Source organism: Bos taurus, chromosome 26 (genome assembly GCF_002263795.3).
Source record: "Bos taurus isolate L1 Dominette 01449 registration number 42190680 breed Hereford chromosome 26, ARS-UCD2.0, whole genome shotgun sequence".
In the NCBI taxonomy this organism is placed as follows: Eukaryota; Metazoa; Chordata; class Mammalia; order Artiodactyla; family Bovidae; genus Bos; species Bos taurus.
Genome location: NC_037353.1, coordinates 37,966,513 through 38,110,691, shown reverse-complemented (window position 1 = coordinate 38,110,691; position 144,179 = coordinate 37,966,513). Strand labels below are relative to the sequence as shown.

Here is a 144,179-nt window from a genome sequence, read left to right as displayed (position 1 = left end):
CTTCTCCTCTAATCATTAATGCACAGGCACTGGGCTCGCAGAACTAGCTAAAGCAGCAGGTCATGGCCATGTCCATTGCCAGCAGCACCTGCCTCCTAGTTCTTATTATAGTTACTATTATTGTTCTGCCAGCTCTGTGACTCTAACACCTGGCTATTTATTTCCCTTTAAAGTGTTTTTCAAAGCCTGTTATCTCACTCTTTGTGAAAATCCAACCTAACTAGGTCTATTTGTACCCTATCATTTGCTAATGTATTTTTTTTCCTGTTACAGAATTTTTCTCCACTAACTCGGAGGAGAGGTAAGAAACCGTGCCTGACTTGACCCTATCAAGTTCGACTAATCCGCGTATCACGTTGTTCTCTTTTAATTAGACTTCCCAACAGTTTTCCCAGTTCCAAGCTGAGGCTCCTCAGGGATCCGTGAGATCTGAAAAAGATTTTCCGTAAAGTAATCTTCGAAGAGCAGAAATTCTGAAATACATCTGCTTTTGCCCTGTAACTGCGAAGTTTGCCCTAATGGGAGACCAGCTGTAGCCCTGCTACATCCCAGACTTCCCCAGGCCACATGGGAGTGGTCATTTCCAAGCCTGTTTGAGGTGGTGCCCAGGCTTATACTGAATTAGGAACTTGAGATGCTATCTCTTCATTTTTAAATGGATAATGGGCTTTCAGCAGAGGAAGCTAACATTTATTAAGCACCTACTGTGTGACTAGGCACTATGGTCCTCATATAAAGAACATTAGCTCAGTATTGGAACTGCCTCAATTTTTTTTAATTGTGCTTAGTTTAAGATTCACAAGAAGTTGCAAACTACAGTACAGAACGTTCCTGTGGACCTTTTGCCCAGCTTCCTCCAACCATCAAGCCTTCCATAACTATGACACATTGTCAAAACCAGGAAACTGACGTTGATATCATATATTAACCCAGATGCCGTCCTCGTCAAATTTCACCTGAACTGCCTTCATGCGAGTCTGGCTCCTCATCTGCAGTTTGCAACTTTGGAAAGAAAATGAACATCTCCCTGCTTCAGCTCACTTAGCTGTAAAATGGAGACACTAATCATACCTATATCACAGGATTATTATGAGAATTAAGTAAGATTAGCTATTATTATTTGCGAATCCTTACAACAACCCTATGAGGTAGAGACTTGGGAGACTGCAAAACTGTCTACCATTACCCTCCTTCCTTGGAAACTTTGTGTTTCTTTCCATCAAGAGATGGAGTCCATTCCCCACTCCTTGAATCTGGGTTTGGTGGAATGGGACTTGCTTTGGCCAGCGGAATGCAGCAAGGTGATAACGTGCTGGTTTTGAGGCTATGTCTCAACAGGGCTAATGTTCTGTCTCTTATTCTCTCTGAACTCTGGTTCCACCATATGAACAAGCCTAGGCTAGCTAACTTCAAGAGGAAAGACTTATGACCCAAATCACCCCTGTCACCCAGCAGCCGAATCCCTGAGGCAGAGCTGCCCTGCTGACCTGCAGCTGATTGTAGAGATTTGAGAGTCCATCGGAGACCAGAGTAACTCAACAGAGCCCAGCCTCAGTTTCCAGCTCAAAGTGAGCTAGAGGGAGGGTTACTGCTTACCACTGAAAGTCAGGGGTCGTCATGCGGCTATAGGTAACTGAAACAAATAGTATCGTGAAAATGTTAACAGTAACTACATTATTAGATCATGATGAGAATTAATAAAATAATGAACACAATACATTTAGTGTCCAACCCGTGAGACACCCTCAATAAATGTTCATTGCCGTAATTGTCATCATTCACAGCATCCCATTCTACAAATGAGAAAACCAACATTTAGAAAAGCTTAGGAAGTTTGCTAGTAAGCATCTGAGCCTGATTTCAAACGCTGGTCTCATTCCAAAGCTGTGTGCTTTTCCCTGTGGGAAAATCTCTCTGTCTGCTTCCTCTGTCCTCACCCCATTGGGACGATGCTAAACTAATCCACCATAATTCAAATAGTGATAGATTGTAATACAGTCCTGACTCTTGCTGCTTCTCTGTGAGTCTGTAACAAACTTTTAAAAGGTGATAGTATGATATTTAATATAGACACACAAAGAAAGATATTTGATATTTAAATTATTCATTTAAAAGGAAAACACTCAAATTAGGATTTTGAAGAACTGGTTCACATTTCAATGTAGGAACAAATGTCCCACAAAATCTCCACTACTGTTATCTTTAGGAGATTCTGGAATCCTGGGCAGAAGTCAATTGAATGTTGTTGAGAAAAAATTAGAGGAAATAGAATCTTAAAGTTCTCAGTCGTCGTTGGTCTTACAATGTTGTGATCCATTTTTGTTGTTCAGGTGAGGGTGGTGTGGTGAGCCTGTGGGCATGTGCTGACATCACGTTAATGTAGACAAGAGAACAGACTTGCAACAAAGGCTATGGGAGAGAAAAGATGTGAAGATGCTGCCCTGGAGTGTCCCTCTACCAAGAAGCCAGACACAGTATGAGTGAGATGTTTGGGGAAAGGACACGGATGACTTGAATGTGGTAAGCTTTCATTTTACATTTTGATGAAAAGTCGATGATTTTTAGACTGTCCTAGATCAAACCATAGCTAAATGTAAAATGCACAGAGTTGGGTTCATCTTGATTTTCCAATCACGTAGCCATATTTATGGCCACTCTATAATTATCATCCCCATTCCCAGAGGAGTGATAAGTGTCCCCCTTCATATACCACTCATTTGTGTCCCAGTGAAGCAACCAGAAGGCAAAAACCCACCTGATATACAAGTAGTCCTTCAGCCACATGAGAATTCGTGGAATTCTTCCCCATAGTGAATGAGAATGTCTTGTGTCAGGGAAGAAACTATTGGTAGTTCACTCAATGTTCATCTTTTCCCTTTCACACTAGCAAAACTAATTTTATTAGGGAGCAGTCATGTGTCAAGATGAAAAACAAATAATAAACCTATTATCCCATCCTCCCCTACAGCTGGAAGTGACCATGCAACTAAGTTTATGAGAGTGGTATGTAGGCTAAAGTTATTAGGTGAGGTTTTTGCTGCTTTTCTTCCTCCTTCTTCCTTCCTGGAATGTAGGTGTGATGGTTGGAGCTATAGCAGCCAGTTTGCAATTATTTAATAGCTGAGCCACTTGACTCTCAGCCCAAGTTTTCTCATTTAGTAATTGAGCAATCAGTCTAACTTTCCTGTGCCTCAATTTCTCAATTGTAAAAATCAAGGTAACAATAGTAACTGGTGGTTGACAAGGTTATCCACAAAACTGACCTTACGGGATGATTGGATATAGTGAGTTTTGTCTAATGTGCATTCTGTTGAAGTAGTAGGTGTAGATGTAATAATAGTGATAGGCACAATATTAGTAGTAGTAACAATTATGATAATAAAGTAAGCTGAGGGTCAAACTAGAAAGCACTTAAAATGATCTTATGAGAAATTTTTCATTCTATGAAACAGATAATAATCTTAAGCAGGAGAGCGACATGACTGCTTCCAAGTTATAAGAGTTACAAGCTTCCAAGTTAAAAAGTGTTACCTCCTCTGTAACCAAAACCTACACTAGCCATTTCTACATATCAGTTAACCAAGCCAATGCCACTCCATGGCAAAGAACTCCCAAATCCATAATTAAAAGAGAAAAATGAAGACAGTAGAATGAACTATTCATAAGCAAACCTCATTTCATTTAAAGGATTGACATTTATTCTGAAATTATGTCCTTATAATTCTTATAAGTTTTCTTTTTGTCATTTAAAAAACTGTCCTTTCTTTTATTAAATGTTAGAGGGGGGTAAATATTATTCATAACAGAATAAGCAACAAACCTTATTGGTACCTTGGTTTTGTTTTAATCTGCAAACCTAAGAATCACAAGTCTGGAAAATAGGTTTAAATATTTCAGTGGATATACTCCCCACCTCCCAAAGTCACCTCACTCAGTAAGGTACTACATCATGAGTCAGAACTCAGGAAATGATCCCAGGCTTGTATACATGCATTTTGATAAAATGTAGACAGACATCATATCAAGGTTAAATAACATGCGGTGTCTGTCCACTATGTAACTTGCTGGACTTTTTTTTAAACAAATGATGATATATATGATTAACAATCCAAACTGGCCATTTACAAGAGTTTCTAGTCCTGTACTAGACCAGTGCTCTCAGATTTAACATGCCTCAGAATCACCTGGATGGCTTGTTAAAACTGGGGTCATCAATCTCACCCTTCGAGTGTTTGATTCACAAGGTGTGGAGTGGGGTCTGAGAAATTTGAGTTGCTTGCAAGTTGACAGGTAAAGTTGCTTGCCCTGGGACCACACTTTGAGGATCACTGCTCGAGATAAAGAAAAATTGTGAGAGCAAATGTGAGTCACAAAAATATTTCTCACACAAAAAACATAAGAGAATAAAAAGCATAGTTTTTAGTTTCATTTGTCTATAGAATATGTGTACCTCAGGGAATAAGTCAACCTGAAAGGAATGACTGGCAGCAATCTTATCAAATGATTTTATTAAAGCACTATCGGTGACTCCCCTGGTGGTCCAGTGGTTAAGAATTTGCCCTGTAGTGCAGGGAACATGGGTTTGATCCTGGTCAGGGAACTAAGATTCAACATGATGCAACTAAGGCCTGATGCAGCTGAATAAATAAATAACTTTAAATAACAGAGAATTCCTTGGTTGGAGGAGGAATCTTCATGTTGGGGCCAGGTAAATCATTCCATAGACAGTGGTCTCCTTCCAGGTCTGAACATCACGTCATTCCGTATCTTCACGCACATCCCGCTCTTGCTTCATTTGGACTTCAGATGTGGAGAACAACTCTAAGAAGATGCAGTCTCCTGAAAGGTGGCTCTCTTCCGAGCCTGCTGTCCAATGCCAACAACAGGCCCACTACATTTAGCAGAAGTAGAAGAAAAGAAAATACACAGTCCCACTCCAGGACACACCTGCAACCCACCGGACAGCCCACCAGCTTCCAAACGGTTCTTAGAAAAATTAGGCTATCTTTCATTAGCTATCTATCATGTGGCCTCCACGGGCTGCAGGATATGAGGGCCATTTAATTAGGCCCTGCACCACTCTCTGGTGTGAAAAGGCTCTCAAACGCTTTGATTCCCCACTGCTTCGCAGCAGGAAGTTGTTGGCGATAATTGACATAGGATTTCCTTGTTAACCAGCAGCAGACATGCCGGATTAAAGCGACAGAGATCTCGAGAAGAAAGTGAAAGAGATAAGAAGCTCAGGAAGACTTCTGCTTATTTGGCACTTGAGGACGGGGAGGAAACAGCAATCACCCACTCAAGTGGCGACTCCCAGAGTGGAAGGGCGTCCCCTTATCAGACCCATTTCAGCTTGGCTGATCAAAGATTGACTCCCCGTAAAATCACATAGGCCTGGGGTTTGTTAGTTTATTAAGCGGCAGGTTTTCGGAATTATCACAGGTTTAAAGATGGATTGCAGTTTATGTGAAGGGGGAGAGGATTATCGGGTTTTCATCTTAACAATTATAAAATATCACAGCTGAAAGCTTGCTTGCAAATGACATAATTTTCCACCGCCAACTAAACAGGTCATTGTGAGGCTGCGTGTAAGCGTTCTCCACGAGGGAGGAAATGCAGACAAATTAACTCTGGGGAGGAATGAAGATGAGGGGCCTCCAAACGCCTTTTTCCATTTCGGAAGCTGGTGCGATCTCATTGTCCCCTGTGCGCTTCTATAGGTAATTATATTTAATTTCTTACTGGGGCCATTTAGGTCGGCTTGCATTCAAAGAGAAGGACAAGAGAAAGCAGCCGACTGAGATGTGTCTTTAAAAGCGGCTGTGATAAATGATACCGAAATAGATCCACATGAGGCAAGTGAAATGAAATGTCTGCTTTGGAGTAGAGACAATTATTGTATATCACTTAATAACTTAACCTTACAAGAGCACATGTGGCATTAATAAAGGGCTCGGAGCTGCAAAAGCATGTTATGGGACTTCCTTTTGACAACATATAGGTCCTGGAAGAGTGGGTCCGTGAGATGGTTTTGCATGCCTGCTCACCTGTGTACTTGACCACGGGTCCATACTTCAGATAAATACAAATGCTTGCATCCTTCTAGTTTTTAAAATTTGCATTTACTATTGTTCAAGTTATCAGAGAAATGTGTACTGGTTGTAGAAAATTGAGAAAAATATTAAGAATGAATAAAAATAATTCCCCCCATCCAGGGCTAAGAACCAGAAAAATCCTGCAGGTTTTGTTGTTACCTATACACAAGTATGTAACATCTTGGAACATCAGGCTTACTGCTTACAATTTTTTTTAAATCCATAGTTTATTTAACAAGAGACCATGAATTTTTCCTATGCTGTGCTGTTCTGTGCTTAGTCGCTCAGTCGGGTCCGACTCTGCGACCCCATGGACTGTAGCCCCCCAGGCTCCTCTGTCCATGGAATTCTCCAGGCAAGAATACTGGAGCTAGTTGCCATGCCCTCCTCGAATTTTCCCTATATTTAGTAACTATTATTTGAAGGTTTGATTTTGAATCATGGTGTTGTGCTTGATAACATAATTTACTTGGCTCAATAGTTAGACATTTGGATTGCCATCAATTTTTTGGTATTATAAACAAAACTGAAATGACTAGTTTTGAACATAAATCTTTTTATGTTTTACTGCTCCCTTGGTAGAATTAGAAATAGAATTTCTGGCTCAAAGGGCATGGTCACTTTTAAGGACACTGATACCTACTCAAATCTGCAGATTTTCAACAGAGCTTGAAAATAATTGTCCTGGTGTTGAAATCAGAAGCATTTTATGTCATTCACCCTGAAGCGAGAGCAAGTAACAGCAACTATTTCATCAAAAGAAGATCAGTCATTCTGTCCGCATCACTTGGGTCCTTTCGTGCTGACAACCTTTTGTTGTTAAGCTCTGTGACAGACTATGACAATAAACAGTGACTCAATAATCAAGTTAATGGGGCCAAACTCTGAAGATAATCATGTCAATGTTAACGACCTAAACATCGAACACATCTTTTATCCAAGAAGTTCAAGTTCCTCCAAGAGCACCAATTCATTATCATTCACAAGTGCAGATGGAATTGGTTAAGAAAACAACAAAAACAAAAGCCTTTAAAAACAAACTGAAAGGGGAGCAGTGGGAGGAAGGAGGAAAAACTGATTCTGGACCAAGTCTTTTTTTTTTTTTAACAAAATAACCCTCGGGGCTTGATCTACTATAGAAAAGAGGTGGGGGGTTTTGACTTTTTTTTTTCCATTGTAATTGTTCTATTTGCTGCTGAAGGACTGGAGCCAATCAGCCAACAACTCTTTGAGACTATCTTGAAAACGATAAAGCAAACATCATCTTTACTTTCTGCATCCTTGACAGCAGTCTTGTTTAAGTGGGGTTTCCAGTACAAAAGTCCAGTTATTCCTCATCTGAGGGATATTTAGTGTGCAGAAGATTGAGATGATCTGGGGTGTTTTGTTGTTCCTGAATTAAAGAAAATGATCTGCCTGGGCAGAAGCTTATGTTATGTGACTGTAGGATTTTCTGTGTAATTTACTCATGAAGAAGATGCACAAAAAGATGCTCTTGGTTGACTTTAAGTTCTTTGGAAAATACACACATCTATGAAAAAAAGATAATTTTACCTATTTGTCTATGAAGCCCTGAAAGATAATATTTTTATGTATTATCTATAGAAAAGATACTTTTAATTTACCTCTACTTCTTCTTAAGGTGTACATTTATCTGTGAAATTATTTTTACAAAACTCAATTCAGACGTTGTCTGTCTGGTAAGAATAATGTATTACAAGCAACATCTAACTGTTGAGTATTTTGAAGCCGCTTATATTTCTCCATCTATGAACAAAGATGGAAAATGGTCATTCACCTCTCAGCACCAGAGACTAAACCTCACGATATTGAAATCACGTTGAGCCCAAACACAGGGTACCACATTGTCAGAAATTAGCCTGTTTCTGCCTGGGGTAAAATAAACAAGCATGAATCTACTTTATCCCAAATTTTCTTTTCCTGTCCTTTTTATCTTGGGTAATGTCTATTTTATATGGCAAAATGCAATGAAGTTGCTTTCCACAATGTAATCTAGGGAACTGAGACATTTATAAATCCTGCTGCTATAGTGGTAACTCCGACTTTCAACACTTTAACCCATTTGAAGGGCTGAAGAGTAACCAGCCTCCTTGTCCCCCAGTCCTGCTGATGGGAGAGACTTAGAAATCATTTCAGCAGCCAGGGCTGCTTTGCTCAGAGAAACATCTGTCCAGGGGAGGAAGCAGGGAGTATCACTGACTGAAATAAAAATCAGCAGGAACATCACCTTCTCGATCTGGTCCCCAAGATTGCCTTGGGGAGGATGGTCCCTGGGACCCCTGGTAATTTAGGGTGCAGAAATCAGAGACAAATGGAGCTTGCTGTAATCGTTTTCTCATTACCATCTTGGGAAATTTCCAGCAAAGGTCTGGGAGAATAATACAATGCCCCTGATACTAGTAATACAGTCTGACTCGCAATGCAGCTTTCACAGTGCCGTAGAGGAGAATGAAAAATCTAAGCTTGAGCCTAAGACTGTATCTGTAAAGGACACGCACAGAGAATGTCAGGGAGCTCTTTCTAAATAGCACCGGTCAATTCTGCTTTTCAAATTAGGAAAAGTTTGTATTTCTAAGTTATACACAGGGGAACCCCAATTTTCAACCACTTATAACTTTGGGGCCCAACAAAGCAAGATTTGCTTTAAAAATTCTTTCATCGGGGAGGACCTAAAGATTGATTTTATTTTATTATTAAATTGCACATCCTTCATTCATGAGATCAGGGACATTAATTTACATATGATATATATCGTATGGCATATATAATAGAATGACATGTTGTAATGATAATATATACAGCAAAAGAAGAAGAAAATGTGGGCATTTTAGAAATTGTCATTTCTGAATTTTTTGAGTCCTTCTGTAGAAGATATTCTGTATGAAGATTCTTCTGCAAGTTTGCCAGAATTTCTCCAGCAGACCAAGCCAAGACAGCTTTCTCAAAGGGGAGCTGATTTCTTAACACCGGTAATGAAAGTCACTCACATATATCAATGGCTTCCTGTGTTATGCCAGACGCAGTTTTAAGTGTTTTGCGTCTATGATCTCATTTAATTATCATACCACCCTATGTTTGAAAACAAATTTCTCTAACTGAAAGTCTTCATTTATCCATTTGTTTAGAAATCGGGAGTAGGTGTCTACCATTTGTCAGGCACTGCGCCTGAGTGTTGAGGATTTGAAGATTGAAAAAAAAACAAAAACAAAACCCTGAGCACATGTGTGAAAAACAGAGCCTGAGACATGGAAGCACAGCAGAGCGTAATCTGAAGGAGGCAGGACCCTGAGTGTAAGCACTAGCTTCTGACTCCCGGGGACTTGGACGGGAATCCCAGTTTTGTCACTGAGTGCTGGGTGCCTCGGGCAAGCTCTGTAACTTCTCTGAGCCGCGGTTACCTAGTCCTTCAGGTGACAGAAATGCTGCCAGTGTTATGGGTTGTTGCAAGAATGAAGAGAAGCCGACACGCCAAGCAATTAGTAACCAGCTGACATCTAATCTGTACTTTAATAAATAGTATTACCTACTCATCATTATTATTTTATTTGTAATAAAATAGAAATAAAAAGTTTATTTTTAATAAAAATAAGAGTATTATTTTTCATTGTTGTTTATTTTTATTATCATTATTTTTTTCATTATTTATATTACTTAGTGCCGTAACAATTTAGTAAAGTATGATGAAATTACCAAAAAATTTTCCAGAACCAGAAGCTTCCACCTCTAACATCAATACTTTGTCACTGATCTTATCAGATTTTCTGGAGGTTCCCAGGGATGCAGGCCACCTCTGATATGCAATCACAGCTTCTTCAGTCTGTAGAGAGAGGAACCTCCAGCTGTCTCACCCAGGAAGGAACACTTTCTTTCTGAGATAGTGGTTTTTTTAAACGTGTGTGTTATTTTAAAATCTGACCTGTCTTAAAATGTCCTTTCCTTATAGAGTGATGGAGACACTAGGAAACACTTGTGAATGAGTTTATTTAGCAAAATTAAAAGTTGACAATCCTATGTGGAGGGACCTTCACCCAAACTTTTAAAAATAATTTTGTTGCTGTTTTTGGTGTTAAAAATAAGTAAAAATTAAAAAAAAAAAATTGTCTTGCTTCACAAAGTCTGGGAACCCCTGGTTCCTACAAAGTATTCTTTCCAGCAAAGCCTAAACTCAACTCTCTTCCCAGAAAAAAAAAGTGGTTGTTTTGGTCTGTTTTTATTTTTTCAGTGGCAAATGAGACTTTTGTAATGTCTTTTTCTGCGGCAATGTGGCTTTGAATTGAGGATTCATTTTTCTAAGGGATGCATCTGCTTTTAATGACTTAAATGCTGGGATGGAACAGATATATCTTTCTGGTCTGGCTTTTCTTAAATAACCAAAAGTCTTCATGATAAAGACAGCAACCATCTAATAGAGAAATAAGTCTAAGACAAAGTGCTGTGGCTGCATGGTGTCGCCTCCCTGACAACCTATAAATGGACCATATTGATGAAGTGAATGGGATTCTCTCTGGTCATTTTCATCTAGAAACTAATAACCCCCGTCATGATATCAGGCATGCAATAACCTCGGTTAAAACTAGGTTCATCAAATAAATCACTCAGGAATTTTTCTATTTCTTTCTCTGGACACATTGCACATCTGTTCAATGAAAGGAGAAAAGAAGCAATATTTCTTTGATCAGGCTTTTTTTTTTTTTTTAATATTCTTGTATCTGTCCCCAGGGATGCTATCTTTTCAAGTGGGTGCAGATAGTACATCACTTTCTAATGAATGTAGAGAATTTATGAATTTAAGCTATAAAACTAAATATGAAGGATTTGAGTTCATCTCAATCTATATTTTACATTGTCATGAGAAAATAAACCGGACCACAAAGCTGTATTGTGCCCTGTTCACTAAATCTCCTGATCTCTCATAACCTTTCCAATGTGTTCCATTTGTGGCCACATGTGCAAGGGGATACAAACAGATGATCGCTTTGTGCTATTTTGCCCAATATGTTTAAATACATGTAACGCTTTTCAGACCCTCTGAGCCGCGGACAGTGAGTGCTTGGCCAAAGCATCAGACATCAGCCTCAGCTAATATTGTCATATGTTAACATCTTACTGACTCTGTTAATATTTTCTAGGTATTGGATGAACTTTGAATTTTTTGAATGGACATGGTTGTTATCCTGTGTCTTGAGGATCTTAAGAGCCCTAGGTCAGCTCCTTGAGTCTTAAGGAATTATGGAGAGAAGATGATATCTTTTCTGCTTGTAAAACAGGAAACAGCAGAAGCTGGACAACTAGGAAAGCTAAGATTTCCTGAATGTGGAATAAACAGTGACTGAAAAGGCAGAGCCTCTGGTTCCTTGGACCTGTATCGAGAGGAGACCAGTATGGGAAAGAGGGAGCAGGAATAGGAGCAGGTGGATCTAAGTTCAAATCCCAGCTCTGCCACCTGCCAGCTGTGTGGCAGGACAATTATGTAAACCTTGAGTTCCTCATTAGTGAATCTGGGATAATGGGGATCTCACAGAATTTTGTAAGGAATTAAATGAGTTAAGGTTTAGGAGACATTGGGCATCTTGCCCGCTCTGTGGTAAGTTCTCAGTGAATCTAAGTTCCCTTTCTTTTCTTGTGTTTGAAGCTCAGCCTGCAAGCTATGTGACCCTGAGCAAGATATTTAACCTTGCTTCCTCCTCTACAAAAATAGAGATTATTATAAAATATATCTTGTAATGTTGTTATGAATGGGATCTCAGGTATAAACACCTAGAACAGTGCCTGAGTTACCGTATTATTTACTGTTATTTATTTATTTACTGTTATTTGTGACTGTTACTTTAAAAAAAATTCTTACCATTATTTCTATTATTTCAATCACTGTTATTTTTCCTCTTCTTGCTTTTTATTGGGCATCTGGTTCTTCATCTGGAAAATGAGGGGGTTGGACGTGGTAATGTATCTATCTCTTCTAGATCTGAGCTGTTATGACCTAATATGTGAAATAACATTTGTAAGAGCCAACTTACCATCTATGAATTGTCATGCAATGGAAGTTCAAAGTTTTGTAATCTTCATTTTCTGCCAGGGCTTTCTCCTCAAATGAGTAGCAATAGTCATCATTTATTGAGTGCTCACTACATGCTTATTTTTCTAATAATTTCTTTCAGTTTGGAATAATTATAGATGTACAGAAAGGTTGAAAAGAGAGGACAAAGTTCCTATTTGCCCTTCACCATGTTTTATTTCTGCAAAGGTTAACATCTTACGTCACCATGACATATTTGTCTAAACAAAGAGACCAACGTTGATATATTACTATTAACTAAGCTCCAGACACTATTTGAATTCTGCCATTTTCTCATAAATGTCCTTTTTCCTGTTCCAGAAAAACGGTGATTATTTCTCAATCTTTTCTTGTTTTTTATAACCTCGACAGTTTGGAGAAGTACTGATCAGGTGTTTTTTCAATTAATAACGAATTGATTAATTTTGGCTGTGCACGCAGGCTTTCTCTAGTTGTGGTGAATGGGGGCCACTCTAGTTGCAGCGGGTGGGCTTCTCTTGTTGCAGAGCATGAGCTCCAGAGTATACAGGCTTCAGTAGCTGCAGCTCTAGGGCTCGAGAGCACGCAAGCTTCAGTAGTTATGGTTTGTGGTCTTAGTTGCTCCAGCATATGGGATCTTCCCTGACCAGGGATTGAACCTGTGTTTCCTGCATTGGCAGGAGGATTCTTAACCACTGGACCACCAAGGAAGTCTTGGTTAGGTGTTTTGTAAAATGTCTCTCAATTTGGGTTTGTCTGATATTCTTCTCATGATTAGTCGATGATTTGGGGGGAACATCCTACAAAGGTGAAATGCCCCTCTTATGACAACACACGATATCCATGTGACATCCTGAGTGATGTTACTTGGCATACTTTTAATGGAGTAGCCACTGTACACATCTGTCACAAGTTTGTCCTGTCCATAGCTGAGGCATGCTGCTACTGCTGCTAAGTCACTTCAATCGTGTCCGACTCTGCGACCCCATAGACGGCAGCCCACTAGGCTCCCCTGTCCCTGGGATTCTCCAGGCAAGAACACTGGAGTGGGTTGCCATTTCCTTCTCCAATGCATGAAAGTGAAAAGTGAAAGTAAAGTTGCTCAGTCGTGCCCTACTCTTAGCGACCCCATGGACTGCAGCCTACCAGGCTCCTCAATCCATGGGATTTTCCAGGCAAGAGTACTGGAGTGGGGTGCCATTGCCTTCTCCAGCTGAGGCATAGTCGAATGGTTTTCAGCTTCGATGATTATTATGAAAAAAGCTTCTAGAAACATTCTCACACAGGTTTTTGTGTGAACATAAGTTTTTCTTTCACTTGAGTAAATACCTAAGAATAGGATTGTTGAGTCATATGTCTAGTGTACATTTAATAAGAAACTGCCAGCCTGTTTGCCAAAGTGATTGTATTGTTTTGGCTTTCACCAGCAGTGTATGAGAGTTCTAATTCTGCACATTCTCTGCCAGCATTTTGCATTTTCAGATTTAAAAAAATAGCCATTCTAATTAATATGTTGTGGTTTCTAAATTATAGTTTTAATTTGCATTTCCCTAGTGGCTAATGATTCTGAGCATTTTTCACAAGCTTATTTGCACTGTATATCTTCTTTGGTGAAGACTTTTATTCAAATACTTTGCCTATTTCCTAAGAAATATTTTTTATTTTCTCATTATTGAGGTTTGAGAGTTCTTTATAAGAATTATTGATATTAATACAAGTCCTTTATTAGATGTGGGCTTTGCAAACATTTTTTCCTAATTTGTGGTGGGTTTTGTCTTTGTTTTTTAACTCTCTTCACTGTCTTTTGAAGAGTAGGTCTTAAGTTTGATAAGGCCAAGTTTATCATATTGTTTTCTTTTATGGATCAAGATTTTGGTTTTGAAATATCCGCTACCCAATGTCACAAAGATAAGCTTGTTGTATCTTCTAAAAGTCTTTGCATTTTATATTTAGATCAGTGGTTCATTTTGAGTCAGTTTTTGTAGAAAGTGGGAGGCATGGATTGTGGTTGACTTTCCCTGTATACAGGCACTGTTCCCTGAAGAGACCATCCTCTTCCCATCAAATTGCCTTTGCACCTTTGTCAAAAATCAATTAATCGTATGTGTGTGGATCTGTTCCTGCACTCTGTGTCTTGTTCTATTGATCAATGTCTCTGTCATTTGTCTGTCATCATTTTTATTTTATTTTGCTCTGTTTTGTTTGCATCTGGAACTGCCTCACTGGTCTATTTGTGTAAAAACAAACATTTCTGTAAACAAGAGGGTTTCCATTCATAAACCAGAAGCTACACATGAATCTCCCTTCTGTCACTCTTGACCAGGAAGAAAATTAGTCTAAGATTCAGTTGAACTAAACAATCTCATCACTGAAGTTCCAAAAGGATAGTAATTAAAAACAAATAACAGTATAGTTGATAAAATAATCACATGATGGAAAAAGTTAGAAAGTGGGTAGAGCCACAGGGTCGGATCCAGAAAGACCATTCTGTCTGGCCTGCCTCCCCTGGCCCCTAAACACCTGAAAAGTAGTGGATACAAGTTCTCCCTCCAATATCACAGGACTGTTAGGACACTGATCCTGAGAATTAATGGTGATTCCATGTCATTCCTTTTATAACCATCAAGAAAAAGCCTTGATCAGGGCTTTGCAAAGATCAAGTGTTGGAAAAAATACCCTCCAGGAACCTCAAATCTTTTTGAATCATTATTGTATTCAGATAAGTGTGCCCTAAATTTAAAAATTGTGACCAATCAATGTAAATTATTTTTGATTGACCTGGTTAGACTATATAGAATCGTTCAAGTTCATTATATATTTATGTTTTTAAAATAATATTTGTGTGTAATTTTTTTCGACCACAAAGGTTCTGTTTATGACTGAACAAAAACACTGCACACATTTTTTTTTAATGCAAGGAACTTGCTTGGGATAACTTCAAGCAAGCAATTTGGAATATAATATCAGACTGCAAATCCAGTCTGTGGCAGAGTTTTCACCCATCCGGCCCAGGATAAGGGGGAAACTTATCAAAAGAAATAATACTTTCCAATAATCATTAACTATTCAAACCTCTCCAGTTTGGACTGATACAAAAGAAAGGGACATTTTATCCTTCCATTCACATTTAGAGGAGCCCCATTACAACATCCCTTCGCCTCATATGGACTTGGTTGTAGTGTGAGGCCAAGCGTGTTTTCTGAAATTTAAGCATTTTCAGTAAGAACCTGATATGACCCTGCTGAGCTGTTAGACACCTGTTCAGCCTGTCCCCCAACCCCAGAATGACAAAGGAGGGCTGTCAAACCAGAAGGCCTTGAATTAGTCCAACAGAACACACCTTTGTGGGGGCCCTTGGGGACTCTGGCTTAATGAATAAAAAAGAGTGATTTATAATTAGCCCAGCAATTGTGCCTGAATGGGTGTTTCCAAAGTGATTGAAATGTGTGCCTTAACCAAATTGCAAAGTGCCTATCATTCTAATTATACGTGGGGTTTTTTCCCCCAGCTTGGAAAACCTATTTTCTACAGACAAAAGGCAAAGGGGTGAGAAACAGCTATTTCTTAAGAACCTACTATGTGGTCATCATGTTGCACTTGTGACCTCATCTTAGCTTTGCAGAACTGCCCAGAAATAGGTAGCAAATTCCAAATGGGTGGGGTTCAAAAATGAGGTTTGCTGTATTTTTGTTTATCGCAAAGAAATGATGACATTCCCTAAAAATTGTACTGCCTCTTAGGGTCACTATAGCCCATAGTAAGTACTGTACTGTGCTTAGTAGCTCAGTTGTGTCCGACTCTTTGTGACCCATGGACTGTAGCCCACCAGCCTCCTCTGTTCATGGGGATTCCCTAGGCAAGAATACTGGAGTGGGTTGCCATGCCCTCCTCCAGGGGATCTTTCCAATTCAGGGGTCAAACCCAGGTCTCCCTCCAGCATTGCAGGCAGAGTCTTTACCATCTGAGTCACCAGGGAAATCCAAGAATACTGGAATGGGTAGCCTATCCCTTCTCCAGGGGATCTTCCCAACCCAGGAATTGAACCAGGGTCTCCCGCATTGCAGACCGATTCTTCACCAGCTGAGCTACCAGGAAAACCCAGTAAATACTATTAAGTATTTAATGAACACACTCTGGAATTTCAGGATTGTAAGTCTCTATCAAAGTTAGGTAACCCAGTTACCCGCCTCATCCAGGGTGCTTTGTCCTCTGATGGGTGAAATCAGATATTTTTATGATATTCCTACCAAGATCTGGTCCAATGGACTTAATAGCCCACAAATTTACCAAGTCAGTTCTGAAAAGCCAGAGAGAAGCAGAGGTGGAGACTGGTGAAGTTTGGTTCTTATTGCCTATGAATGTGGTCCCTGTTCATAAATACTCATGTCCCCTCCCTATAAAATCCTGCCAGGACTGCCTCTTGCCCCAGCTTGGATGAAATGCAGACCCTTGACCATGGCATCCAAGGCCTGGCATGGTCTCACCTCTTCCTGCCTCTGCCTGGGTTCTCCTGTCCCGTGGTCCCCCTGCCACTCAGACCCCTCCCTGACCCCATGCTCTTGCTGCAGCTCTTTCGTCCCACTTTTGGTCCTTTTCATCCCTTAACTTTTGGCTTAAATTTCCAACAGTCCTTCCTTGATCGTTTCCAGGAGATTCCAGAATCTCATTAGGTTCTGTTTTGCAACTACCTGTTTCTCTTATCGCGTTTACTACTATTTGTAATTATATAGTTATACATGTATACAGGCTTCCCAGGCGGTGCCTGCCAGTGCAGGTTAGATGAAAGATACACAGGTTCGATCCCTGGGTTGGGAAGATCCCCTGCAGGAGGGCACGGCAACCCATTCCAGTATTCTGGCCTGGAGAATCCCATGGACAGAGGAGCCTGGCAGGGGATCCTGTCCATGGGATCGCAAAGAGTCAGACATGACTGAGTAACTAACATACACACGCCTTGCACCACTGCAGGCTCTGGCCACGAGACATTCTTTGCTATGAAAGGAGTCCAGCACCTGGGACAGCTTATAGTTTCTGTCCAGTGGGATTGGAGAGTCTGGCCACCCAGATGCAGCCCTGTGGACACTTGATGTCCTGCTTTCAGATCTGAGGAGCTCTGGGCCCAGCCACAGGCCCACAGGCCTTTTGTCCTCTTGCCGTAATCAGATGTAGCCAGGGAGCTAGCCATGCAGGCTGAAACTCATGCTTGCTGCTGGCACCATAACCAGAATTCCTAAGGGAGGATGCCGCAGAAGCTGACTGGAAGTCTGAGCCAGTCTAGGCAAAAAGGGGAAGGGAGTAGGTTTCAGGAAAAAGAGGATGGAGGAAGAAGGAGAGAAGGGCAGGAAAGAGAAGGAGGAAGACCACAGCTCCTACATGAGTGCTTTCTGGGTGCAATGCTCCATGCCAGGAGCAGGCATCTCTAACTCCTTTACACTCCTCAATCCCCTCTGAGATAAGAGGACACTGAGGCTGATGGAAATGAGGTAGATGCCTGAAGTCACCCAGTTTCTCAGTATCAGAGCTGAGATCAGATTTATTTAAGATAAGAGAATCATTTTAAAACAAATCCATCTTGGCTGACAAGCTGGCATCTTCTGCATACAGAGGTCCATTCCTCTTTGGTGGGTCTCTTACACACAGCCTTTTACAGAGCACAGAACCCACCCTACAGATCTAGAAGGTAGCTAAAGGGAAGACATGGGCAAAAATGTGCTGTAGCATTAAAGAGGCCCATGGGGGAAACCAAGGTTGGGGTTCTTGCTACAGCACCCTCGCCTCCCTACTTCTGCCCAAGTGCTGACTACAGAAATGATAATGATGAGTGATGCTGATCATGATGATAAGACTTTGATTTAATGAGTGTTCACTGTGTGCCAAGCCCTAGAACTGAGAGCTACTAGAATTGGCCTCCCTGGTGGCTCAGACGGTATATAATCTGCCTGCCACGTTGAAGACCCGTGTATGATCCCCAAGTTGGGAAGATACCCTGGAGAAGGGAATGGCAATCCACTCCAATATTCTTGCCTGGAGAATGCTATGGACAGAGGATACTGGTGGGCTACAGTCCCTGGTGTCGCAAAGAGACAGGCACAACTCAGCGCAAACATACTTTACAGATACAGAGACTGAGGCACAGTGAATCACACAGATAGGAAGCTAGGAAGACTTAGGACCAGGGCCATCTGCCCCTAGTAAGAGCCCATAATCACTAATCTCACTCCTCCACTTTAAGGAAGAGTTGTTGAAAGGAAGACCCATGATATTTAAAACTGCTGGTTGTTGCCCAAATGTCACCTCTCTCCTGATTGGGAGGCTCCAAGTTTTGTATCCAGGAGCTGATGGTCCCAGGCCACATGCAAGCCCTGAAACAAGCTGTTCCAAGTCTGTTATGCTTTAGGACCCAACTCAACTGCCGCCGGACCCTAGAAGCTTTCCCAGAGCCGCCCTGCCCCCTCAGAATGAGCTCCTCTGTCCCCTGGGCCCAGAGCCAAGGGTAATGTGCTACGTTCTACTCATGCTTTTCTGTCCCTCCCTACTCCAGCCCAACATGTCACTGAGAGCAGAGACCATGTTGCTTCTACTTAGCTATGCCCCATCCCTTCTTGGCTCATAGCAAGTGCAAAGAAAATCACTTCTGTCTGGGTTAAGGAAGGGGTTTGACATGGAACCCATTCCAAAGAGGGTGGCTGCCATTTTGCTGCCCAGCCACAGAAAGTTGTTTCTTTCTAACAGTGATGGGATCTGAGCACCCATGGATGCCCAGGTGTCTCCTTCAGTCTCAGGCTATTTGTTTCTTCCTTGGGACCACGTGGCATCAGCTGTTGTTGTCATCATTGTTCGGTCACTCAGTCATGTCTGACTCCCTGTGACCTCATGGATTGCAGCATGTCAGGCTTCCCTGTCCTTCACCATCTTGTGGAGTTTGCTCAAACTCATGTCCGTTGAGTCCACCCAACCATCTTGTCCTCTGCCACCCCCTTCTCCTCCTGCCCTCAATCTTTCCCAGCATCAGGGTCTTTTCTAATGATATCAAAGTATTGGAGCTTTGGCTTCAGTATCAGTCCTTCCAGTGAGTATTCAGGGTTGATTTCCTTTAGGATTGACTGGTTGGATTTTCTTCCTGTCCAGGGGACTCTTGTACTAGACTTGACTTTCACTCTTCCCCTGCTTGGCTAATTGACTTTGAATAGATCATTTGATTTCTGCTTCTCAGTTTTCTCATCTGCTAAGTAAGCATAGTGATGTGGCGAGGACTGAGCCAGAAATAATGCTCAGGCATTTTGGATTTGCATATGGACCCACACCCACTACTTCCCCACCCCGGGAAAACCCAGTGGACTGGGTGGTGGCCACCCCCACTCAGGAAACTTGTCACAGTACACAATTTCCTCTGTGCCCTGTGGTCCACGGCGATGGCTGTCCCCCGCGTCACCCACTCACACAGCCTGTACTGTTCAGGCTTGGACTCCCAGACCAGGAGTGTGAGCTGCCCACCCATTCAACAGCCACCCTGCCTGGCAGAGATGCTGATGTCAGCTCCAGGCTGCATGACTTGGATGAAGAAGGCAGCCATTGAGTGTAACACACCTATGGGACCTCCCCCAGGGAATTCCCAAGAGCGAATCCCTAGATGATGCTTTTTGTAGTGGGGAGTTAGAAAAGGGAGCTAAATGGCCAACCTACAAGACTAGGGAGTTTGGGGGGCAGAACTTTGTTCCTGGGTTACCTCTGACACCATCTCCTGTAGATCATTCTTGTCCTGAGCCTTTAGCAAGCTCCTCCTAAATGCCGTGTACCAAGTAACACCCAGGAAATGGAGGGTAGGGGGGAAGAAACAGCTAAACAAATGAATCAGGTCAACAGGTATGGGTGACTTCACTAAGAGGATGGGGAAGAGGTGAGATGTCAGGATGGCTTTGGGAGGAGGGTGCCTCAGAGATTCCTCCGGATCCTTTCTTGCCCTCACATCAGTGAATGACTAATTAAAGTACGTGTGTGTGTGTGTGTATGTGCTCAGTCATGTCTGAATCTTTACAGGCCCCATGGACTGTAGCCTACCATGCTCTTCTGTCCACAGAATTTTCCAGGCAAGAATACTAGAGCTGTTTGTCATTTCCTTCTCCAGGGGATTTTCCCAACCCAGGGATCTCTTGCATCTCTTGCATTGTCAGGCAGATTCTTTACCAGCTGAGCCACTGGGGAATTCAGGTACAGGTAACAACAGTAAAAGCCAGGCCCTTGATTGTTCCAATATCCTGACCACGGGGTTTTGCCTCCGGTTAAGAGCAAGGTACCTGGAGTCAGATTCACCCAGGCTGAAACCCCTGCTCCACTGCTTAGTAATTCTGCAGCCTGGACCAAGCACCTTAACTTCTCTGAGCCTCTGTGCTGTGACTTATAAAATGAGGACAGCAAGTGCCTACTACAGCACGTGAGATCACGCAGGCAGCATGCCAACACAAATGCTCAGTAAAGGTGAGCTGTTCCGACGAGGAGGAGCCCACCAGCCCTTGAATGTTCCAAGCAAACCAGGTGGGACGCATGTGGGAGACTCCGCCAGCAAAGCTGGGTGACCCATCGCAGCCCAGGGTGGGGGAATAGCAGAAGAGCTGGAAGGAAGACTCCTGTACCTGCCAGGGGTCTGGAAGAGAAAGGCTTCCGGAGGTCAGATTTAAAATGATGAAGTGAGTGAGAAGACAAGCAGGGAGAAAATGGGGAGCTTCAGAAAGAAAATTGGGTTGGGTTGGGGGAAAGCGCAATGCGTGGAGACAGGAGTGGACAGATGATGTGTGATAAGAAGATTATGAGCTGCTGATCGCTGGAGTGGGCAGTGAGGAGGGAGCCTGAGTTGAAGAAGAGAAGAGAACTTGGATGCGATAACCAGATGGATCAAAGGTAATGACGTGCAAAGGGGACAGCGGATGTGTGGGAGCAAGACAGAGAAACTCAAACCATGCCAGCCAGTGTGGCCCAGCCCAGGGGCCCAAGAACCAGGATAAGATGTCCTGCAAAGACCCTCTGTCTGCATGTGTGTGTATGTGTGTGCATGTGTGCATGAACGCACACGTACAGATTAACAAGACCACGGGCACATATTGTGTACATCTGAGCAGTTCTATTCACCTAAAGGACCAAATCGAGTATAATCTCAAGTGTACAAGAGTAACATGTGCTATTGCACACAACTAATTTCAGTGCTGATAACATCAGTAACAACAATAAAAACTGCCATTACTCACCACTCATTATGTGCTAGCCACTCTTATAAACCTTGATGATCCCAGTCTGAACAATAATCTGGCAGAGTTGGCGCTATCATTCTCCGCATTTCAGAAGTAGGAATTGAGGCTCAGAGAGGTTAAGTTACTTGCTGAAGGTCACACAGCGGTAAGAGGCAATGCCAGAATTCAACACTGTATCTGTCCGGCTAGATAGCTGCTACCATTGTTTAAAAAAATCCCTGGCTATAAGTATGCAAATTCTTTCCAGGCGATACTCCCTCAAAATAATTTCTTAGTTGGAAAGCAAGTAGAACTGGTAGAACACAAGAGACCTCCTGACTGCTCAGGGTTTGTAATTTAGGACCATGTTCAGCACATTCCAAAGGAGTCCCAAGGCCTGAAAGGGAATCAGGTCCATGTTTCATGCTAACATCCACAGACCCTTCAACGGCCAAGGGCAGCAGTCACCACACCCAAGGCTGCTTTTCACCATTAAAGAGTCCAGGACCACCGGCCTTGGAGCTACTGGCAGTGTGCATTCTAATGCAAGTGTGGTTCTCTGTGGGGGTGGCCTGCTTGTGAGCTCAGCTGTGTCTGACCCTACGACCCCATGAACTGTAGCCCACCAGACTCCTGTCCACGGGATTTTTCAGGCAAGGATACTGGAGTGGGTTGCCATTTCCTTGGTGATCTTCCCAACGCAGGATCAAACCCTTATCTCTTGTGTCTCCTTCATTGGCAGGCAGATTCTTTATCGCCTGTGCCACCTGGGAATCCCAAATGGTCAGTATTTAAAAAGCATAACAAACAAACAAAAAAAACATTGCATTTTTTCATGATGCAATGCTGCTGTTTCTGAAAGGGTATCAAAGAAGGATTTATTTTATGCCAGTGACTGTATGAAGAGCTATTCCAAGCCCAGTGTTACACAGCAGGAAATTGTGTGAAGCAACCTGGGAAAAATCAACTTTTCTAACCTGAATCAAATTCTGATTGTACCCGCTGATGGTAGATCTTTCTTTCACAAACTACCTCTATCAGTGTCTGGTTTTTGTTGTTGTTGTTGTTTTTGATAAGTGACAGAGAAGCTTGGCCATGTCCATAGCTGTTTTTCTCAGTTAAAGGTGAGGCGTGGTTGGGTTTTATTCCCAAACCATAATAATCGCATCAGTAGTGTTTGTCTGGTTACAGTCAGCTGGTTATCCCATTCTGCCCTCCTTACTGTTTACAGATGAGGCACTATGTCTCACTTCTCACCTTCTCCTCTAGCCGATGACAAATTCTTAAAGATGCTAAGGGAGCAATTGGCATTTGGCAGTTTTGGGGGCAGAGCATCTGTGGTGCATTGGGCATGGGTTCTGGGGTGTGGCTTTGGGAAAACTGCCAACCAGGGATAATAAAGATTCCAAGTTATCAGGATCCTTAGCAGGGGCTGTATGAGACATTTTTGGTTACATCTGGGGTGGGGGTGCTACTGCCATCAGCTTGGGGGAGACCAGGGATGCTGCAAAGCCTTCTGCAAAGCGCAGGACAGCCCCCATGACAAAGTATGATCTGGTTCAAAAGGTCAGTAGCGCCAAATTGAGAAACCCTGCTTTAAAAACCAAAAGAAGACCAGTGGCTGGAGGGCAGCCGGAGGATAATGGGAAACCACATCCAGGGCTGGTGACTGACAAGGATGCGGGCAGTGCCCACCTGTTATGGCAAAGCAGTCAGCAGTTGCTGCCAAACCACTTTGTCAAACGCCCACATATCAGGATTACAACTCCTATTGCCAAACCAAACAAGTTAGTAAGCAAGGCGGACCTCTTTGACGACGTGTGTCCGTAACCACAAGAAGCGCTCAAGAGACGTCATGCAAAGCACAGTTAAAAGGTCTTCCAGCACATTCTAGACACTGTACAAAGGCACAGAGGAAAGACTGGGAAGGAATGACAGCTTGCTGAGCACAGTGATGTCAGAAGGAGGAGACTGAGTTTTATTCTCTGGGCTGCTATGAGCTTTCCGACCTTACAAAATCTCTAAAATTAGTTTGTATTACCTAACTTTATATTTTTAGATCCTTTTATATATTTTTAAGTTTTCATGTGAAGCATTTTTGATAATTTTGTTTATTTATTGACTTAATTTTGGGCTGTGCTGGGTCTTCGTTGCTTCCCGGTGGCGGAGAGCGGGGGCTGCTCTCTAGTTGCAGTGCTAGAAAAACCGCAGCTTTTCACTGCTGTGGTTTCTCTTGTTATGAAGCATAGGCTCTAGGTGTGTGGGCTTCAGTAGTCGCGTCTCCCGGGCCCTGGAGCACAGGCTCACTAATTAGGGCTCACAGGCTTAGTTGCTCCGGGGCACATGGGATCTTCCCAGATCTGGGATCGAACCTGCGTCTCCTGCATTGGCAAGCAGATTCTTTGCCACTGAGCTTCCAGAGAAGCCCTACGTGGACCATTTTAAAAGTCTTTATTGAATGTGTTACAATATTGCTTCTGCTGTTTATGTTTTTGGCCATGAGGCAGGTGGGGATCTTAGCTCCTCTACCAGGAATTGAATCTGCACCTCCTGCATTGGAAAGCAAAACTCTCAACCACTGGACCACCAGGGAAGTCCCTTATATTATTTTAAAGTTCCTGATACTGTTTTACAGAAAAGTTGCAAGAAAGTCCTAGAAACTTCCAGAAACCCTGGACACAGGTTCACCAAACAATTACATCTGACTCTGTTTGTCCTCTCATTCCTTCTGTCCCTCCTCTCTCTCCCTCAGCTGTTGTGTCTCCTGACCCCTAAATACATGAATGATACATTAATCAAAATCAGGAAATTCATTTCTTCTTACCTTTAACCTGGAATGGTTCCTTATCCTTTTTTGTGTTTCTTGACCTTGATAATTTTGAAGTTTATATGCTTGTTATTTTGTGTATTTATTTATTTGTTTTTGCAGAATATCCCTCACTTGGAGCTTGCCTGATGTTTCCTCATGATTAGGTTCAGGTTATACATTTTTGGCAGGAGTATCATGTAAGTGATATTACGTCCTTCTAAGCATGCATGCATTGAGTTTTGGTTTTTTAATGTTTATTTAAATATATACTTGCATCTTCTGCGCACCCCCCCCCCACCTTTAAGGCATTTTTTATGTTGTTTTTGTTATTATCTATTTATTTTTAGGCCGCATGCAGGATTTTAATTCCCCAACCAGGGGTGGAAACTGTGGCCCCTTTGTTGGGAGTGTGGAGTCTTAACCACTGGACCGCCAGGGAAGTCCCAATTAGATTTTAAATAAAAGGGAAAATGCTATGAAAAAGAAATGGCTTGATAAGTGAATATAGTCTTACTCCTCACCAGTTCCCACTCCCTGTCTCCTCCATGGCAGGAACTATGGCCTTGTCTCATTCATCTGGGTATTCTTTGCAGTGTTTAGTACTCACCTCTGTTACAGTTCATCTCACTCACTTGTCAAATGTTTCTGGAACACCTATGACTCTGCTCACTTTTCTTTCTTTCATTTCACCTCATTCATGGGCCACACCTTTCTAGAGCACGAGCTCTGGACTGAGCTAATGCCTGATTTGGATTATGCCCCCAGTACAGCAAGCAACTGAGTATTTCTGAATTGAATTACATATGCTTTTTGCTGCATCTGAGCAGATGTGTGTGGCCATCCAGGGTGGTTTTCCCTCTTTCGTGGTTTCCCAACTGTTCTTTCCTACCTGTATCTCGGTGTTTATGACATTCAATCAAAATTCTATGTCTCCCCAACTTGTCTCTTAGCAGCTTGAGGAGTGAAATCAAGTCTGGTCCATCTCCAGCTCCCAGGAGCCTAGCCTAAAACATCACATCAATGTTTCATAAGCATTTCCAGAATAAACAACGTTTACATGACCAGCTGGGGCTTCCCAGGTGACGCTAGTGGTAAATAACCTGCCTGCCACTGCCGGAGACTTAAGAGATGCAGGTGGATTCCAGGGTCAAGAAGATCCCCAGCAGAAAGAAATAGCAATCCACTCCAGTATTCCTGCCCGGAGAATCCCATGGACAGAGGAGCCTGGTGGGTTACAGTCCATGGGGTCGCAGAGTCAGACATGAATGAAATGATTTAGCACGTATGCATGCACACACACATGTAACCAGCCAGTGTGACTTTTTCCTTTGAGAAAATTGACTAAGAATGCCCATTCTGTTTAACTAATGATCCTTCATTTATATTTATAAAGAAATCAAGAGCGACCTAAACAAAGCAGTAACCCATGGTAGCTACACACACACACACACACACACACCCCTGCTCTTTTGGTGGGTTTTGGAATTACTATCAGTACAGTGTATTTCTAGTAGCTTATGGTTAATGATGTTGGATTCATATCTCTGAAGAAGATTTAGCTTCAGGACCAGGGACCAGGCTTGATCATTCAAGAACTTTTGTGTAGCAGAGTTTTATTAAAGTGAAAAGGGACAGATTCTGACATAGATATCAGAAGGGGAACAGAGAGTGCCCCCACTCACTAGTCTTATCAGGGCCTTATATATTTTGGGGGCTTCCATGGTGGTTCAGACGGTAAAGCATCTGCCTGCAATGCAGGAGACCTGGGTTCAATCGCTGGGTCAGGAAGATCCCCTGGAGAAGGAAATGGCAACCCACTCCAGTACTCTAGCCTGGAAAATCCCATGGATGGAGGAGCCTGGTGGTCTACAGTCCATGGGGTCGCAAAGAGTTGGACACAACTGAGCGACTTCATTTTTCATTACATACTTTTACCAGACCCACTCCCACAACATACATCTTAAATTAACAAGATTATAACTAACAATAGAAAGGTCTTAGCAGGCCCACTCCCACAACATATGTCTTAAGATAACAAGATTAGTCAGGAAACTTTCTTGTTAAGGAGAAACATATCCTCAAGGGAGATACATTTTATATTGACTAAAATACAGCAATGTAGAAAAAAAGAGTTTGTCTTTTTCTTCTTGAAAGCTCCAGACTCCTTTCTCCTCAGTGGGGATCCTGGACTTCTTATCAACCTACCTAGGAATTGACTCTCTCGTTTCTTCCATCAAAATGGTTCATTGTGCCCCAAACCAGCTAATGCTGTGCTTCCAGTATCTCAGAAGTTGAGCATCAGATTGTGTTATTAACCCAAATTCATTTGAGAGCAGCAGCTAAGCTGCCACCCATACTCAGAGTCCCACCATCTTCACCAGTTGCCCTGGTAACTTTCTTTGCTTTTAACTCCAACACCATGAAAACTAAATGAAAATGAGCCACTTTAAATTAAATATGAGAAACAATTACGTTTTGACAGTTTAATTGCTTTCTCTCTCCTAGCCTAACTTTCTAAACAAGATACTGCACACATCAAGTATGCCAATTGTATTTTTAGATTCTTTTGCAATTAAGAAAGTATAAAGGAGATAAAATAATTGGTGGGCTAAATGCTTCTTTCTTGAGGGAACTATATTAAGGAATGAATGCTGAGCCATCACATCATAGCAATTAGCTTTGAAACCATTGTGGACAGATGGAGACTTCTCCATGAAACCACAATGCTATCCTTCACACTCTCTCTTCTGTTCCATGTTGCCCAGCCAATCGAGGATCAACAAATGCATTACCCCACAAGGATTGGGTGGGTTCATTGCCCTGTGGTCTGAGTGCCCCAAGGTGGCTCCAGGGATGGTATCACCTGTGCCCACCCAGGCAGAATTGCTACTGACTTATCCTGGGAGGTGACTTCAGCATCTGAGAACTGTGGATGAGTCTGGAATATGATATATTGCTGTAAAATTTCCCAAAACCAATTCAAACTATTCAATGGGGTGGGCTAGGTAAGATCCTAAATGGTAAAATCTCAGTCAGTACCATCAAGATGGTATTGAAAAAATCTACAAACAATGCTGGAGAGGGTGCAGAGAAAAGGGAACCCTCTTACACTGTTGGTGGGAACGCAAACAGCCACTATGGATAACGGTGTGGAGATTCCTTAAAAAACTGGAAATAGAACTGCCATACCACCCAGCAATCCCACTGCTGGGCGTACACACCATGGAAAACAGAATTGAAAGAGACCCGTGTACCCCAGTGTTCATCGCAGCACTGTTTACAATAGCTAGGACATGGAAGCAATCTAGATGGCCAGTGGTAGACAAATGGATAAGAAAGCTGTGGTATATATACACAATGGAATATTACTCAGCTATTAAAAAATGCATTTGAATCAGTTCTAATGAGGTGGATGAAACTGGAGCCTTTTATACAGAGTGAAGTAAGTCAGAACGAAAAACACCAATATAGTATATTAATGCATAAATAAGAACTTTAGAAAGATGGTAACAATGACCATATATGTGAGACAGTAGAAGAGACACAGATGTAAAGAACAGACTTCTGGACTCTGTGGGAGAAGGCGAGGGTGGGATGATTTGAGAGAATAGCATTGAAACACGTATATTACGATATGTGAAATAGATCACCAATCCAGGTTCAATGCATGAAACAGGGTGCTCAGGGCTGGTGCACTGGGATGACCCTGAGGGATGGGATGGGGAGGGATGTGGGAGGGGGTTCAGGATGGGGAACACATGTACACCCATGGTTGATTCATGTCAATGTATGGCAAAAACCACTACAATATTGTAAAGTAATTAGCCTCCAATTAAAATAAATAATTTTTTTAAGATGGTGTTGAAAAAAGACAAAAAGGATGTACATCAAAGCATTAACCCCTGGATAGTGAGATGAATGGTGAGCTTTAATTCTTCACCTTTTTCTCTTATAACCAATAAAATGTAAAAGTTACACGAATCTCTACAGGGTAGGGTTGAAATAACCTGTCAGTTCAGTTCAGTCACTCAGTTGTGTCTGACTCTTTTCGACTCCATGGACTGCAGCACGCCAGGCTTCCCTATCCATCACCAACTCCTGGAACTTGCTCAAACTCATGTCCATCAAGTCAGTGATGCCATCCAACCACCTCATCCTCTGTTGTCCCCTTCTCCTCCTGCCTTCAATCTTTCCCAGCATCAGGGTCTTTTCTAATGAGTCAGTTCTTCTCAATAGCCTGTGATTGAAACCAAATTCAGAATGATGACCACAGAGCATCTATACGTGATGGTAATGTAACGGGCTGAATTGCATCTTGAGAGTCCCTTGGAGTGCAAGAAAATCAGACCAGTCAATCCTAAAGGAAATCAACCATGAATATTCACTGGAAGGACTGATGCTGAAGTTGAAGCTCCAATACTTTGGCCACCTAATGTGAAGAGTTGACTCACTGGAAAAGACCTGATGTTGGGAAAGGTTGAGGGCAAGAGTAGAAGTGGGCAGCAGAGGATGAGATGGTTGGATGGCACCACGGATTCAATGGACATGAATTTGAGCAAACTCAGAGAGACAGTGGCGGACAGAGGAGCCTGGCATGCTGCAGTCCATGGAGTTGCAAAGACTCAGACACAACTTAGTGACTGAACAACAACCTCCATATCCTATGCTGAGGTCCTAACCCCTCAGTTCAGTTCTGTCACTTGATCGTGCCCGACTCTTTGTGACCCCAGGGACTGCAGCACGCCAGACCTCCCTGTCCATCCTGTCCTCCCTGTCCTAACCCCCAGTACCTCAGAATATGACCCTATTTGGAGATAGGGTCCTTAAAGAGGTCATGGAGTTAAAAATGCAGTCATTGGGGTGGGTTGTTATCTATTATGACTGGAGTCCTTGTAAGGAGATCAGGACACAGATGCACACAGAGGGAAGTGGACATGAAGACACAAGGAGATGATGGCCATCTATGAGCAAAGGAAAGAGACTTCAGAAGAAGCCAGCCTTGCTGACACCTTGATCTTGGACATCCAGCCTCCAGAACCGTGGGAAAATTAATTTCTGTTGTTTAAGATGTCCACTGGGATCTTCGCTGTTGGCAGCCCAGGCAGACGGATACAGCACCATTAAGTTACAGTAATGATGATATGACCCAAGCAATTGCTCAGAGCCCAGCATGCAGAAGGGCCCTGCACTTGTCTCAGGGCTCTGCTGTCAACATCTTAAAACTCTTAATAATTTCTGAATGAGCAACCCCGTGTTTTCTTTCGCACTGGACCATAAAGTATTAAGTCAGCCCAGACTGTACCCATTATTCTATGTATATCTCCAATCTTCAAGTTAGACCAAGTAGGTGCTGTCTTATTCACTAAGCATTTATTGAGCACAGGCTGTGTACCAGGCACTTTGCTCCTAAACACAGAGAAAAGTTAAACTCACATTGTATCCTCTAGGAAGCTTAACTGAAGAGAGGGAAAGGCTTGAAGACAAAAAGCTCAATGTCCATATATGGAGGAGGGGAAGGGAGCACCACAGAAGACATGTCCCCAATCCAGATGGCTTCACACCCCCCAAAGCCCGTCCTAGAGACGATGAAATGGAGGCTGACCTGCCCATTTCGGCCAGCTGGTGAATGACAGACTCAAACCCTGGTCTTAAGGTCTTCTTATGGCCTCACCACTCCCCAGAGTGCCCTAAGCGACTTCCCATGTACTCAACATACAGACCAAGGGGCATGGAGCAGATGTGTGGTATATTCTCACCTGATGATTAGCCAGGCAACAGGTATTTTGTGAAGTTATTTTAAAGGCTCGTGTTTGCAGCATGGGGCTCATGAATCACATGAGGCCTCATGCCAGGCCTGTTGCCCCCAGGACAGGAACTGGCTGTAGGGTAGAGGGCCTGAGACTAGGAGTCAGAGAGATCTAAAGGGGAATGGCCCTGGATTAAATCATTTTAGATACAATAGTGTCCGAATCTGTTCCTGGGGCCACAAGGGCTTCCTTTATGGGGTAATGTCCACTCTCAACTGACTCTCGAAGTGTCTGCTCAATCATTTCTTTCCCACTCTAGGCAGAATAACTGATACAAGAAATCTTCATGCTCAGAAATTATAGATGAAGACACTGTTGGGCTACAGTCTGCATTATCGGGAAATACAAAGTCGATGGCTTTATTTCTATTAAATATAACATCCCTGTGTACTGTGATTCACCGCCACCCCCAGTTCTGATGGATTTTGTTCAGTGTTTAAGAATGCTTTCCTCACGTGGCTCAGAGAAGTTCTGCCACGTTAATAATCACATTATTATGGTTATGATTCAAATATGGTTAAGAGATGGGTGGGCTTCCCCAATGGCTCAGCAGTAAAGAATCCACCTGCGATGCAGGAGACGCAGGTTCGATCTCTGGGTCAGGAAGATCCCTTGGAGAAGGGAATGGCAACCCGCTCCAGTATTCTTGCCTGGGAAATCCCATGGACCGTGGAGCCCGGTGGGCCACAATCTGTGGGGTCACAAAGAGTCAGACAGGACTGAGCATGAGCATGAGCAAGAGAAAGGTAAGATGAATTATTTTCCCAACTTTCAAGAAAGTGAAGCGTTGTCATTTATTAAAGCGGGGATTAAAAAAAAAAATACCCCATTCTTTTCTCTTGCACCAACCAGTCCTGGAATCAGCACTTGCCCTGCCAGACATGCAAAGGGTCTCAGGTCCCCTGCCGGCCAGCTCAGCACCATTGTTTCCCAGCTAGCAGACGCACTCAGGCCTGTTAGCCTGCGTGCCCCACAGGCCATCAAGAAGAGGCACCAGACTCCATTATAACGTCTCTTAGCACTTTGCGCACCTCCACGGCGTGCTGGCGCGGTACCTGGCTGTGCAAGAGGGGCCTGCAAATGGGATTAGAGACAGAACATCACCTTGCTTGTCTCCTCCAGCCGAGCAAGGGACGAGGCGGGTCGTGCTCAGCAACCAGCTGCATCTTTTGATTTTCTCAGGGGCCACGTGCCAGGCCTGTTGCCCCCTGACCGAATTCCACTTTGATGGATGAACCAACACCCTGCCAGTCGGGGCTGCCGCCTGGGGCCCCTCCATGCAGACGGCGGGGGAGACGGAGCCACAGTGATGCGGTTTCGAACTCTGCACAAGCCAGGTGGTGTCACCGTCTTTCAGCTTTTATTTTGGGGTCGTGGTGGTGATGAGTGTATGTGCGTGTGAATGTGTGTGCTTTCTTCAACTCTTCTAGAATGTAGCAGTCTAGAGAAAGGGTCCACAGGGTTCTAGAAAAGCAGAGGGCAATTCAGTTGATCAGGGCATCTGGGCCAGGCAGGCAGAAAACTGTCTTACCAGCTTATGAAAGAAACACACACACACACACACACACACACACACACACACACACCGAATAATTTGAGGCATCGCCTTGCCTGTCCAAGTTCAGCAGAGTTGACGATTCTGAGCTCTGCTTCGTGCCGTTTGGACCCTGCCCGAAACCCCCCAACTGTCCTAAGCAGAAGAGAATAGGCCCTCTGCTAATTACCCCAGGGGCCAGCTTTCTGCTCCTTTGAAGAGCTCGCTTTGATGTGATGCAATTCTGCTGCCAGGCCCGGCTGTGCCCAGATTAAGCACATAATGAGCAATTATCAGCCGGGCCCTAGGAGTGTGGCTCAGGCAGCTGAGTGGAAACCGGCCTGCGCCCGCCTCGGACTATCCCGGCCGCCGCTAATTCCCTCTGGGACTGGAGTAATTCACTTGCCCACTTTCCTCCACATCCCTGCCCTTGGCCACATCCTTCCCATCTGTAAAATGGGGCCAAGAAGCCTCCTCAGGGAACCTGCTCAGAGGGCATCAGTCAACCGACCACACCATGCTAGAGAAAATATTGGGAAAGATAACAAAGGGTAGCACAGAGCCTCAGGAGGTCAGGTAACACAGTCTCAAAGTCACGTGGGTGACTGTGACCTTGACCAAGCAATGAACCTTCTCAGGTCAGCACGCCTTCCTGGAAAGGCAGGACACTTAGCGAGTCTGCCAGCAGGATAGTGGGGTGGGGAGTTGGGGAAGATCTGAAGCCCAGTGCCTGCAGCCTGGGACTCACTACATCCTGGGGGCCCTATAACCATCGTGCTCACAAATTCAGCCCCAGGCCCTGAGGTGGGAATTGGCAGGCTCGTAATAAGTGAGGCACAGGCTGACAGAGTGACCAGCGTGTTGTCTGCCTTAAAGACCAGGAAAGAATGTTCGAGCTGAGTTCTGAACAAATGATAAGGAAGCAGCTTGGTGGGATCTGAGTCCCACCCTCCTCCAGAAGGTCTCTAAGAGCAAGACCTGGGGATCTTTCCTGATTTTGTCCACCATGATGCTGGGTCTTGTCCTGACAACTTTCCTCAAAGCACAGGACACGTCTCCTGTCCAGGACGAACAATCTACCAGAGCAAAGAGCCTTCTTCTGCATTAAGGGGCTCCAGTCCTTCCAAGGGTCTCCTCCCCGCTCCGGAAATTCCATTTGTTTCCCATCAGACATCAGGCTTGAAAGACAGAGCTCCCTGGAGAGGGGACACGGGACTTCCCTTCTGGGTGGTCCCCTTAACCTGTCATCAGGTAAATCTGAAGAAATTCACCTCCAATAAGAAGCCCCCCATCCATCTGCTCTGGTGCCCATGTGATCGTCTCTGAACTCCCATAATTTCCTCTATTGGGTCCTTACCTCTGGGGTCTTGCAGATGTTTCCATGGGGACAGATTAAGGAGGCTGTGAGCATCCTGGGGCAGAGATCATATCCTGCCTATCTGTCCCTCACAGGTTCGCCATCTAAGAAACTTCGCTTCTTTTCCTTCCTTCCTTTCTTTTAATTTGAGCCACTGGCCTGAGATTATTTCTGAAGAGCAGGCTCTGTGGAGGGGCATGGGGGGAACACAGGCATACACGGTGCAGGCACTGCCACAGAAGGAAGCACCCAGGAGAGGCCACCTCAGTTTCGTGTAAAGCCAGCCTTTGTCATCTTTACAAGTTCTGGAAAGCTCTGTCTGCTTCACCCTTGGGAGCCCTGCCCTCATTTCCGTCCACCTTTCAGACCCTCAAATGAAGCAGACGCTCTTCTGTCCCTCCACACGTGATCCTCTTTCTTCCCTTTAACGACTTTAACGACTTCCTCCCAGCTCAAGTCCTTCAGAACCTGGCCCCCTCCTCTGAGAAACCACCTGTGGTGCCCAATCCAAACAGGACCCCCTCCTCAGCTCTATCCCTTCATGGTTCCTAGCCCCGTTTTTCTTCAAATACTGGTTTGTGGGAATATCTGATGAGGACTCACTTGTGACACCCACTCATCTGTACAACCCACGAAGGCAGCGCCTGGCCATTTGAGCCTTACCGTCCTCCTGGGGCTCGGGACACAGTAGGTGCTCAATAAAGATTTGATGTACAAGTGAATAAGCTTGATTACCAACTGTAGTTTGGGGTCAAGTTATCAATTCTACCCTGAAGCCTAGGTTACGTGACCTACAAACATCCAGAAAGAAATGGGTCTGCTTTTTGTCTGCTCCAATGAGAGCCCCACCCCTGTCCTCTGCCCCCAATTACAGGAGCCTCAGCTTCCACCACCCCTTTTAAGCTCCGGGATCTAATCAAATGGGGTTTTAACAATAGCCAAGACCAGCAAACGTTCGTTAAAATAAAATTCCCCCCCTTTCCCAAGAGGGAGCGTGATAGGCGTTCACCTCCTTTGGGAACCTCCTTCCGCCCAGCCCCCAGGTACAGGAGTCACCAGAGCAGCCTGCCCATGAGCTAAAAGCCTGCTGTCCCCTCAGGGGAGGCTGGAGAAAAGGGCAGCCACTGGGGGGTGGGGGCGCTCACAGGCAGTTTTCACATCTCAGGATCTGAAATGATTGCCTTTCTCTCCTCTCTCTGTGGGTGGGGAGGTGTGTTATGAGCTGGTGGCTTCAGGCTGGGCCTGGAGATGGAAAAGACAGCAGTTGTCAGGAGCAACTTAGCAAGTCCCTCCTCACCCATCAAAACTGAGGCCAGATCCATCCACAGTCCATCCTCAGGTATTTATGCAGCCTGTCCTATGACCAGCCTATACCAGGGGCTGCAAGGGGGCCACAAGTGGGCTGCCAAACCAGGTAACCAGGGAGATGCCTGTTTGGCAGAGAAAAATTAGTGTAACAACACTGATAAAAGAAAAGGGCAGAGCCAAGCCCGGCCCTCCGTGGAGCTGGCTACAGAAGAGGTCCCCGCTAGAGCCCCCAGATTGCCAACGGGAGAAGCCAACGGCCTTCCAGAGAACCCCGTGGGGGTGTCCTTTTCTCCACTCCCACGGACCAGGGACAAGGCCTGGCACCCAGAAGGGCCTGGGATCACTTCCTCTAGCAGTAAAATGTAAGAGAGAAATGCTGAGTTTGGGGTCAGATAGCGTGTCAGTTGCTCAGTCGTGTCTGACTCTTTGCAACCCCGTAGACTATAACCCGCCAGGCTCCTCTGTCCATGGGATTTCCCAGGCAAGAATACTGGAGTGGGTTGCCATTTCCTTCTCCAAGGGATCTTCCCGACCCAAGGATCGAACGCCGGTCTCCTGCACTGCATGCAGATTCTTTACCATCGAGCTCAGACAGGTCAGGGTTTAAATCCAAACGTGGGCAGTTGCTGAACAAGCCCGTTATCTCTCTTAGCTTTATCTAGTTTCATCTTCTTTGATCTTTCACGTGGGTTAAACATTATATCTTTTATGAGATCCTTGGGATAGCTATGGGTGAAGTTATGGATGCCCTCCACATATCACCCTGGTGCATGCACCAATGTCTTTCTCCATGTAATGAAAACGAATGTCCTGGGTAGAAAACATGGCCTTCAGTGGGGTTTCCCCACCCGGCAGACCTGCCTCTCTCTGAGCTAGAATTCATGCCAGTGTTTCCCATCACTCTGTTTGAGTCTGGAGCTCATGCTAATTCATATGAGAACTCAACTTGCCCTGCACATCTTCTTAGCTTGGATAGAAAAAGTACAGTCAATGATTAGGATGAGAACAGACAAGAGAGCCTGAGCTTGAAAAAGTGCTTTAGACTTGGCAGCATTTTGATGTATGGCCTCTCTTGACAGACAAGGACTCTTGTTGGAATGAAAAACACGAAACAGGTGGAAGTAAGTAAATAAAGGGCCCAGCAGGCCCGCCAGTCCAAGAGCATGCATCTGGCTTGAGGTGTCGCTGGGGGCTTGGTCTTTGCTCTGACAGCGTGTGCCAACAGCACTCAGCAGCCTATGGAAGTGCTGATGGGAAGGTGGGTACATTTCATATTGTGATATTTATCATGTATTATGTGATAAATATATATCATAAAATATTATCAAAATTTCATGATATGATAAAATCACAAAATTTCATAGTGATCTGCAGTAATCACCAGGCCCTAAAACTCCAGAGTGAAACCTAGTCATTGGAGCTGTTACATTGTCACAGTTTTGTTATGTATACTTTCCTCTCTATGAAGGATTTGGTATGACTTATCACAAAGACTATATATATACATATACACACATTATAGATAGGTATGTACATAGATACACATATCTATACACACACATATATGTGCAAACATATATATATATATAAACACATGCATACATCCATATACGGTTCACAACAGGGTAAATAAATAAAGAAAGAAAGAAAGAAAGAAATCCTGATGAAAAGAAAATAAAAATGGTAAAAATCAGATTAATCCAAGCACTAAGTCATAAAATCTGGAACAGTTGCCAGTTGCTACAGATGGGATGGGGAAGTTTACACTTGAAAACATTCTTTTATTTTACCCCCAAATACTGTCCTCGGAGCTGCCCAGACACACTTGTTGACATCGATATAACAAATCCGCCATGCAAGTGTCTCACCGCACATCACCGTTTTACATATAATTTATTTCGTGGCATGAAACCCACACTACCTTTAGAGCCATGGCCTTCCTCGTTTTTCACCTGGCAAATTTTTCCCAGATATCAGACATCTCCCAGGTCTGGGGAAGCCATCTGACTCAGTCTATTGTAGAAGAGCAGGCTGAGCTTCTTTGGAAATTTTGGATATAGCCGAAGAGGTTTGCTCCATGAAATACAGTTGTTCAGATGTTCCCAATTCCACTGTGAGCTTACAGCCATGGGTGCCTTCATCCACGAGGTGGACAAGCATCATGCTTCCTCCAGATACCAGAAGGACACTATGCCATCGTCTATGGGGAAGACGACATATCCACAGACAAGCCACATTTTGCTTTCTTTGTAATGTGGGAACAAGATGACTTATTATTCCAACAGACTGTCAAAGAGAAGTTTACTATGAGGGATAACAGGAAACAAATTTGTCCACTTATATCACTTAATAACGAATCCAAATTCAGCAGCTTCATTGTTTATTCAATGGTATGGATGGGAGCTTCAGGGCTCACCCCACCTCTGGCACTTATAGCTATGTGTCATAAACCTTAGCCTCCCTGAGCTGAAAGTTTCTCACTCGTGAAATGGGCTAATACGAATACCCACATAATCAAGTTAGTGTGAGGATTAAATGAGAGAATGGATAAAAAGTGTTGAACCATTCCTAGCACTCAATAAAAGTTAGCTGCTTATATTCACATTATTAATTTCATGATGATGCTAATGATGACAATATTTAAAGTTGTGGTTCTCAAGTAGGGACAACTTTACCTCCGAGGGGAATTTGCAATATCTGGAGACATTTTTGGTTGCCTTGTCCAAGAGGGAGGATGTTACTGGCATCTAGTGGGTAGAGGTCAGGATGCTGCTAAACATCTTCTAATACTCAGGACAGCCCCTAGTACAAAACAATCCCCGCTAAAATGTCCATAATGCCAAGGCTGAGAAACCTTATTTTCAAGTATAAACATGTCTTGTTCACAGTTAAATTCTTGCTTTCTAGGAATTCTATTAACATCAGCTAGAGAAACCACCCTTTAAAAAAGAAAAACAAAAAGGGAGGGAAATGCCTTTGCCAATATGCTAACTGGCTATGTAATTTGATATAGTCTGCTCAAACCTCAGTGTTGTCATCTGTAAAATGGCCAGGTTGTACTAGGTGATCTCTAAGAGTCCTTCTGGCTCTGACCCTCTCTGTGATTCTAATTTTCAACAATCCTCTTTTGTGCACGAAGGAAGAGGGGCTGGGCAGAACCAGGCTACATTCGGGATAAATAACAGCACAATAGAATTCCTTTTGGAAATAAATCATCTTTTCATATAAAATCTTCTGAAGACCATTTCGAGAAGAGTAATAGATCTGCCAGTCCAACACCTGCAGGGTGGGTAATAATTTACTTAGCCCACTGACTTAGGGGCAGGTCCTGTTCTTGATAAATGACCCAATTAAGCATCTGTTAATCACAGCATTATCTCATCAGAAGGTGGAATACCTACTTCTCTCAAGCAGTTTCTCAGTGAGATAACATCACAAATTCCCCCAAGCAGTGAAGGGCATTTAACAGCACAGGGAAGAGTCGTGGAGGGGGGAAAGAGGGGGCAATATTCCTCTCCGGACCTTCGGCCCCCAGTGGTTGCTGGGAATATCCCCTATGCCCCATCCCAGCCCTTCCCCCATCAACCTTCCTATAACCTCGGCTCCTGAACTTTCCTGTTCATCTGAGGCCTTGATAATAAAGCAACATCTGCAAAACCTACAAGAACTTTACTGCAGTTAATTGAGTAATTGAAGCAAGATGCAGGGAGAGGTGATCTATGGGCCTGGGTTGAGGGCTGAGAAGGGAGACAACGGATTTATTGCAAAGGCCGTGGGCGGCCTTGGGTCCAGGCCCTGGTTCACGGGAAGTTTGAGGTCATGTGGGATTAAAATATCTTTAGAAACAAATGGAATAATTTGACTGCCATATCAGGAACGCTGTGCCAGTTTATGCCAGGAGACCAAGTGTGATTTATTCACCATGCACCCAACACATTTTTTTGATATCTGCCTCATTAGTCTAAATTTATAGATTATTGAGCAGATGGATATGACTTGTCTGTGTCTGTCTGTCTGTCTCATCCTGATGGTTACATGAAGCTCAACTTTTGCAGTTCAAGATAAGTAAAGTCGTGCCTTAAAGGCCCTAGCACCCTAGAAACTACTCAGGTGGTAAGCAGGGCCAAAGATATTTACAATCTAGTGGTTGTATTTTCTAAAAAAAAAAGGTTTAATAGAGCCAATATGCAATCGGTGGTAATATCTTCTTGTAATTGAATAAATCCATAAATCTTTACATTTAAGCACAATTCACCACCTTGAAGTCATTGGGTACCATGTAATATATTTTCTAGCCTTGCAGATGCCAGATACACATATTATAGATACATAAAATCACCCCTGTGAGCGCCTGGCATCAGATACCTCTGTGACTAGCCAGAGCACACACCCCAGCACCCGGAGGACTGGCCTTTGCGAAGGTTATTGCTCCTTTTGTAGTTTCTCTGCTGCTTTATTAAATCCCAAATTCCTTGCAAAACTGTACAATTTTAATAACTCAAATCCGCGTGGATCATAAAGCTGTCTAAATAGACCTAGCGCCCTGAGTATCAGACAGATCCGCGGGTGATGATGTCGCTGGACCTGATTAACTGGAACAGGTCACCCGACAAGATTTTATTACAAGTGTCATTTAGATTTCTGACAGCTTTACAAGGCTTAATGGCTTTTTATTAAATACATTGTGTTCAAGGAAGCTGACAGTTGGGGATGCCTTGTAAATACAATGCAATGGAATTTCCTTAGAAGCTGGGTGAGAGAAAGCAGAAGGATGGTAGGACATCCCTCCTGGTCCCCAATTCCAGGGCTCCGGAGGCCCAGAGTTCACCATCTCCTGAGGCTAAAGACAAATGACCCCCCTGGCACCACCCCCGCCGGCTCTCCAAACCCGACAGTTCTGCCCCAGGTTGACCCCAGAGGTTTACACGTGAAGCTCTCCAGAGAATCAAATTCCTCGGTCCACAGGGTGACCCGCTCCAGCCATCCACCCACCCCCAACTCCTCCCCTAAACAAGGCATCTTCCTGGGAATTAGTGAGCATGGCCTTCCTGAAATTAAAGTTCTCTGTGAGCCTTAACTAAATTTTGCTTGTTTCTGCCCAGCAGTTTGTTGGACCCATTTGGAGGCAAGATAGAGGAAGGACAGATGGACTTACCGTGTCCCCTGCCATGGCCTTCTCCAGGTGCTGGGTGCTGTGCTTGGTGCACTCAGTAACTTACCTCATTCAATCACATAGCCACCTTGCTGGGCAGGTGCTTTACTCTCCTTTAACAGGTGAGGAAATGCTGGTCCTAGAGGAGTAAACAAATAAAGGGAGACAAGAAAGTAGCATTGTGCTCAGGGGCATTTACTTCTCACCCGATAATGGGAGGAGGTTCTAGTACCAGTTTTAAGGATGAAGATGCTGAGGCTCATGTGACTTCCCCTACACCCATCAGTTCAGTCCAGTTTTTCTGTTGTGTCCAACTCTTTGCAACCTCATGGACTGCAGCAAGCCAGGCCTCCCTGTCCATCACCAGCTCCTGGAGCTTGCTCAAACTCATGTCCATCAAGTTGGTGATGCCATCTAAACATCTCATCCTCCGTCATCCCCTTCTTCTCCTGCCTTCAATCTTTCCCAGCATCACAGTCTTTTCTGATGAGTCATTTCTTTGCATCAGGTGGCCAAAGTATTGGAGGTTCAGCTTCAATATCAGTCCTTCCAAAGAATATTCAGGACTTATTTCCTTGATGTACTGGTTGGATCTCCTTGTAGTCCAAGGGACTCTCAAGAATCTTCTCCAACACCACAGTTCAAAAACATCAATTCTTTGGTGCTCAGCTTTCCTTATGGTCCAATTCTCACATCCATACATGACTACTGGAAAAACCATAGCCTTGACTAGATAGACCTTTGTTGGCAAAGTATTGTCCCTGCTTTTTAATATGCTGTCTATGTTGGTCATAACTTTAAGGAGCAAGTGTCCTTTAATTTCATGGCTGCAATCACCATCTTCAGTGATTTTGGAGCCCCCCAAAATAAAATCTCTTAGTTTCCACTGTTTCCCCATCTATTTGCCATGAAGATCTGATGGGACCAGATGCCATGATCTTAGTTTTCTGAATATTGAGTTTTAAGCCAACTTTTTCACTCTTCTCTTTCACTTTCATCAAGAGGCTCTTTAGTTTTTCTTCGCTTTCTGCCATAAGGGTGGTATCATCTGCATATCTGAGGTTATTGATATTTCTCCTGGCAATCTTGATTCCAGCTTATGCTTCATCCAGACCAGCATTTCTCATGATGTTCTCTGCATATAAGTTAAATAAGCAGAGTGACAATATACAGCCTTGACATACTCCTTTCCCTATTTGGAACCAGTCTGTTGTTCCATGTCCAGTTCTAACTGTTGCTTCTTGACTTGCAAACAGATTTCTCAAGAGGCAGGTCAGGTGGTCTGGTATTCCCATCTCTTTCAGAATTTTCCACAGTTTGTTGTGATCCACACAAAAGCTTTGGTGTAGTCAATAAACCAGAAGTAGATGTTTTTCTGGAACTCTCTTGCTTTTTGGATGATCCAACGCATGTTGGCAATTTGATCTCTGGTTCCTCTGCCTTTTCTAAATCTAGCTTGAACATCTCGAAGTTCACAGTTCACGTACTGTTGAAGCCTGTCTTCGAGAATTTTGAGCATTACTTTGTTAGCGTGTGAGATGAGTGCAGTTGTGGGGTAGTTTGAACATTCTTTGGCATTGCCTTTCTTTGGGATTGGCATGAAAACTGACTTTTTCCAGTCCTGTGGCCACTGTTGAGTTTTCCAAATTAGCATATGGAGTGCAGCACTTTAACAGCATCATCTTTTAAGATCTGAAGTAGTTCAACTGGAATTCCATCCCCTCTACTAGCTTTGTTTGTAGTGAAGGTTCCTAAGGCCCACTTGACTTTGCATTCCAGGATGTCTAGTTCTAGGTGAGTGATTACACCATTGTGGTTATCTGGGTTGTGAAGATCTTTTTTGTACAGTTCTGTGTATTCTTGCCACCTCTTCTTAATATCTTCTGCTTCTGTTAAGTTGAAACTATTTCTTTCCTTTATTGTGACCATCTTTGCATGAAATGTTCCCTTGGTATCTCTAATTTTCTTGAAGAGATCTCTGGTCTTTCCCATTCTGTTGTTTTCCTCTATTTCTTTGCATTGATCACTGAGGAAGGCTTTCTTATCTCTCCTTGCTCTTCTTTGGAACTCTGCATTCAAATGGGTATATCTTTCCTTTTCTCCTTTGCCTTTTGCTTCTTTTCTTTTCACAGCTATTTGTAAGGCCTCCTCAGACAACCATTTTGCCTTTTTGCATTTCTTTTTCTTAGGGATGGTCTTGATCGCTGCCTCCTGTACTGTCATGAACCTCTGTCCATAGTTCTTCAGGTACTCTGTCTATCAGATCTAATCCCTTAAATTTATTTGTCACGTCCACTATATAATCATAAGGGATTTGATTTAGGTCATACCTGAATGGTCTATTGGTTTTCCCTACTTTCTTCAATTTAAGTCTGATTTGGCAGTTAGGAGTTCATGATCTGAGCCAGTCAGCTCCCAGTCTTGTTTTTGCCAACTGTCAGATACAGCTTCTCCATCTTTGGCTGCAAAGAATATAATCAGTCTGATTTCAGTATTGACCATCTAGTGATGTCCATGTGTAGAGTCTTCTCTCATGTTGTTGGAAGAGGGTGTTTGGTATGACCAGTGCATTGTCTTGCCAAAACTCTATTGGCCTTTGCTCTGCTTCATTTTGTACTCCAAGGCCAAATTTGCCTGTTACTCCAGGTATCTCTTGACTTCCTACTTTTGCATTCCAGTCCCCCATAATGAAAAGGACATCTTTTTTGGGTGTTAGTTTTAGAAGGTCTTGTAGGTCTTCATAGAACCATTCAACTTCAGCTTCTTCAGCATTATTAGTCAGGGCATAGGCTTGGATTACTGTGATATCAAATGGTGCCTCAGAAACAAACAGAGATCATTCTGTCATTCTTGACATTGCATCCAAGTACTGCATTTCAGACTCTTTTGTTGACAATGATGGCTACTCCATTTCTTCTAAGGGATTCTTGCCCACAGTAGTAGATATAACGGTCATCTGAGTTAAATTCACCCATTCCAGTCCATTTTAGTTCTCTGATTCTTAAAATGTCCATGTTCACTATTGCCGTCTCCTGTTTGACCACTTCCTATTTGCCTTGATTCACGGACCTAACATTCTACGTTCCTATGCAATATTGCTCTTTACAGCATTGGACTTTACTTCCTTCACCAGTCACATCCACGGTTGGGTTTTGTTTTTGCTTTGGCTCCGTCTCTTCATTCTTTCTGGAGTTATTTCTCCACTGATATCCAGTATCATATTGGGCACCTACCGACCTGGGGAGTTCATCTTTCAGTGTCCTATCTTTTTGCCTTTTCATACTGTTCATGGGGTTCTCAAGGCAAGAATACTGAAGTGGTTTGCCATTCCCTTCTCCAGTGGATCATGTTTTGTCAGAACTCTCCACTGTGACCCACCCATATTGGGTGACCCTACACGGCATGGCTCATAGTTTTCATTGAGTTAGACAAGGCTGTGGTCCATGTGATCAGATTGGTTAGTTTTCTGTGATTGTGGTTTTCACTCCGACTTCCCCTACACCCATCACTCAGCTCAAATGAGGGGCACAGTCACTTGTTACAGTAGAAATAGCCACAATTCATTGGGAATTAAAGTGCTTTAGATACATGTCTCACTGAAAACTTTTAGCATCCCTATACATACTACATTAGTATCATCCTCATCTCACGGGCGTGATCTAAGACCTTAAGAGGCTCAGTCACTCACTCAAGCTCACGTAAGCAGTCAGTGCCATTCAGGATTCAAATCCTAGCGGGGTTCTGCCTTCCCCAGCTCAAAGCTTATCAGGAAAGCCTGTAAATCTTGTACATCAGTTGATTATTTACTGCTTCCACAGCACTTTTGCAGAGTCATCTCATTAGATGTTCACAAGATGGGAAGATAAATCATTATGACCCCTGTTTTACAGACTGGATAGCTGAGGCTTGAAGAGGTGACATGTCCTGCCCAATCCTGTGAGATTTACAAACTGTGAGTCCAGGGCTGACTCCAGTCACTCTCCTCTCCTCCAAATTCAGGGCTTCACCACCTCCTGGTCCACCATGGAGGGGATTCAGTTCAGTTCAGTTCAGTAGCTCAGTCATGTCCGACTCTTTGCAACCCCATGAATCCCAGCAAACCAGGCCTTCCTGTCCATCACCAACTCCCAGAGTTCACTGAAACTCACATCCATCGAGTCGGTGATGCCATCCAGCCATCTCATCCTCTGCTGTCCCCTTCTCCTCCTGCTCCCAATCCCTAGCAGCATCAGAGTCTTTTCCAATGAGTCAACTCTTCACATGAGGTGCCCAAAGTACTGGAGTTTCAGCTTTAGCATCATTCCTTCCAAAGAACACCCAGGACTGATCTCCTTCAGAATGGACTGCTTGAATCTCCTTGCAGTCCAAGGGACTCTCAAGAGTCTTCTCCAACACCACGATTCAAAAGCATCAATTCTTCAGTGCTCAGCTTTCTTCACAGTCCAACTCTCACATCCATACATGATTACTGGAAAAACCATAGCCTTAACTAGATGGACCTTTGTTGGCAAAGTAATGTCTCTGCTTTTGAATATGCTATCTAGGTTGGTCATAACTTTCCTTCCAAGTAGTAAGCGTCTTTTAATTTCATGGCTGAAATCACCATCTGCAATGATTTCGGAGCCCCCCAAAATAAAGTCTGACACTGTTTCCACTGTTTCCCCATCTATTTGCCATGAAGTGATGGGATCAGATGCCATGATCTCTGTTTTCTGAATGTTGAGCTTTAAGCCAACTTGTTCACTCTCCTCTTTCACTTCCATCAAGAGGCTTTTTAGTTCCTCTTCACTTTTTGCTGATGCTAAACGGACACAAGCAGGACTCTCAGGGTACTTTCTGAGCACAAAAGATCAGCAGCCAGTGGCAGGTGAGCGTCAGTTTGTTAACTGACCTCAATTAACAAACACAATCTATCTTCATTATTTGTAGATTCTGCATTCACCTCCTGGCTAAAATTTATTTGTCACACCCAGATCAGTATTTGCAGGTGCTTTTGTGGTCATGTGCAGACCTGCGCAGAATGGTGAAAATTTTGAGTCACTAGACTCATGTTCATAAATGTACTTTTTGCGATACATTTAGTGCCATGTTTATCATGTTTTTGTGCTTTTTGTTGGTGGTGAGTTCCCTGGTTAAAAAGGTCCCCAAGCATGTTACCGTCTGTTACCCCCAAGCTCAAGAAGACTGTGATGTGCCTAATGGAGTGTTAGATAAGCTTCAGTCAAGCATGAGTTATAGTGTTGGTGGCTGCGAGTTCAATGTTGGTGAGTCAACTACATATACCAACTATATACACCCACTTTTTTGTATATGTGTCTTCCCAGGTGGCCCAGTGGTAAAGAATCCACCTGCCAATGCAGAAGATACAGTTTCAAACCCTGGGTTGGGAAGATCCCCTGGGGGAGGAAATCACAACTGACTCCAATATTCTTGCAGGCATAATCCCATGGACAGAGGAGCCTGGTGGGTTACAGTCCGTGGGGTTGTGAAGAGTCGGACGCAACTGAACAGCTGAGCATGCGTGCACATGTGTGTATATATATTAGTATATACAGAAACTAAACAGAAGCACACATTAAACAAGAGTATGTATTGATCAGTTGGCAAAAATGTTATAAGAAGTGGATCATGGAACCCTAACCCTGTATTTCCCTGAGGAGCAATGTTTCCTTACTTGCTATTTCATTGTCTGCAGCAACCTTGCCTGTGAGTGTGTGCTAAGTCAGTTCAGTTGTGTCTGACTCTGTGCGAACCCATGGACTGTAACCTGTCAGGGTCCTCTGTCCATGGGATTCTCCAGCAAAGAATCGTGAAGTGGGCTGCCATGTCCTTCTCCAGAGGATCTTCCCAACCCAGGGACTGAACCCACATCTCTTAAGTCTTCTGCATTGGTCGATGGGTTCTTTACCACTAGCACCACCTGGGAAGCCCCTGAAGCTACCTTAGGACATAAACTGCCATGAATAATAAGAATAGGCTGTACTTCTGAAGTTTCTTCTTTGCACACAGGCCTCTGCTTGTTGCTCTTGGAGGGCAGAAGGAAAAACGCAGTTCTTTCCTCCCAGTCTTCTTCATCACCACAAGCAGAGAAGCCTGAAGTCTGGAACTGTCTGAACCAGCCTGAGATCAAGACAGAAACCTTGTGTGTGTGAGCTGCAGAAAGAAACTCAAGGGTAGTGCTGTCGGTAGAAGAAGGGCAAGAGTCCTACGGAATGTCATTAATAGCAGCCACATCTACCGAAAAAGTATAAAGAAATAGACAAACTTCATTTTAATAATACATTTTATTTAACCCAATATATGTAAAATATTATCATTTCAACATATGATGGATACAAAATATTAATGAAATGATTTGCATTCTCTGATTTGCACTACCTTTCAATTCAGAGTGTGTTTGACACTAAAGTTTCTTGATACTCACAATACATCTCAGGACAAGCCACATTCAAAGTGCTCAGTAGCCACATGGAACAGATGACTGTTGCTTGGACATGATTCTAAACGGCAAGATATGTCATCCCCAGTTGCACTCAAGAAAAAGGATCTGCCCACAGTAGGTATTCAGCAAACCCCTTTCACGAAGCTTGAATTTGGGAGAAGTGGTTGTGGATACAGTTTTATAGAGGGTGGTCTTGGGCGAATTACTTGACCTGTCCAAGCCTGGGTATCTATAAAGAGGGTGAAGACAACACCCCCGCCTTCTCTGAAGGAGGATAAAATGAGACCACGTTGTACAGCGGGACCCTGGCAAACACTGGCTGCCACTGCTACTGGATTCTGTTGTTGTTGATGCAAACCCAGTGGTCTATGTCCAGTGGGTGGCTGTGATGGCTGCAGATCCACATGGTGCTCTGGGCAACACCCCAAGTCCTCCATATCTAACAGTGCACAAGAAAGTGGGAGCACATGTTTGCCATTTCAGACCAAAGCAGCCAAACCGGAAACTCAGCAATATTCCAGGAGCCACCTCCAGGAGAATCAGGGGTTAGTCAGGAAATTACTCCCATTTAACGTGCTCTGGGTCTCCAGGGACCCTGCTGTGTCCCCCAGCTTGGCAGTCATGTCACTGGGATGCGTTTCATCATTTCTGAAGCCAAGTTTTGCTTAGAGTTGGCAAGAAGAGCCAAGTTGGCAAATGGATCTTCTTCCATTCCCCCAGTGCCAAAGCCTGCGGGCATGGAGCAGGGCTACCCGGGTCTCTCCTGGTCATTTGTTCACCGTATCTGAGCCTGGGGGCTTGGAAGTGCAGTGTCACGTGACAGCTAGATTTCTCAAACCCCAACTGTGTGTGGATTCCATTTAAAGGAAAAAAAAAATAATTAGGAGATTCTGGAGAATTCCTCTTCAACCCCAATCTGAGATACAGCAAAATGAATGGCTTATTCTACAACAATGTAGATTATCAGTTTAACAGAGAAGATATGTTTGGATGTCTTGTTAAGGATCTATTTTTTATATTATTGAAATAAAATGTTTTAAAATTTTTTGTAGGACTTAGGGCTTTTCCAAGACTATGTGTATAAACAATTTGAAAGTCACCAGATTAGGGAGAATAGCAGTGTGGGGTCACTTGTGAAAGGCCAGGGCAGCCTGAAGGGATGGCCCACGACACCCTGTCCCATCCATCATGTCACCTCTCAGCCTCAGGGAACGGACACCTGGCCTGGGCCCCTGTGCCCACCCCCTGCCTTTAGGTGGCAACTTGGAGCTAATTCCCACGACACTAAGCCTGTCTCCCTTGCTTGGCAAGCCAGCACCTGTCCTCTTCTCATCTGGGGGCAGGTAGAGTTTTTGTGTTTTATTTTTCTCCCAGCATAACTCACTTTGGGGTAAAAATCTCAGTGGTGTTGGGTTAAATTTCAAACTCAGATATGTTGAAAATATCCCTTAACTTGAAGTTGGAAAGTAGTCACTGCTTTTATGAAGAACAGATCTATCTAAAATGATGGCACTCTGCTTGTTGTTGTTGGACTGGAACACATTTTTGCACTTCCAGACTGTCTCCTCTGCATGAGGCCGCACCCCCCAGACACCCTTCAGAATGAGCCAGAAGCAAGTGAGCACCAACTCTGCTGCCAAGATTTTGGACATTATGTTGAAGCCTCCCACGTTGATGTTCAGCTGAGGAAAACGTGGGTGGTATCAGCCATGAGGGGGTAACCAGGAGGGGTCAGTGAAAGAAATAAGGTGTCTATCCGAGGGCCCAGCACAGAATAGCGGTTAAGCCCTCCCACTTTGGCTTCCCAGGTGGTACTGGTGGTAAAGAACCGGCCTGCCTATACTGGAGACATAAGAGCTGCTGCTGCTGCTGCTGCTGCTAAGTCGCTTCAGTCGTGTCCGACTCTGTGCGACCCATAGACGGCAGCCCACCAGGCTCCCCCGTCCCTGGGATTCTCCAGGCAAGAACACTGGAGTGGGTTGCCATTTCCTTCTCCAATGCATGAAAGTGAAAAGTGAAAGTGAAGTCGCTCAGTGGTATCCGACCCTCAGCGACCCCATGGACAGCAGCCTACCAGGCTCCTCTGTCCATGGGATTTTCCAGGCAAGCGTACTGGAGTGGGGTGCCATTGACATAAGAGATGTGGGTTCAATTCCTGGGTTGGGAAGATCCCCTGGAGGAGGGCATGGCAACCCACTCCAGTATGCTTGCCTGGAGAATCCCATGAACAGAGGAGCCTGGTGGGCTACAGTCCATGGGGTTGCAGAGTTGGACACGACTGAGCAATTTGGCATGCATGCACACCTGCCTCCTATTTCACCACTAGAACTCACTGTGAAATCAGAAGGGGGCTCTCTCTCCTAGCCACCCCAGGAAAAAGCAGTCTGTTTGCATAAGGCATCATCCAGAGGAGGCTGTCAACTGTTCAGAGATGGTATCAGACTGCTCTGACTTGTGGCAGCTGAGTGATAAGCAGTATTCTCCCCCATTTCTCCCAGCTTCTCTGGGGTCAACATTCACCACCAGCTCTAGCCGGCAGTATGCTGTCACCCACGTGCTGTTCCCACGGCCACAGAAATCACTGCAGAGCTGACAGTGGAAGCAGAGATGCAATGCCCTCATCCCCAGCCTCGATGGGCTCCTCCCGTTCACCAGGCCACCGACTGCGGGAGAAGCGGTTAGAGGGAGGGCCGGGTGCGGCAAACCTCTCCTATCCTCTGCCTGCTTGATCTACAGGAAGTGCTGCATTCAGTGCCTTGAAAAAGAGAGATAAGTGGCTTCATCTAAGTGAGCAGCACAGTCAGAGTGAAGGGGAGGATGTGCGGGAATCAGCTGGCAGACAGTGCCTTGCCATTCCACAGCCTGGTAAAGGCAGCTGCTGGAGAAGACTGGATCACATGCCCCCACCCCCAGCCCTTAATGCCTGTCGTGCTCTGACGTTTCCCCCACTCTTCCAATTATCAACTGTGAAAACTTACACTGACGATTTACTTTTTCTGAGCCTTAATTTTCTCATCAGTGAAAGTGGAGATAATGATGCCCATTTCTCAGGGATGGGGGGAATTCAATGAACTAAGACATGAAAACACGGAACACAGCCATCAGGTAGTAAAGTGAAAGAAAGTGAAAGTCGCTCAGTCATGTCTGACTCTCTGCGACCCCATGGACCCAGGGAATTCTCCAGGCCAGAATACTGGAGTAGGTAAACTTTCCCTTTTCCAGGGGATCTTCCAGACCCAGGGATTGACCCCAGGTCTCCTGCATTGCAGGCAGATTCTTTACCAGCTGAGCCATAAGGGAAGCCCAAGAATACTGGAGTGGGTAGCTTCTCCCCTCTCCAGCAGATCTTCCTGACCCAGGAATCAACCTGGGGTCTCCTGCATTGCAGGCAGATTCTTTACCACCTGAGCTATCAGGGAAGTGTTCAATTAATTAAAAAATAATTATGATTGATAGATGATGGCCACATTTAACACCATTTTTTGAAACAAAGGACTGAGTCCCTTTGGGTATAGTGAGTATTTCTGCCAACCTCACCACACTCTATGAGGGAAAAAAATTAGCCTCCAACCCTCAGGTCAAGTCTCCCTGATGCTTGACGCAAGCTCCATGCCACCCAGGGCCACCTGCCACGGCTACCTGGCTGTGTACTAAATAAACCTGCACGGCTGTCCATGGCTGCCCATGGCTGCCCTGGTCCTGCTCTTGCCCAATGTGTATCTAGAGTCCACGGGAAGTTATTTCCTCAATTTTCAGTCCTCAGAGTTATCCAACAGCCTAATTAAATCTTCCTCGACTTGAAAAGAGAGCACCCCTCCTCCCACCAATCTCCGAGTCCTTTCTTCCCTGTGTCCGTCTATACCTCCCTGAGGGTCTCCACCTCTGAGTAGGAGCTCAGTAGATTCAGGCTCAGACAGATACCAGGAGGCCCCCACCTTGAGTGGTCCTGTCATCTCCGAGAGCCTGATCTCCAAGGAGGATCTCGCCTCCAATCGCTTGTACCACATCTGCCCAAGTTAGGCTGTGTGTGTGTGTGTGTGTGTGTGTGCGCACGCACGCGCACGCACGCACACGTGTGCTCATTACTTAGCTGCTCAGTAGTGTCCAGCTCTTGGCACTGTAGCCAGCCAGCCTCCTCTGTCCATGGGATTTCCCAGGCAAGAGTACTAGACCAGGTTGTCATTTCCTTCTCCAGGGGATATTCCTGACCCAGGGATTGAACTGGTGTTTCCTGTGTCTCTTGCACTGCAGACAGATATATTTCAGCTGCTGAGCCATCTTGGGGAAGTCTCAACTAAGGATTTGTGAAACCCCAAATGCCCCCTGGGCAGCCTCCTTCTTAACGGCAGACTCCTCTCTGGCCTCCCCACTCCCACTCCTGCTCCTCTGCACCCCTCTTGCCACACTTGATCCTCTAGAACAGTGATCCCCAACATTTTTGGCACCAGGGACCAGTTTCATAGAAGACAATTTTCCACAGACCCCAGGGAGGGTGAGGAGTGGTTTCAGGACGATTCAAGTGCATTATATTTATTGTGCACTTTATTTCTATGTTTATTATATCAGATCCACTTCAGATCATAGGGCATTAGATCCTGGAGGAGGGGGACCCCTGCTCTAGACTATGAATCTACTCCAGTTACCCATCCCTTCTTCAAAACAATCAGTGACTGAAATTCCAACTCCTTCCCAAGATGTAGAAGACTTTTCTGAAACTGCCTTTGCTCTTCTGCCCAGCTAACTCCTATCCCAGCCTCATGTCGCAGCTTCGGTGTCACCTCCTCTAGGAAGCCTTCCCTGATGCACCTCTCAAAGCTCCCACAGCTGCCTGTTCTTTTCCACCAAAGCCTGTATTGAACCCTATGTACTGACACCCTGTCTCTTCGGCTGTCTGAAATAAGTCAGTTCTCTCTGCTTCCCAGTGCCTACTGCAGAACTGAAAACTGTGCAGAATTAATGAGTTGATTGATTTGTGACGACTGCTTCTGGAGACTCTACCCAAGGCTCTCTCGGCACTGGGACTAGCAGTTCAGAGCTCCTCTAAGACACTGGGAGATGTTAGAACTCGCTGGCCTGTGGCCCAGCAGAGGTCTGTGGTTTTACTGCTAATAGAAATTGGCCTGGCAGATCAAAGACAACAGCCCCTACAGTTCAGGTCACCAGCAGCCAGCTATTGAAATATCAGTGGAATCGGTAATTCAAAATTAAGTGGGTTAATGATTGACGGTCCGTTTGCAAAACCTGGCCCACCAACACTCCTTCCAAACAGGGCCTTTCCTTTTCTGCCTTGGCTGGGAGCTTCCCAAACAGGAGTTCATTCAGCTCTTGCCATGCCCTGCCCCCACTCCACCCAGATTTTAAAAGGCCCTTGTTCTCAAAACTCTACACCATTCCTGTGAGATGTCTTAGAAAGCCTTAGCACCTGAGATCCCCTTTCAGAATTAAAAACTCACAAATTTGAACCAAGAGGGCAAAGTCCGGTGCAACTTCGCACCTGTAACACATGAGTCACTTGATTAAGAAAATCAAGTTCAAAATTAAAATCAAGTTCACAATTTTTTTCCTGTGGGGAAAGTTGGTGGTCAGGGGGAGCATGTGGAGGGGGAGAAATACTTTCAGTTGCATCAGCTTTCAAACCTTAATCACAGTCTCAATATTCTGGGTTGTCCACATTTGGGCAAATAACTTTTCCCCTGTTGGTGCTCTTTTGGGCTGATCACAGGGAGATCCACACAGGCGAACAACCCGGAGGAATTCAAAGCCACCCGTACCCCAGGGCAGGCAGAGCTGGCTCCCTCATCTTTGTTGAGATGCCAGGGAGCAGACTGGGGGTCTAAGAAGAAGCAGAGGTCCCACTGTGTCAGATAAGGGAGACCCCACCCAGAGCAACCCCGCATGCAGAGCCTTCAGTGGGCACAGACTTACAAGCGCTCTGATGATAAATCGAGAATCTGCGGGAGAAAAATGTCCTTCGTGAAGGCTGCTAATCTTGCTGGGCCAGAGCACAGAGCCCAAGTCCAGAGAAGGCACAAGCTGCCTGGCCCAGTCCAGCCCCTCCTCCTGACTGCGCAGTTGAATGATTCCAAGAAGGCTGACCTGGGCTAAGGATGCCCTCGGTTACAGAGACAAAAGGACAAGCACAGCCCAGGGATCCCACCTTGGCTCCTCTGTTTTCTTCTATAAAACAGGGACAGTCTCCGCTTTCCTTTAGGTAAGGTGAGGATCCAATGAAATTGTTTGCCTGAAACAGGTGGCCGTGTGCCCAGCACTGCACCCTCTCCCAGCTGTCCTGAAAGCAAGGGGCATTCGTTCTCAATGACTGTGACTCACACCATCACCCCAGGTCACTCTAGAAATGCTTGTCCTGCCTTGCTGGAAAACAGACAGAAGAGCTGGAAAGAGGAGGAAGGTGGCTGCTTTGTCATCAGGTCTCAGGCAGAGGACACAGGAAGACAGGTTGAGATGGTTCCCTTCCCAGAGTGCTGCCTACTTGCCAGGCTCCTGCCTGGGGTTGGGTGGAGTGGACATGGGGGTGCTAGGGGCCGAGGAAGGCCAGAGAATCATCACCGCCCCCCATCCTTTTATCCAACTTTCCTTCATTTGTTATTAGAGAGAGATCTTGGGCTGCATATTAATAAAACAATGGAATTTTTATTTCTTTTTCTCATAAATTACATAATTCAAACCTTAAAACACCTTTAATGAACAGTGACTGGGCATGTGACACTTAATAAAACTGGGCTCAGGTCAGTTTCTGCTTGACAGGCTACCAGCCGAGAATGTGACTTACCAGTAAATGATTAAGAGGCGGGGATCTTTCCTGGGCTCTACTATTAAACACTTCAAAGGTTTCCAAAGTCAGATAAAATGAAAAGCAAATGTGTTTCACTGCCTCTCAAATGCCTCAAATGTTTTAGCAGGTGCAAGCAATGAAACCTTCCATGGTGACAGCATTTTAGGGTCTGCAAAGTGCACCCGGCTGAATTCTGGGAATTCTGGGCTGGCTTCATAAAAATTCATGATTTCCAAGGAGGAGAGAGGTTTGTCTTCAGAGTCCATCTACATATGTGGCCCAGAAGGAAAATGTCTCAGGGTCCAGTGGGTTGTGGGTCAACTTAACCCTTTCTGTTCCAGGAGAGACACATGCATAGAGCACAGAGGATCCTGGGAGGGGCAGCCTTGTGCTAGCAAAACAGGAGGACACCTCTTTGGGTTGGAGAAGGCAATGGCACCCCACTCCAGTACTCTTGCCTGGAAAATCCCATGGACGGAGGAGCCTGGTAGGCTGCAGTCCATGGGATCGCTAGGAGTCAGACACGACTGAGCGACTTCACTTTCACTTTTCACTTTCATGCATTGGAGAAGGAAATGGCAACCTGCCCCAGTGTTCTTGCCTGGAGAATCCCAGGGACAGGGGAGCCTGGTGGGGTCGCACGGAGTCGGACATGACTGATGTGACTTAGCAGCAGCAGACTCTCCAAAGGTACATTAATGGTCAACTCAAATCCAAGTCCTCTTTTTCTAAGTATATTATTCTCTGATCTACGGATGCCCCAAAGATGACGAGTCAGCCAACTTAGTACATAGAGATGGCATTTTTGTTGTTTAGTGACTCAGTCATGTCTGACTCTTTGCAATCCCATGGGCTGTAGCCCACCAGGCTTCTCTGTCCATTGGATTTCCCAGGTGAGAATACTGGAGTGGGTTGCCATTTCCTTCTCCACAGATAGCATGATTCTGTGCAATTAACTTAACCTCTCTGCACCCCAGTTTCCTCATCTCTGAGATGGGGATAACTGTAGCACCCACCTCACAGGGATTTTGTGAGGATGAAATGGGTTAACATCTTAGAAGCTCGTAGATCACATAGCAGAATTCAATACATGTTCACCATCCTTATTGTCCCGTTAGGAAAAATGAATGTGAAAAGTTAGCCATTGACAGCCTGGCCATTTGAGTTTTTCATTTAGAATTTGCTGTAACTTCGCTTTATAAGTCATGGTAATCTCTCACATAGACATATAATATTTTATAGTTTACAAAGGACGTTCTGAGACGTTACCTCATTCCAACTTCCCAACGGTTAAAGCTGGCAAGGCAGGGATGATCATCCAAGGACCAGCAGTGGGTTTCTACCTCTGCTGTGGCTCCCTTGCATAGAATTGGTCCCATCTTTGGACTGCCACACCCTGAGAGCACCCATCTGTGAAATGGGTACAGAGGGGCTCCCTGTGAATCACAGCACACACCATCCTCAGGAGCTGGCACCTCCACCATCTGCTCAGTTATCAAGACCACTGAACCTACTCTGCATTTGTTTTTATTCATGAAGGAATTCAAATGCTTTTACATATTATCTCAGTAATCTTGCAAGCACTTGTTTATGAGCCCTCAGCTTTTATTCTTCCCTCTTATAATGAGGAGGGCAATGAAATGGCATTCCAAGAGTCAATGGAGGAGAACCCTTTAGTTCTCTCCTCAGGGAATAGCTGAACAAGTGATTGTTATCAGAGAACATTCTCCAGAGTTCCCAGCCATGCAGGATTACTCACTTCCCCCTCATCAACACCCACTACTCGGTGCACATCTCTGAAAGATTTTATACACGTGTCACATAGACCCTTCCCCACATGGCAGGTACGCCGCACGAACACGGTCATACGCATCTCACTAACCAGCCACCCAAACCCCGCCGGCTCTGCTGCTACCCCAGTCAGCACAGTTAGAGATCCCTTCAACAAAATCACAGTGAGTGTTGGACTCAGATGTCTCTCATCTCCTCCCCTTCAAAAACCATGTTGGACCCCACTTAGTCTCTACTCTCTGCTCTTGACACACACCAGCCTTAACCCTATGCATTTACACCTTTCTAACCATCCTATTTAAGGACATAATTTTAAGATGTGTGTGCAGAGGTAATTACCAGGGTGTTCTTCAAGCCTTAGTATAATATTGAAAACGCAAAACATCTTAAGTGCCTAGCATTAATAAAATTTAGAGCATTCATCCTAGTTTGGCTGAAGAACAAGGCAGGTGTTATTTACATGAGGTTGATAGCGATGTGAAAGAGGTTCATTGTGTACGTGAACAGAAATCCATGGGTTGCTCTAAGTTACAAATAAGCGTACTGTAATGCTCTGTGTCTAGGCTGATCCCCTGTTTACTAGAAAAGCAAACTTTATTTTTTTTTCATCTTTATTAAAAGATATAAAGGCCTATTTTTAAAAGCCCATGAGGGGACACATGAGTTGGTTAATAATGTTTACTGCTCAGTCACATGATTTCAATTTTTTATAATTTTTCTTTAATTTTATTCTCGGTACTGTAATTTCAGATTTCACATTTTGTTCGAATTTTTTTCTTTGGTCCATTCATGTTTTCCGATTTCTCTATAAGAAGTGATTTCTTCTGTTATATTTTTAAAAGTTATTTTTAATTTAAAAAAAAAAGGTACTTAGAGGTTCACAGCTGATCATAGCTTTAGAATTCATCTAGTCTAATGACTTTAGTTTCCAGGTGGGTAAACTGAGGCCCAGAGAAGTGAAGTGCCTCCAAAAAGGTCATCAAAGCTGTTTGGTGGCACAGCCAGGTTCCCTGATTATTCCCGTTCTTTCCAGGAAGTCCTGAGATGTCTCTGGGATTTTTATAAATATGGAGAAACTGTTTTCATAAAGTCACCTGCATGAAACCCCCTTCCCTCCCAGCAAAGTTCAGCATCTCTTGATTGGCTCAAAATCAAAGGTGCCCTTTACTGCTTCTCCACCCCTTGCCCCCAGGTCGCAATACCAATGGCATATATCACAGCGTAGGTGCCAGGACACCAGGTAAATGTTACGCCAGGTTTCAGCACATTATTCTTGTCCAAGTCTCCATTGTGTATGCAGGACGAGTGTGAGACACAGCTCCACCCTCGGCTTGCCCCACCCCTTGGCTCATCCCAGTCTGGCTACATGGTTAATAAACAACAAGGCCAAACGAACGGGTGGAGATTGTATCAACCAGCTTCAAACAAAGATTTCTTTTTCTAAACCACCTTAAGCCTTTGTGGTTTTTCCTTCTCATCCATCATGATTCATTCTTGTGTGGAGACTAACATGGATGGTTGCTTATTCCGCTCAATTGCAGTCATTTTTTTTTTTTCATCAAGGAAAAGAAATGCTAAATTGAATCCCCTAGGGAGGCCACAGCTGTAGGTAAGGGAAGGAGAGACAGGCTGGGTCATACTGATCCTCTGCCAAGGCCTCTGAAATCAAGTTCAAGTTGGAGCCTTACTAGGGCTGATGCCTGTACCTTCCCAAACCCTGCGCTTACTCATGGGGATCCCCAACCACCCAGCTCTCCGCACCAGATCCACTGGGCTCTTTGCAGATGGAGAGAATTGTCCAAGATCACAAGGCTAGTGAGAGGCCCCTGCCCCTACTTTGCTATTTTTCCTCCTACACCAGCCTCTGGGAGAATGTGAGAGTGGCCTGAGAGCCCTGTCGCTCCATCTATAAGAGGCAGAAGGAACACTCTGAGCTATTTAGGAATGAGGTTGGAAAAGTGAGACCATGAAAAATGTCCCAGCCACAGAAGCTCCTAGCTAAGGGCTTATATAAAAATGAATCGTTTGTTTTCCTCCTTTAGTATTTTTTTCTTTTAAACCTTAAATCCTACTGAAGTCTCAGGACTTTCATTCCTGGGAACCTATTCCATAGAAGGAAAAGCAGTTGCCTAAAAGATATGGATTGCATGTAAACACGTAAGGATGTTCAGCACAACATCGTTCACAGTAGCCAAGAATAAAAACTAAACATTAAATGAATTTCCATCAATGGAAGAATGGCCGAATAAATCAGATGTGAGTGAATGAGAGCTTCACTATGAGACTGGGGGGTGGGGTGGATTTCCATAGCATAGTGGTGAATGAGAAAAGCGAGAGGCAGCAGTGCCCTCCGTAGGTGCATCATCTTGTACGCATCTATATTTACCTATGTATCATTCTATCAGCACTGGAAAGGGTGTGTGTGTGTGTGTGTGTGCGTGTGTGTGTGTGTGCTCAGTCATGTCCAACTCTTTGTGACCCCCTGGACTGTAGCCCATCAGGCTCCTCTGTCCATGGAATAAGATTGGAATGGGTTACCATTTCCTACTCCAGAGGATCTTCTTGACCCAGTCTTCTGCATTGGCAGATGGATTTTTTACCACTGTGCCACCTGGAAAAAGGGTGTAGACGGACAGAAAACAGATTACTAGCCTGAGTTGGAGGTGGGGCTGGGGGAATAAGACGGGGAAAGCAAGTGTTTCAAAAGTCTGCTCTCAAAATCAGCATTTTAATAAAATCTTAAATATACAAATTATTTGTGTGTGGGTGCTTATGACCTTGAAAAACTAAAGATTGAGATGGATTCATATTCACTGACTTGTAGAGCCATTAAGTATTCAAAGCAAACTAGGTTGAGAGAAATTTATACAGTAGGATTCCATCTCCATAAGAACAACAAATAAAGCCCCTATTACTTTGCCACCAAGGTCTGTATAGTCAAAGATATGGTTTTTCCAGTAGTCATGTATGGATGTGAGAGTTGGACCATAAAGAAAGCTGAGCACCAAAGAATTGCTGCTTTCAAACTGTGGAGTTGGAGGAGATTCTTGAGATCCCTTGGACTGCAAGGAGATCAAACCAGTCAGTCCTAAAGGACATCAACCTGAATATTCATTGGAAGGACTGATGCTGAAGCTGAAGCTCCAATGTTTTGATCACCTGATGTGAAAAGCCGACTCAGTGGAGAAGACCCTGATGCTGGGAGAGACAGAAGGCAAGAGGAGAAGGGGGCAACAGAGGATGAGATGGTTGGATGGCATAACCGACTCAACGGACACAAGTCTGAGCAAGCTCCAGGAGATGGTGAAGGACAGGGAAGTCTGGCGTGCTGCAGTCCATGGGGTTGCAAGAGTCGGACACAACTGAGTGACTGAACAAGAACAATAAAAGGGTATGTGCAGCTTCCCTGGTGGCTCAGACAGTAAAGAATCTGCTAGCAAAGCAGGAGACTTGGTTTGATCCCTGGGTCATGGAAGACCATGGAGAATGAAATAGCTACCCATTCCAGTATCCTTGCCTGAAGAATTCCATGGACAGAGGAGGCTGGTGGGCTACAGTCTGCGGGGTTGCAAAGAGTCAGACAGGACTGAGAGACTAACGCATTCACTTTCTTTCAGGGTATGTGTATGTGAGAAGGAGGAGGAGAGACCGCAGAGGATAGACCGCAGACCCAGCATCACTGGACACTCAGGAGACGGCTGGGATGGAGACACCTTTTCTTTCTGTACTTTATTCTTGTCTCACAAAATGCTTTTAAAAACTTAATTTTTGCATTCTAAAAAGTTATTAAATTGATGGTGCTTTCAGTGTTCCAATGTGCTTATTCTTTGGTGACTTTAAGTGAAATATTAAGCGATTCTTTGTTACCCAAACAGGTGGTATTCTGCAGGGATGGCTGTTGCTGAGTGTGGGGAAGACCCAGGCCAGGCAACTGGGACCCCCCCTCCCTGGCTGCCTGGTTGAAGGACTGTGGTGCCTCCTGTCAGAGGCGTGGGGAGGCCTGGATGTGGTGCTGTTGGAAATGCCTTCCTCATGCAAACGAGGGGTCCTCTGATGGGTAGACACGGTCTGGCGTGGCCCCTCCACCATGCTGGCCACCTGGGAACCAGGCTTTGAGGCTGTGGAAAGCCCAGCCTGGGGGGCCATTCTGAGGAGGCAGAATTGGGAGTCCTGAGGGAGGGGCTTGTCCCCTCTTGTGGGGTTTTGGTCTCTGCCCAATCTCCCAGGTTGTGGTAATTGTGTTGCTTCCTGAGCAGGTGAGAAAACAGGCAAAGGGCTGATGTTAATTTAATTTCTGATGAGTTTTCACATGAAAGAAAAAGCCTGAGGTCGAATTCTCCAGACTCAACTCTAACAGATGTGGGGAAGGAGGAAGGCCGAGGTCTGGCATCAGAGGAGAAGGGGCACGGCCTTCCCAAGTCTGCTGAGGAGGTGGGCCATGGTCATAAGGTCAGAGGGCAGGCTGAGCACTGTGCCCATGCCCAGGAACCCACGCAGCAGCCCCTCCAGCGGGCCCCACCCGGCACGCTCTGCCCCCTTCCCTGTGGCGTTTTCTCCGGGGCACTTCCCACCTCCGACACCCTCTTTGTTTACCTGTTTATGGTCAGGTGCCCTTTTCCAAACTGGAAGCGTCCTGAGGCCATGGGCTCCATCTGTTTCGCTCCCTCCTGGACAGTGCACGTGGAACTCGCCCGTGGTTACTAAATAAAAAAACCCATGAACAGTGACAAAGAGAAGACCAGAAATGCAGTGAAAACCTAAAAATGTAGCTCTTCAACAATGGGAACATGGAAGTAAATAAAATGTAGTATATCTACTTGAAGGAATATTATACAGTCACCAAAAAGGGCTCACATCATGAAGTGTACCCCAAACTGCTCACAGTCATTATCCTTGGGGGCAGTTTTACAGGAGGGACTGTGTCTTCCCTTTTTACTACCAGGTAATTCTGAAATAAATTTTACATTACTTTGTATTTCATTTGTAAACAAAGCAATAAAAATACATTATTTAATGTAGGGAAAAGTTTGAAGGTTTTTGTAATGACATGGGAAAATAATTTTGAAGCAAGGTTAAGCTAAAATAATTCAAAGTACAAACACTTAGATGGGATAATTCTATAGATTTACATGTCTAGCAAAGAAAGAAGAAATTTTAGCAGGGTTTGCCTCAATTTGTTTCTGCTGCTTGGTACTTGTCTGTTTTCAAAATTACTTACAATAAGCATATAGTCAGGGGAAAAAAGATTTATTTAAAAATACAAGTTTAACATAGCTATATTTCACTATGAGAAATGTGATTATGTAGACATATAAGATGGGAAACAAGAAAATTTTAATTTTTAAAAAACTGTCAGATCAGGGCTTCCCTGGTGGCTCAGTGGTAAAGAATTCACCTGCCAAGGCAGGAGACACGGGTTTGATCGCTGATCCAGGAAGATCCTACATGATGTGGAGGAACTAAGTTTGTGCACCACAACTATTCAGCCTGTGCTCTGGAGCCGGGGAGCTACAATTACTGAAGCCCGTCCGGGCACCCTGAAGTTGGTGCTACACGATGGAAGAAGTCAATGCAATGAGAAGCCCATGCACCTCACCTGGAGCATAACTTGCCACAACTAAGGAAAAGCCCATGCTGCAACGAAGACCCAGCACAGCCCAAAATAAAAATAAATAAATTTAAAAATAAGTTAAATAATAAATAAAAGGAAAAAACTATATGTGTGTATGTAGGTATGTAGGTATGTATAAAGCCTATCAAATCAGAATGAGACTGGTCTGCAGCAAAGACTGTATCTACTGGTCAGAAGACAGAGATGTTCTTCAGAGTTTTCAGGAAGAGACAGATTCTGTACTCCCAGTCAGAGGTCATCACTGTGATAAACCTCCTTTACTTCAAGTCAGCCTTCCTCAGGTCTAACTTAATTCCCTCCAGTTTCAAAAGAAAGCCCATCATTAGTCTTAATGGAAATGACTGGTGATGTGCTTACAAAGCCCTCAGCAGACTTGAAAGTGGGGAGCCATTAAGCCGTCCCCACCTCTCCACATCCTCCGTCCCTCTCTCCCTCCAAATGTTAAATACTTCTAGCTCCTTTAATCCTGCCTTTCAACACTTGCAAGCGATTGTAAGCTCCCCTGGCCTCTTTCCAGGATCCCTGCATCTTTCTCCAAACAGGGTACCCAAAACCAAACTTGGGCATGGACTTGGCCAAAGCGAAAATGGCCAAGCAGTTTGCTTCTGGGGCCTTGCAAAGCCGCCTCCTATCAATTTGTTCCCATGCTACCAGCTTAAGAAAACAGCACTTCTCTGAAATGGGACCACTGCGAGCTTCTCCGGGCAGCCTGGCCTCTGGGGACTGCATTGGTGACCTCCTCATTAACCAGGCCTCCCAGCTCTGATTCCTGTGTCTCTTTGCCTTCTAGGGTTCAGCGTGGCTGCATTCACTTGGTCCCTTTCTCTCAGTGCTGCCTGCTGCAGTCATCAGCCACTAACTCTGCCCCAGGAGAACACTTGGCCTTAGGCCGGGTGGCAGTTTTAAGCAGTGTCTCCAGAGGTGCCACCCTGCTGGCCCAGGATGGTCAGACACATAGGGCAACTGTACCATAGCTGCCTCTCTCGAGGACAGGACTGTCACTGACACTGACCGCCAAACAGTCTGTCTTGTGAATGGACAGGTGGACTCCATTCAAATGCCAAGTAGTTTATCTGGGAATCGTCAGTCTGAACCACACACACACACACACACACACAGCTTGTTGTTGCATTCAAAAACAAATTTAAAACACATTTATGGAGTTAACAGACTGTGAGAGGTTTGTTTTTTAATACAGTAAAATTAATTTGTAAAGGTTTCAAGATGTTAACAAATGACCAATGAGACTGTTTCATAATTGATTTAGAAAATTCATTAGGTACACAATGTGGCTTTCTTATTAACTTATTTTAGCTGCCAGTTGAGCCTCTGTTGCACTTGAGTGGATCCAGGAAGAGGAATTCCTGTGGTCACCTGGATTGGAGCCTCACCCCAGGACCCCACCCTTTGCTTCAAGGCTTTGGGCCAGGACACTGCCCCAGGGATCAGGTTGAGCTGCCTTTCATGCGAGGGGAGTTGGGGGAGACTCAGGGAGTCTCCTGTAAGTGCCACTTTCACCCATCTCATCTTCCCCAGAGGATCCTCTGTGACCTGCTGCAAGTCACCAGGATAGTGTTCTGATTTGAGACCCTAAACTTTGCTCTCTCCATGGGCAGTCTCGTGGGCAGTGAGCAAAGGTGAGGGTGAGGCATCTGCACTCCCAAAGTCCACCTCAGCTCTGGACGGGTTCAGGGCTGCTCTCAGCCTTCAACCCATCCCATATATCTCCATGACAACACCCTCTCATCCATCCACCCATCTATCCATCTTGCGTTCATTCATCTGATACTGAGTGCTCACTAAATGCCAGGCCCTTGGCTGGATACTACAAAGTTTACTCTTTATGTCTTTCTTTTCACTTATTTCTTTCCTAAGAAGAGTACAGAAGCAGAGCCCAGGAGTCCCAGTAGAAAATGGGCCAGCTGCCGGCTGGGGACCAGTGACAGCCAGGACTTCCTGTCCTTTGAAGAAAATCCTGGGAGGTAAATCTGTAGGTTTCTTTGAGGTCCTGGGGGTGGACCCCCATTGCTCATCACGCTACATCCCCCACTACTACCACATTGTTTTATTTTTCTACATAGCACTTATTGCCCTGGATAGGTTCCTCATGTATTTGATTATCATTTATTGTCTCTCTCCACCCACCAAAATGTAAGCTGTAAAGACTTTGTTTTGTTCACTGCAACTTTCCTAGTGGCCAGATCAGTGCCTAGCCCATGGATGGCACTACTCAGAAATATTTGTTTTGGGTGGATATATGGATGATGGATGGAGGGATAGTTGGATGGATGATGGATGGATAGGTGGGTAGAAGAATGGATAATAGACATGGTTCCTGCCCTTGTGGATTTTTTGGTTTTGTGAAGGAGACTACAAATTAAAGAATCATGAAGGCTGACACCACATTTTCATTTTCACAGCTATGCCCTCAGCACCTAGAAAAGGTTGCACATGTAGTAGATGCTCAGTAAATATTTATCAAAAGAATTAACTTTTTAGGGAGACAAGAAATACATGAAGTGACCAGGAAAGAATTTAAAGGAATAAATCCCCTTACATTTGTATAAAGCTTTTCATTTACATGCCTTTTGCCGAACACAAAGGTAGATGTGAAAACTCTATAGAAACTAGAGATCTCCATACAAATAGTTCATCATCCTTGCCGTGGTTCAGCTTACTCCCCCAGCATCCCAGAATAAGGATTTTATCCTCTGAGCATCACTACCCTCAGAGAGAGGCAGTGGCCTGCTCTGTGTCACCTGGATAGTGTTCTGACTTGAGGTCCTAAGCTTTGCTCTCTCCATAACTCTTCTAAAAATACACTGTCACCAAATGTTTGGAGAAACGATGCGGGTTGATTACATGTGGCCAGCGTTAAGCTCAAGTCCAAAGATCAAGCAGAAGAGCTAAGGAAACTTGCAAATGAATTGAGTTTATATTTTGGTTCACTTTTTTCAGCAGACTCTTCCATTTCATCCTTCAGAGAAAAAAAAAAAAAAAGCCTATTTAGAAAAGGGCACGGGGTCTCCAGGAGGGAAAACCCTGAATGCCTTTAGGCTTTTCTCTGCCATCCCTGCCTTTTGGGTCCTTGGTCACTGTGGAATTTGGTCGGTTCTGCATCTTTGCCACATCTGAGAAGCCAGGCTCACCTTTAAGGGTCTAAGGAAGAGCAGGCGGGAGGTGGGTATGGTAACCCAGCCCTTGGGGAATTCCCAGCCCTGTGGGAGACAGAAAGCTCCCAGAGCCGCAAAGCAAGCCCCCAGGCAATGCCCAGAACCCTGTAATGCAGAGAGTCAAAGGAAGTGGCTCCTGTCACACCGGAGCCTTTGGAGGGGCGCCCAAGTAGGCAGGGCTGAGTCTGAGCTTTGGAATCCTTCCTTGGCCATGAGGAAGAACTCCTGGCCAGCAACAGAAACCCAGCTTAAACCAGCCGATGGGGGAACACAAGGGAGATTCTGGCTCAAGTCATTGAAAACTCCCTGGGTAAGTCTGGATCCAGCTCCTGAAGAATCTGCCTCTTCTCAGCTGTTTTGTCTGGAAGGCCGTCTGCTACAGTGGCCAGAGCCGCTCTAGGTTCACATCTTTCTAGGTTCAGGTCCACTGTCAAGGGGTGTTGCTTTCTAGATGGCTCTAGCTGGAGTCCCAGAATTTGCTCTGACTGGTTCGGAGATGAAGCTCTGATTGGCCAGGGCTGGTCACATGCTTCGCCCCTGGAGTTTGTGGGTTGCAATCAGTTCCGCCCCCCAACCCAACCCAAACCCTGTGAACCGAGAACCCAGAAGGAAGTCTTGGCTGGGAGGCTCTGAGTGGAAAAAAACGGGAACTAGTTACTCTACAGGATAAAGCAAATGTTTGCCATAGAGGGTTGTGATTATGACTCTGCTCTTTCAAATGAGAAAATTGGGGTCCAGAGAGATGAAGCAGCTTCCCCCAAGTCACACAGAGAACTGGGGAGAAACTTTCTGTGTTGCTTAAACATCCTGCTCTAAGTAGTACCCACGATGCTGGGTCACCTGCTGGCTGTCCTGAAAACTCACCATTTGCGTCTGCATTCTTGGGAAGACTGGTTCTAAGAAGGATGTCTGTCTAAGCACGCTTTCGTCTGGAAAACCATGTCATCTGCCCTGCGGGATAAAGAGGGCGCTTTTTTCACTCTTACTGACTTGGAACTGAAACATTATTGTAGTAACTATTTGTTTCAGGGAAAAAATTGTAATTGCTTCTAGATCCACTCACTGGTTTCAAGAGCACTCTAACCTTTAACTTTCTCAGTACAAAAGGAGGCTTGCTGGGCGGTGAATCTAACAAGACCATCATTTATCGCTGGCAGAGTTCATTAGTCAATCGTAACAGTTTAATTATTAGCATTTTAATGCATGAGCATTTAACCAGACAGAACAACAAGCTCTGGAGTACAGAACAAGACTTCTTAAATAGAGCTGAATTAACCCGCACAATTGTTTGTATTGTGGTATGTTATTAAAACAAGATGATTAAAATGCAAAAAACAAATAGGTCCATATATTTAGCCAACAAACCAGCATTTGGCTTCATGGTGTTGAGCGGATGGGTGTTTTTCATTTGTTTGTTTTTTTTCACTTGAATTTGGAATTTAAAATTTTTGTTTTATTTTTCCTGCCCCAAGTTATAGGTTAAAATGATACAAAGAGGATCTACTTTGGTGAACCAATTTGTGATGAGTGACTTTAATGAAAGACAGACAGAAGATGTAAGGAGAAAGCCTGCAAAAGGCAGTGAGTGACTCGACCTGGGCTCCATAGCCCTCAATTCTAGCTGCACAGAAGAATCACCTAGAGGGCTATTTTTTTAATATGTATTTATTTATTTATTTGGCTGTGTTGGGTCTCCACTGCGGCCAGCTCTCTAGCTGTGGTACACAGGCTCTAGGGTGCACAGGCTCAGCAGTTGCAGTGTGTGGGCCCAGTGGCATGTGGGATCTTAGTTCCCTGACCAGGGATTGAACTCATGTCTCCTGCATTGGAAGGTGGGCTGTTAACCCATGGACCACCAGGAAAGTCCCCTAGAGAGTTTTTTAAACTGCTCTGTCCAGTCTGCACCTCCAGAGAATCTGACATTCTGGTGGTCCAGAGTGATTTTTTTTTTTCAAATTCCCAGGCCATTCTAACGTGCATCCAGGACTGGACACTAGGCTCTATCTCCATGAGACTTGCTGGATCACTAAGCTACACTTTTCAAATAAAAATAAGACTTTTCAATGTTCGCAGCAACTTTATTCACAATAGCCGAAAGTAGAAACAATCCAAATGTCCATCAGCGGAGGAAAGGATAAACAAATGCATTGTGGACAGCCAGTGGAATATGATGCAATCTTAAAAATAAATGAAATCTTGATATATGCTACAACATAGATGACTTTTAAGACATTATATAAGTGAAAGTGTTATTCGCGCAGTCGTGTCCGACTCTTTGTGACCTCATGGACTGTAGCCCACCAGGCTCCTCTGCCCATGGGATTCTCCAGGCAAGAATACTGGAGTGGGTAGCCATTCCTTTCTCCAGGGGCTCTTCCCTATGTGAAAGAAATCACGAAAGGGCAAATATTGCAAAACTGCATTTATGTGAGGTTCCTGGAATAGTCAAATTCATAGAGGCAGGAAGTAGATTAGAGGTTACTAAGGTCTGGGAGAGGGGAGGGAATGGGAGATTATTGTTTACTGGGTATAGAGTTTTTATTTGAGATGATGAAAAAATTATAGAGATAGATAATGGTGATGGTTGCTCAATGATGTAAATGTGCTTAATGCCACTATGTTGTACACTTTAAAATGCTAAAAATTATACATATTGTATTATGTATATTTTACCAAAATTTAAAAATGAAAAAACAAAAAATAAGCTTTGCCATTTTCATGTGGTAGAATTAATGTGTGTTATGTGAGACTGTGGATAAAAGCCTTTTGTAAGGCTTAAGACAATGTGCATATTTAAGGTGGTAGTAATATTCTTTAATTATTTGTTTTAATCATTTTGTTTTAATAAAAGGCTACAATATAAACAGCTGGGAAGGTTAATTAATAATGTCAAATCTAAATGAGTATAATTAATGTCACTCAGCAAAGGCCTTCACTAGACTCAAAACATATTTTCTCTTGGGGGTAATCATAGCCTGATTTTTCTAAACAGTTTCTCCTTTGGCTAGGAAGCAGGAACTGTTAGAGAAGAGAGGAAGAAATGCAAAGTCCCACATTTTTCATTTGAGACTAAATATTCATAGCATAGTCTCACATGTGGTCTATAGCATCCTCATCCAGGCCTCTGGGAAGGAGGTCTGCGATGGCCTTGCCTACAACAGACACTGGACAAATTGTAACACACAACAGTCATAAAAACCAGCATTTACTGACTCTTTGCTAAATGCCAGGCTTCTGATGGAAGTATGGCTAGGGGTGGTTGGAAAGATGGATGGGCAAAGAAAAAGTAGGGGACTTCTCCTCATGACCAGTCAAGAACAAACTCAGAATCCCAAAGAATTTTCTATAAGTTCTTTACATTTAATTCAACCCATGTAATTCAATCGACAGAGTCTATGGCGGTTGGGATTTGGCCCTGATTGCTAGATGGTGAAGATGTCCCTGGTCCCTCAGTGAATAGACAGAATTCCCTAGTTCCTCTCTTTCATCTCTGACCATCAGTGTTTGGTTCTTTTAATCTCTTGTCTTCCCATCCTCACCCCTCATGCATCGAGACCCTGTGAAAGGAAGAAGGCAAAGTGGAGAATCCTCAGGATTGATTGCCTCTGAGCTTATGGAAAGGTCAGGCTGGAAAAAATAGTTCTTGTCCCTTTCTGTGCTAGAAGAGTTTATGACTTGTTCTCTGCCTTGAGGTATAAGCTAGGAAAAATAGCAATTCCCCTCCTATTATTTATATGAAGACAGTCAGCCTCCCAGAAGTACAGGGTTGGTGGGCAAATGAGGAGAGAACTGTCTCTCCGTATTTTATTTATTTTGATTCATTTAAATGGTACTTTGCTGATATTTCCTAAGGAATTTAATGCAGCTTGCAAATTGGATATATCATAACAAGATAAAATAATTTAATTCAGAGAGAAAACAGGATGCATACAATGGAGTATAGAAAATACCAAAACCTGACACCATATGGGATAAAGAAAGGGATGTGGGTGGCCATGAGGAATTGACAAGCCAAGGAGGATCCATAAGAGTAGCAATGAGCTTGACCTGTTCTTCCCTGGGAGGTACCTGCCATTCTGGGTTTCCAGCTGTATCAACAGATATGTGCTTTAACCATCAGATGAGCAGGGAAAATATCCACTAATATCCTCCTGTAGAAACTGGGAGGGCGTGACTAGAACATGTGCCTGCAATGAGGATCACCCCTCTTCTACTTTCTCTGGCCTGGGAGAATCTACAGCAGGCCAGATTCTCCTCAGACCGATTTCGGTTTGGGACTGACACGTACCCTGATTGGTAGTAGAGCTTCTCACAAATCCACCATCTGGCACAGCTACTCATTTTGGCTGAAAGGTCTCCTAAAGCATTCAGAACCAAGTTCCACCTGGATTTTAAGGTTATCTCGCTAACACCTCATCTCCCATCTACGTTTGGGCAACAGAACTTCCTGGAAAACTCTCCAAGGCCAACCAGCTACAAACTGAAGCCAGTAGACAAAGTTAGGATTTCAGCATCACATAGCGTGATTTTTAACTCCTCCTTTCCCATCTGCCAACTGTCTCAGGAATGTTTGCCCAGAAAGTGCAGTGCGACGGGCCACTCTTTCTATGAATCCTAACAACACTGACTGGCTATTCTTCAATATTGACTGAGTTTGGGGGCTACCCCGTATTCTCTAGGATGATATTGGCTCATTAATTATTGAAGTTCAGGTTCATGAAGTTGGAGAATGAGTTTCCTATCTATGACTAAAAGTTCACATTTTTCATGACCAGTATTTGCAAAGATCAAAACCCACAATGCCAGCCTCCCCAGATTCCATCTATTCTCAACAGGCTTCATTCATGAACCATGGGAACAGGAATGGTTCAGGGAGAATTCGTTACTTTATCTTCAGGACTTAGGGGAATGACTGGCAAATACATAGTAAAGATGTATGGAATAACAGAATCCAACTTAGTTCCAATTTCTGAGCATCTCTACCAAAAGATTATGATGTGCAAAAAAAAAAAAAAGACAGGAACCTCCAAGGAATCAGAGAAAGTATTTTCCTAAGAAATAGGTACTGCAATAAACAGGAGAAGTTTTTAAGAATTATCTAATTTGTATTCTCAACACCATATCAAGAGCAAATGATAATTTAAAAAGAATCAGAGATCAGGAAATGCTATTAAATGATGGGGAGCACAATTTCTGAATTGAAAGCAACAAGTAGCAATTTTTGAATACTTCTAAAGTTTTAAGTCAATGAAATACAAAATAAGGCCAAGAAATTTTCCCAGAATAAAGAGTTGCACATTTTAAAAGGAAGGATTTTTTAAAATTATTCAACAGATTCAGTTCAGTTCAGTCGCTCAGTCATGTCCAACTCTTTGCAACCCCTTGAACTGCAGCACACCAGGCCTCCCTGTCCATCACCAACTCCCAGAGTTCACCCAAACTCATGTCTATTGAGTCGGTGATGCCATCCAACCATCTCATCCTCTGTCATCTCCTTCTCCTCCTGCCCTCAATCTTTTCCAGCATCAGGATCTTTTCAAATGAGTCAGCTCTTCCCATCAGGTGGCCAAAATATTGGAGTTTCAGCTTCAACATCAATCCTTCCAATGAACACCCAGGACTGATCTCCTTTAGGATGGACTGATTGAATCTCCTTGCAGTCCAAGGGACTTTCAAGAGTCTTCTCCAACACCACAGTTCAAAAGCATCAATTCTTTGGCGCTCAGCTTTCTTTATAGTCCAACTCTCACATCCATACATGACCACTGGAAAAACCATAGCCTTGACTAGACAGACCTTTGTTGACAAAGTAATGTCTCTGCTTTTTAATATGCTGTCTAGGTTGGTCATAACTTCCTTCCAAGGAGTAAGCATCTTTTAATTTCATGGCTGCAATCACCATCTGCAGTGACTTTGGAGCCCCCAAAAATAAAGTCAGCCACTGTTTGCACTGTTTCCCCATCTATTTGCCATGAAGTGATGGGACTGGATGCCATGATCTTAATTTTCTGAATCTTGAGCTTTAAACCAACTTTTTCATTCTCCTCTTTCACTTTCATCAAGAGGCTCTTTAGTTCTTCTTCACTTTCTGCCATAAGGGTGGTGTCATCTGCCTATCTGAGGTTATTGATATTTCTCCCAGCAATCTTGATTCTAGCTTGTGCTTCTTCCAGCCCAGCGTTTCTCATGATGTACTCTGCATATAAGTTAAATAAGCAGGGTGACAATATACAGCCTTGACGTACTCCTTTCCCTATTTGGAACTAGTCTGTTGTTCCATGTCCAGTTCTAACTGTTGCTTCCTGATCTGCATACAGGTTTCTCAAGAGGCAGGTCAGGTGGTGTAGTATTCCCATCTCTTTCAGAATTTTCCACAATTTCTTGTGATCCACACAGTCAAAGGCTTTGGCATAGTCAGTAAAGCAAAAATAGATGTTTTTCTGGAATTCTCTTGCTTTTTTGATGGTCCAGCAGATGTTGGCAATTTGATCTCTGCTTCCTCTGCTTTTTCTAAAACCAGATTCAATCATCATTTATCCAGAATATCAATGTAGATAGCCAAAAAAATGGAGATGGAAGATACAATAATATAACAAATACTAGAAGAAAATTTTATAAAACTAAAAAAGAAGAAGAAGAAATAAGTCTTTAGATACAAAAGGGACACTGAAGATCACAAAATATTAATTTAAATAGCTAATATATAGAAATATTCTGATAATTAGGTATTAGTCTTAAGAAAAATACTATAATCCCACCCAAGAAAGGGAAACCCATCTGACCTCAAAATTCTTCCCAGCAACACAAAACAAAAAGATTAAACAGCATTGACCTTTCCTTGGGGGGAAAAGTAAGAAATAATATACAAAATTTAAAGTACTCAAATCATAAGTACACAGCTTAATGAATTTTCAAAAAGAAACACCCATATAATAAGCAGTTGGTTAAGACCAGAATATGACAATCAGCTCAGAACCCCAGCATGCCCCAACAGCCACTCCATACCCCAAAGGGTAGCCACTCTCCTGACTTCTAAACCCATAGGTTCATTTAGCCTATTTCATTAATAGAATTTTACATGCATAGGTGGGGTCATTCAGTGCGGAGTCTTTTGTGTCTGGCTTCTTGTGTTGAGCATTATGTTTCTACTTGTATTTGTGGTTTGTTCACTCTCATTGCCAAATAGTATTCCATTATACGAATATCTTGCAATTCATCCATTCTGCTACTGGTAGACATTTCATTAATGAAGGTTATCTTTTGGTGAATATATGTTCGAATTTCAGCTGACTATGTAGCTTCAAATGGAATTGTTGCATAGTAGGAAGACATATGTTTAAAGTAAATGGATGTGGTCAAATGATTTTCGAAAGTGACTGTAGCAACGGTTCCAATTCTGCCACGTCCCTCCAACATGTAGTATGCTTGTCTTTAATTTCAGGCATTCTGGCAAGTGTGTAATTGTACCACATTGTGGTTTTAATTTGTATTTTCCTGATGACTAATAAAATTTAGAACCTTTCTATATGTTTTTTGGCCACTTGAATATCCTCTTTTTGAAACGTCTGTTCAAGTCTTTTACATATAATACTCCTTTGTTTTAATTACTCCCATTGTATCATGTCTTGATACCTGGTAGTATAAATCCACTTTTTCATTTCTTCTTCAAGATTGACTTGGCATTTGTTGGCCTTTGAATTTCCAGATAAATTTTAGAATCAACTTGCTGACTCCACAAAGGAAAAAGAAAGCTTTCTAGAATTTGTTTGGGATGACACTTAATCTATAAAGGAATTTTGGGAGAATACTATCTTTACAACATAGAGTCTTCCAATTAATGAACATAGTCTATCCTTCCATTTACCCAGGTCTTTTAAATTTTATGTCAGTAACATGTTGTAGTTTTCAGAGCTTATGTCTTGCACACCTTTTTAAACAGCCATTCCTAGGTATGTGATTTTTTTTTTTTTAATGTGGCATTACTACAAGAATAGACAAATAGATCTGTGGAGGTTCTGTTCTACTTGTGAGTATTGAAAATATTTTATACCTTAATCTAAGTGTTTATACAGATGTGTACAACTGTCAAAACGAATCTATTTATACCCAATTAATGTATTTTATTCATTTTCTGTAGTCTGGCTTTACTACAACAAATGGGTATGAAAAAGAAAAATATGTAAAATATATGGAAGACAATGCAAAACAGAAAAAATATACTACTAATATAAGATGTAAATTACAATCAGGTATAAAAATTTTTGACAAATTAACAAAGCTTTTCTCTTTTTGATGGTATCACCAGTATAATAACCATAAGCGTACAAGGAAGTAGGTAATTTTATGTACTATTAGTGGAAGGATAAATTGGTATAGCCTTGCTAGAGGGCACGTGGGCAGAAGACCTAAAAATATGCATGCAAGTCCACTAGAAATTTATGTTTAAAATCTATCATGGATGTAGCATGTGCTCAGACACTCAGTCGTATCTGACTCTTTGTGACCCCATGGACTACAGTCTGCCAGGCTCCTCTGATCATGGGATTCTCCTGGCAAGAATACTGGAGTGGGGTGACATTTCCTCCTCCAGGGCATCTTCCCAACCCAGGGAGCGAACCCACGTCTCTTACATGGCCTGCACTGGCACGTGTATTCTTTACTACTAGCTATCTGAGAAGCCTAGATATAGCATAAGCTATTAGGATATTCACCAACCAAAAAAAGCCTATGATAATAAAATAACGAAATCTAGCTAATATTAGGGAATTAATAAACTATGATATAGAACACTGAAATAGTATCAACTATTAAAAATTATGACACACAGAAAAAGTTAATGATGTAGGAAAGATTCTCAATGCAATATTCATCCAAAGAAAGTAGTCTGTAGTGATGGTTATTCAAGAAGTTCCCAATTTAAGTTTTAAATTTTAAATTTATATATCTCATCAGAAAAAAATTGTAACCATGTGAAATGATGGATGTTAACTAAACTTATTGTGGTTATCATTTCACAATATATAATATATCAAATCATTGTGTTGTACACATTAAATTTATACAATGTTATATAACAATTAGATCCCAAGAAAACTGCAGATCGAACAGTTTATCATATATAAAGTGTAAACATATACTTTATATATATATTCATATATAATATACATATTATATATGATTGTTTTATATATATATAAACTTTTTAAAAAGGAATAGCAGGATACACAGCTAAATGTCAGCAGTGACTATTTCTGTGAGTTAAGATTATAGGTAATATTTCCATTTCTTCTTGTGCCTTCACTTTTTATGAATATTTAACAATGTACATGCATTCAGTTCAGTTCAGTCTCTCAGTCGTGTCCAACTCTTTGCGACCCCATGAATTGCAGCACACCAGGCCTCCCTGTCCATCACCAACTCCCGGAGTTCACCCAAACTCTTGTGCATCGAGTTGGTGATGCCATCCAGCCATCTCATCCTCTGTCGTCCCCTTCTCCTCCTGTCCCCAATCCCTCCCAGCATCAGAGTCTTTTCCAATGAGTCAACTCTTCGCATGAGGTGGCCAAAGTGTTACCCTTATACTGTTAAAAATAGTATTCTGGGACTTCCTTGGTGGTCCAGTGGTTTAGACTTTGCCTTCCAATGCAGAGCATATAGGTTCAATCCCTGGTCAGGGAGCTCAGATCCCACTTGACTCAAGGCCATAACATAAAACAGAAGCAATATTGTAACAGGTTCAGTAAGACTTAAAAAATATGGTATCTTAAGAAATTATAAGAGAAGAATGGTATGTAAAATTATATTCTAATATATTTGAAACTATCACTGAATAAGACTCTTTTCTTGCCAAGAAATATAAATTTGACCAAAGAAAAATTTTATTTGTAGACATAGAAAAACACACCAATCTTTTATTGGGATTGTGGATGATTTCTTTTCCTTCTTAATATCCATCTTTAGTTTTCAAGTTTTGCCAGTAAATACGTATTAATTGCATAATCAGTAAAAAAAAAAAAAAAAAAACCAAGGACAAAGGTGTAGTTTCCTGTGCTGCTGGACTATGAACTTTGTGTGATACTACAGATATCTTGCAATGCTCTGGACACAAATACCGAATCATTCTCCTTACCCAAACAAGCTCAGTGCCAGTGCCTACCCACAACCCCAGCAGCTTCCACACATGTAAGCTTCCCATTGAGACAGGCATTATTCTTAGAATTTTTACAGGTGAGGAAAGTCAAACTAGATAGATAGCATAGTCACTCACTTAAAGAGGCTCAGGTAATATAAAGGGGAGGAGGAATTCGAACCCAGATCAGCCCACGTTCAAAGCCCATGCCATTTTTACTACATGAGTAACTTTTATTATCATATCACAACCAAGACCACCAGATTTGTTGTAAACTCTTAAGCCATGGTGCAGAGGGCTTCCTTCAAGATAAATATGCCCCAGTTTGGAATGCACCAGCTTTATTGAAAAATATTACTGAAATCAAAGCATTTTGCACTACTTTATTCATTATTTTTATGGTACTCCAGGATTTTTGTGGGATTTGTTTTTCATTTCACTTCTGTAAGCCTGCCAATGCTTTAAAGCAGTATTTCAATGGAAGAAAAAAAAATTTTTTTAAGCAGAAACTCAACAATGTTTTCCATCCTTTTTTCATACAGTTTTGGGAAATTCTCCCCTCCTGCTCCGCCCCCACTCCATGTCCCTCTTCCCTCATTCTCATAAAGTGCAAATATAATACTCAAGCTACTGTTTAAACATCCCCAAAGGTTCAAAGAAATTAAATCCGTGGTTGGCCAAGTTTTGAAATGTTAACTGTATCACTGGCAGTTGCATCTGAGAAGTCACAAATCATTCTGATGCAAAGGCCACAGAAGTGCATGCTCCGTAGTCCCCGAGCAGCGGGGGACCCCCTGCTCTGTGGCCTCAAAAGATGATGAAGGGGGACTTCCCTAGTGGTCCAAAAGGTTGAGACTTCACCTTCCAATGTGGGGCTGCATGTTCGATCCCTGGTCGTGGAGATAGGATCCCACACGCCTCCTGGCCAAAAGACCAAAAGGTAAAACAGAAGCAATATTGTCACAAAATCAATACAGGTATTAAAAAAAGATGATGAAGGGCTGCTGGGAGGTGTGTACTGGACCTGCGAAGCCACTCCAGTCTCTGAAATGAACAGCCTGCTGAACTCACACGTCCCTTTCATCGCTCACACGTGTGTTTTCAATAGCTGCCAGATACTGCTGGCCCTTGAGAAGCTTACCATCTAGGTTGGGTTCCAAGCAGATAGATTTTAGAAAGCAAATTCCATTCTGCTTCTGTGGTGCAATCCTGCAATACTGTGGTTTTGAGCTGTGTTCCCTAGAACTCTGAGGATAGTTCAGAGGTGCCCTGGGGCTGGGGGAAGTGACTGTGAGGGGGAGGGCAGGGAGAGGGGAGGATTTTTTGCCCACAACCCCACCCCTCACTTCAACCGCAAGAGCTCTGCTCTGATCTGTTTCATGTACTTGGATTCCCCATCAGTTTTCTTTTGCATGAGAGACAATGTGGCTTTAAAAAGAAATTTTGAAAAGAATTCCTGCTTCACTGCATTGAGACACAGCGGGATGGGAAGAGAGGATGTCACTGCTCATTAGCACATTAAAAATGTGAAGGCATTTTCAATCTATAGATGCCCAGAAAGGCCTTCCTCAGTCTAAACTCCTCTCTTAACAGCTGAGGACATTGTAGACCAGAGCTAGAGAGAGATATGCTCAGGATTACAGAGACTTCTCAACAAACGCCACTGCAAAATTTAAGAATGTTGAGGCATGATACAGGATGCTTGGGGCTGGTGCACTGGGATGACCCAGAGGGATTGTACGGGGAGGGAGGTGGAAGGGGAGTTCAGGATGGGGGACATGTGTACACCTGTGGCGGATTCATGTTGATGTATGGCAAAACCAATACAATATTGTAAAGTAATTAGCCTCCAATTAAAATAAATAAATTTATATTTTTTTAAAAAAAGGAGGATCAGGGTAGTTTTTCCACCGCGGAAAACTCAACCATAGGGTTTTATTAAGCAAATCACATTTCCAAAATGCATTTATTAGTATTTCCTTCAGTTCTGCTTCTTTTCAAAACAGAAATAAGTCGGAATAGAAACTTGAGAGCTAATACTATGATTGAACGGTGAAATTAACTTTGACCTTCTTGCCACTCGACGAAAAAAAAAAAGACATCCACTCTGTTCTGTAGTTCTTATTGATGAGGAAACATCAAATCTTTTTAGTAGAGATGATCTCATGAAGAAATGTCCTTATATAAACTTACAGAAGAAAAGAGTTGTGTTCTTCTTTTGATGGAATGTACCAGTAAGTGTAAAGATAACGACTTTCCCATCTAGGATGACTCCTTCAGACAGCTGAGGTGTTAATGAGTGTCCCCTTCCACTGCCATAATAAGTGAAATAGTGGGTTTTGACAACTCTTGTTTTCTCTTCTGTCATTTCTCAGGGTCACATCTATTAACCCAAGGTTTCCATTCTGTGTAGCCTGTATTTACAAGTAAGACTAACAAACTCATAGAGGAGCAGAGGGAAAAAATATATATATGTTTGGGGGGAGGCACTGATTACTCCATATGCTGTTTCATGATATTATTTAACACTATTGATTTCTGCCGTGCGTCACTCACTCCTGTGCTCAGTGAAATCCACACTGGATCTCAGCGCATCCTTTTCACACGACAACCCTTTAAAGTGGATCCCGGTGCCACAGATACAGAAAAACTGAGGACTAACGCGGCTCAGAGGGCTTCCCTGCTGGTTCAGTGATGAGGAATCCGCCTGCCTGCGTTCAATCCCTCATCCAAGAGGATCCCCTGGAGAAGGGAATGGCAACCTGCTCCAGTATTCTTGCCTGGCAAATCCCCCCTGGACAGAGGAGCCTGGCAGGCTACAGTCAGTGGGGTCGCAAAGAGTCGGACATGACTTAGTGACTGAATAACAACAGCGAGGCTCAGAAGCTTGCCCTGTTTACAAGGACCTTTGGTTAAATATTCCAGCCATCTGCTGTGAGTCAGGCATTCCAAGTCCCAACACATAGGGATCAAGCCCCTGCCTTCAGTGACCTCCATCTTATGACCCGAGACAGCCAGCAATCAACAAATAAAAAAGGACAATAAACAAACAAGAAAATTGCAGACTGTATCTCAAGCCGGAAAGGAAACAAACCAGAGGAAGCAATGGAAAGCAAGAGGGAGTGGGAGGAGCAGGGAGCTTCCCATGAGTGACCAGGGAAGGCCTCACTGAGGAGGTGACCTTTAAGCTGAACCTGGAAGATGAGAAGCAGCCAGGGAGCCAAGGGTCACGTGGGAACAGCAGAGCCTGAGTCTTTACCAGGAGGTTCAGGAGGCCTCAGGCTGCCTCCTGCCCAGTTGCTCTGACAGCTCTGTAAGGTTGGCTTCACCTTCCATCGCACAGACACACACGCCAGAGCTCAGAGAGGTTGAGTGACTTGATCAAGACCACACAGCCAACAGCAGTGCAGCACGATTTTAATCCAGGACCATCTGGCTCAAACCTCTGCTCTTAGCATTGACCTCATTTGATTTGACTCAATGACTAACATCAGTTACCAGCTCTGGCAACTCAATTTACACTGGGTCAGGTAACGACTCAGTTGAGTATCTATACTTTTTTATTCACAGTCAGTCTCATCCCAAAGAGAGTTTGAACCCCCAGGTTCTTTGTACTTGCTGGAGTTTTCCTTCACATACAGCCCTCTGTTCCGTTTGGATTGGTGGTACGGAAACTCACGATGATTCTCCCCAGGGTGCAAGTTCAGAATTCTTGAGAAATTCTCACAGACAAGGGTGCCCAACGAGATACTTAGGAACCATGTCACCCTCTATCGGGAACAACAGGAGGAGCTGCACAACACGTGTTCCCCCAGGACGCTGTCATTCAATCTTCAAAAAGTCCTGCACATACCTGGAAAATCCAACCTACATTTTCCAGGTCAAAAACTAAACAAACAAAAATCCACCCCTCTCTCTGGCGATGCAGCAGATGTCCCTGGGGAGTCAAGTGGGGCCCCGTGTGGTCTGCTCCACTTCCCACCTCTGTTTACCATCTGGCTGAACGTGGATGTCTGCATGGAGATGTCCCTCCACCCTTCCCAGCCCTGACTCACACAGGGTAAAAGTGGTCCAGAGTGGCAGGAAAAGCTCCTTTCCAGACCTCTCGGTTGATGAAATCCATTGCAATGACCTCGACGAAGTGCAAGAAAATGGGTCACTCCCTGAACTGCCAAGGCCACTGAAAATAGATGTTACATCATCGCCACCCGGGACCTGACTTATTCACCCAGGTGTGCAATCTGGGGGCTCTTCTAGGTACTCTGCCAGCTGAAAAAAGAGTCTGCCATTCAGGGAGTGCTTATTAGCCAAGAATAACAGCCATAATATATTCAGTCTTCTAGGACAACGAACTCTTCTCAACCCCTTACCGTATAATCTCAGTAATTCTCACAAGAGCTCTGCCGAGGGGGGAGGCAGGTGTTGTCAAAGTCACTATTTTCCAGAAAGGAAACCAAGGTGCAGAACTCCTGTACCACTTGTCTGAAGTCCGCAGGTAGAAAGGAACATGGGCTGGATTCAAGCCTCTTACTCCTTACTGCACTGGGTCTTATCCAAAGAGATGACTGTGCAAAGTCATAGGAGCAGGGGTAGAGCCTGTTCTTCAAGCAAAAATCAGAACCTCATATCCAGCAGTCACTATGGATACGGACAGATGCGGAAAGATGGAAATGGTGGAGATGATATAGCAGGTGGTTTTCAGATTCCAGTTTCACTTTTATGCATGCAAAAACCCAACCATACATTGCAAAAATAGCATGAGGCTGGACATGGGGAGCAGAGATTAGTGATGATGTTAAAAGTCTGCAGTTATGGGGTTACACTAGCATTGACCTCTGACATGTGCATGCCCCACCTCTGATTGCCACATCATATGCAGGGTGACAGGACTCATTTCCTCAGACCCTCAGGAGCCCTCAAGCTACATCCACCAGGAGACCTTCCGGGAGATGACATGAGTCCATCCATGGACACTGACAGGGCCTCTGCCTCCTGGGTTCCTGAACACCCAGCTCCCAAAGGAAATGTCTCCCCCAGGCAGCTTTTTGGGTGGTGAGGTGTAAGTTCAGTAAGGAGCTCTGGGTAAAAGACAAAGTTTGCTTTCCTCCAGAAAGGCAGTTTCAAGAAATTACATTTTCAAAGGTGTGCTTAGTCACCAAGTCAGGTCCAACTCTTTGCGACCCCGTGGACTGCAGCACACCAGGCTTCCCTGCCCTTCACCATCTCCTGGAGTTTACTCAAACTCATGTCCATTGAGTCGGTGATGCCATCCAACCATCTCATCCTCTGTCGCCCCCTTCTCTTGCCTTCAATCTTTCCCAGCATCAGAGTGCTTTCCAATGAGTCAGCTCTTCCTATCAGGTGGCCAAAGTATTGGAGCTTCAGCTTCAGCATCAGTCCTTCCAATGAATATTCAAAGGTAGAAATTGATTATTCTGTAGGCATTTTGTTGTCTGTTAGCTCTGAAGGAGATGAGGAGGGAGGGAAAAGTGGAGAGACCTAGAGGCTCCCTCCTCACCCTACACCTGGTCCCAGGCAATCAGGAGGCTGGAGCTCTGTCTCTCCCCTGCCCACACCATCAGCAGAGGGAGGAAGCAGGCCACACATTCTCCAGGAGACACACACCTAGGCACACGTGGACATCAGCTTAGAGTCCACGTGAAAACCACGGACCCCTGGGTGCGCTGGGGGACTGTGGGGCTGGTCCAGCTCAGTGCTTCCCAATAGGAATGGAATGTGGGCCACACATGGCATTTTACATTTCCTAATAGCCAGAGTAAAAATTAAATGAATTCATAAAAAGGAACAGGTGAAATTAATTTTCATATACGATTGAACCTAATATATCAAAATATTATCACCTCAGTATGCAATCAATATAAAAGTTATTGAGATATTTTACATTCTTTTTTTTTAATATACCAAGTTTTGTGTATTTTATACTCAAAGTCCATCGGAATTTGGACTCAGCCATGTTGCAAACGCTTAACAGCCATAGTTGGCCAATGGCCACCAAACAGGACACCATGGAGCATGTTGGTCCATCTGGGTTGTCTAGTATCTTCCCCAGCAAACCCCAACCCCAGTGAATCAACTAGCTCCCTTCTACCCAAGTGTGGTCATAGGGTAGCAATAATATCGCCTATAGCAGGAGTCCCCCAATCTCCAGGACCTAATGCCTGATGTGGAATGGATGTAATAATAATAGAAATAAAGAGCACAATAAGTGTAATGCCCTTGAATCATCCCCAAACCACCCTTCACCCAGTCTGTGGAAAAATCATCTTGCACAAAACTGGTTCCTGGTGTCAAAAAGGTTGGGGACCACTGACCTGAGGTAACTACAAATGCAGAACCTCAGACCCCAACCAGAACCTATGTAAATCAGAAGTCAACTGTTAACACTCTCCCCAGGTAAATCTTTTGCACAAGAAACTGAGAAGCCAGTTACCTCCTCTTAAATACTTCCAGTGGCAGGGGACTCACTAGCCCATCCCCAAGGAAGCCCATGCCATCTTTCAGTTCAGTTCAGTGGCTCAGTCGTGTCTGATTCTTTGCGACCCCATGAATTGCAGCACGCCAGGCCTCCCTGTCCATCACCAACTCCCGGAGTTCACTCAGACTCACGTCCATTGAGTCAGTGATGCCATCCAGCCATTTCATCCTCTGTCGTCCCCTTCTCCTCCTGCCCCCAACCCCTCCCAGCATCAGATATTTTCCAATGAGTCAACTCTTCGCATGAGGTGGCCAAAGTACTGGAGTTTCAGCTTTAGCATCATTCCTTCCAAAGAACATCCAGGGCTGATCTCCTTCAGAATGGACTGCTTGGATCTCCTTGCAGTCCAAGGGACTCTCAAGAGTCTTCTCCAACACCACAGTTCAAAAGCATCAATTCTTCGGCGTTCAGCTTTCTTCACAGTCCAACTCTCACATCCATACATGACCACAGGAAAAACCATAGCCTTGACTAGATGGAACTTTGTTGGCAAAGTAATGTCTCTGCTTTTCAATATGCTATCTAGGTTGGTCATAACTTTTCTTCCAAGGAGTAAGCGTCTTTTAATTTCATGGCTTCAGTCACCATCTGCAGTGATTTTGGAGCCCAAAAAAATAAAGTCTGACACCGTTTGCACTGTTTCCCCATCTATTTGCCATGAAATGATGGGACCAGATGCCATGATCTTCGTTTTCTGACTGTTGAGCTTTAAGCCAACTTTTTCACTTTCCTCTTTCACTTTCATCAAGAGGCTTTTTAGTTCCTCTTCACTTTCTGCCATAAGGATGGTGTCATCTGCATATCTGAGGTTATTGATATTTCTCCCAGCAATCTTGATTCTAGCTTGTGCTTCTTCCAGCCCAGCGTTTCTCATGATGTACTCTGCATATAAGTTAAATAAGCAGGGTGACAGTATACAGCCTTGACATACTCCTTTTCCTGTTTGGAACCAGTCTGTTGTTCCAAGTCCAGTTCTAACTGTTGCTCCTGACCTGCATATTGGTTTCTCAAGAGGCAGGTCAGGTGGTCTGGTACTCCCATCTCTTTCAGAATTTTCCACAGTTTCTTGTGATCCACACAGTCAAAGGCTTTGGCATAGTCAATAAAGCTTTAACTGGTTCTAATTATTAGAAAAGCATTTATCCTTCCTTTATTGAGTACTCTCTAGGAACTTGGCACTGTGCTCAGTCCATCACATAAATTATCTCATTTACACCCAGTACTGTTCAGTAAGATGAGGGTTAACTTTGATTCTTTATATAGATGAGAAAACAGAGGCCTCACAAATCCAAATAACTTACCCCAGATCTCTCCACTAATCAGTCTGTCTCAGGACCTGTTTTCTTTGCCAGAGCTTTCTTTCTCACTACACCAGGGCCTCCCTGTACCCTCTGCCTGCTCACCTGCACTCTACCTAGAGGCAGTCTGGAGCTCAGGAGACTTTTCCATCCTCAAAGTAAAGGAAGGTGTTGTTGGTACTCAAGAGAGTCTTCAGTACCGTGGCTTTATATTTTTGTGGGTTTCATTTATCACCGACTTCATTCCTTTTCATTCGATATTGCTTTTATTGTGTGAATAAACTCTGTTGGTAACTACATAATCAGAATTTCCTTTCCTCATCAAAGTTTAGAACAAGTATAGAAATGGGCAACTGAGCAAATGAGAAGAAATTAATAAAAGTCATATGATGTCATTAGATGGCTCAAAGGTCCCTGGTTTCCAATTACATGATGCACACGGTTAGAGCAATTATGTAAAGTACACATATTTCGTGAGGGACCCCAATTACACAAGGTTCACAGATGGGCACTGCACTAGAGAAGGTATTGAACTTGCCACAAAATACCACGAGGTAGCAAGCATGATGCAAGTGTGATCAGATAAGAAGTGGAGAGCAGTGAGCCAGCTGTGAAGTTTTACTCCTTAACTATCGTGGGTGGGTAAACTCCGAACTGGAAGAGCATTGCTTTTCATCGGTCTTTCCACTAATGGCCGGAGTTGCTTCCCACGTGGCACTAGTGGTAAAGAGCCACCTGCCAATGCAGGAGACATAAGAGATGCGAGTTTGATCCCTGTGTCAGGAAGATCCCCTGGAGAAGGGCACAGCAACCCACTCCAGTATTCTTGCCTGGAGACTCCCATGGACAGAGGAGCCTGGTGGGCTACAGTCCATAGCGTTACAAAGAGTCAAACACGACTGAAGTGACTTAGCGTAGCATAGCACAGTACAGCTGACTGCACAATAGAGACTGAACACTGATATGAAACTTATGCTGTTGTTTTGGAATAAATTATATTCTGAATTCAAAAAGAAAAGTCATTTGTCTTAAATAATCATGGAAATCATTGGAAGAGACACTGCAATTTAGGGGAAAGAATTTAACACTTTTTAAATGACTACCATATTCTTCAACAGTCCAGGAAATCAAGAATCACTGTGTTTGAGAAAGAGTCGGGCACGGAACTACTGTGTGTGTGTGTGTGCATGCGTGCACGTGCGCGTGTGTGTGGTTGAGGGGATGACAAATAAAGAGGAAGGAGGAATTAGAATCAAATGATATCAAGTGGCATAAACCAGAGATCCTATACATCAAATCTACATAAATGAAATACTTTTCTGTCTGTCTGTTTTCACAGCACATGAAATGCCTGGCTGATTTTCTCCAAATTTAGAAAGTACATTTGGGGAGGCCAAATAAGATAGCTGCCATATTGCACACATGACATTCACTTAGGGAGTTTCGCAGTATCCTGGAGAAATAGACAGTCATCCCCTTGAGCAGCTGATAGTATCTATCAGTTGATTAAGAAATACATCAGGAAGCCACAGAGAAAATAAACAGCAGTTTCAAACACGAGCCCTGATTTAGAGTTCTAATGGCAGACAATCTGAATTGCAGCCCATGATTTAGATCCTCTGACATGGGCATTTCTACATGGCTGCAGGCACTGGTTGATTTAAAGATGGTTAATGATTGTCCAGGGGCTTCCCAGGTGGTACAGGGGTAAAAAATCTGCCTGCCAATGCAGGAGATGCAAGAGATGCAGGTTTGATCCCTGGGTTTGAAAGATCCTCTGGCATAGGAAATGGCAACCCACTTCTATATTCTTGCCTGGAAAATTCCACAGACAGAGGAGCCTGGCAAACTACAGTCCATGGGGTTGCAAAGAGTCAGTCACGACTGACTGAGTATGCATACATGCAGTAATTGTCCAGCGCAGTCTGGGGACTACAGCAAGGTGTGAAATATACCCCAGTACTGCCATTGGTGCCTTTGGAAGCAGCCCACACCCCCACAATCTCTGGTCTTCCTTTCCTTTTTCAAACACTCTGCATCCATGTAAGGTGTCCTTCTGCAAGACACAGGCCAGAGTCTTCAGGATAAGTGAGTTCCAGTCGGCAGTAAGCCATGCATCGTTAATGTGCAACAGATTCTCTGGGATAGATTCAACCTTTGTCACCATGGCATCTTCAGGGCAGAGGACAACACTTAGGCCCCCAGTGAGCATCCAGTACAAATCTGTCAGCTGACCTCTGTCCCGTGTGCTGAAGCTCTCCATTTATAGCACAGTAATCACAGCAGCTAACATCTATTAAAAGTTTATCTTATCCTAATCATCATGGTAAACACTCTACTGACATCACCCCATGGAACACTCCACCCAAGTGAAGAGAATTTGGCCATTTCTATCTTGAAAGTGTGTTAGCTGCTCAGTCGTGTTCTACTCTTTGCAACCCCATGGACTATAGCCTGCCAGGCTTCACTGTCCATGGAATTCTCCCAGCAAGAACACTAGAGTGGGGTGCCATTCCCTTCTCCAAGGGATCTTCTTGACCCAGGGATCGAATCCAGCTCTCCTGCATTGCAGCCAGATTCTTTATTGACTGAGACATCATCTTAGACACAAGGAAACCAAAGTGCTGGAAGATTCAGTTTCATGCTCGATGCCTCCTGCCAGTAGGTGGCAGGACCAAGATTCAAACCCAGATGAGCCAACCTCCTTGTTCAGAATGACTTCACTCTAATGCTTCATTTTAATTTTCATCCTGGGCATCTGGAAGTCCACAGTAACCCAAATGCACTTTCTCAAGGAGAAGGAAGAGGGAGGTACCTCTGCAGCGGGAATTGTCATCTTGTGCATCTCCTTGCGGCAGCTTCATTCAAGGACCTGTGACTTCCCTCATTCTGAAGTCTGAAAGTCATTTCGAGGGCTTGGGCCCTTTGCACTAGGCACTAGAGATGGATGCAAGTTTGTGGTTCTAGCTGTCCAAGAATCACAGGCTGGTCGGGTGTCGGAGGGGTAGGGTGGAGACGAAGAGACTTACAATGTGAGTGCAACGTGGCATTGAGACAGACTTGAACACTGCCAAGCTGGCATCGCCAAGCTGGCACTGAACAGGGTGGGGACATTGCAGACCCCGCCCTCCAGCAGCTTACAATCTGTCTGCCCCTCAACTGCCTAGATGCTGGGTAGTCTTGAACTCGATCACAGGGTCAAGACCAAATGTGCTGGAGGCATGCAAACGGAGTGAGATCATTGCAAGTTGAGGTCATTGCCACCCTCTAGGAGATAAAAGCAAAAACAGCCCTGACAGATGCCCTGAGTGTCCCCATTACTTCTAAGTGTTTCCCTGGAGACAGTTATTTAGGGGAGTTGGGATGGTAAAGGCTGCCACGGCCACATCTGTAGAGCAGCCCTAGGCTAAGGACTCCCCATGGCTGCTTTTAAGATTCCATGGTCCCTCGTCAGTAAGAAAACCTCAGGAGAAGACCACCTCAGTCAAGGGTGCATGAGACTGGACCCCAGTGAGTGGCCCTGGGGGTTGCTGAGGTTCAGTGAGGTTGAATGAGCATCTTGAACTTGACTCTGATTTTGAATAACACAAATAAGCAACTTTAACACTCCGAAGGGTAATTTGTAGTAGAAATAGCCTGGAGCTCTTTTTCCAGGACCACAAGGGCACACCCTCTTCTCAGAGCCCTGACCAAGGCCCAGGGGAGTTCTCCCAGCCTTCTCTGAACCAATTTTCCAAAGTACTCTGTAATTAATGCCTCCCAGAAGAGATCCTCTGCTTGTCACTGAGAAGAGAAAAATAAAAGCATTCCTGCAACTGTTTTATACCTTGGGCAGGGAAGGTTCATTTCTAGCCATCTCCAATAAAGTACCATGATGTGGGTAATAATAGAGGCCCATATTTTACAAGACAGTCCATCAAGTTCCTTCAAGCACACTCATCACTTTTCAAATGCAGAGGCAGAGTCCACATAGAGTTTGCAGGAGACATTATTGCTGTTGATAGAGCAATTTGGGCTTTTTTTTTTTCCTGTGGAATTTCTGCAACAGAATTGCTGGTTTAGTCTTTATGGCATCTGGTATTTTGTTGTTATTGTTCAGTCGCTCAGGTGTCTCTGATTCTTTGCAACCCCATGGACTGCAGTACGACAGGCTTCCCTATCCTTCACCATCTTCCAGAGTTAGCTCAAGCTCACGTCCATTGAGTCGGTGATGCCTTCCAACCATCTTATCCTCTGTTGTCCCCTTCTTCTCCTGCCTTCAGTCTTTCCCAGCATCAGGTTCTTTTCCAATGAGTTTGGCTCTTTGCATCAGGTGGCCAAAATAAGAGTATGGAGCCCCTTAAGTATGAACTGCTTCTATACTTCACTGTTTTTTTCACTCACCAAATATTTATTGAGCAACTGCTACATGCAAGACACTCCAAGACATGCTGGAGAAAACTGACTCTCCGCTCTCACGGAGCTGGCATTCTTGTGGGGGAAACAAACACAAATAAAATGATAAATGTTTGTTAAATATAATTTAGTGTGAAAGTGAAAGTGAAGTTGCTCAGTCGTGTCAGACTCTTTGCGATCCCATGGACTGTAGCCTACCAGGCTTCTGAGTCCATAGGATTTTCCAGGCAAGAGTACTTGAATGGGCTGCCATTGCCTTCTCCAGGGGATCTTCCCGACCCAGGGATCAAACCTGGGTCTCCAGCGTTGTAGGCAGACTCTTTACCCTCTGAGCCACCAGGGAAGCCCTATAATTTAGTATAGATGCTGAGTAAAGAATAGAAACAAGAAGTGACTAATATTAAGGGCAAGCTGTTTTATGGGCTCAGGCTCATGAAGGACCTCACTACAGAGAGAACTTTCATACTACATCTGGAAAAGAGCCAGCCTTGCAAAGGGCAGGAGATCTTTCAAGCTTGTGTAAATGTCCCGGGGCAGATGGATCACAGCTGAATTGGAAAAGCTGAGCGAGACACTGTGGGACTGCAGTGTGATAAGTGAGAGCAAAAGGACTAGAGGTGGGGGGTAAGGGTTGGCAAGCCAGGTGCACCCCTCTTTGCAGAAGGGTGGCCTGTCTTCTCCAATATTCTACCTGGCTTCACTGAACAACTCAACACAACAGACCAGTGCCTGAATCCTCCTCCTCGCCCCTACTTAGCACCCCAGGAGCACTATGCTCAGGCTTAAAAGGAAAAACCTGTGACACAGGGAACCCAAAGCCAGTGTTCTGTGACAACCTGGAGGGATAGGGTGGGTAGAGAGGGGGCTTCAGGAGGGACAGGACACATGTATGCCTTTGGCCGATTCATGCTGATGTATGGCAAAAAGCATCACAATTTTGTAAAGTAATTATCCTCCAATTAAAATAAATAAATAACTTTAAAAAAAAGGAACACCCAACACACTCTGGCCACCCTCTGCTTTGTTCCAGCAGTTTCTGCAGTGAGGAAGAAGCAGAGTCCCGGAACAGCGAGTGGGTGATGGTCCCCCAGCACACAGGTTCTCCCACCCCACCAAGCCAGCCCAGGGTGGCTGCGCTCAGTATGCTGCCACAGTCGTTGATAATAATTGTTGCATTAATTGGTGCTGTCCGGACCAGACAGCACGTAAAAGATCCCACTGTGTCCAATAATTAATGTTTTTCCCTCACTGCAAACGCCATTAATAAGGGGCTCTTCCAAGAAACAAGTAATTGGCTGGTGGGGCGTCATTAGGGTATTTATAGATAAGCTTTGGTCTGGAGACTAGAGGAAAGCTGATTATGTTTATTTAGACTCTATTATCTATCACTAATGTGTTATCCTGCGTTCCGATCGTCCCCATTCTCTAGGTCCTAATGACAGAGGGCACACGCACAATGTGATTTCAATGACCTGCAGCCCAGCCTTCTCCCGGTCGCTGGGGAGAGACGGGGACAGAGCGGGAGGCGATTCACAGGTTCTGCTAGCTCCCACTCATCTGCCGTGAACCTAGCCTTTCCGCCAAGAAATTTAGAGGCAGGCACTCGGAAGTACCAGGAAGACAGTTTCTCCTAATTAAACCTCAGAGGAGTGGAAGTTTCTTGGGTTTGTGATTATCTGAAGGGTTTTTGAAAATGTAAATCTGGTCGGGGAAACGTTGCTTGGAAATATAGAGGTAGGGAAGAGGCAGCTTGGGTTTGAGACGCTCTCTCGGTGGTAAGGAGTGATGAAGTCTCACCGAATGAGCAAATCTGGCAGAAATCCACATCTCACTAGACAAGCAGACCTGCTTACAAGTGCTCCCTGGACCCGGGGAAGGGGATCTGGGGGCGTGCGGGGCTGACTTTTCTCCATGCCTTTGATCCATTTGTTCTTTGCTAGAATTTTCAGAAGAGATTTTTTACGTTTCATGAAAAAGTATAGGTAGTGCAATAGTAGGAATGGACTTGATGCCGCTGGACTCTATTGATACAGTTAAAAATCATTTAAACAAAAAATGTTATGGCACGCATGTTTTATCACAGTAAAAACAATAGCTAGGAGAAGAAACAAATATATTTTAGAGGCAGAATATAAAAGCATAAGGAAGAATGAGGGTTCTAACTTTGCAACTGTATTGTATCTAATATTAGTTTTAGAAATAAATGGACTTCTAAATGGTCCCCTCTGAGTATGCAATGACCACGTTTATTTTGTAAAACCTTAACATTACGAATAATAATTCAAGGCAATTAATTTGTCAATGAAATGAGCTGAATTTGACACAACTGTCGAGTGAACTCAATCTTACTCATTTTTACAATTTGCTGTTTCACTGCTTCTGTAGACAGTTCCTTGGCTGTAATCTCACATAGGTTCCCTAGCTTTCCCTGTGACTCTTATAACTAAAGTACCCAAGGCCATTAAATAACTTTTTAAAATTATAGTTAAGTAAGTCCTTTTAAAATCTACTTTATATATAGTGGTGTGTATATTACTACTAGCGCAGTAGTGCGTATATAATCCTATACTCCTAATTTATTCCTCCCCCACCTTTTTCCCCTTTGATAACCATGTTTGTTTTTTGGGTAAATCTGTTTCTGTCTTGTAAATAAGGGCATTTACTTTGTAGCACACAGAACTACACTCAATATCTTACAATAAATTATAATCTGGAAAAGAATATATATAAATATGTATTGTAAAACTGAATTACTTGGCTGTACACCTGAAACTAACACAATATTGTAAATTAACTATACTTCAATAAAGACTTTTTGAAGTGTAGCCAGATGGATATGTGCAACTGCACTCTAAAAAGTAATACGTAACACGTATCACCCCTGCTCCATCTCTCACTGCACTGGGCGGTGGGGAAAAAGTAGAATTAGGAGTCTGGAACCTGGGTTCAAATTCAGACTCTGCCCATGTCACATGGTCTGTAAGAGACACAAAGACACCTGACCTCCTCTGGCTTCAGTTTCCACACCTGTGAGATGAGGATCCGCGCATGCGCATTTGGTAGGGGCTTTCCTGGGAAGAAGTGAGATGGTATCTGTCGAGGCACCCACTGGGCCCGTGCAGAGATGAAACAGGCCCCTCAAATATCCACCTCTCCCCATCTGCCCTGGTTTGTGTGAAAGAATCTGACACTCATGGAACGTCTACAGGCCTTCCTGCCTTCTCTGTGAAGGACACGCTCAGGATCCCTGACCTGCCTCCAGTTCTGAAATAAGCTCCCAGAAAGTTGACCTGTGCACATATGTGTGATGTAACTTTGCAAATTAAGTGTGTAATGCTTTTAGGAAAGCACTGCCCTTTCCTGGCCTGCTCCCCACCCCTGGGACCAGGTAATTTGTGGGCACATCTGTTGCAGGTGTTGGGGAATACTCTCGGAGATATTCTTAGATCTTGGCCAGGATCGAAGGTTGAGAAGCTGGCTCCTGGGACATAATGATGCCGCAGCCTCAGTCAGGTAACTGGAGCGAGGCAGGTAGGCCTGTGGGCAGTGCTGGGCCTGAGCAGAATTAGTGGGTAGCTGGGCAAACAGGGAAGCCCCAAAGAACTGCTCTCAGGGGCAAGAAAAGGAGATGGGTAACCCCCAACCCAGAGCTTCCCAGCTGGCTCAGGGGTAAAGAATCTGCCTGCCAATGCAGGAGACGCAGGTTCAATCCTTGGTTTGGGAAGATCCCCTGGAGAAGGAAATGGCAACCCACTCCAGTATCCTTGCTTGGGAAATCCCGTGGACAGTTGAGTCTGGAGGGCTACAGTCCATAGGGTCTCAAAAGAGTCGGACACAACTTAGCAGCTAAACAACAACAACCCCCAACTCAAGCATACAGATATCTATTTATCAGATATCACTTACCAGATATTACCTGGTCCAGGAAAGCAACTTAACCCCTGTTGGCCTCAGCAATCTCAGTTTGTATGGGAGGCATACAGACCTGCTTAGCTCATGGGCTGTGGTTGTTCTGGCTGGTAGCACTTTAATTTACAGAGTGCCTGCTGGGCACCCCGCATCATGCCAGGTGCTGGAAGGAGAAGGATGGCAGATCAAAGAGAAAAGGAGGAGGTGTAATCATCACCCTTGCCTGAAAGAACCCATCACTGTTCTTAAGATCTTGCCATGGCTCCTTGTTTTCCTCAGCATAAAATCCAAACCCTGTATCAAGATGTACAGAAAACTTTGGGATCCAGTCCCAGGACTTGTCTCAGCCAATATTTTGTAATGCTCCTTTGATATCCTGATATAGAATTCAGTGGAAATAGTAATAGAAGTCATCTACTCACAAGATGTTTTAATCAATATATTAATATATTAACTTTCATATGGGAGGGAGACGTAATTCATATCAAAAAAAGATGCATTTCAACTGGACAGTTCTCTGACACAACTTCACTATTCAACACAAGGGCTTGTGTTTGTGTGTAAAATCATAGTGAATGTCACAAGAAACTCATACCTGATGACAGGGTGCTGTTTGGAGACTCAAATACCGAGAGTGGTGTTGCCATGGGTGACATTTTCCCAACATGACAAGCACCGCTTGGTAATACTCCAAACAAACACAGAGCAGTCATCCCTTCATTTATATAGTAGCTCCATTCCTAGAAAATTCCATGTATGATCAACACTGTGCTAAAATTACTTTCTGTTTATGTGAATTAGAGAGTTATACCCAGACTCAGGTTATTAGAAATTGGCTTTTTACCTGCATGAATATCTACCAGAACATCCTAAAGCCTGCAGGACCCAGGCCAGCCCCTCTACGTGTAGGACTCTTGGATATGCTGATTGAAATCTTGCACCCTTGGTGCCTACTCACGTCATATATGGCATGCCCCTCCCCCAACAAATGGCTTCCCAGGTGGTACAGTGGTAAAGAATCCACCTGCCAATGCAGGAGACACAAGAGATGCAGGTTCAATCCCAGGGTTGGGAAGATACCCTGGTGTAGGAAATGGCAACCCACTCCAGCATTCTTGCCTGGGAAATCCCAAGGACAGAGGAGCCTGGCAGCCTACAGTCCATGGGGTTGCATAGAGTCATACATGACTGAGCACACTTGCAGTCCAACAGATATCCCAAATGAACTCAGGGCAGAATCACCTTCCTTGGGAATCACAGATCTAACCCCTGCCTGCTTCTCCAACACTGATCTCCTGCAGTCCTCCTGTTTAGGATGTTCTCAGCCACACATTGTAGCTTGTCTCCTTTCCTCCAACACATCAGAGGGCCTTTGAACACGCTGTTCCCTCCACCAGGATGCTCATGTCCAGCTGTTCACATGGCAACCTTCTCCTCCTTCATGTCTCCACTCAGGTGACATTTCCAGGACAGCAGGCCTCCTTAGCCACCCAATCTACAAGAGCACACCCCCCGCCCAGCTAGTCTCAATCACACAACCTTGCTCTGGCCCCTCAGGGCACACATCCTGCTGTGAAGATCTTTTTCTAGATTGTATTCCCCAGCAGGGTCAGCACATTTTTCTGAAAGGGCCAGAGAGCAAATATTTCAGGCTTTGCTGGCCATATGGTCTCTGTTACAACAACTCAACTCTGCCGTTCTCACTCAAACCCACAGTCTCATACAATATGTAAACAAATGGGTGTGGCTGTGCACCAATAAAACTTTATTTACAAAAACAGGCAGAGGCTGGGCTTGGCCCCTGCCCGTTTTTGTGAATCAACAATCCCTGCACTGGACTATCACTCCATGTCTGTCTGTTTACTCTTGAACTCTTCCTGTCTAGCACATTGTGGGGAATACATAGCAACTGAATGAAGGTATTTTGGAAAAATGAGTTTGTCTAGCTGGAATGAGGGACAACAGAGAACACAAAAAAAGACCTACCTAGTTTGTTCTTGTTGTTGTTTAGTCCTGTCTGACTCATGTGACACCATGGACTGTATGTCCATGGGATTTCCCAGGCAAGAATTCCTCCTCCAGGGGCTCTTCCCAACCCAGGGATCAAACCCATGTCTCCTGCACTGGCAGGCGGATTCTTTACCATGGAGCCACAGTGGCTCACGCCCATTATTAGCGCCTATGGAATCGGGCAGGCGAATTCAGGGAGGGCTTCCTGGAGAAAGTGACCCTGAGCAAAAGCTGAAAGAAAGATGGCATTTGGACCATGGTGGTAGTCCTGGCACTCACTTGCTCAGTTAGTTAATCCATTCCTTCATTCAGGGATATTTGTTCAGTGTCATATCAGCTGCTTATAAGACGAAGATGAATACACAGTGCTCTCAGGGAAGGAAGAGATGTTGATCCCGGGGTCAGGACAGTCTGGAGATTCCAAAGATGCTGTGGACCAGTCATGCTTCTGGGTGCCTTGTGCGCAGACAGGGTCACATCTAAGCTTGGCTCAGTGGTGCCCCAACTGGACCTTTATCTCACCAACCATCCACACCATCCAATCCCACTGTGAAATCAATGTACCCATCATCAGCATCTCCTCGAACCTTGAACCCCACGTCGCAGGGTCCCAGCCCTCTGCCCCCCTCATCCTAAACACAGCCCATTCCTGCAGCCTCCTTCACACAGCAGCATAATCACATGCTCTTTCCAGGAAGCGATGCCCTAATGGTGGGTCTTCAGATGGAGGCCTGGGGGCATTTTGAACAGTGGTACCCCTGGGCCATCAGATTACCAGCCCCCAGGTAATCTAAATCTGGTTTTAACTAACTGGAGACGGATAGTTCAGCAGCCTGATGGGTACATTGAGAACTTGGTTGACGATTCTTTGATCTTTTAAGAAATTATTTGAAATCCTTTTTTCAAAAGAGTCAACATTATCTGTGCTCTTCCCTCTCAGTTGACTTCCCTCCAGAGTTCAAGAACTTGTACCTCCTGCAAACCTCATCTGTTCTTTTTTCTCTCTTGACTTTGGCTTCTCAGACATTCAGAGCCAAATACACAGTAACCCCAAAGCACCTGGACCCTAGTGGTGGACACGCTGCATAGTAAGTCCTCACCTGAATGGATTCTGCTGCCTATTTCTCTTCCCTGAGGATTTCTGGTTGAAATCCTCATCATTTGTGAAATGATGCTGGCTGCATATCTCTAGGCCAACTCAAATACTTCCATGGATGAGCCAGTGCTCTTTATGTACAAAGTAATCATAATTCCAGAATGTTCTCTGTATATATCCCCACCCCCTCTAACCCTGAACCTATTTTATTAATATTGAGCTTAATTATTTTGAAGTTTAGTTTAAACCACTCAATTCATTATTAGCACTTCAAAAATAATACATTTTATACCTGCTAATGTGGGGTGAAGATAGATAAATGAATTTCTCAATCCACGGTTGATGTTGTGCCATAAAAATAAATGAGGAAACATTCCCTATGGGAACTCTATACCATGACCTTCTTGTCTGAATCTCAGGTCTGTAGCCTTGGGGTGATCCTGATTTAATAATGTACCAGGTAGGGCAGCCCTGTAGCACTCCTGCAGGGAACATCCCAGGGAGAGTTGGGGACCACAGCCTAGAAGCTACAAAGGGTCACTCACACACAAATCTCCCAGTGGGGTGACTAAGAGCCCAGCTTTGGGACAGAAACATAAAGTGAAAGAAAGTAAAGTCACTCAGTTATGTCTGACTCTTTGCAACCCCATGGGCTGTAGCCTACCAGGCTCCTCCGTCCATGGGATTTTCCAGGCAAGAGAACTGGAGTGGGGTGCCATTTCAGGCCCCTGTTTCATCCCTCTGTTAGCTGGGATGAATTCAATAAAGCAAGTGTTTTGGGGGGGTCAGGCTCCTTGCCGAGCAGTGGCAAAAACAGGTAAAAGGACAGAAGATCTGTGCCCCCAGACCTACCCTTGGCGTGGGGGTGAGACCACAATTATCAAGGGAGCTACCAAGTAAACAAGGTCATTCCAAATTGTGTTCAGGTTTCTGGCTGGACAGGCAGACCTCCCGATTCCTAGAAAACTGTCCAGAATCCCCACTGATATGCCAATGGGGACAGGACAATGTCACTCTCCCCATAAGAGAGAAGAAGAGGACAAAACACTGGTCCTAACAGTGGGAGAATCAAAACAAAGAACAAAGAGGGAGGGAGGTTTAAAAGAGCTGAGGATTCTCTTTTGCTAGAGTAAACCAATGGCTCTCTTGCAAGTGATCACTGCTGGTTGTGAAACCCAAGGGACTGTCTGTCAGCCCTGTGATTCCAAGGGTCTAGAGACCCGAGGCCTCCCTGCCAGGACCAAGCCTGTGACTCTGTGTCATTAACAGTGGCGTTCAGAGGACCACAATGCTGTGCTGAGCATCACTGATGACCGTTTGATTAGCTGACAAACTAAAGCTCTCTCTTCTCTGCACCTGTCTTCAGATAATGCTGCTCTGGGCCCACCTTGAAGAGGGATGAATCCCCCTCGAAAAATGACAAGGGTTTCTTGCCCCACCAATGAGCCAGTGACACTCTCAGACCCTTCAGAAAATAGTCACCTGTGCCAGCAATCTCGGGGCCTGCCGGCGACATCTAAACACCAGGATCTCGCAGCGAGAAGCAGGGAAGGCACAAAAGTCTACCTCGCCACCTTTTTAATGAGTAAGATCCTCTGGCTGCTGCCAGGGCCCTCAGAGACCAGCTATTAATGAGCGCTTAGAATAGATTGTGCCTGTTTTATACATGTACGGTGGCCTGAGAGAGACACTTCAATTTCCATCTTACATCTGCTGCCATGTTCAAGTGTCTCCTTAAGGGCAGGAAAGCACTTGGAAAATTTTGTCTTTAAAGAGACATGTTCAAAGAGAGTGCATCCACATTCTATATGTGAGCTCTTTTTCAATTTTCAAAGTATATATTTAGATTATGTATATGAGGATGTGAGCAGCGTCGGCAGGCAGCCAGGCCCCAGCTGCACACACAGCCCTCCCTGCCTCTCGGGGCTGCAGGGAGAGGGGCTTCTGGTTTTGTCCTCAGAGTCATTGGCTTCACTCAGTGAGCTGGGGATGAGTGCAGGGGACGGGGACCACCTATGTTTTGTTCCTATTTACGGACTCTGGTCCTAGGTAGCAGGTGATGTGGACTATGATGACTTGATGAGCTGAGATGCGGGAACATGGGCTGGACCAGAGCATGCGCCAGGTAGGGCCAGAAAGGAGGCGTGGCTGGCAGAACCCACACAGGGGCAGGTAATGGAACTGGATTCCTATGGCAAGTTTTCAAGGGGTCTTTCCGAAAGAAGAGGGCTTGAGGAGCAAGAAGGAGGAGCTGGAGGTAAGAAGGGACTTCAGAAGACAGCAGAGGCTTGGAGGTCTCAGTGACGGCCCTGTTGTCGTCGTCGGCAATGGGGAAGGAGCGTGAAGGATGGGGATGTATGAGGTGGGCTCGTGGTGTGAGGGAAAGCACAGCTCTTGCACCGACCAGCTGTCCTGGTCAGCTCTGCACACATGCGAGCTTAGTTGCTAAGTCATGTCTGACTCTTGGCGACCCCATGGACTGTAGCCTGCCAGGCTCCTCTGTCCATGGGATTACCCCAGCAAGAATACTGGGGTGGGTTGCCACTCCCTCCCCCAGGGGATCTTTCCAACCCGGGGATCAAACCCGCATCTCCTGCATTGGCAGGTGGATTCTTTACCTTATCACCTAGGAAGCCCCTAGTCAGTTCAGGCTGCTACAACAAAAGGGCCACAAACTGAGGGATTGAACAGCAGATGCTTATTTTTCACAGTCCTGGAGCCTGGAAGTCCAACATCAGGGTGCTGGCATGGTCAGTGTGCAGTGACAGCTCTTTTCCTGGCTTGCAGACAGCCACCTTCTCACTATGTCCTCACTTGGCAGAGAAAGAGAGAGCTCTGCAATCTTCATCCCCTTTTAAGGGCACCAATCCCATTATGGGGCTCCATCCTCATGACCTCATCCAAACCTAATTACTTCCCAAAGGCCCACCTCCTGATATTAATACCATCACATCGGGGGTTAGGGTTACAACATATGAACTGCAGTGGTGGGGGGGTGAGTGGGAGGAGGGGAGAGATACACATTCATTCCAAAGCACCAGCTGTGTGATCTTGGTCAAGTTGCTTAGCCTCTCTGAGCCTCCACTTTTCATTGGTAAAATGGGATCATAATCCCTCTCCCATATTCTCATGTTGTGAGAGTAACATGACGTGCCACATGTACAGAGCCTGGGACATGGGTGGAGCTGACTCAGTGGTGTCTGTGTTTGTTTCTACAGCCCATTAATCATGTGACTCCTCCAGAACAGGAAACACATCCTCCAATCAACCTCAGAAGACCCACAGAATAAATGTATCATGAACAGCAGAAATCCAGAGAAATAAACGTGTTTGTATTTTGAAAAGGGACAGTGAAGGATGAAAGTTGCTGACAGTGTGAATTACTGTTGATTTCATCATTGTTGCCATCCCCGAAACAAACAGCCCCAGAAAGCACAGTGGTTCCAACCCTAGGTCTGAGGCATCCCTGGGCGTTTCCAATTATCTCCACATGCATTAAACAAAACTCGGATCAGAGCTAACTAGAGTTTTCTCTAATTCAAAACGTGACTGTTCTCAGTCATCAGCACTTTGCAAGTAGGAGAGGTGCCACAGAATCGTGCCATGGCAGGGTCTGCCTCTGCTTCTTCCATTACTCTTTGCTCACAAGCTCTATATTCTTGAGGTAGCGATATGTCCAGTTCAAGATTCTGCTTCCTGCTAAGTATGGCCATGTGGCTAAGGTGTGGTCACTGAAACAAGAGAAACTCACAGAGGATTTCAGGGAAGGTTCTTTGAAAGGAAGAAGAGATGACAGGAGAAAGACCCCTTTGTTTTACCCTGTTCCTTCCTTCCTGCTGCCTGGAATGTGGACGCAATGACTGGAGCAACAGCAGACATCTTGGCACACCGAGGATGGAAGCCAAGTGTTGGGAATGGCAGAGCAAGAAGAGAGACACAGACTGGGCCCCACATGATCGTGAGGTCACCACACCAGCCTCCCCAGGACTTCTTGTACATTAGAGGGAAAACCTTTATGCATTTAAGCCACTATTTTTGGAGTTTTCTGTTGGGTGCAATATATATCTAGTAACTAACATATATATTGAGTTACTAGAGACTGCTCTGTGTCCCTGGCTACTAACCCATGCTTGGCAGGAAATACAAGTGGGGGTGGTATGTAAGGGGGCAGAACGTCCCGGTGCCAGGGGAGCATCCAACAGCATCTTCTCACTAGTGCCCACTGATCTTGGCTTGTTCTAGCCCTGGGCAGTGATCCATCCCTCCCTGTTTTACGTTCTAGAGACCTCCAACCTAAGCCAAAATCCAATGTGGGGCAGGGTGCTGCCGCAGGAAAAGAACATAAGTCTGCATGAGCCTTGGTTCAAGTCTTACCTTTGAATCTTAACAGCTGTGTCACTTTGGGCAAAACCACTTAACCCTTGAGCTTCAGCTTCCTTCTCTGAAAAATGGGAGTCCCAGTAATGCCCACCACAAAGGGCTCCATGGATAATGTGAATCAAGTCCCTGAAATTCAGCCCTTAGGAATGACAGTTGTGATTATTACAGATTAGTTACGCATTGATGTTATTATTTTCAGAGAGAGGTCTTGGGGCTGTGGCACATTCTCCCCAGGTGACACTAGTCATAAAGAATCCGTCTGCCAGTGTTGGAAACACAGGAGTCACAGGTTTGATCCCTGGGTCGGGAAGATCCCCTGGAGGAAATGGCAACCCACTCCAGTCTTCTTGCCTGGGACATCCTGTGGACAGAGGAATCTGGCGGGCTACAGTCCACGAGGTCACCAAGAGGCAGATACGACTAATCACGCATGCGTATGTATACACTTGTTCTCTTTCCCAGGCGAAGTGGAATCAGCTTTAATGCCATAAAGGTCAATCCTAACTGAGGACTGGCAGGAGGAGACCCAGCCCCTGTCACTGGCTTCGCTGCTGTCTAGCTGTGTGACCTCAGGCTAGTCACCAACTCTTTCTGAGCGGCAATTTCCCAAGGATGCCAGACTCCATCTCCAAGACCCCTCCCAGCATCAAAGTGCAGTAACCCCAGGAACACAAGGGAGTCTGAGAACCAGGATCAGAACAGACAGTCCACCTGCTGTACTTCTAGCGGTGCCGATTTTACCCCCAGCCTCTCTCCACCAGTCATTTACAATGTTCTTACTTATTGAATTCCTATCATATCAAGGACCCGATTCTGGAAGAAGTGTTATTTCTGCAGACACTGAGGCTAGATCTCAGGACTCAGGCGAGGAGACACTTGGGCACATCATTTGTCTCACTTTACGTAAACTTGATGTAAAAACTCAGATGTGCAAATAAATTGGAAGGTTGTTGGTTTGTAAAAGAATCATCGAGAAGCATAAATAATCTTGCTCGTCTCTCTCAGTCACATGAATCGCCCACACAGTTGAGGGTAATGACATTATGCTTAGTCCCGAGCTATCGAGCTTGAGATTCTCGAGCTCACCTATCATTAGTTCGATGCTGTCCATAAAACTCCCACCAAGTAAGCACTCTCATCCTCATATTGCCAATAGGATAGAAGGACAGAGAAGTTATTATACATACTTAGCTTAAGTCAAGGTCAGGCAGACAATAAACAGTTGAACCAGGATGATAATCTAGATCTAATCTAGGTTGTCACCATAGCACCACATTCTTAAGGCCTAAAAGAGAAACAGCACAAAACGGGATGATGCCAGAAGAGAACTGGCTGTCTATGTGACCTGGGGACAGTTGAGGAATCTCTCTCTGCCTGTTTTCTCATGTAGCAGAAATGTGCATTGGATAGATCAGATCCCCATTCTACAGAGCAGCGCCTGTTGGTACATCTCCAAGCTGCCAGGACGTCCCGACCCACTACATAACTCAATATGTATCAAGGCTGCCAAGGGGAGAGCAGCTAGCCATGGAACAATGGCCTACTTGGAACCTCCCAATGGACAGAAGACTGGGGACCCTGACTTCACACATCTTGCCTGCCCGTCTCCAGCTGCCTCCAGAACACCATGGGTGTCTCCACTGGGTCTCCAAACCCAGACAGGTCTGCCTACAATCCTAAACATGCAATGCTTGGGCTCTGTGGAGTCGCTGGGCTATCTGTTGTTGTTTAGTCACTAAATCCTATCAAACTCTTTGCAACCCCATGGACTGTAGCCCACCAGACTCCTCTGTCCACGAGATTTCCCAGGCAAGAATACTTGAGTGGGTTTCCATTTTCTTTCCTGAAGGATCTTCCCGACCCAGGGATCAAACCTGCATCTCCTGCATTGGCAGGCAGATTCTTTACCACTGAGCCACTCAGGAAGCTGGACTATTTGAGGGCTCTCTAAATGTCTACCCCAACTCCTGCTCTACTTACAAACTCTCTCTCCACCCAGGGAGTGGGGGCCCCTCGATTGCACTAATGTCGACCTACATCAGCCAGACAGTGCCAAATGATGTCACCGTTCCATGTCACCCTGTGAGACTTTCGCAACAGACGGTGTTGCTATAAAAAAATTAACAAGCCAACAATTGACACTCGAACTCTTTTGTATCCGCCGATGAATCTGATGCCCACGTGTTGCCAAAAGCATTTATTGTCTCATAATTTGATTTACTTTTCTCCATGCTGCTCTCGATGCCTGCAAGTAGGGGCAAAATGGCTGATGTCTCCAGATGCCACGGAGGCTAATAAAGCTTGCTGTGCTCCCAGCATGCTCTCTGCTGTCAGAAACCGGCAATTAACTTAATAGGGTTCTTGAAATGGAGTCGATCCGGGAAATGCGGCATGTGTTGACACTCTCCCGCTGATCCAGGCAGCCTCCCACCATTGACTTGCCAGGTCTGTTTGCTATTTGAATTATTTAGGAGCTTGTTATGTGAATTAAAAAGCAGCACTTTGCAGCATTAAGTCTAATATTTTATGATCTTCAATTGATTAGGTGGGCTTTCAGGATTACATGCAAAGGTTAAGATAAAACACGCCTTAGACAGGCGGCTCTCGCCAGCCTGCTTTGCTTTTCAAAAACCTAGATGAAAACCCAAAAGGAGCCTGCCTCCTTTCTCACTTCCAAGCAAGTCTTCTGGAACCTGTTTCCAGACCATTAAAGGGCTTTGCCACCCTGAGGATACCAGGCTCCCTGGGTTTTCAGGACCAAAAGGAGGCTGGTCCCTCCTTTCTCTAGTTTTTCTTTTGTCTCTTTCTTGGAACAAAGATACCAGTGATGACATGATCCCAGAAGGACGGCCTCCCAAGCCTGGGCCTGCAAAAGGAAAACCCTGCTGTTGGTTCCCAGCCACTCGCTTGGACTTGGATGGGCACCACTGTCACACCTGCCTTTGGCCAAGGGTGTGTATAGCCCACGCCCCATGCGGCACCAAGCTTATAGTGCACCAAGCTCCAGAGGACTTCCCCTGCCATGTGCCCATTCACACCTGCCTGCCCTACCAGCTGCCACCGCCCTCTCTCCTGGCTGATGACAACAGTGTTCTACAAGGATTTTCCCATCAGTCCCCACCCAATCCACCCTACACCCAGCAGCCTTATCTTTCTAAAACCCAGCTCTGGCTATGACACTCCCCAGCTCAAAACCCCTCAGTGGCTCCTCATGGCCTCACCAATCTGGCCTCAGGCTCTCTTTCTAGCCTCATCTGCTATTGCTCCCATATGAACCAGCCAAACTGAGCCATTTATTATTTTCAAAAAAAAAAAAAAAAAACCCTCCGTTTTCTCAGCTCTGAAGCTTTGCTTATAATACTCACTTGGTACATTAAGCTTCCTTTCTTTACCTAATGAAAGTACACTAGTCCCTGAGGATGCAAAGAGTAAATAAGTATATAATCAAGAGCTTCCTATGTGCCAAACACTTTATATATTAATATTTAATCCTCCAAGGTAGGTGAAAAAGTGAAAGTTGCTCAGTCGTGTCCAACTCTTTGCAACCCCATGGACTTAGTTCATGGAAATCTCCAGGCCAGAATACTGGAGTGGGTAGCCTTTCCCTTCTCCAGGGGATCTTCCCAACCCAGGGATTGAACCTATGTCTCCCACATTGCAGGAGGATTCTTTACCAGCTGGGTCAAAAGGGAAGCCCAAGAATACTGGAGTGGGTAGCCTATCTCTTCTCCAGGGGATCTTCCCAACCCAGAAATCGAACCGGGGTCTCCTGCATCACAGGCAGATTCTTTACCAACTGAGCTATGTACTTTTACTATCTCTATTTTATACATGGCAAAATGGAGGTTCAGAGAAATTAAGTAATCTCTCCAAAGTCACTGGCGAAGGCAATGGCAACCCACTCCAGTACTCTTGCCTAGAAAATCCCATGGACGGAGGAGCCTGGTAGGCTGCAGTCCAAGGGGTCGCATAGAGTCAGACATGACTGAGTGACTTCACTTTCACTTTTCACTTTCATGCATTGGAGAAGGAAATGGCAACCCACTCCAGTGTTCTTGCCTGGAGAATCCCAGGGACAGCAGAGCCTGGTGAGCTGCCGTCTATGAGGTTGCACAGAGTCAGACACGACTGAAGCAACTTAGCAGCAGCAGCAGCCAAAGTCACTGAGCTAGCTGGGATTCAAATCCAGGCAAAGCAGATTCATCTAATCCCACTTCTATGGGAAAGCCATCCCTGCCCCTCCCTGGGTGCTCTCTTTCTCCTCTGAGGTTTGTGGCATCTATCCTTGCCAGGGCACTGACTTATCCAGGTTGCAGGTAGAGATACACAGCTCTCTTCTCAACCCAGGGCGCCAATGCCATGGGATAGTCTGGACCTCCCCTGTATCATATCAGGGGCATGGGGTCAGACTTTGTACATAACAGGTGTTGACTCAGTGGGCTGTCCACCTGACCACAGGCTGGCTCTCCACCCAAAGCCATGACCCCTGGAAGTGTATTTACCCGGTCCCCTCTGCACTTTCCAAGTGGCAGCCAAGGCAGTGCAAGGTACCGCATGAGTGAAAGTACAAGTTTGAAAGCAAGAGTGACTTGAATTTGAAGCTGGGCACCACCTTTTTTAGCCATGAAACCTTGGGGAAAAGAGATCATTTGCCTCACTGAGCCTTGGTTTTCCCACCTGTGAAATGGAAATAATAGTAGTTCCTACTCCATAAAGAAATTATCAAAATTAAATGAAATGATTCAGCAAAAGCACATCACGATACACAGTTCCTAACTCAGGAAAAGTTAACGGTTATTACCTTTGAATTGATCCCTGTTAGAGTCTCCAGGCTACCTCCAGCAGTCTGGGTCACTGGGCCGGCATCAACACATGGGCTACTTAAGACTCACTTCACAGGATGATGGAGAGGATCTGAAGAAATAACAGGAGGCCTGGTACAGAACAGATATTCAACATATTAAGATCCTTATTATTTGTAATTCTTATAAACTTCATCCAAGCTGAGGATTTTTTTTTTCCAGAACACCATAAAGATGGTACTTGACCCCTGGAATCAACAATCCTGTGCAAAACAAATGATATTGGCCACACCCCAACCCTGCAGCTGGCTCTAAGGAGAGGGAATGGATACACATTTCAGCCCCAGTCTTCAGGCTCCCCTCAATTTAACAGTGGGAGGCAGCACAGAAGGATCCCATCTCACCCAAGCCAGAAGGAGGGCAGGGATTTATCAGGGGGACCTGGGCCAAGTCTCAGGGGCTCAGCTGGGAGGAGCCCTTGCCAGAGCCTGTAACGTGTTACCCATCAAATCTGGTGGATGTGCTGGGAGGACAAAAGCAAGCACTTTGGCAGCTATAGCCGGAAAGAGAGTGTATGACTAGCAAAACCCGCGTAGGAGACCTCTGTCCTGAGAAAGGAGGCTGACACTAAAATCTCTTAGTAAAGAGTTCTCTTCAAAACCTCTATGCTACAGGGCAGCTCTGAAGCCAGAAAGTTGCTCTCAGGAATTATCTCACCATCAGTACTAATAACAATTGCTGGGTCTGGTTCTTAACTTGGGTCATATAGATGAGCTTAAGGGGGATGGGGGCCAGGAAGGCTCTAAAATACATGGGAAATCTTATAATATGAATGTATGCAGGTGTATACACTAGGTAGAGTCTCTGTAAAATTCTTTATTTGTCAAGATAGGCTAACTGCTAGCTGAAGTAACAAACAACCCCTAAATCTCAGTGGTTTAATACACATGTCCCAGTCCAAGCAGCCTGATAACCAGCAGGCAGTGAAGGACAGATTTCTGCTGGCAGGGGCTCCACCATCTTCACCATGTAGGCTTCCAAGGTCACCCTGAGCCACATTCTGTTGGTGGATGGAGGAGAAAAGGAGCATGAAAGATCTTACAAGACATTTTAGGGCCTGGGCCTGGAGGTAGAATAGATTACTCCTGCCCAAATTTCATTGGCTAGAACTCAGTCACATGAGGCCTCTAACCACAAAGGAGGTTGGGAAATGTAGTCTTCCAGTGTACCTAGGAGGGAAGGAAAACTGGTTTGGAGAACCCATCTCATAGCCTTACAAAAGAACTTGTACAGAAGGGGGAAAATGGGACAGGGTATGAGGAAGAATGATAAGTACCGTTTGCTTTATGTACATTATTCACTTAATTCTCACCACTAACAACAGATATTTTATTTTATATCCATTTTATAGAGAAGAAAACCGGAACTCAGGAAATGAAGTCACTTGCAAAGGATCACACAGTAGTGAATGGTGAGGCCCAAAATACCCATCAGGACTATCTCTTGTCAACATGGAGCTTTAAAGGCATCCCATTTTACGACTTTGGCATATTATGTATTTTGAGTGGGAAGGCAGATGTGAATGGAGAAGGTAATCTTGAGGTTGTATTTTGGGGTCAGCTAACACTTATTGACTGCTTACTCTGTACCAGATACCATTTTAAATGCTTTTCCAGGAACAAATAATCAACTTCTTCCAGTAATTCTCTGAGCTACATTCAGCTATTATCCCAGCTTTATGAATGAGAAAATGGAAGCAAAGAGGAGTCATGTAGTTTGCCCAAGACCCCGTGGCTAGTAACTGGGGAAACCCAAGCCAGTTCCATAGGCAAACCCTCCTTCCAGTGCCTGTACTGACTCAGCTGCAGCTGCCCATGGCCGCCCCACGAGTTCAAGGCAGAGAACACGTCTCCCTCATCTTCATGCCCCCATCTTGCATCAGGCCTGTCCCCTACCTTAAGAAGTCACCGTTTAAGGGTGAGCACGTGCCCAGGGGCAGGCTGACACATGAGTACAGTCATCAGCTACTTGCAAATTGGAAGCCCCATGGCAGAGCCCATGTAAGGCAGGCGCTGCAAGCCCAAGAGCAGCTGACATCCCCTTCACAACCCCATTCAGTCCACCAGATAAAAGGAGATTTACCATCTCTGAGCACTGTGTCATTTAAGCCAAAATAAATTCAGCTCCTAGGACCAGAAGCAGGCCTGGAGTGAATGTGATGGGGCACCAAGGCAGCCCAGTCTGTACTGATACCTGCCCTTCTCCTCCCCAGTCCTGCTGGATGCCCCTGCACACAGGGTGAGCTCCTGGGGATGGAGAGACATCTCTTTATCTTGGGCAGAGGTGTTGACACAAAGTTAAGCGGTTGACTTCAAGCTCTTACAAGAAAGCAGCAAGCTGGCGGGTGGGTGGGTGGAGGAGAGTGGGATCATCCCTCTGACACTCAGTAGAGGTCTGTGGGTGGTGGACCCCCAGGACTGAGGAGGGGTGAGGGCATAAAAGTACCAAGGTCGAGAGAGGGGGCACCTCGACAAAAGTGCAACTAAACCCGGAAGTCCAGAACCAGAAGCAGAGAGGGACAGCCCCCTTGTACCAGGTCTGTGCCAGGACCCTCCAGAGCAGAGAGGCCAGGACTGCAGTCAGCAGGACTTGGTTCGGAGCCCAGCTCCTCCATTCATTAGCCCTCAGTTTCTCGGCCTGTAAAATGGACACAGTGTCATCTCACCTCACAGGACTGCAGGAGGGCCCAGGGATGGGGCACAGAAAGCACTGAGCACCTGGACAGGCATGAAGCTCTCTGAGGGTCTCAGAGTACAGTCCTCTTAGAAATGAACAAACAAAAAAGTAGCAGACAAGTCTCTAACCATCCAACCAAATACCTCATTAACAGCTGTCCATTTTACAATTAAAATAATCACCTCTTCCCTTTTCGTGGCCCTACATCCTGATCTTTAAAGTAGGTCAGTCGCCTGGCCTCCTCCCAGGGTACCCAGCACAGGCCAGGCCTGCAGAACCAAGTGTTTCTGCGGTGAGAGTTCATACTTCACAGGGCTCTTCCTTGTCCATTCTTTTCATTACTCCTGGAAGCAGCTCTGAGAGGTGGGGAGGGCTGACCTCATGACCTCCAGTCATGGAGACTTCTCTGGGGTTTCCATTAGTGAGGAGCAGCTCTGGGCTCCAAGTTCAGGGTGTCTCTGGTGACACCAAAGGGGATCAGCACCCTCTTAACCATCTGAGGACGAGCACAGAACACTGGGACTGCTGGGCAGAGGTCTGACCCAGGGCAGGGCTACCAACATGGGCCCTGGAGAGAGGCCCTTTTTGGGTTCCAATCCCAGCTCTGCCACCTACTTGCCCTGAGACCTTGGTATGAGTGGCTGCACTTCCCAGTGTCTTACCTATAAAATGGGGATGACGTCACTTCCTATTTCTAGGGTGCTATGGGGGCTGTAAGATTTAAAGAGCAAATAATGTATGTAGAGCAATTAGAACAGGGCCTGGTGCACAGGAAGAACCATTACGAGTCACTACTGATTCCCTGTGTGGGTAACTATACCCACCCACCTACCTTCTGTTTGCTTCTGATGCCCTGTACCCCTGGATGATCAAAGCTGCATTTTATCCGTCTTGGAGACTAAGACAGAGGGCAATGCAATGTGCTGGTTAGAAGTGCAGGCTCTGCTTCCAAGTTCAGACCCAGTACTTCCTGTCTGGGTAACCTTGGCAAGTTCTATGTCTGCTCTGAGCCTGTTCCCACCTGAATAAAAGAGGATAATGATAGAACCTATTTCATTGAGATTTGAGTATTTTGTTTAGTGATGTAACACACAAGAGGCACCTAGAACAGTTTCTGGCACGTGAGAAGTGCTAAACAAATGTTAGCTATTATCGTACCTATGTCCCCAGCAGCCATTACTGTGTCCGATCCAGTGGTGCTAAGAAGCTAGTTTTGCACCCATGAATGAGTTGAGTATTTATACTTTCTGTTCTCCAGATAGCCAGAGGTCTTCTCCAAATTCTCTCCCAAAGATAGGACCCTAGGCCAGGAGTTGGCCAAGGATGGTCATCGTGTCCGAGACACTCATTGTTTATAATGACCTCACTGAGTAAATACACAGTGTGAGATGGGGAGCCTGGCCAGATTTCCAGAAATACTCTGTCCCTGGCTCCAGCCGGGACAAGGAAACACAGTGACCCGGTGATCCGAGCCAGCTGACTCATCTCCCCAGCATGAGCAGAGCTGCTGAGGCAGCCCCACCCAGCCTCTGCTGGCCTCTCTGGCTCCTTCAGACGGTCTGGCAAGCCCAGCAGGAGCCAGTCTAAGGCAACTGGCTCCTGGGAGGAGAAAAAGCAGGTGTGAATCTGTGATGAATACCAAAGAGGGCAGCCAAAGGAGCAGAAAAGCTCTGGCAGGGGAGCTTGGGGACAAAAGGCCAGGGCACATGATGTAGTCGTGGGGAAGCAGGGGTGGTCATCAGGGTGACACTAAAGGGCAGATAGCATGAACGTGGATATTGCTGTGCTGTGGGGTGGAGGTCTACACGATTCCTGGGCCCAGGTTAGGGAGGAAATTCAGACCGTCCCTCTATCACCTCGCGGGATCAGGGAGCCATAGGGAGAACTTCAGCCTCACGGTCAAAACTTGTCAAGGTAGAAAGATGGTGACATGGAGAAAAATCTCCAACTGTCTAGCACCCTTCCTGAGAACCTCGAAATCTTTAGAAACTTACTATTTTTTTTTTAATTTTTAATATATTATTTCCGGGCCAATGATTTCACTTATAATCTTGAATGACAGGAATGGGCACTCAGCAATGAAGCTGTTCGCCCACTTTGAGGTACAGGTGAGAAGAACGCATCCATTCTCCAGGAATTTACTGTGCCCCTGCTGAAAGGCAGACACCGATCAAGGTGCTGGGACCTGCAGAGAATAAGACAAACTCGGTTCCCATTCTCATGGAACTTACATTTTGGGGATGAAAGAGACAATAATGGCTAAGCAAATAGAGGAAAAACATTCAGATAAGGATAATGTCTAGGAATGAAACAAAGAACTTTGTGACAGTGATGAGTCATGAAGGTCTCTCAGAGCCTAGGCCTGAATCAGAAGCTATGAAAGGAGCAGAGCAACAGCTCAGGCAGCAAGTGTAAAGACCCTGAGGCAGGGACTTGGTTATGGAGATCCAGGAAAAGGGAAGGTGGTCAAGTAAGCTGAGGTCAAGTAAGCCCTGCCAACAGTTCTGGGCACTTCCCTTTGTTCCAGGTACCATTCTAAGCACTTTACCAGTAGCTTATTAAATGCTCATAATGGAACCTAGAGGTTCCCTGGTGGCTCAGGCCTTAAGAATCCTCGTGCAATGCAGGAGCCACAGGAGACGTGGGTGTGATCCCTGGGTTGGGAAGGTCCCCTGGAAGAGGAAATGGCAACCCACTCCAGTATTCTTGACTGGAAAAATCCCATGCAGTGAGGAGCCTGGCGGGCTACAGTCCACCCGGTGGTTAAGACTCAGATTCGACTGAAGTGACTTAGCAAGGACCCTAGAAGGAAGGATTTCACTATTAACCCCCATTGCTGTGGAAACTGAGGCTAGAGCGGTCAAGTCACCCTCCAAAGTTACGCCTGAAAAACAGGGCAGGCAGGATTCCCTCCCTGGCATTGGGAATCCAGGCAAATGCTAGAGGACAGAGAACCTCTGGGCCTCAGAAAAAAAGTTGCGATTTCGTTCAAGTACAACGGGAAGTAATCAGATCACACTGAACGTTCGTGGCCAGTACAGTGATTATTGAGCCCTTTTCGCACTCAGGCAGGTTGCAGACAGCCTAGGGTCGCAACCTGCGATCCTCTCGGGCGACCCGGCCTTTCTGCCCTGCCCTGCCCCTCGGGCCTCCCCCAGCGGCTTCCTCCCCACCCGGGCTTCGCAGATTCTGGGTGAGAACTAGCGCTCCGGCCTCCGGCCCTCGGACCCCGAAGCGCAGAGCCTAGCTACCCCTCGCTGCCCGCAAACCCGGCTGGCAGCCTTGCCTCCCCTCCGCCTCTAGCTCGGGCCGTGCCGCCTCCTCGGGAAGCCCTCCGGGGAGTCCCGGGGAGGCCAGCCTGGCCCAGCTAACCCATAGACCGAGCGCCAGGACCCCCAAGCCCCCTGGGGAACACTTTCTGCCCTCCACTCGGCAGCGAGTGCCTAGCGCCATAAACCCCTGGCGACCACGGTGTCCGCGCGGCGGGCACCCGGCCGGTGGCACGCACATACTGACCCCTGCGGCCGCCTCGGGCCCCCGCGACCCCCGCGCCGAGACTCCGGAACGTTCCACGCCCGATCCTCGGGTCCTTGAGGATTCCCAGTCTCACGGTGGCGCGGCCTGATTGGCAGGTCTCCCCCTGGCAGGGGTGGGGGCCGAGGGAGGGCTGTGGTGCACAATTGGTGTTTTTACTCCTGCCATCATTAATTCAACTATTGACAGAGAAAGCAGGGTCCGCCGCGGCTTTGTGTCACGCACTCACTGTAATTTACTTGAAAAGAATTAAATCACAATTACTTGCCACTCGTTTTGCATAAAACGAGCAGTAAGGAAGCCGCAATCGCAGTGCTTGAAAGGACAACAGCCCCATTGTTGCCACATTAGAACAATATTTCTCAATTTGAAACTTAAAACATTCGAATTAGCAGCTTTGTTTGACGACGGTGGCCCACAGATAGGCAAGACTGACACCCCACCTCCGACTGCAGACATTACAGTTAACAAGCCTAATTTTCATTCATTTAAGTCTAGACCGATCTTTTAAAATCGTTGCATTAAAAATGTACCTCCCAAATGTTGGAAGGGAAAATGTAATCTTTTGTCTGTTACCTAGTCCAGTAGATAAATTATCTAAATGCCATGTAAATTCCTCTTGCTGAAGCAAAAATCGAGCAAACTCTAATTAAGCCACTTGAGATTTCAGTGTCCAGAGAAATCACACTGGTTCTCAAAGTTACTTCTGTTCTCATTTTCTCTCCTTTCAGATATGGTCGTCAGGTAAATATAACTGATTAGCTTTTAAATCGAAGGTTTTAAAGTGTATTTAAAATATTCACTTCTGCAAAATTACATCACTGTTAACTGATGTGTTCAGCAAATTTGAAGCCAGGCTAGGTTTTTAACAACTTCTGTAAAAGTAAACTGCTGCTTTCAGTGAGCTGTAGTTTCCATTAACATTAATGGGTTTTCAGTAACAAAATGTAACTGTTCAATCAAACTTGAATATTAAAAAGAACCCAGTTACTAATTGTGAGAACACTTCATCAACAGGGAAAAACTGCAAATTAAAAAATACAATTGTTAACATTGGGAACTGTGTTTGGGGAAAGTAATATGTCATAAGGCTTTATGGATATGAAAATAGAAGTGATCTATTTCATATCCACAAATCTATAAATAAGGTTGAAAATGGAGAAAATGAAGGAGTAGAAAGAAGGCAGCACTTCTAAAATCTTAAAGCAAAAAGCAAGGTGAAATGTGGATTTAGTGTCAGGAATAATTAAACTGTAGAGTAAGAAAATCCTGTAACCTAGGAAAGCAAGTCAGAGAAAGAATAAAAATACATCTACTATTGTTAATAGTGGACTTTCCTAATTTTAAGAAGTGTAATTTATTTTAAAAAGGTTTTTTTAAGCAAAGTCTGCTGACTTTTTTTAAATGAATGTTTGTTTCCTTTAAGGAAAAAATATCTTATTGTCTACTTTTTATTTTTTGCAATGAGTATAAAAATTAAAATGTTTAATTTTATATTCAGTGACTTAAGTTTTTTTAAGTAATTTTTCCTTTATTCTTTTAAGAGAGAATAAACGTTGGCTTCAGTAGAAAACAAATTACATGTGGAATAAACCCAGGAATCAACTCTGTTTTCATGACTGGGTTTTTGAACGATAATCCATAATAGAGGTGGGGAGAAAGGGATTCATCAGGCAAATGAAACAAAGTCCCTGATCTGTATTCCTATTCTGATATCACCTCCTGGAATATCGGCAACATTTTAAGTTCCAGCCTAAGCCACGAATTCCTTCAGAACAAATCAAATGTCTTTAAAGAATATTTCTGTTTGAAAAGGAATTAAGCTCTCCTGAAAGAATTTTAAAGGTTGTGATATTCACAGGCTGATAAAGCAGCACCTTTAATGAAATTCTAATTAGCAATTTCATGCACTTTGCTATTAGTCATATCAGATTAGTGCACATTTTCACAGCCTTCCTTTAATTAAGTGCACTTATTCCAAGTTTCAAACACTTTCCTTATAAGATGAAAACTGTGCTGAAATGTTATTTAGTAAACAGAGGAAGTGTGAAAGTGTAGGTGTGCGTGTGTACAGGGGCAGACATTTTTAACTGTCTACAAATTTTTTTACATTTTGAGTTGGTGAATTCAGGTTTTCCTGCCTTCTTGCATTCTCAGTATTTCCTTGGTATTTCTAAGGGACTTATTCAAATCCTTAGTCCAAGTGTACATCAATCATGTGTATTTTACCTAAAACATATTGTCTGTTTGTGTGTATATGTAAGAAGATTTTTCTGTTTCAAACATCTTTATGTGTGTGTGTGAAAGGGAGAAGAAAGAGAAGAAGGGGGAGATAGAAACTGTGTAATATACAATATTTAGTTTTTAAAATCTCCTCTGGAAAGCAGTGATCAAGCATTTGCCCATATAATATCCCCATGCCCATCACCTTGCACAGGCACCTCCTTGCCTTTGAAAACAGCAATACGATTTCATTCCACCTTCTAACTTTAATTCTGAAGCCCCAGCAAGGAGGAGGCAGCTTTGTGGTGAACCAGATCCGGGGGACACCGGATGTCCTCTTCCATTTCAGGCTCCACTTCTCCTCTGCAAAGAGCCCAAGTCCAGCCAGTCATTCTCAGGGACAGTGAGACCTACCTGGTGACTCACACTCTACAGACCCCAGATTCCTCAGACCCCCATCTCTCCCTCCCAGCCTGCTGGAGGATTGCTCCAATTCTGGGAGGTTGTATTGTTCCGGAACCCACCTGATCTTATCTATAGCCTTTTGTCAAGAGGAAATTTGTGTTGCCTGTTTTGCTCAGAGGTTGAAGCTTGTAATATATTAACTAATTGCTTGCATCGCTAACACATGTTCTCTTGTTGGTGTCATTCATTTATACTGTAACATTTTTGACATTTTTAGATTGTCTCTTGGGACTCCTGGGCCTCTTAGCAGTTCCCTCCATGAAGAGTGTTTGCCTAATGATTACTGACTGACATCTCAATAACAAGCAATGTAGGAGTTGGGCGCATCTATTGAAGAGTTCTGGGGTGTGTGCGTGTGTGCACGCGTGTTTTAATTCATGGTCTACTTTGTCAAGTCATGTGTGAGCCATAATTTAAGTTAATAATTACCAGACATGAATTCAATGAAACATTGGTGTCTACACTTAAAAAAAAAAAAAGTCCTGAATTTTAATGCATTCAGAAAACGTTTGCCTAGGGCCAGGCTGGGTCCAGCACGCATATGGAAGCACTTTAAAAGTGATAAATGATTTGGAATCTACCCTGTCTACTGGTGTGCTTCTCAGGAAAGAAAATTAGAGCTAACAGGTGTTAGATAGGGAATGCTGGGGCATTTTAATAGAATTGTCAAAATGTTGGTGCCAGATGTTGACATTAATGCACACAACTCGGAACGTAATGCCGGGCCGCCATTTAAATGATTATTTGTTTAAATTTCAAGTCCCCAGCAGGAAATCCTTACTTTGTTCAGCACCTTTCTCTACACACCATCCCCCTGCTCTTTCCCCTACGATTTGCATCAAAGTGTCCTGGCTGTTCAGCTCACATATGCATGCTTTAAATAATCCATGCCTGTCAAATTTCATTTTTTCTTTTCAGATCATACTCATCACATCCCAGTCCTTGCCAGCCTTGAAGTCCACCTCAGTGTATTCGAATAGGAGAAAAAATTATTTAAATGCTGCCAGTTACAGGATAATTAATCTTTGAACTACTCGGTAACTTCAAATGTATGTACCACGTAATCTGCATGAACTTGTAATTACTACGTATTTATACGATATTCTCCATGTAATCATCAAGTCATTACATGGTTATGTGAGCCTTGTAAATTATGACAATCGCAGAAGACTAATCTTGCCCACACCACGTCAAAATGCCCATGTGGAACCTCTGGTCTCCACCTCAGTCAATTAATCGAAAGATCCAGAAAGAGTCTCTCCTTTAAAGGAAACCAGCACGTTTGCCTGAGACAGAGTCCCAACTTTATCAGAAATATCAGGGGATTGAGATACTGGTGAGGTGGACAGGGAGCAGTCTTCCTCATTCAGCTTTCATACAAAGACTGGCTTGGACGATTTGTTGCTGCTAAAGTTGAAAGGCAATTGGGAAAAAAAAATCTCTAGGCAAAATCCACCATCAGTTCTGCAAGCTGCCTTGAGCTGTGATGTGGGGAAGGTCCTAAAATAAATTCCAGTGTGAGTTTCAAGAACCCACCTGAGGCAGACTTGATTTGTCATCTTTTTGAACCCAATTAAAGCAGAAGCAAAGCCTTCAGCCTTTCCAGACTGGGGCATCTTGTCCCAACTCTCCAAAAGTATTTTCACAAACTCCGTGTGTGTGTGTGTGTGTGTGTGTGTGTGTATGTGTGTGTGTGTGTGTGTGCAGTCATATACACTCATGCGTGAGCAAGTGCTAGCTTGCTAATTTAACCTCTTTAAAAGCTACATTGGACCATGTGGACCCTTTATTCAAAAGAAACCATCCAAATAGGAAGGACCGTTCTCCCTACTTGTGTGGATGCTGAGGTCTGCTTTCCCTTGGCACAGCAAAGGATGAGGCGTGTATATCCCCCTGGCCTTTCTGGGAGCTATAAGTGGCCATTCAGAGCAGAACAAGGGGGACAGAGGCTAAATCTGTACTGGATTCTGTATTTCCACAAAGTCATAAGCTTTCCTCTTTTCTCGGCCCAACTTAGAACTAGGAAGAAACCAGGAATCAACCCTGGAGCATCTGCCAAAGCCCTGCTACACAGCTGACCCACACCCAGACCCTGGCCTGGCTCCCAACCCACTAAGGTTCAGCAAACAGTTGACTCAGCCTCCTCAAAGTCTGTCTCTTCAGAGGCTCATCCATCTAGAATTGCACTGTCCAATACAGTAACCACTAGCCACAAGTGGCTATGTAAATACTTAACTAAAAGTAAAGCCTCCATTTCTTGGTTGCACTGACCACATTTCAAGTACTCAATAGCCATGTGGGCTGGTGGCTACCATATTGGCAGGCATATATAGAATCTGTTTAAGATAGTTGATCTAGAACTCTACAAATTCCTCTGCTATCTGTTCTGAGCTTTCCCCGCTCAGCGACACTGGCATAGAGGGCATCAAAAGATGAAGCCAGAGCTGCTTTCCTGTGGCCAGTAAGAGGCTGCCTTGCCTCCTCAGGAAGACCTCTTCTTATGATATCTGGCCTTTGAGGCAGAGCTGAGGTCAGACCCCAAGTTGAGTGTGTTACCCAGAGCTCAGCAGACACTCCATGGGATTCCTCCTGGGGAACAAAAGCCCCAGATCTCTCAGAACCCTGGGAGGTGTCTGACTGCATGGAGGCCAGAAGTGACACATAGTCAGTTCTGCCGGCCAAATTGGTACCTGCCTTTGCTGGTATTTAAACCTTATCTGCCTTCGCTGGTATAAACCTGGGATGTCACTCTGTCTTCCAGGCTAAGAAATGCCAGGGAGAAATTCTAATCATTTGTTATCTTTAATCATATATTCTATTATTCTCTACTTCATTGATATTAAATGTAACTTGTTATTGTGGCTGTTTTTCCAATGCCTACCATATGCAGATCTATTGTCTCTTTAGTCTTCACAAAACCCTATGATGTACACTGCGATCCCATTTTACAGATGGGAAAACTGAGGCTTAATGGACTCACTGACTCCCCCCAAAGCCACATGGCTAGTTAACAGTGGATCAGAATGGAAACCGCACCCCATCTCCACAGATGAAGGCCTATTCTTCAGCCTGGTGTGAGCTGTCTCTGTCTCTGCCCTCAACAGGTAGCCAAGGAGCTAAGCAGAGTGCAATGGGATTTTGCAGCTCCTTTCCTCAAGAGATGGAATTCATTTTGCAGAGTGAATTTCTGAATCAAGGTTGGCCTTGTGACTTGACTTGGCCAATAAAATGTGGCAGAAGCAACACCATGCCAACTCTCAGAGTGGGTCTCAAGAGGCATTACACCCTTTCCTGCTCTCTGTCTGTCTTTCCTCTCCTCTCCCTCCCTCTCTCCATCACACACACACACACACACACACACGCATAAACTCCTGCCATCACCTCTTAAATAAGGCCAGGCTAGCCAGCTAGAAAAATGAGAGATAAATGCCCAAGTTGTCCCAACAGCTGTTATCTAGCCAACCTCAGGAAGCAAAACCACCTCACTGGCCTACAGCTGACCACAGACGCACAAGGAAGCATATTAAAAAGGAAGAACCGCCTGGCTGAGCCCAGCCACATTTGCTGACCTGCAGAATCATAGATAAATGGTGGCTGCTTAATTCACTATATGTTAGGGGGTGGTTTATTTCACAGCAGGTTCTAACTATGGCACACCCTCCTGGCCAGACTGTTTTCTTCTTTAATTGACTGGTTATCTTTAAGGCTATGTCAGAGCTTCTGCTGGAGACCCAGAAACCTGTCAACCCAATGAGATTCAACAGCACTCCTCCTGTCACCACTCCTGAATACCATGAAACCTCCTTGCTTGGTTCACAACTGACAACTGAGAATTTTTCTTTTAAAAAGTCTAACTCTGCAGTCATTGGGCGTAAGATTCATTCCCACTTTTGGTTCTAATTTTGGACCAAACCACAAAGTCTCCCACATCCACCGAGACTTTTGCTTTTATTTTCTTTCCTTTCATAGCCAGGCATCCAGAGGAAAATGTTTATCCCTCCCAAAGCCACCAGCAGCCTGCAGGGCTGAATGAGACTCCCCCAACTCATTTTCCATTTTCCCATTGGATCCATTGATTCCAGGCCTTCCCAAGCCTGGAGTGCAACTCATGTTGGAAATTCCATAAGACCTTGTGTCTGGTACTGTGTTGTAGAGTCCATAACACATACCATGCAGCTGAAAGTGAGATTTTGGAAGCTGAGTTGTTACCAAGCTGGGCTATTCCAGCAAACTCCATGGAGCCTCTAGGAAATATTTCATCATTCATGCTTTGGGTTTCACAGTTTTTCTCTATGATCTCCTAGATTTCCTAAGCATTTTAAATTTTGTATTCATTCAATAAGTAGGTCTTAGTCACCTACTATGTGCAAGCAAGATTGGGAGGGATAAAGAGAGGGAGGAAAAGAGATCTATGCTTGGAGAGAGCTCACTGATGGACAGAAATAAAAATGACAAAGATGACGATGGGTGGAACAAAATGAGTGTCTGCAGAGAATAAAACAAGAAGGGCTGATAGTTTCAATTAGTCAGCATCTTCCAAGCATGCTTCCAATTTCTCTAACATGCATCAATACTTTATTTAATCCTCACACCTCTTTTATCATGAAGGCAGTATTAGTAGTACCTGTCCCATTTTATAGATGAGAAAACTGAGGCACAGAGAGGTTGAATAATACAGACATTCCTCTACTGCATTCCTGAAAATACACATGAGGATTGAATGTATAGAAGTTGAGTAGCAGGCTGGAGTGTTAGAAATGGAGCTCTCTTTCAATGACAGAAAACATAGAAATTATCTTGTACAAGTGTTCAACAACTTATACTTGATTATTTAAATTTAAATATTCTTTATCATTAGCATATCAAAATTATTAAAACCCTAAAACATTAATTAAATATGTATATATAGACAAAAGCATGGCTAAAGTAATTTCTTACCTAACTCTAACTTAACTCTATTTTCTTACCAAATCTCTAACCTCTTGGTTGACCTGAAATGGTATTTATAAAGCAGAGTCAGTTTCTTTTTTAATTAAAGCGTGGTTGACTTACAGTATTATATTAGTTGCAGTGTACAACAGAGTGACTTGATATTTTTATAGATTACACACCATACAAAGCTACTATAAAATATTGACTGTATTTGCTATACTGTACATTATATCCGTCTGACTTAATTTAAGAGTCAGCTTTAATTTAGGTCAGAGCATTTGCTGAGAAGGAGGCATTGCAGCAAACCAGCTCTGAATGCAATTCTGAGCAGACAAGCTGGGTGACTGGTGAGTCAAAGCAGAGCGCAGGAGTTGGTCATCCTGATCTGAACAAGGGCTTCTACCACCGTGGCTTGGTACCCTTGGGCTAATCGTTTAACCTCTCTGAGTCTTAGTTCCTCAGCTTAGCATGGAATCTTTGATATTAACTTTCCAGGCCTCGTGGACTTTTTGTCAGAATCAATTAGAACATGTTGTGAATGAGTTCTATGAACTATTAAGCACGTAGGCTCCAAGTCAGGCCTCTCAAGCTGTGGTCCCTGGACCTGTAGTATCAACATCACCTGGGAACCAGGACAAATTCTCAGGCCTTCACCCTACTGAATCAGAATCTCTGAAGGCAGGGCCCGGGAATATCCTTTGACAATCCTTACCCATGGTAAAGTTTGAGAACTACCTCCTCAAAGGATGCTACTTCCCCCAAGAGAATCCCAGGTTATAGCTGTGAGAAACAGTTAAGAAAGGCCCCTTCATTCTCAAAAGTATCTCTGAGTAGGTGATAATTGTATGGTCCTTACAAACGACTCACATGAACTTAAGCCTTCCTAAGAAAATCACATTATGACCATGGAGACTGGACTAGAGAAAAAAAAGAAGGAAGGAAGAAACAGAGGGAGGGAGACAGGCAGACAGACTTTCTCTAGGATCTGCCTTTTGGGCAACTAGAAACAGCGAGAAGTAGAGATCATGAACACAGGCCCCAAGACCACAGCGACTCAGAGGATTTGGCTGTTGGGGCCATTTCTATGTCAACAGTCACGCCATCATCTATAAAGGCTAGAGGTGAGTCACTGGCCCCCTGGCTGTCACAGTGCCTGAGTGAATTCCACACACAGCACTCCATGCAACCACTTGTTTGCCAGACCTACTTAATTCATCCTCTTCATCCTGGAGATGAGCAAACTGAGGCCCAGATAATAACTCCCCCATGGCACACAGGGTATTTGCAGAGCTTGGAGTGCCTCACAGAGATAATTCTTCTTGGCCCTTTGCAACTATGTGCTGTCTGAGAGTGAATCACATTGAATGGCTTGGCCTGCTGAGAAGGAAAGATAGGAACATTGAAACTTTCAGTGACACAAGCCTGAACCATCTTGAGGGAAGTAACCTTAACTTTAACCTAATCAGGCAGAGGTCACCCATTTTTCAGATGAATAAATGGAGGTGCAAAAAGGTTAACTGGCTTGCCATAGTAGAGAGTTCCAGGTTACAGCTGTGAGAAACATCTCAAAGGTTAACTGACTTGCCATAATGGTTAAGGGGACCTAATCTGAACTTCCTGATGCCCTTTGATCCTTGAATATTTGATTGGAAGTGTTGACTGCCTTTTTTAGACTTAGGACTTTCATTTGCTGCTAGCCTGAAATTCTTATCTTAGAAATTCATTCCTTTGGATGTGCAGAATAACTCAACTGGCAAGAGTCTTACCTGTGAAATTCGTGCCCTCATCTGCAAGTGTGGTTATAAATTGGCAGTGAGCCAAGAATAGGACCTTCTCACCAGTTTGGTCATAGCTACACACCTGTCTTTATATTCTTTACTCAAAATTTAACTTTCAGTTGATTTGCTTTTTCATTAATAGTTTTAATACATGTATTTTAAAAGAACACATCACATTACTATTGGAAATGAGAAACCAACTTCACTTACCATATTTCATTATAACCCATATATAACTTTCAAAATATAAAATGTTTCTCAGTGTAATAACTTCAACCAATCCACATGCCACCCATATGGCACATAATGTGTATGGAAACATGATCACACATAGGAAGGTGAGGCTAGGAGAAGGCAGGGAAGGAGTTTCCATATCTGCACTGAGGTTGCACAGCACTTTCCAAGGAAATCCCAGGGTGTGGAGGGAGGGTTGGATATGACCTTGTTGAAGCCACTTCTGTTCCAAGCTCAGTTTCTTCAGCTCAAAAGTGAGACTGAAAGTGATCACCCTTTCCTTCCCCAGAGGCTTGGGAGGACAATTCATTAGGGTTGTAGCTGTTTGTGAGCTTTATAAACGGTGACGCAGCACACAACCAAATGTTCCCTGTCATTGTCCTCAGCTCTCCCCACTTGTGAGGCTGCCAGTCCTGAGCAGATGCAGGTGTGCACAAGAGAGGGCGCTGTTCCAGGAGACCTTGCCACATATGTATGTCACTGAACCATGGAAACACGAAACAGACTGAGAAAGTGCAAATAAGAGCAGACCATCAAGAAGTTTCCCTAGTTTAAACACTGAGCCTCCTAGTGGCAAAAGCAAAAAGGGAAAGATAGTCAATTACAAAGGAAGGAAGCAAAGAATTTCAGTTGCTCAATGGACACAATTTCTTCCTAGTCTTAAATTTAAAAATTACTTTCTCACTTGAAATTTAAGATAAGGATGCTAGATGACAGGAAAAATTGCTTATCCCAGAGCTGTACATCCAGCCTCAGTAGCTGCCATAGATTCCAGGGCCCCTTCTGAATCTGCCAGTGCCCCCCAGCTGCTTTTGAATTCATGCGTTCTCTCTGTTTCATTTTGTGACTATCTCCACCATGTGCACAGTGGGAAGGGTGCTGATCTGGACACCCGAGAACTCCAGGTCAGATTTGGGGTCATGGACCCCACACAAAACAGCTAACCCTGGCTAAAACTTCTCCACTGCCATATCGGTGGCAGTGGTAGTGCAACCACTGAAAACCACTTTAGAAGCATTATAATTGCATCTGAAAAGCTCATGAGGCATATTATAGATACAGCATGATTTCACCCATATTAAATAAGTCTCTGAGTATATAAAAAAGCCAAATGCAGGGTGGTTAGAAACACAGGACACATGCTTGAGTCAGTCTGTCTGTCCAGGCTCAAATCTGATCTCCCACCACCTCTAGCTGTGTGGCTTTAGGCCACAAGATTGCAGGGAGAAATATCAATAACCTCAGATATGCAGATGACACCACCCTTACAGCAGAAAGTGAAAAGAAACTAAAGAGCCTCTTGATAAAAGTGAAAGAGAAGAGTGAAAAGGCTGGCTTAAAACTCAACATTCAAAAAATGAAGATTGTGGCATCCGGTCCCATCACTTCATGGCAAATAGATGGGGAAACAATGGAAATAGTGACAGATTTTATTTTCTTGGGCTCCAAAATGACTGCAGATGGTGACTGTAGCCATGAAATTAAAAGACGCTTGCTCCTTGGAAGAAAAGCTATGACCAACCCAGACAGTATATTAAAAACAGAGACATTACTTTGACAACAAAGGTCCATATAGTAAAGCTATGGCTCTTCCAGAAGTCATGTATGGATGTGAGAGTTGGACCATAAAGAAAGCTGAGCACTGAAGAATTGATGCTTTTGAACTGTGGTGTTGGAGAAGACTCTTGAGGGTCACTTGGAATGCAAGGAGATCAAACCAGTCAATCCTAAAGGAAATCAGTCCTGAATATTCATTGGAAGGACTGATGCTGTAGCTGAAACTCCAATACTTTGGCCACCTGATGTGAAGAGCCAATTCATTGGAAAAGACCCTGATGCTGGGAAAGATTGAAGGTGGGAAGAGAATTGGATGACAGAGGATGAGATGGTTGGATGGCATCACCAACTCAATGGACATGAGTTTGAGCAAGCTCAGGGAGTTGGTGATGGACAGGGAAGCCTGGCATGCTGCAGTCCATAGGATCGCAAAGAATCGGACATGGCTGAGCAACTGAACCGACTTAGCAAAACCTTTCTGTGCCTCTATTTCCTCCTCTGTAAAATAAGATAATAATGGTACCTACTTGATAGACTTGCTTTGAGAACTAATTGAGTTAGTACATGAAAAGCAATTATGGTAGTGCCTGGCACACTGAGCGTTGTTCTGTGTGTACACATGCGGGTGTGTGTGTGTGTGTGTGTGTGTACATGTATGTCTGCCTGCATGTGACTATGGGTGTGTGCAGCCACTGAGAAAAGTTCCAACGAAAAAGAATCCAAAGTGCTAAATGTCTTCTGGTGGTGATCTGGGTTTTCTTCTTTATGCTTTTCTTTGCTTTTCAAATGATTTTCTTTATTTTACTTTTCTAATCAGGGGGGAAATGCTTGTGTTTGATTTTTACCATCTGAAAATCAGGATGCCAAACCTTGATCAACATATTTCCCAGGGTCACTGGGAGGTTCAAAGAGACACCAGATTCCAGGGTTTATAAACTGTGAAGTGCTGTACACAGTTGGGGAATTGCCCATATAAGCACCCTGAAGCCTCGAACCTCCTTAACTTGGGGGCACAGTCCCCCTGGTGGGTCCTGTGCCTGTGTCTCCCTCACACCCTGGCCCTGAATCTGGGTTGAGGGCTCACCTCCCTCGGCAAGTCCTCTCTGAGTGCCCCGCCAAAGGCCTCTGGAGGAGGGAAAACACTTCCCCCTTCAACCATGAAATGCTCCTCTGCCCTTCGGGCTTAAAAGCTGGATAGTCCTTTATCATTCCCTCCATGGTGGAAAGACTATCTTTCCAGCACCCTCCCACCCACACATACCTCCCATCTCTACCACAATCAGGCCTCTGAATATTTTCCATTAAATTCAATGTTTTGTTTTGTTTTGTTTTTTAATGCGCAGGGATCTCCTTCCTTGGGTATTTGTCCCAACATTTAGGGGGTATCTGGAGCCAGCTCCCTTCTCCAGCTCACTGATCCCAATTCATATCCAGAAATGAAATTTACGAAAGCCAAGAGATTCAAAGAACCAAGGGACCTTTCCCACATTTTCCTCCTGAGATTATTTTTTTTTTTCTCTGTAAAACAAATTTGGCATCTTAAGCGAGATACCACTGTATATTTATGGGAGTTTAATAACTTCTTCCATTAATAACATAGACAAACTAATTTACCCAAACGTGTCTGTTTTAAACTCTGGGAACAAAGGGTGGGAGGAAGAAAATCAATCTTTCCTTTGTACTTGAGCCACTGACCCGTTAAAGCTTTGAAGATCATTTCTTTAAGAAATTGTGAGGAGTTATTTAACTACAAACAGCAGCTACCTTCCCATTCCAGCTGCGTAATCAAGCATAATAAATTAGAGTTTTGTTTTTAAGTTGACTCCTTCTTTTTTGTGTGTGTGTGTAACTGAAAATCCTTAATAGCACTTTGACAAATCGGCGTCATGGCAGACATCAGCGAACTTCCCTTGCACTGGAGCTAGTTAAGCCAAGCTGAAGCCATCCGGAGACATTCCTGATTGGAGGGCTTTGGGAGAAACCCAGGTTTTACCTTTGAAGCAGGGCTTGATAAAGTTCCTGACGCTGGCAGGGGTGACCGATTCCCTGGGACCCAGCCACCCTGAGCGGGTGGCAATTTCCGGCCTCAGCCCTGAACGCCCACCAGCCGAGGGACAGTCCATTGGGGAGGAGCAGCTTCGGCTGGCCCCCAGGAGCAGCCAGGCACCTCCCTCCCAAATCTGGCCAGCATTCCTCCGTGCAAACTGTTCTGATCCACTGTGATAAAAATCAGTCTCCGTGGGTCTTAAAAGAGTCAAAGGCCCTTCTTAATCAAATGATCAACTGTTCATTTTGAAAGCTTGACTGGTTCAATTAAGATCACAGGCAGGAGACGGGCTGGTCATATTACCCTCCTTTCCAGCCAGCCTGGCCAGTCGCCGTCCCCAAAAACCTACCTTTGACCAGCCCACTCCTGTGCCTGCCTGGAATGTTCCACCACCCCCTGATGAAATCTGACCACCCTTCAAGGCCTTATCCTGCTCCCACCTCCTTCCAGAAGCCTTCCCTGGGCCCACCAGCTGCCAGGGACCTGCCTTCCCTCTGAAATTTTGCAGCCATTTTGTGAATCCTTTCACTCAGGGTTTTATTGTGGTCTGTCTCAAGCTGCTCTTTACCACTTCCGAGCAATCAGACTGCAAGCTCCTTGAGGAGCCTGGCCATGGGACGTGGCCTTCCTGAGTACACCCTGACCACTGACTGAGGACGGGCCTTAATAACCCCTGTGCGAGCCTGCAAACAGGCAGTCCTTGACAACCAAGGGTTGGCTTCCAAAAGTTCATTTGTGAGTCAGGCTGTTTGGAATTCAGAATGTGCTCTTTTATTTTTTTTCCAAAATAACAAAGTCCTAAAATGATGCAATAATGCTCTGGTGGAGACTGGATCGCAGGCTAGCCCACAGAATCCCATTTTGCCCGTAACATACCTGCAATACTACTCAACAGCCATGCTCCAATTAACAGTGTTAATCCACTGGGAGCTAAATAATTTTTTATGGGCCAGCCTGGGAACTTGACCCCACTATCCACTAAAGGGAAATGCTTTGGTGGGAAGCCCAGTCAAAGCTCCCCAGCCTTCCTCCCATCCGTCCAACACCACAGTAGCTGGCAGGATACAGAAAAGAGGCAAACCTATGGATCTATTCTCCTTCTGCTTTCTTCTACTGATCAGGTCAGCCTGGTTGCCCTGTAATGAAAAGAGAGGGAGAGACTTAGGGAGTCCTAGTTGGCCAGAGATGCCCCTGTCAAAGCCAATTCTTTGTTGGATGCTGGCATCAGGGGTGGGGGTGAGGGCTATAAGTTCAGGGACCCTGGGAGGCAGCACCTACATCTCAAGTCTGTGGAGAGCTGCCCTTCCAAGCATGCCCAAACCCAGCCCTCAGACGTGTTCTCTCCCAAAGGCATTATTTCAATTGGGAGACACAGCAGACACCCATGTGCTCTGATGTCACTCTCACGAGGACTCTCATCTTTTTCCCCTTCTGTCCCTGGCACAAGGCCAGGTGGTACAGCATTCCCCCGCTTACCCCACCGCCCAGCCTCCAAGCACAGGGTCAGTGCTGGGACCCTCTGGGCTCCAATCCTACCCGTCTGTCCACACCTGGTGACTAGACAGGCTGAATGTCTATTTTTTAAAAGCAGTGAAACTTAAGGTATAACATTTTCAATCTCCCCTCCCCAGTTAATCCCATGCACCACCCCTCACTGCCAAAAGAAACTCCTACTTTTAGAATTGATGCTTTCAAGGACAATACCATGTATATCTCTCTTCTGATCAAGTGATCAATAAATTATATTCACATCAGTGATTTTTCTAGAAACAACTCCATCCCAAAATTTAGACCCACCCTGTATTCAGCACATGTGACCCCAGAACACCTTTTCAACTGACACATTAATGCCAGGGAGGTTGACCCTGGAAGGAAAGTCAAAAGTGGTCTAAGACATACGACTGTCGGGAAATCCTTAAATGGAAGCTTTCAGAGACTCGTTACCTCGTCACGTCACCACTTTGCAGACGCTGTGTTAGAACCCATTTAAAGCATTCAAGCATATAATCAAATTTCAGTAATGAGTTATTAATTAAGCAGGGGCAACCAATTCTCTGCTAACTGCCTCATAAACAATCGACAGGAGATTTGTGAATTTTGACTTCCTGACACTATTAAACAAATCAATATTAGGTTTCAGACACAGCAATTCAGACAGTTTTCTCTGTTATTTGGCAGTCATCTGCCTGGAATACTAATGAAAGAATTAAGAGCTGGAGATTTTGCATGTGTTCCATCAAAAAGATCCTTATCTGTGGGGAATTGGGGCCTGATTTGCATGGAAGAAGTCTTTGCTTTTGTAGGTACAATTTTTCTCAATATGTCACTCATTAGTATTTATAAAAGCTCTGGGCAGTGGAACGTCCACCAGGCTTCAGAGCCAGCAGCCAAAGCCCTACTGGAGATAGCTCGGAACAAAGCAATTCATTTATTTATATATTTTGCAGACTGGTTAATTTATAGCTAACCTAACCCATGGAACACTTGGGTCTAAGAATACAGCCAAGCGTCTTACTCAGCTTTTATTTTTTTCTAAAGGTCTGTTTGTTCCAGTGTAGAAAGAGCTCACTAAACCGGGAAGATGGGGTTTTGCAAAATCTGAGCGACCTCTGAGTGGCAAAGTGTGGTCATCTCGGTTTACCCTCAACCTTCTCTCTTTCTTTCTCCTCTTTGTTTACTTCCCTTTCGCACTCATGTGACTCAACAACAGTGCTGTTAAAAATACCTTATAGAGACAATGAAAGAGATTTACCTCTGTTTATCTAAGGAAGAAATAGAACCCAGGCAGTAGCAGTGCTGAGGTGCTCTTATTCTTCCTTGTGTACCCCAGACCCAGAGTCAGGGATTTGTTCAAGGGGTCACTCTGCAAGTGTAGTCCATTCCCTACGTAGCCTCCTGGTTTAGTCGGCCACAGAGGTGCCAATTAGGAATTGACCTGAAGTTTTAAGGATTGGACTAACGTATGGATAAGGACTCTCTTCAGAGGCAGAAGATCCGCTGCTTATCACCCACTTATGTAAATTGCTTGCAGCACCTCTGTTCAAAACACCCACAACTATATGTCTGTGTGTGTATACACACATACACATGTGTACACATATATGCACACATATATAGTTTTTAGTAGATATTTATATATTATGTACTTTTATATATTGATATATTTTGTATAGATATACATACCCAGAGGGGCTTCCCAGGTGGCGCAGTGGTAAAGAATCCGCCTGCCAATAACGGAGATGCAAGGGAGATGTGGATTCAATCCCTGGGTCAGGAAGGTTCCCTGGAGGAGAAAATGGCAACCCACCCCAGTATTCTTGCCTGGAAAATTCCACGGACAGAGGAGCCTGGTGCTACTTCCCTTGTGGTTCAGATGGTAAAGAATCTGCCTGCAAAGCGGGAGAACCAGGTTTGATCCCTAGGTTGGGAAGATCCCCTGGAAAAGGGAATGGCAATCCACTCCAGTATTCTTGCCTAGAGAATTCCATGGGCAGAGGAACCCGGCAGGCTACTGTCCATGGGGTCACGACAAGTCAGACATGACGGAACAACTACACTTTCTTAGAGGATCCTGGTGGGCTACAGTCCACGGGGTTGCAAAGAGTCATGACTGAGCAGCTGAGCACATGCACACATACATACCCAGAAATATATTCTTGAGAGAGTTGAGGTTTAATTTTTTTCAGATGCATTTGATTTTGTTCCTTATCGAAAAGTATTTTAGAACTATAATCTAAAGCCAGACAGAAAAAAAAAAAAAAAACCCTGAAGGTTGTTATATAATGCTCAAGCTGAGAAATCTTATCAATGGTTCTTATTCCCTAATACTTAGACCACTAAGGAGTTCATTGATTAGCTTCGGAGGCCTCCAGAATTCTTCCAACATTGTCTGCCAAACTTCTTCTCTTTGAATATATGTATATTTTTAAAGATGTGGCTCAGGTGGTAAAGAATTTGCCTGCAGTGCAGGAGACCCAAGCTCAGTCCCTGAGTCGGAAAGATCCCCTGGAGAAGGACATGGCAACCCACTCCAGTATTCTTGCCTGGAGAATTCCACGGGCAGAGGAGCCTGGCGGGCTACATTCCAAGGGCTGCAAAGAGTCAGACATGACTGAGTGACTAACACTTTCACTTTTCACCACTCAAAATGAATTAAGAACCACTTTTTTACCGCTTTTATAGATGGAAATCAGTGAACTGAGCGCTGTGCTTCTCGAGATGATTACTGATCGTGGCTAAATTCCCACCTCTAGACTTCTAGTCGTTCAGTCTTTCATTGCATGACACGCTGGAGTTACTATTTATCTATCAATTAGGATTATAGTCGATTGTTAATAACAAGAAACTAAAAATAATAGTGACTTAAATTGGAAGAAATGTTCTCTTCTTCCACATAAATAAGGTCCACAGATAAGCAGTCCAGGACTAACATGACAGCACAATGGTCCCAGGCTTCAGACATTCTGTTGCCTCTGTTCTACCATGAGGTCCCAGATGGCTGCCCCAGCTTCAAATATCACATCCTCAGCTCTGCAGTCAGCAAAAAAGGAGAAAGAGTAGAGTAGTAGAGAGGGCATGCCCTTCTTTTAAATATATTCTTCAAGACCATCTTTACATCTTAAAAAAAATTTTACGTGGCCCCACCTATAAGGGAGACTTGGAAATGAAGTTTTTATGGTAGGTAGGGGAAATTGTGGGCTTCCCTAGTGGCTCAGCAGTAAAAAATCGGCCTGCCATGCAAGAGACCCAGGAGATGTGGGTTCGATACCTGAGTTGAGAAGATCCCCTGGAGGAGGGCATGGCAACCCACTCCAGTATTCTTGCCTGGAGAATCCCAAGGACAGAGGAGCCTGGCGGGCTACAGTTCATGGAGTCACAAAGAGTCAGACATGACTGAGCAACTGAGCATGAGGGGAATATGCCCACTGGAGGAAAACAAGTGGTGAGAGAAAGTACGAGTGTCCCTCCCCAGCACAACCTGAAAATCAACACAGAAGGTGCCCGGAGTGACTCTGACCCGTCTACTTCATGGAGCCAGAAGGCAAAAGTGTCATCATACCTAAAGGGACAGAATGGACAGCATGTCAAAAAACGGTCACTGGAGTTAACAGTGGTAGAAGGGACAGCCTGGTATGGAAGTGGAGAGTTAAACAGAGAACCAAGAACTGCAGAAAAGAGAATGGGTGAAGTGGGAAGTGGGGAGGATGGGTTTCAGAGACAGATCAACACCCTGGCAGGTGCTCACATCAGTAGGTTTCTATCAAGGGGACATCACAGAACTGATTTTGAGTTTAGTTCCCCTTTGATCAGCCTCGTTTTCTCATCCTCAGATTCTGAGGTCTCCAAATTCAATTAGTGTAATAAAACAGTATCTCCTAGTGCATGAGTACTTTTAGTCTGAAATTACTATGAAAGTGAAAGTCACTCAGTTGTGTCCATCTCTTTGCGACGCTATGGACTGTAGCCCACCAGGCTCCTCTATCCATGGGATTCTCCAGGCAAAAACACTGGAATGGGTTGCCATTCCCTTCTCCAGGGGATCTTCCTGACCCAGGGATTGAACCCAGGTCTCCTGTATTGCAGGCAGATTCTTTATCAGCTGAGCTACCAGGGAAGCCCCAAAATTACTATCAGTCAGTTCAATTCAGTCACTCAGTTGTGTCTGACTCTTTGCGACCCCATGAATCACAGCACGCCAGGCCTCCCTGTCCATCACCAACTCCCGGAGTTCAGACTCACGTCCATTGAGTCGGTGATGCCATCCAGCCATCTCATCCTCTGTCGTCCCCTTCTCCTCCTGCCCCCAATCCCTCCCAGCATCAGAGTCTTTTCCAATGAGTCAACTCTTCGCACGAGGTGGTCAAAGTACTGGAGTTTCAGCTTTAGCATCATTCCTTCCAAAGAACACCCAGGGCTGATCTCCTTCAGAATGGACTGGTTGGATCTCCTTGCAGTCCAAGGGACTCTCAAGAGTCTTCTCCAACACCACAGTTCAAAACATCAATTCTTCAGTGCTCAGCTTTCTTCATAGTCCAACTCTCACATCCATACATGACCACTGGAAAAACCATAGCCTTGACTCGATGGACCTTTGTTGGCAAAGTAATGTCTCTGCTTTTCAATACGCTATCTAGGTATAGACTATAATAATTCATCAAATGAAAAATCCAGAGAAAATTCAGAAACTATCTCTGCTTCCCATCAAGCTTATATTCCTTGCCTTGATGGAGCAACCTGGAAACATATTATGTATTTTAAAATATACTTGTTCAGAGCACTGGCCATATGCTGATGGACCACTCAGCAACTGATCACTCAAGGTTGACAGCTGCAGTTCCATATTCCTGGATGACACAATGTCAGTCTTTGAATATTATTTCTGGACAACAGAAGCTACTCCGGTCAGCTTAAGCAGAAAGGGACTGTTTTCAAGGAAAATTGAGTAGCTCACAGAACCTCCAGGAGTGTTGGAGAACCAGATTTGGATTCTACAAGAAAGACACTTAGCCAAGAGGCCACTTCACTGGTAACCCAACCCATGAAACTGTTGTTCTATAAAACCCAGGGTTTCTGTAGTCCACTGATCAGAACCTATGGTACCAAATGAAGGGCTCTACAAACTCTACCAGAACCAGCTGCAAACACAGATACCTACACCCACCCACCAGCATGTCTGCTCTTTCTGATCTTCCTACATGTGGCTACCATCTTCTATTGCTCGCTTCACTTCCAAGATTTGCATGACACACAGACAGAACAGAATTTAAGTCATATGCAAATTCCTAGCTGCAAGGTAATCTAGAAAATGTACTTGTTTTGTTTTAAGTTCTAGAGCATCTATTATACAAAAAGATACGCTAGAAGAGAGTTGGGATGAGTGATAAGTAAGCCGCTGGACAAAATCAGCCACAGTATTGCTGGTCATAGTTTTCTATTTGGAAAAACTAACCCATACACTATGAGGCTCACAATACACTACAGAGTATCCATGATGAGTAATAACCTGACATTTGTAAACTAATTTAATTTTCATACAAATACCCTTGGCTACATAGGTACCATCTTACCTGCAGATGAGAAATCTGGGAGTTAGAGATGTTTAGAAATTTTCTCAACATCATAAAGCTAGTGAATGGTAGAGCTGAGCTTTTTTCTATGTCCTAGTCCAGCAGAAAAGTTATACATTGAAAAGATCACAGAAACTCAGCCAGTGACCAGCCAAGTGGCTTAAACTTTTATCTGACCTCCTCAAACCTCAAGTTACTCATCTGAAAAATGGAGATAATTATGCTTCAAAGGTGGCATATTGAAGGTAGAATAAGATATTATATGTACATCCCTAACTTGGGATCCAGAATATAATTTAACAGTCTTTTAAAACAGTTAAATAAATAAATGTATGAAAAAGATTTAGAAAACAACCCTCTCCCAAAAAAGAAGACCTTCCTAATTTCTCACTCCCTGACAACCCCTCTCCTTTTATTGAATGGGTCATGATTTACTTGATAATCTGCCCAAGACAGGAAGGATTCATGGCCAGTAGTTCAATGTTAAAATAGGATTATGTGCCCAAGCAAAGGGAACCTTTTAGAGTAGCAGTGGCTCGCTTCAAAAACAGGAGGCCTGTTAACACTCAGGCTTAATTAAACTGATTTCTTGATAAATCCACTGTGACAGGGGCCAACACCGTTAACTGTTAACACGCAAGTGCCCTCAGGCTTTCTCTGGGGAGAGAAAGAAAAGGGTGTTTTAAGAACTACTGTAGAGGTTATTCAATAGATCTCCCTTTGTTGTTGTGATGATGTAAGTCAAATTTGGAATTCCTTTTGAGTTAGATTTGGCTGATGGATAGCACTTCTTTGAATATGACCCTACATCGACTGGGTCACATAGGGTCTAACTTATATTTGGGTTACACTCATTTTGAAAAACTCAGCCAATAATACAGTGGCAGTTGGCTTATTTTAAGGGTCAAAATGTATGGATTTGGGGCTCTCAGGGAATGGAGGGTAAACAAAACCTTGGAAGAAATCTCTGCCTTCATTTATTCACCAAACATCACATGTAGATTGAACATGGAATATGCTTCAAACACATATACATGCACAACTATTTTTCTTCTTCTTTATTGAAAACATTTAATTTTACAAGTAAAACAACTACTTCTTGTTGCAAAAAGTTCAGAATTCAAGATCCCTGGACCGTTTATTTCATTCAAAGTGAATAAAATAGCATTTGTGTACCTATGTCCCAGACATCATTCTAAGTGCTTTACGTGTGTTAACTTACATTCTTTTCTAGATAACTCTTGAAATCGGTCCTAATATTTATCCACATTTTCCAATGAGAAACCTGAGGTGAGGGAAGTTAAAAGCCGATCTGCAATGACATAACCAACATGTTGTAAAACTTGAACCCAGGCTGCCTGGTCTCAGAGTCCATGCTCTTATCTACTACTATATGCAATTTCTGCCAATTGAACCTTTCAGGAAGACACTGTTACAACTTTTCTGTGATGTCTCCCAGATATTTTTCTTCATGTTTAGATCATAGGCAAACCTATAAAAATATTTTTAAATTACCATGTGTTATACACTAACAGAGTGGTTCTCAAAGTATAGTTCTCTGTCATCAGCATTATCTGGATAGTTATTAAAATGCAAATTCCCAGACTCCACCCTAGACCTACAGCATCAGAAAGTCTAGGTCTGGGGCCAGCCATTTGTGGCTTAACAAATCCTCCAGGTGATTCTAATATACACTGATGCTTAAGAACGGCTGTGTTAATGGTGTGCCCTTGACCAGGTCTTCCAAGAAGTAGACACCAAGATAGGATGAAGCACTTGAGAACCTCATTAATGGAAATTCCTCTGTTAGAGGATAGAGGTTGAGAGTCATGCATTTCCCTTCTCCAGGGGATCTTCCCAACTCAGGGATGGAACCCAGGTCTTCTGCATTGCAGGTGGATTCTTTATCAACTGAGCCACAAGGGAAGCTCAAGAGTCATGCAGGAAGAGAATAAAGGGGAAATAGGAGGAAGGCTGAGATAACCATTAGACTACAATACAAGTCTGATCCTGAGGAAGGAAAGGGGAGAGAAGGTTAAGTGGGGGCTGTCTAGAATGATGGTGGAGAATTCATGATATCAAAGTTGGCCAATAGAGGAGTCCTATGTCTCCCAGGGGAGAAGGCAATGGCAACCCACTCCAGTACTCTTGCCTGGAAAATCCCGTGGACAGAGGAGCCTGGTAGGCTGCAGTCCATGGGGTTGCTAAGAGTTGGGCACGACTGAGTGACTTCACTTTCACTTTTCACTTTCATGCATTGGAGAAGGAAATGGCAACCCACTGCAGTGTTCTTGCCTGGAGAATCCCAGGGACAGAGGAGCGTAGTGGGCTCCCGTCTACGGGGTAGCGCAGAATTGGACACAACTGAAGCGACTTAGCAGCAGCAGCAGCATGTCTCCCAGGAACAGGTTGGCTTTAGCTTTCTTCCCACATCCAGTCATTGTGGGGAACAGCTCATGTGAAGCATGGCCTTGACTCAAACACAGAGATGGATCTCAAAATGTGACAACTAAGATCCTCAATCTTCAGTGCTACCTAGAGATGTATGAGGCTCGTTCTCAGGGCGGCCATGTAACAGCACAGGCTATGTTATCATTCTGCAGCTGATCACTTATTTCACTTAACTACCCTTCTTAGAAATCTTGATCTGCTCACTCAGTTTAAAGGCTGGGTATTGTTCCACTGTGTGACTATTCCATTGTTTGTGTAATTAGCCCTTCATTGACAGACATTTAACCTATTTCCAATGTTTTTGCTATTCCATACATTCCCTATTCCATAGGGTGGCAAAGAGTCGGACATGACTGAAGCGACTCAGCACACACACGCACGGTGTTTCAAGGCAGTGCTGGTGGTAAAGAACCTGCCTGCCAGTCCAGGAGACATGAGAGATGGGGCTCAATCCTGAGTTGGGAAGACCCCCTGGAGGAGGGCATGGCAACCCACTCCAGTATTCTTGCCTGGAGCATCCCATGGACAGAGGAGCTGGTGGGCTATGGTCCATAGGGTCACAAAGAGTTGTCCACAACTGAAGCGCCTTGGGATGCACACACACGTGTGTGCTCACACAGTGGTTCAAAGTTCATCTCATCTTGTACACTAGAAGAATTACTAAGAAGTGAAGTTGCCTCATCCCAGCGTGTGTGTGTGTATGTGTGTGTGCTGTATTTTAATAATCACTGCTACATTCTCCTCCAAACTAGCTGCATCAATTTATACTCCTGTGAACGGAAAATAGATAAAAGTAACCATTTCTCCACACCCCAACCAATACGAGATAGTATCACTCTTAATTTTTGCCTATCTGATGAATGAAATGATGTCTTATTGTTGTTTTAATTTGCATTTCCCTGATTATTAGTAAGATTGATCATCTTTTCATTTACTTATGGGCCATTTGTGAATTTCCCCGGTGAATCACCTATTTATATCTGTACCGTTATCATTAATTTACATAGATGTGATGTATAAAATACAATAGTATTAAATTAGGAGTATCTTTTTATCATTTGGTTTTTATCAATTAATACATTCTAAAAATATTGGAAATGTTTGCATGTTAAATGGATATTTGTAACTAAACTATCAAGAAGGGGTGGATTCATGGGCTATGAACTCTGAAGAGCCCACTAAATATGCAGAAGACGGAGGGCGTTGAACCCTGGCTCCCTAGGAGTGTCAGCAAGGTTTGCACCAGGCTCCCACAGCCCTGCACAGGATGGGTCCCAGATGTGCATGCATGCATGCTAAGTCACTTCAGTCATGTCTGACTCTTTGTGACCCCCTGGACTATAGCCCTCCAGGCTCCTTTGTCCAAGGGATTTTCCAGGCAAAAATACTGGAGTGGGTTGCCATGCTCTCCTCCAGGGGATCTTCCCAACCGAGGGATCGAACTCGAGTCTCCTGTGGTTCCTGCATTGCAGATGGATTCTTTACCACTGAGCCACCAAGGAAGCCCCTCCAAGTGGTAGGGCATCAGCTAAAAACAATGTCAGGTAGGCAGGCCTTCCTTCCCACCCCATCCTCAGCTGATGTCTTGCTAGACAGTCAGATGACAAAGATTGAACGCCAGCTCTGCTCTGTGCTGTCTGCACAAGCTCGGGCAAATCATGGAACCTCTCTGAGTCTCAATTCTGTCATCCACAAAATACAGATAACCATACCCCTCATAGAGCCGCTGTGAGAATCCAAGTACAAATGCCGCCCCCACCCCAGAGATGAACCGTTAGATGCCCCATGGACAGCAGCTATCATGACTGTACTATGTGCTCCTCTTATCAATTACCACAAGAAAGAGAAATGGATTCAAATTCCTTCCCAGCCAGTTTACATCAGAAAGAAGGTGTCTATTTCCAGTTTTTTAAGGAATCTCCACACTGTTCTCCATAGTGGCTGTACTAGTTTGGATCCCCATCAGCAGTGTAAGGGGACATGAAGCATGTATATTGCCATATGTGAAGTAGATGACCAGTCCAAGTTCAATGCATGAAACAGGGCACTCAAAACCGGTGCACTGGGACAACCGAGGGATGGGATGGGGAGGGAGGTGGGAGGGGGGTTCAGGATGGGGGACACATGTACACCCGTGGCTGATTCATGTCAGTGTATGAAAAACCACCACAATATTGTAAAATAACTAGCCTCTAATTAAAATAAATTGGTTCCGTTCAGTTCAGTTGCTCAGTCATGTCTGATTCTTTGCAACCCCATGGACTGCAGCACTCGAGGCCTCCCTGCCCATCACCAATTCCAGGAGTTTACTCAAATTCATGTCCATCGAGTCAGTGATGCCATCCAACCATCTCATTCTCTGTCATCCCCTTCTCATCCCCTTCTCCTCCTGCCTTCAATCTTTCCCAGCATCAAGGTATTTTCCAATGAGTCAGTTCTTCACATCAGGTGGCCAAAGTATTGGAGCTTCAGCATCAGTCCTTCCAATGAATATTCAGACTGACTTCCTTTAGGATGGACTCTTTATTTAAAACAAATAAATTAATTTAAAGAATAAAAATTTAAAAAAAAAAAAAAACAAAGAAAGAAAGAAGGTGTCTTCAGCCCTGAACCTGGCATGGGGAACCTGGGCTTAAGATCTTCCCACCAGGCACCTCTCCAGCCCCTTCTGCAGGAACTCCCAAAGCAAAGCCTGGGACTCCCACTGGGTGTCACCCCCTCCGGAAGCCTGTCACCCTCCCAGCACCCCAGTCAGGCCCCATTTGGCACTGACTTCTTTGTCTCTTTCTGCCTGCCTTAATCTTGTGACGCCAATTAACTTTAATGAAAGTTACATGGGAAAATTGCGGGGTGTAGACACACAAATATGTCTTTAGCAGGAAAACAAGGACAGCCTTAGAACCATGGTGATTTCCAGGTGGAAAGAAATGTGGAGTTTTCTGTCTCCTCCGGGCAAAAGAGGATTTACGAAACCCAAAGAAAATAACTCTCGAAGCAGAGGCTTGAACTGTGCCAAGTTTGTGACACGAAGGAAGCTGCTCCCCGAAAGGAAGTTCTGATTAAGACTGACAACCTTGCTGCCACTCCCGGGGGAGAGGGCGGGGGACAGGCCGGCATGTCTGTTGGACAGGTAGGGGGCTCCACCCACTCACCACATGAGCCCGAGTGGGTCTGGGGGACACACCTGACTGCTGGTGATGGATTTCCCCCACTTTTATTTAATTACCCTAATTCCTCACATCTGGAGAGCCTTTCAGCATTTACAGCACACCCATTATCTTGCTTTTGCTTCCTAGCCACCTCTTAGGGTAAGAATCGCTGTGGTCCCTGTTTTGTGCGTGGGCAAAAATGAACCGAGGAAAGGGTGGGTGATTCACAAGGCAGTGAGACGACTAGAACGCAAGTACCCCACTGTTTCCTGCAGCTTTCCCCATGAATACGTATGTCCTGCTTCCTTTCTCCCTCGCCCTCCCGGAAACTTACCTCCTGAGTGTGACAAGCAGAACTTACTGAGAACAGTGAGAACAAATTCATAGGTTGCTCTGTGTTCATCACTGCAGCTGCCATTGCCAAATCCTCATATCTCTATACCCAAGGGACATCTCTAGGGTGCCTGTGCTTCCTCTAAAACTCCATCTTGAGAGGTACCTAGAGCAGTTGTCCCATCCTAGAAGGGGGGCTTTGGCCTTGCAGACTAGCCACTGCCTGATCTTGTTCAAACATTTGTGGCTGGACTCTTTCATTTTTCCCACCCCACCCTGCCCCATCAAAAGAACAAGAAAATATGTACCCTGATTATATTATTATAACATTCAACTTAAAAGAATGCCTTTGAAACTATTAAATAATAGCTCCCAGTACTCAAGTGCAGGCACTATGTCAGGCCCTGTGCTTTACAGTTTAAGCACACTGCCTGACTTAGTCCTCTCTACAGCCAGCTGATGAAGCTATTTGTGGTAAGACAGCTAGTTATCCATCAGAGAGCAATGCTCCTTCTTCCATAGTAAGAGAATGGTAGCCAAATACCTGGTTGCCCAGCTAAAGACTACATTTCCCAGGCTCCTTTGCAACTAGTCTGGTCATGTGACTACATTTATATCAGTAGACTGTTGTTGTAAGCTCTGTGTTCAACTTTGGGGTCATTCTCTTTTTTAATATAAATTTATTAATTTTAATTGGAGGCTAATTACTTTACAATATTGTATTGGTTTTGCCATACATTGACATGAATCCGCCATGGGTGTACATGTGTTCCCTATCCTGAACCTCCCTCCCACCTCCCTTGGGGTCATTCTTTAACTCCAAAGGCAAACCCTTTACTGTAATCTCTTTCTCTCTCTCTCTCTCTCTCTCATTCCCATTTCTGCAGAATGATTTTGACGAATATGGATGAGGACAATGACCCTGAGAGGCAGGGCAGTATGGTAGATGGGGTCTTGGTCCTGGAATAACCACACAACTGGAATGAACACGACTGCACATTGACTGCACATGAGCAGTTCATGCAGGACTGGCCGTTCATGCAGGACTGATACATGAGAGGAAAACACACACATATTTTTTGAGCCCCATATTTTGCCATCTCTTTGTTTCTCACTGTAGCTTTATCTTTAACTGATGCAGTATTATTATGCCCATTTTACAGATGGGGAACATAGGCTCATAAAGATTAAGTAACTTGCTCAAGTTTATATGAATACAAAGCAAGGATTCAAGCCCATGTCTGTTGGATTCCAAAACCTCTGCAAGATGATTCATTCATTCATTTACTCATCAAGGCTTTAACATCTATGTAATTGAAGCAAGAATCCCAGGGCTTTGCCGGTACAGGAGGATCATAAATCCATGTGTTGCCTCCCTCCCTTTCATCCTCAAGAGAATGCCATGCTCAAGAGGCGAGCTGCCCTGAGATGCAGATGAAAGTTAATTTCAGAACTTCTTCCTGGTCTTTGTGTAGCCATAAGTGAGTAAGTAGATGGCTCTGAAGTGGGTGCCAACTCCTTCTACAGTTTATGCTCAGAGGGCAGCCCAGGATGACCAAAGAAGGATTAAAAGAGAAACAGAGACCACCTTAATTCACACTCTAATGGCTTTTCCCTTGGAGAGGAGTCTGTGAAGATGAGGTGGCATTTGGAGAAATGTCTTTTTCTCTTAGCATGGTTTACACTGTTTCAGTTCAGTTCAGTCGCTCAGTCGTGTCTGACTCTTTGCGACCCCATGAATCGCAGCACGCCAGGCCTCCCTGTCCATCACCAACTCCCAGAATCTACTCAAACTCATGTCCATCGAGTCAGTGATGCCCTCTAGCCAACTCATACTCTGTCATCCCCTTCTCCTCCTGCTCCCAGTCCCTCCCAGCATCAGGGTCTTTTCCAATGAGTCACCTCTTCGCATGAGGTGGCCTAAGTACTGGAGTTTCAGCTTCAGCATCAGTCCTTCCAATGAACACCCAGGACTGGTCTCCTTTAGGATGGACTGGTTGGATCTCCTTGCAATCCAAGGGCCTCTCAAGAGTCTTCTCCAACACCACAGTTCAAAAGCATCAATTCTTCGGCCCTCAGCTTTCTTCACAGTCCAACTCTCACATCCATACATGACCACTGGAAAAACCATACCCTTGACTAGACGGATCTTTATTGCAGTCTCTGAGAATTCATATTTCTCATTAAAAGAGGTACCGGTGTATGTGTATATGTATGTTTGCTCATGTTCACATATTTGTGTGCCAATGTGGTCACATGTGTATACAGGTAAGTAGGTATGCTACCGTGTACGTATGTATGTATGTGTGATGTCTATTACACTTTTTGGTATGGTTATGTAACAGTTGTGAGTGTTAGGGGCGGGTGCTCCTTTGCAGTTGTGTCTGAATGAGGGTGGTGATCTACCAGTTGTTACTGGATGGCTAGGAAGAATCAGCCCTGCACACCTCCCCCTGTGAGAAACCTAGCAGACCTGACTTGGTGTGGCCAACCACACCCCACATGTCCCACTGGTCTTCTCCCAAATACACACACACAAACACGAGCTCATCTTTTTTTTTCTTTACTGGAATATAATTGATTTACAATGTTGTGTTAGTTTTAGGTGTACAGCAAAGTGATTCAACTGTACGTGTATATATATGTGTGTGTGAATATATATATATATATATTCTTTTTAGTTTCTTTTCCATCATAAGTTATCACAAGATATTGAGCATAGTTCTCTTGCTATACAGTAGGTTCTTATTGGTTAACTTTATGTTTGTTTGTTTTCATGCTCACTTTTTTTATGCTTTGATCAAATCACTCAGTTTCTTGAAAGGAATTACAAAGATTACTGAAGCTCACAGACTATCTGCTGAAAGGAGGGAGTGAATTTCAGGGTCAGGCCAAACCTCCAAGCCGAGCACGGAGCTTTCCCAGCGTGGGGTAGAGACTCACCTAGAAGGTTTAGAGGAGGAGGCGGGCTCCGAGGAGGAGAGGGCCGCCCCAGCTAGGAGCCCAGACTCCCCGTGGGTGGGAGTTGGTAGGAGTCCTATGGACTGGGAAGTTTTGCATCTTCCACTTCTACTGTTGTCAGTCCTGTTGGATACTCCCATCGCCCCAGGAAAGTCTGGCCTGGCTGTGCAGGAACAAGTGGCAACAGGGCCGTACAAGCCTGTGTATCTTCTGCCCTCACTCCCACCCTTCAGGGGTGCCCCAGCCCCTCAACCTCCCCAGAGTACAAGCGGTGACCATCCCTAAGGCGCACAGAGGTCTCAAGGATGATGAACAAGGGCCAGAGAACAACCTGGAGAGGTAGACGGGAGACAAACCTTGAGCAGCCCCATGTGTCCTGGATGGAGGTAACTCAAAGCAGGAAGGCTGAGATTGGGCTCCACCTATCCTGTTGCTGGGCCCAGGCCTTGGAGCATATGTATAGCTGAGAGAGGGTTTCCTGAGTCAGTAATGACTCCTATTATGCAAAAGGAACTTTAATATTTTCTCTTCTGTTCTATTTCATGTTTTGCCAGTGCTGTGGAAAACATCCAGCAAAGTGGTTTTGGGATCCCTTGAAATTTTGTAAGGAGTAGTTAGGAAAGCGCTTGCTGGAGTAAGTCATGCAGGAGGCAGCAGCGGGCAGAGGAGCAGCTATATCTTCATAGCTGAGGGGATGGGACCAGGGAGAGGTAACTGAGATGCCTGAAGCTGACATTTAAAGAGGCACTCACTCTCAGGGTCAGCACCCAAATTTTGTTTCTCACCTACTTTTCTGGTCACATCCTAGTCTCAGCCTTGTCACTAGGTACTTTTCCTGTGCCAGACTTTGGGCTAAGGGCTTGTGTGCACCATCACATTCCATCCTCCCAGCAGCCCCTCTTTTCACCAGGAAGACTGAACCAACAGAGATACCCAGGGAATGTCAGTATGACTATTAGCAGCCCCCAGACTTGAGAGTCCCTTGGACTGAAAGGAGAACAAACCAGTCAATCCCAAAGGAAATCAACCCTGAATATACGTTGGAAGGACTGATGCTAAAGCTGAAGCTCTAGTACTCTGGCCACCTGATATGAATATCTGACTCATTGGAAAAGACCTTGATGCTGGGAAAGATTAAAGGCAAAAAGGAGACGGGGTCAGCAGAGGTTAGATAGCATCACCAACTCCATGGACATGAATTTGAGCAAACTCTGGGAGACAGTGAAGGACAGAGGAGCCTGGTGTGCTGTGGTCCACCGGGTCACAAAGAGTCGAACACGACTGAGCAACTGGACAACAACGAACAGGACATCTTGGGTGATCAATGATGGCACCGGGACAATAAAGCAACAGGAATGGCTGGCTTGAGTGGAGAGGGCTGGCAGAGGGGCTGAAAATACCTGTATGAGAGCTAAAAAGTCACATACATAAAGAGCATATATATTCACAGCACACAGGTGGATCAGCAGATAGTAACTGAGTTAGATGTAGAAGGAAGGTAACAGTGACCTCTAGTTATGCTGACCTCGGGCAGAAAGAGCTTGACAAGGAGGATGCCCCTACAAATTCGCCCTACTGAGGTTCCTCTGTGAACATCCTTTATGCCAACATCTCAGACTGCCACTCAGGACCACAGTTAGCCTATCGGTCACCTTCGTGTGAATTAGAAAAATGCACCCCTTCCTCTGGGCGAATGCAGCGCCGCAGCCTTCCCAGCAGCCCTAGTGCCATTGGCTCAAACATCATCTTGTTAGTTAGACCCTTAAGGGCCTTTCAAGTCCTTGCTTTTGAACCAAGTTCTATGTGAAGAGAAAAAAACAGGTCAGATCCCACTCCAGAGAAGCACAAAGGCAAATTATATAAATGAACATGGCCATTCATGGAGTTTCATTGGCAAATTCAGCATTTACAAGGCAGTGGGCTCTGACGGAAATTTCCCAATGCTGTTCTTTCGCAACCCAATGTCTTGGATGGCGGTGGGAGAGGTGGACAGAGACCCCATTTTCTATACGGAGAAGCATCATAAAATATAGACCCAACTTTGTTCCCTGTATCCAAGCTTTCAGGGGCTTAGTATCCACTTGAATGATGTGGGGATATAAACCCCACTATTAAACACCCAGACCCGTGAGCCTCAGAGAAAAAACTAGCTTCCCAGCCCTGTGTAGAGAGAATCGCTACTGTGTCCAGGAAAAGCCAACAGAGCTTGGGCCCCAGGAATCCGAAAGTTACTACAGATATCAGATAAACGAGGTTCCGCCCTGCAGAGACCAGACTTGACAGGCCCATAAAGGCGGCCTAATACCCTGAGCCCATGTGCTTTTGATATCATGTCTCATTTTCTGCATGAATGAGAGACTCAGCCAAGGGAAGAAATCTTAAGTTTTCATTTACAGCTCAGGAAGCCTGGCTCGCCTGCCGTGGGCAACCATGAGGGCTGTCGCAGAGCTGGTGGCCATCTGGCCTGGCACACACGGAAAGAGCAGGGGTCCTCAGTGGCTGCTCAGTAGTTTAATGGGAAATGGAAACTCCCACGCCCTCCCGAGGCTGAGTCCTGACAAACAAGGTTTCAGGGCTGAGTAAATCTGCAGTGAGCCCTGATTTCCTGGTGCTTTGAGGGAGAAAAGGAACCCAGGGCTCATAGGTAAGGTCAACTCTGGGGCAGTCTGTTGAGCTTGTGATTAGTGACCCTGATCTGGGCGTTCAGGCCCTCTGCTCTCGCTCCCTCCAGGAAAGGGAAGTAGAAAGGAACAGACACTTACTTGGCACCTACTGTTAAGCTGCAGGCCAGCGTCTCCACCTCTAGTCTTTCTTTAACTATTATTCCCACTTGACAGATGGGAATACTAAGTCATACAGATAGTAAGTGTCAGAGCCAAGCTTCTGATGCTCCTTAGAAAACCGGCAACCTCTGGGCTCTCCTTCCTGAGAGCCTGCCCCCAAGTAAAGATCTGCTAGCCGTCATTTACACATCAGTGCAGAAGGCACCAAGGGCTTGGCTTCCCAGGTAGCTCAGTGGTAAAGAATCTACTTGCCAAGGCAGGAGACGCAGGAAACATGGGTTCGATCCCTGGGTCAGGAAGATGCCCTGGAGAAGAAAATGGCAACCCATTCCAGTATTCTTACCTGGGAAATTCCATGGGCAGAGGAGCCTAGCGGCCTACAGTCCATGGAGTCGCAGAGAGTCAGATATGACATATGCACACAAAAGTCACCAAAGGCAAAGGCAGCTGAAATTTGGTAGGAAGAAGGATGCTGCATTGAAAGTGTGTGTGCAAAACAAGCGTGCTGAGTTGACTCATGTCCAGGAGCTCCCACTGGAGGACCCCTCTCTGAACTTGAGCATTCCAAGGCCCTGTGCATGGCTTTGCCTTTGCAATTCTGTATTCTTACCCTCCAAATTTTAGCAGCTTTAAACTTGAGACTTCCCTCGCTGCATGCATGCAGATTGTGTTTTCCTGGGGAGGTGGCTTTGGAGGTGGTGCTGATGGAGATGATGGATATGTGAATATATATATATGTGGCTGAGTCCCTTCGCAGTCCATCTGAAAGTATCGCAACATTGTTGACGGTTGCCATATCCCAACACAAAATAAAAAGTTTAAAAAAAGAACTGTGTGCTTCCCCCCAGGTGTTGGCCTTTGTGGAAGCCGGAAGCCCAGCCAGGTATCCTCCTTGTTCCTTTTGGTTTCGGTGGGGAGGGGCACCATCCATGGGCTAGAGCAGACAAGTTTCCTGAGACCCTCTGCGTAAGGACACCCAAGGGGACCAGAGGGCCAGACCTTGCCCATCCTTCCAGGAGTGAGCAGGCCCTATCCCAGGGCTGCCATCCCATCACAAATGCCCACACACTGGCTTTGGACAACAGGCCAAAAATTCAAAAGGCCACAGCTCTGGAGGCCAGAAGTTCAAAACCAAGGTGTCACGGGGTCGCTTCCTGCCAGAGGCTCTGAGGGAGAAACTGTTGCAAGCTGCTCTCCGGGTGGTTGCTGGCAAGGTTTGGCTTCCCTTGACGTGTAGATGAATCACCGCAATCTCCACCTCCACCTCCACAGGGCACTCTTCCCTGGCTCTTTTGTGTCTCTGTCCAGTTTTCCTTCTCCTTGTAAGGCTATCTTAATCCAGCATGACCTCATCTTAACTTGATCACATCTGCAAAGACCCTGTTTCTGAAGGGGTACTGCAGGGTAGGACTTTAACAGTTCTTTGGGCGGGAACACAATTCTACCCACTGTAGGAGCTGGGGTCACCTTTGCCAGAGTGGCCTTATGGACTTCTGGCCCTGTCAGTGGAGCCGCAGTGGCTTCTCAGTCCATGTGCTACGGCCCTGCCGAGGGGCCTGCGTGAGCAGGGCTGATCCCAGTGGTTCATCTTGCCCAGGATAGGAGAAGTGGCCAGTCTGAGCTGTCTCCGGGCTTCCCTGGTACACCCCAGAAAGCTTGAGGCTCTCATGAGTAACAGAGGAAGAGTGGAGCTTTCCCCTTCTCCAGTCACCCCACAAATCAAAGTAGATGTCCTCTGGAAGCCCCCTGATTTATCCACCTGCCATAGACTGAATGTTTGTGTCCCCTTCCCACACAAAAAATCATACATTGAAACCTCGTCCCTAATGTAATGGTATTTGGGGCTGGGCCTTTGGGGAGGTGATTAGGGCAGATATGAATGGGATCTGTGTCCTTATAAGAGATCCTGGAGAGCTCTCTTATTCCTTCAGCCACATGAGGACAGAGGGAAAAGATGGCCACCCATGAATCAGGAAGCAAGCTCTGATCAGACAGAGTCTGCTGGTGCCCTGATTGTGGACTTACCAAATCTCCAGCCTCCAGAACTCCATGAAATAAATCATGGTGCCAAAGCAGCCTCAGACAATACAGAAAGCAATGGCTGCAGCTGAGTGCCAAGAAAACTTTATTTATAAAAACTGATGGACTGCTGGGTTGGCCCAAGGGCCATAGTTTACTGACCTGGCCTAGCTCATCAATTATCAAGCCAGTCCCTTTCATTGTTAGAGCTTAGGATGGTCCCAAATTAGAGCTGTTCTAAATAAGTCTGCAGAGATCTTGGTGCTGACATCCCAGTCTACATTTCTGACTATTTTCTTAGGACAGTGTCTCAGAAGAACTACAGTTTGAAGGCTCTTGAGTTATACTGACAAATTCAGTAAGCATCACATTTTTCCTTTGAGCCAGGCCTTACACTTTGACCCGTACCTTGGCTTGTCCCACGACTGCTTTCCAGATGTCTCAAGCAGAATTTCTGTCTCTTCTCTAAGACTTCCAATTCCTCGAGTGTAAAGATGTGACATCTTAGTCTATTATGTGCCTTGCCTTCAGCTTCTCCATCTTCCTCCTCTCCCCCACAAAGCTTGTGCACAAGTGAGTGCATGCACACACACACACACACACACACACGCTTGCCCAGTATCTATTGTGACTGCACACATAAGATACACAAGGGAAACGGGGTAATAGCTGAACGAATGAACTCTACGTGTTTAAAACCCTAAGGAGGCACAAGCCAGATCCATGTGGTTAGTCACTGACACTTGAATGTAGCGGACCTTTATAAGCTAGATGATAAATAAACCTCACTCTTTCCCAGAAAACCCTGGGCAAGACGTCAAAGAAAATAATAATCATTTGTCCTAAAGTCCTGTGTTCCTCTTTGCTTGCCCAGGGATTGGTGCCACTCCTGCGCCACCCCTTTCCCAGAGAGGCCCTTGGAAAGACAGGGATCACACAACCTGGGTTTCCCCGCTTCCCCTCATTTTCACCAACCTCCACTGGTCTGGGTCCACACCACAGGGGACCCTCTCACCAGCGCTGCCATTAATCCAGTTCATGAAAAAGTTTAAATGTTCTTTTATATTTCTTTTCACCTTGAATGTTTCGTGAAACCAAATGGCGGTTTCCAAAGGTGAAAAACTGTTATTTTCCAAGGCAAATTCCTGTGAAGTGAAAATTGCTAGCTTCACACAGCTCTACCACTGATGACTATTATTACTGTGGGTGCTAGATTAACACAATTTGATCAGGAAAAAGTAAAACCTGGGTTATATTCCTAGCAGGCCTTAAATATTTCCATGGCCAGACTTTCACAGACCAAGAGTGAGCGGGAGGTCTTCCCAAGGCTCTGGTCACCAGGCCCACCATCATCTGTCCTGTGGGTGCCCGCTGAAGCCAGTGCCCTACCAGGCACAGTCAAACTCGAGAACATGCCTCTTATCCTCCTGAAGACAGGGATGGACTCTGTAAAGAGCACTAACTCAGACCCTCTGAGAGGAGACATACAGTGTTTGCTAGTCTTTAGAGAACGGATAGAATTGCATAAGACCATGACCTGTATGGGAAACATCTCCCCGTGTATGGCAGTTCACAGAGCTGCCATGACGAGTAGCACAGACCAGGTGATGTTAACAACACAAGTTTATTTTCTCACAGTCAAGGACCAAGTCCAGGATCAAGGCATCAGCAGAGTTGGTTTCTTCTGAGGCCTCTCTCCTTGGCTTCTAGGTGGCCATCTTCTTCCAAAGTCTCCACATGGCCTTCTGTGTGTGTGTGTGTGTGTGTGTGTGTGTGTGTGTGTGTGTCTCCTAATCTCCTCTTCATAATAGTCATGTTCAGCCGCTTCAGTGGTGTCCCACTCTTTGTGACCCTATGGACTATAGCCCACCAGGTTCTTCTGTCCATGGGATTCTCCTGGCAAGAAAACTGGAGTGGGTTGCCATACTTTCCTCCAGGGGATCTTCCTGACCCAGCGATCAAACCCAGACCTCCCGCACCACAGGCAGGTTCTTTACCATCTGAGCCACCAGGCTGGTGCCAAAAGGTGAGAGTCCTGCTGGAGTCAGAAGCAGGAATGAACTCACATGTCACAAAGCATCATTCTTGGGGTTTGGACATGTGGAAAAGTGAAAGTCACTCAGTCGTGTCTGACTCTTTGCAACCCCATGGACTACAGAGTCCATGAAATTCTCCAGGCCAGAATACTGGAGTGGGTAGCCTTTCCCTTCTCCAGGGGATCTTCCC

The 144,179-nt window shown here is 44.7% G+C and overlaps 1 long non-coding RNA gene across 2 annotated transcripts; it reads right to left on the bottom strand.

Annotated features, from left to right (window-relative positions):
- Positions 1-45,476: 45,476 nt before the first annotated feature.
- On the bottom strand, positions 45,477-108,466 carry LOC101901937 (uncharacterized). 2 transcript variants are annotated; one of them, XR_003032807.2, is made up of 3 exons: positions 107,937-108,466; positions 101,684-101,816; positions 45,477-59,064 (listed from the first exon to the last, which is right to left on the bottom strand). It is a non-coding gene; the product is annotated as an uncharacterized lncRNA (long non-coding RNA). The 2 variants fall into 2 exon arrangements; XR_815773.4 differs by lacking the exon at positions 45,477-59,064 and adding an exon at positions 98,448-99,748.
- Positions 108,467-144,179: the final 35,713 nt, after the last annotated feature.